Below are 144179 nucleotides of genomic sequence, written 5' to 3'. Positions count from 1 at the left end.
AAAAATGTTTAATTTACCCAGTATAGACAACGGTAATCCACTCCAAACTTTCAGCAATCTTTTAACTTCAACCTGGACTCTATGGAAGTTATTCTGTGGAACCTTATCTAGATCTTTAACCAAGTCAATACCCAGGTATCTGATTTTTTCTTTCTTATAGGGGCTCAAGAAGACCTCGTTCCAAGTCATAGTCTCTGTTTTAGATTTGTTTATTTGATAGCCCGAGATTTTCCCAAAGTTGTTTAGAGTCCCCTCCGTTGCTTCAAGGGCTTCTTTAAGGTGACAGGTAAATATCAATAGGTCATCTGCATATAGTGCTACTTTTTTGTGCCAACCTTGGTAAGAGAAAGGGGAAATGGCAAGATGGTTCCTAAGACACTCAGCTGCTGGTTCCATATATAAATTGAATACCAACGGGGATAGGGGACATCCCTGGCGTGTACCTCTCTGTATTAATAGATGATCAGTTAGCTCCCCATTGATTAATATTCTGGCCTTAGGAGTATTGTAGATGTTTTTTACCATAATCAAGATGTTAGTTCCTAAGTCAACTTTTTTTAGCACCTCACTCAGATAGAGCCAGTTGACTCTATCAAATGCTTTTGCTGCATCAATAGTGATTATAGATAGGGGCAGCTTCTCGCAAATGGCAATATCTATTGCTCCAATGAGTTCATGAGTTAAATCTTGCAAGTTTCTACCTGCCACCAAGCCTTTTTGGTTAGAGTCAATTAGGGAACCGATCATACAACCAAGCCTTTTCGCCATTATTTGGGTAAAAATGTTGTAGTCGCAATTTAAGATGGATATAGGACGGTAGGACTCGCATTTCTTAGAGTTTTTACCTGGTTTTAGGAGGATAGAAATAGTTGCGTCATTCCAGGGGCCAGGAAGACTGCAGTTTTCAAGAAAGACTCTGTTAAAGAGAGTAGTAAGAGGAATGACAAGAGGGTCTTTTAGTTTAATATAGAGCTCATTTGGAAGGGCGTCCGGACCTGCGGCCTTACCTCTTTTTAAATTTCTTATAACTTCCTCAACTTCTACAGTAGTGATTTCTGAGTTTAATTTGTCTTTCTCCTCTTGGGTTAGCTTTGGGATATTTTGAGCCTCTAGAAATGTGTCAATCTCTTCCATAGATGGGTTACAGTCATCAGAGTAGAGATCACCAAAAAAGGCTTAGAATTCTCGCTTTATAGTATCTTCTTCTGCTCCATTGTGTGTTGGGTTATGTGGTTCTATAAATGGGATTTTGTTTCTATGTTATGTTATGTTATGTTATGAATTTTTGTAAAGCGCAAACAGCTGCCCCAGCAACGGGGCGTCCCGGCGCTAGAACCATAACACAACCAGCTGAATCGGGAGACGAAAGAGACCTACAGGGGGGGAAAGAGATGGGTTTTGATCGCTCTGCGGAAAGCTAGTATGTTGTCGATGCATCGGATGTGGGGGGGAAGGGAGTTCCATAACTTGGCCCCCAGTAGTTTGAAAGATCGTCCTCCGATGCGACAGAACTTTGTGAGGGGTACCATGGCTAGATGTTGCCCCTTGGATCGGAGATTACGTTTGGGATTGTAGGGGGTCAGCAGCGAACGGAGGAGTTCTGGGCCTTCGTTCTTCAGAATTTTAAAGGCAAATATGAGGGCCTTGAATTGGATGCGAGCTTCCATGTGTAGCCAATGTAGTCTGTGAATGGTAGCTCTCGCAGAGCACCTTCTTGGCAGGCCTACGATTGCCCTGGCAGCCGAATTCTGGATCCGTTGGAATCTCTTGATTTCAGTTTTATTTGCTCCTAACAGCAGGACGCTCGCATAGTCCAGTCTGGACAAGATGGTAGATTGTACGATAAGTTGTCGCGTTTTGGAGTCGAAGTAGCCTAAGATGGGGTTGAGGCTTCTCAATAAGCCAATGCAAGTTGCGGCAACTTTTTTAGTGTGCGACTGGAAGCTAAGTGTAGAGTCCAGCCAAACTCCTAGATTTTTTGCTAGAGTTTTCGGGGGGGGGTGCTGGGCCCAGAGATTGGGGCCACCAGAGGTCACTCCAGTTGTTAGTGTTTTTCCCCAATATCAGCACCTCGGTTTTGCCACCGTTGAGCTGGAGGCAGTTTGCTGTCATCCATTTAGCGACGGCAGTCAATCCATCCCTGAATCAAGTGGCATCGGGAGAGGGAGCCTCGTTGAGGCTGATGACCAACTGTGTGTCGTCGGCGTACGACACCATTGTGAGGCCCCATTTCTTGGCAACCTCCGCCAGGGGTTGCATATATAGGTTAAACAAGGAGGGACTGAGGGCAGAGCCCTGTGGGACTTCTTGTCCTATGTCTTGGGGTTGGGAGATGAACGGTGGGGCAAATACCCGGAATGATCTGTAAGGTAGAAATCATCGGAACCATTGTAGTGCCGAATCTACAATCCCGATGTTTTCAAGGCGTTTTAGTAGGATGGCATGGGAGACCGTATCAAAGGCCGCGCTGAGATCGAGCAGTATCAGCGCGGCACTTTTACCGGTGTCCATGATTTCCCGTAGATTTTCCGTGGAGGTAAGGAGCGCGGATTCCGTGCTGTGGCCCGGCCTGAACCCATGTTGGGAGGGTTCCAGGATGTTGTTTTTCGCCATGTGATCACTGAGTATTTTGTTCGCGTGGGCTTCCGCTAGTTTCGCGACCCATGGGAGCAATGAAACGGGCCAGTAGTTCTCCGGTTTAGAGGGGTCTAGGGAGTGTTTTTTTATAATCGGAGTAACCCAGGCCTGTTTCCAGCAGGAGTGTACCGTGGCTGTGGCAAATGAGAGATTGAGGAGTGAGGTCAGGGATGGGAGGAAGAATTCCAAGGCTCCCACGAAGTGAATTGGCCTCATCGGATCTGTAGGGGCACCAGATTTCCCCTTCCTACAAATTTTGGTAAGTTCCTCGACAGAGATAGCGGGTAGGCAAGTGAGCCTGGAGTCTCCGAAGATGGCGTTGGGAAGGCTGATGTCCTCTGGACTATATTGGGTGAAGGCGTTGTAAATTTTCTTCACTTTTTCCGTGAAGAAGGTGGCTAAGTCTTCACATTGTTGAGTGGAGGTGATGTGAGATGCCGGCTTGTCTCCATTTTGCAATTTTTGCACGATTTGGAAAATAGTTTTCGTGGGGTTGAGGCTAGCTTTTATCTCATTAGCGTAGTAGGCAGCGCGGGCTACGCGGATTGCTTTGTGGTATGTTCTAAGTATGGCCAAGTATGCGTTTTTGTCCTCCTGCTTGTATTCTTTCCTCCATTGCCGTTCTGCTTTTTTACAAGCTTTCCTCAATGTTTTGAGGTTCTCATCATACCAAGGGTTGGAAGGGGTGTTTCGCCCTTTTGTCCACTTGGCTGGTATAATGGCGTCCAGTCCCTTGGTGATCCAGTCCTGGAAGGACGCATATGACGTTTCAATGTCGTTTACATCCTCCAAGTTAGGTTCACCTAGGCTGACCGCTAGGTCACAGTGTTGGAGTTTGTGCCAAGGTCGTTTAAGGCATGAGGTGGGTGCCTTTTTTATGGGAGGGGAGGTGCTCGGGATTGAGAAGGTTACTAACGAGTGGTCCGTCCAGGCCATGGGTTTAGGGTCGTCGGCTCTGGCTTCCGGAATATTAGTGAACACCGGGTCAAGCAAATGGCCCGCGACATGTGTGGGGGTTCGGACGAGTTGGGTTAGCTGCAAAGCAGCTAGGTCTGCTACGAAGTTGCTGATTTTAGCATCCGACGAATCGTCTAGGTGGAGATTGAGGTCTCCTAAGATAGTCAAGTTGGCCGAGCCAGTGATCAGAGCGTGCGCTGTCTCAAGAAGCTCTTCCGTGAATTTTGTAGAAGGCCCCGGGGGTCTGTAGATAAAAAGGCCAGAAAGAGTGCAATGGGGACTCGTGGAAATTTTGAAGCGAGCACATTCACTGTCAGTAATACTTTCCTTTTGGAAGGAGCAGGTAAAGGAGGATCTATGGATGGCGGCAATGCCACCTCCTCTCGAATCTCTATTGATGCAAGTCATAGAGAACCCGTCCGGTAGTGCTAGATTGGGGATGCTGGTTAGATCGTCTTTAAGCCAGGTTTCACACAGAAACATTATGTCTGGGTTCTCGTCTATTAGAAGCGTTCTTACCTCCGCATGGTGTTTGACCAGGGATCTGACGTTCAGCTGCAAGATGGATAGTGACGTTTCCTTCCTTCTGTTCTCTTTGTGGCTGATAGGGCGTGGTTCAGGTATGGCCAGATTACAGTTTTTACAGTGAAGGGCGGTTCGACCAATGCATCCCTCTATATTGTTACATCTAGGGCCAGGATTGAGTGACCATAGTAGATTACTGTCATATACGTATGATTTTTGGGCAGGGGTTCTGGCGAGAGGCGAGGACTTGGCGAGGACGGGCGAAGACGGGCTTGCCTTAGGCGCGCCTTTGGCGCGCCCGCTGCGCCCGTCCGCTGCGCGCACGGTGGATGCACATAATTTCTAGCCAGAGAGGGGCCGGGGGGCGTGGCCTCGGAGTGGGCGTGGCCTCTTGTCTCGCCGGCAATGGCGATCAAGATTTGTTTTGGTGCCTGGGCTCCGCTGACAGCGCTAGGATCCGCTGTGCGGTGCGCTCGAGTGCACACAGAGTCTTTGAGCTGCCAGGAAGCAGCGTGAGTTTTAAAATACACAGAATTATACGTGACACAAAGGGAAGTATTTTAAAAATGAGGATCAAGGTGCTCCCGACTTCCGCCTCAGGAGGTAACAGGTTCCAGCGATTACACTTTCAGTCAGTGTTTTTATACCGTTGTGGCGGGGGGCATGGCCTTGGAGTGGGCGTGGCCTCTTGTCTCGCCGGCAATGGCGATCAAGATTTGTTTTGGTGCCTGGGCTCCGCTGACAGCGCTAGGATCCGCTGTGCGGTGCGCTCGAGTGCACACAGAGAGTCTTTGAGCTGCCAGGAAGCAGCGTGAGTTTTAAAATACACAGAACTATACGTGACACAAAGTGAAGTATTTTAAAAATGAGGATCAAGGTGCTCCCGGCTTCCGCCTCAGGAGGTAACAGGTTCCAGCGATTGCACTTTTAGTCAGTGTTTTTATACCGTTGTGGCAGGGGGCGTGGCCTCGGAGTGGGCGTGGCCTCTTGTCTCGCCGGCAATGGCGATCAAGATTTGTTTTGGTGCCTGGGCTCCGCTGACAGCTCTAGGATCCGCTGTGCGGTGCGCTCGAGTGCACACAGAGAGTCTTTGAGCTGCCAGGAAGCAGCGTGAGTTTTAAAATACACAGAATTATACGTGACACAAAGTGAAGTATTTTAAAAATGAGGATCAAGGTGCTCCCGGCTTCCGCCTCAGGAGGTAACAGGTTCCAGCGATTACACTTTCAGTCAGTGTTTTTATACCGTTGTGGCGGGGGGCGTGGCCTCGGAGTGGGCGTGGCCTCTTGTCTCGCCGGCAATGGCGATCAAGATTTGTTTTGGTGCCTGGGCTCCGCTGACAGCGCTAGGATCCGCTGTGCGGTGCGCTCGAGTGCACACAGAGAGTCTTTGAGCTGCCAGGAAGCAGCGTGAGTTTTAAAATACACAGAATTATGCGTGACACAAAGTGAAGTATTTTAAAAATGAGGATCAAGGTGCTCCCGGCTTCCGCCTCAGGAGGTAACAGGTTCCAGCGATTACACTTTCAGTCAGTGTTTTTATACCGTTGTGGCGGGGGCGTGGCCTCGGAGTGGGCGTGGCCTCTTGTCTCGCCGGCAATGGCGATCAAGATTTGTTTTGGTGCCTGGGCTCCGCTGACAGCGCTAGGATCCACTGTGCGGTGCGCTCGAGTGCACACAGAGAGTCTTTGAGCTGCCAGGAAGCAGCGTGAGTTTTAAAATACACAGAATTATGCGTGACACAAAGTGAAGTATTTTAAAAATGAGGATCAAGGTGCTCCCGGCTTCCGCCTCAGGAGGTAACAGGTTCCAGCGATTACACTTTCAGTCAGTGTTTTTATACCGTTGTGGCGGGGGGCGTGGCCTCGGAGTGGGCGTGGCCTCTTGTCTCGCCGGCAATGGCAATCAAGATTTAGACCTATCTGTTCTTATTTTCCAAGCCAATAATTTTCCGCAGCCCTCCCCATATTCGTAATGAGCCAGCTTACTACATTCCCACCTTTCTTTCAATTTATCTTCCAAAATTTCTGAAAGCCTATTTTTTAGCTTAAGTCTCTCTACTTCCAAAGCTGGCCCTCTTGAATCTGTAAATATTTGTTGATCTATTAATGAGATGTTTTCTTCTATACTTTGTATTTTCCTTTTAAGCTCTCTCGATTTATGGGAGGCTAGGCTTAACAAAGTACCCCTAATCACCGCTTTATATGTGTCCCAAACTAAATGTGTTTGGGCCCCTTTATTATTGATTTCAAAAAAATGTTTTGTCTCCTCCCTGAGCTGATTGACAGTCTCGTAATTTAAAAGAATTGAACGATCCATCGTCCACCTTGAGGGTTTCGTTATATCCTTTAATATGACTATCATTTGTACTGCTGAGTGATCTGAAAGGTGAGCAGGGAGATGGGCTACATTTAGAGTTTTTTCCTGTAGATCCTGATCTATTAAGAAGAAGACAATTCTAGACTGTATCCCTAGTTTCTTGTTCTTAAAAGAAAACTTCTCTTGGTCATCACCTTTCTTTTTCCAGATGTGTATTAAGTTCAAATCTTTTTTATAAATTTTCTGCCATTCTTTCATTTTCGGAAGATTGGTTTGTTTCCCCTTTGGATATCTATCAACTTTAGGGTCTGGTATAATATTAAAATCTCCACCTATAATGATGGGGCCTGGTATTGTGATCATATGGGAATATAATGTTTGAAGGGGAGAAGGATCGTCCAAGTTTGGACCGTAATAGCACACCACAGAGAGGGTTTGGTTAAGTAACTTGATATTAGCTATTGCCCACCTTCCTTTAGGATCTACTTCTGTAGACTCTATCCTTACTCTCAGAGATTTCTTAAATAGGATAGCTACCCCCTTTATAACACATTCTTGGTCCGTACATATATATGAGTCCAACCAGCTTAGATTTTTCACTATTTCCTCCCATTCTTTGTTTAATAAATGAGTTTCTTGTAGAATTATGATCTCACTATCAAATGATTTTAAATATTTAAAGATCTTCCTCCGCCTACTCTTGGTGCATAGCCCATTCACATTCCAGGTAGTTATCTTTATTTGTTTCATACTCTGACTCATTTCTTTCTCTTATTTCGCCAGCCCCTGAATTTCTCCTTCCTTTTATATCTAATGGGTTGAAGAGGACATTTTTTTTCGTTTTTTTTCCCTATCTTGCTCCCCATCCCCGTGCATTTTCACCGCTTTTTTTTCTTTCTTTCCTTTTTTTTTGCGATTGTAAGTTAAAACTAAAGTAGAAGTAGTGAAAAGAAACAAAACCAAAGTGAGAAGATACACCCACCCTCCTTGGGGAAACCTCCCTGATCCTCCTTTGGGCTCTATTCTTGGCTCACTTTGAGCTCCCTGCCTCTATTAAATTCTTCTTATAGGTCGCTACCACTTTTTTTTCTTTTTTTTTTTCCATACAGATAAGTTTGTGTTTTATATTTGGGTCAGTGATTGAATTTTTATCTGATCTCGCATTTGCCCGATTAAGGTTTTGACTTCTTTAGGATCTCTAATTTTGTGCATTTTGTTCTTCCACATTATTCTGAGGGAAGCTGGGAATTTCATTCGGACAGTTGTGACTAGTGTTTTTAATTCCGGCATCAACTGACCTAGTTCCCACTGCCTATCCTGAGTCGCGTTTGCGATGTCTGATCTCATTTTAAAGGACCAATTATCCTTGCTGAGTTCTCCTACTTTCAGTGCCTCCCTCAGTATTTTTATTGTATAAGTGTTTAGGTCTTAAAGTTTATTAAGATTTTCCTTGGGTTTTTTTCTTTCCTTTGATTTACCAAAGGGGTCTCTGTGTACCCTTTGAATATCTTCTAACAACCATGGGTTTTACTCCAAGGGAAAAACTCCTCCAGCAGAGAGACCGCAAAGTTTTCTATGTCTGAACCTTCTCGTCCTTCAGGAACATTGAGCAGTCTGATGTTGCGCCTTCGAGATTGGTTTTCTAACGCTTCCAGTTTTTCTTCAATGTTTTTATCTTTGGCTTTCAGAGATCTTATCTCCTTCTGGGTTACTTCAGCATTTTTATTTAGCCCTTCCACCACCTCTTCCACAGATTTGACTCTCTCTCCCAGCGCATTCAACTTAACATCCAGCAGCTCAAATTTTTCCTGTACCTTATTTTGGTTGCTTTCCGAGATTTCAAACCTTGATCTAATTTCTTCCATCATCTTTTCCAGCAGGGTATCTGTACTGTTTCGAGGTTTATCCTGGGCGGGTCTTGAAACAGAAACTTGATTTTTAGACACAGCTATTGATAAGTCGGTGGATGTGTTTCCAGGTGGACTCTGTGCCAAGCTATGAAGCGGAGCTTTGTCTAAACTGGGTGGTAAGCTTCGGGTCGGGCTGGAACTTTGACTATGTGAAGGAGCAGGTAACTGAGTATGATCGACATCCACATCATTTGTCCCCCCCTCCATTGTTCCACTAGCTTCATCAGTTGTGCCAGGAGCCAGGCTATTGTCCATTTCACTTCTAGACAGTGTTGTTTCTCTTTGCTCCTTACTCTTCTCCTTATTACAACCTTGACTCTGTATCTTAAAATACGACCTTAAAGATGGGGTAACTTTTATTTTGGTGATCTTACTTTCCTCCCTAGCCTCTAGACTGTCCCCTATTTGTTTTTTCCTATTACTGCCTTTATTTGCTTGAAGTTTTAAGGCTTTGCGGGTAATTCTTCTGGTGATCGTGGGGACAACTGGCTGTTTCGTAGTGGGTGGAAAATTCGCTTTCAGAAATTGTCTATTCCTAAGGCAGTAGGAGGACCTACCTTTACTATCAGGACTACCCAAAGGTGCACCCAAATCCGGTACTTTCTTACTTTGTGGAAATTCTCCGATATCGGCTCGTTGGAAATCTTTTTTAAGAGCCTGAGACTCTCCAGGAGACTCTCCAGGGGGAAATTGCCCTAACTGTAGCTCTTTCCTTTGATTTTCACCCCCCTCCCTGTAAGACCCACGTCGTCTATACCAGCTGGGGGTTGGTATACTGCCTTCACAAGAGTCTGACCTGGCCCCCCCACCTTTGCTGGAAGCAACCTCTCTACGAAGTTCTTACTTTGTTTAAAACAAGATAGAGGCACCTGATCTACTAACAACTCTAAATGTGTAAAGAGTATTGGGGGAAGGTTTCTATCCGGTGAGGGTTCCGAGTGCAATTCAAAATCTTTGACCACAACAAAGCTCTCTTCCAAACCTCCAACACCCCCAAGTACTTCGAGTGTTTCTAAACCTTCACGTCTGCCTTCGCCTATGATTTTCTGCTCACTTGAGACCAAAATGCTCCGTATAGCTTCCCTAGCTTCCCTAGCTTCCCTAGCTTCCCTAGCCTTTCCCCGGAAGAAAATCGAAATCTGCCTTACTGCCCTTCGGTAACTGCGTTGAGCTTCACTGGCCGCCTCCCACCGACAGACCTGCGAGTGGAGCACAGAGCTGCCGCTGCTGCCGCGGATGTCTCGCGAAGCTCAGATCTCCTGCCCTGCGCCTCCCGTCAGGTGTGCAACCGCCGCCGCATGTCGACTCCGTTCCTGCTCCCGGGCATCGGGAGGCATTTCTCGGCAGCAAGTAAGTTTCAAATTGCGGGTTATTATTTCTTTCTATGAAGCTTATCTTTCCGTGCTCCGTGTCCTTCTCTGTAGACACTGCAGGCTCCACGGGGTGAAAAGGAGATCCCAATGTATATTTTCAAAACTTGGACGTAGCCACAAACTTCTACATTTTTGCGTTAAACTTTTCAAAGCGTAGCCCCTTCATTCGGTTTCATTTGCTTCATTTGCGGTAAGAGGCATGGAGCTCCCGACCGGGTTAGCGTCCGGCCGCCATCTTTCCCCCTCCTCGATGCAGGCAACTTTACGCATACATAACAATCACTTGCGTCCATGGTCCTAACATATTCAGATAACGATCTAGAAAATGTGTTTCTAGTATAGTCACTAATAGACCTATCCTGATGCATCTCTGGTTTGTACACAGGTGGTTTGTCAGTCTTTGAGGCAACATTATGCACATTCAAAGTCAAATTTAATTTTAATGTTTCTAAATTTTCATGAAAAGGAAAAACAATAACTAGAATCAACCATATTAGCATTAATAATCCAGTGCATAATGAGCACATTCCACACCATTTTCTAAAAATAGAACAATTCGTTTTATGTTCATTGTTAACCAATTTTTTTTTTACACAGCGATTTTTCTAACAATTTTTCTTCAACCTTTTGCCATCTATAGGCCCTTGCCTTTCTTTTACAATGTTCTCCTTACGTCAGGATTTCAGGGTTTGTCTTTACTATATATTCTTGATCAATTATCACTTATTTCTGTATTTCAGTCTTTTACTCACTTTTCCCAATTGGCTTTGGGCAATACAAGTTCTCTTGGCTACTATTTATTTCTTCAATAGGAGGTAATGTTATATACATCCATTCAGATGATTTGTATTTCTTGTTTGGTCTTCTCACTCTTTTTGGCCTTAAACAACTTCTATTCGTTTTCCCAATGACTCCCTTTGACTGGTTATTTCATTCACTTGATCTTCTTGTTGTCTTGCTTTGTTAACCAGTTTAAATCTTTGTCCATCATTCTCTTTAGGCCAATTATCTCCTTTACAAATTATTTTTGTCTTTGGTTGTGTGGTGTTATGTTCCTCTCTCCAAGCTCTTTTCCTTGAGCTCTTGCTGAATGGAGCTTCGTCTGCACTGTCATCAGTTTCACTTTCAGTATCTTCGACAGTTTCATTTATGACAAACTTTATAATGTCTCTTTCTTTTTCTGAGTCAGTTGTCTCTTTTGACAGTTCTTTCACTCTGTTAGGAACATCTCCATAGCTGGTACTTGGAATCTCATCCTTGTCGTGAGTTACTTCCTTCTTTCCAGTGTCAGGATTTCGGTTCCTGCTTTCAGAGCTTTGGGTTCTTCGGTAATCTCTTGACCACTAGTTTTATTTTCTCTTTGCTCAGTGTCTTTACTGGTGTCTGTCTCTATCAAATCTCGATTTTCAGATCGATCTTCAGAATTTTGCACTTCAACAGTTTCTCCTTCTCCTTCAGATGCAGAGCTAGTTTCTGACACTTCCAGATGTCGACGTTCTTACGAGCTTCAGTATCTGGATTTCTCTCTGATTCACCTTCAGAATCAGAATCAGTTGTGCTTTCACCTTCCTCGTTTGGATTCTCTGGTTCAGGTACACGGATGGTGTGACTAGCATGCACCCATCTCTTTACTCCAGCACATTTAACTGCGGTGTTGCTAACCAGAATAACCTGTCTTGGTCTCTGCCAACAAGGTACTAGGCACTTTCTTCTCCGATGTCCCTTTATTCGAACCCAGTCTCCAGGGACTAGATCATGAGCTGGATTTTTCTCTTTTGTGTTTGACTCAGTTCTCACCTGATGGAACACAGAAGTTACCACGTCAGATAGAGTTTTGCAGTAATCCAGTATGATGTCATCATTAATTGTCAACAACTTATCAACTGGTACAAAGGCCTGTCTCATAACTCTGCCCATCAAAATTTCATGTGAACTCAATCCAGTTTTTCTGTCAGGTATACGTCTTAAGGTCATCCAAACAAGTGGCAATGCATCTGGCCACTTTAGTCCTGTTGCCAAACAAATGTTTGCAATTCTGTTTTTAACTGTCCCATTTACTTGTTCAACTACCCCTGAAGCCTCAGGTGTTAAGTAAGACTCCAGAGTAGAAATAAGTTGAAGTTATGTTTAATGGTGGATACCAATGGAGCTCCTTTCCTCAGTCCTTCTCTCTGGTTATCTGCTTGAAATTATGCCTTATAGTAAGTAAGTAAGTAGCTTTATTCGATAAAAAAACATATCATAAAAGCATTTACACATCTTTTAAAAAACATTTTTAACAACAATCATCAACATAAAAACATTTCATATCCAGAACAGCATATTGGGTGGGTGGGCTTGTTCACTGGATTAACAGTTTTCTTGCAGTTCTTAAACGCCAAGCCCAACCCAAAAATTTTGCCATGCAAGTGGAAAAGAAGGGTCTAGCATCTGTACGTAAAATACGCAGGGCTTCCAAGTGAGAGCGAGTTCCCAGGCTTCTGCAGAGGGGCTTCAACCACCTACGTCTCGGGGCTACATAGACACTACATTCGAACAACATGTGAGACGCAGACTCTACCCTTAGATCACAAAAGGGGCAATAGGGTACGGTTTGAGCGGGCGGTTTCCAAGTGGACGTGAACTCACATAATGGAAGCACCCCCAACCTGAACTTGATGTACAGTGCTCTGTCCCTTGAGCTCTGAATGGTGTCTAGATAAGGTTCCCTTAACGGTAACTCCTTGGCTGACAGAAACAGAGCTACCGATTTACAATGGTTTGTGCTTCGGGCCCTCTCACTGTCTACCCATGCCCAATAGACCTTCTTTAGCTGATGTTTCGTGGGTGCAGATTTGTTGGACCAAGCCTCTCCTAGGCCTAATTTGTAGAGCAGCTTTTTAACCTCCCTAAGCCAGATGATCTTATGAGAACCCGGTAATGATAAAATGTCGTTCAAGGCATCTGCGTAACTACTTAATTCCTGCACATTCCAGATTCTGGACCATAACAGGAGTGGGCGTAGTTTCGCTTGGTCGCAGATTGCCCGGGTACCTGCATCTATCAGCAATGGGATTGTTGGCGTGCTGTGGGGCAAGCCCATTAGGTCTTTATGGAAGTTGTTCTCAAGGTGGGCCAGAGTGTCAACTCTTTGAGTGCCCCACAGCTCAGCACCGTAAAGTGCCGCGCTTACAACCCTTGCCCTATAGATATCTAGGGGAGCCCCAATAGGTTTTGATGATGATGCTCGCTGCTCTTTGAGCAGCGCACCTGCCACCTTTTTATGGGTAAGGAAGACTTTTTGGTGGTGTGCCTTCCAGCTCATAGTATCACTGATGCGTATACCCAGGTAGTCAAATTCTTTTACGCGATCAAGTGGGACAGAATCTAGGACCGGGGGATAAACAGATTTTTTTGGCGGGTTAAGGACTAAAAACTTAGTTTTGCCTATATTTATGGCCAGACCCCTTTCATTACAGAATTTTTGGAAGCTGGAAAGCAACGATTGGATGCCCATTGGTGATTTTGAAATTAGGAGGGTATCGTCCGCGAACAGGAGCGTTGGGATCTTCCTTCCAGCCAGGGTGGGTGCATCTGATGGTTGTTGTAGAAGATGCTCCACCACTCCGTTAATATAAAGAGAAAACAGAGTGGGGGCAAGCACACACCCCTGGCGGACGCCTCTGTCCACGGGGATACGAGATGTTTTCTCTCCCTGTGCACCCCATCTAATTTGGGCAAAATTCCTATCGTGAAGTTTTACAAGCAGCGACAACAAATAGGGGGGGAGGCCTAACCCATCGAGGACGTTCCATAGAAGTGCGCGTGGTACCAGGTCGAAGGCAGTCCGTAGGTCAATGAAGACTAAATACAGACTGCCCCCTCCCAGCACCACCACTTTCCAATAGATCATTAGAAGGCGGAACGTCTGCTCGATTGTGCCTGTTCCTGTTCTGAAGCCCGCTTGGAGATCTGACAGGATGTGATTTTCGTCTGCCCACTCGATGATCCTGCCCAATACCACCTTTCCTGCTACCTTTTGAGAGGAGTCTAATACACTAATTGGGCGGTAGTTCGCTGGGTCGTCCCTAGAGCCTTTTTTAAAAATAGGTACGACCTCAGCGCCCCTCCATGAATCAGGAAAGATTCCACCCAAAATCACTTCATTCAAAAGCGAGGCAATTAATCTACTCCAAGGAGATGGGTAATTCTTAATTAGGTCTCCTGGGATTCCGTCAGGACCCGCTGCTTTGTTCGAGACAATGCATTGGATTGCTCTTTCTACTTCTAAGTTGGTAAATAGGCCATCATGGCACGGGGGGTTAGTTGTAAAACCCATGGGTGGGCAAGCTACCTGGGCTGGGCCTGAGGGAGCAGAGTACAGTTGCGAAAAATGGTCGAACCATGCACCCCCTGTAATGTTACAAGTTAGCTGCTGGTCAATGGGCTTTTCCCTAGATCTTAATAGGTCCCAAAACCTCTTGGCATCCTTCCTAGCGCTGGCCTCTACTAAATCTCCCCAAAAGTTAAAATCATAAATCTGTTTAGCTTCAACTATGATTTTTTTGTAAAATTTTCTAGCAGCCCTGATAGCAACTGCATCTTTGGACTTTAGTGCCACAACAAGTTCCTTCTTAGCCTCACGACATTTTGGAGTATACCACTTGTCTGACTGTTTAGGCAATGATTTCAAGGGACCCCTTCGAGTAGTTTGGGGAACAATAAATAAGTCACTCAGCGCCAATACAGTCTCAGTGAATAGAGGTAGGATCTTGTTCTCGGTTTGGCTTAAAGTGATCATCCGGGGCTCCACTTCTTCCAAAATTGTCCATGCTTGGGCCATCCTTGTGTCATCGGCTAAGACTTTTGCCCACTTTAAGCGCCTACTACAGTTTGTGGGGACTAACTCATGGGAGGATTTCCACTTATGACCGGTTAAGCCTTGCCTTCCAGCCTGCCAAGGAGATGAAATGGATAGCGACAAGGGGTTGTGGTCGCTATCACCCGACACTATAACCTCCATATCTAGGTGATGCTGCCAGAGGTTGTAATTAAGCATAATATAATCAATCCTAGACGTGTGGTCTTGTCTGTTATAAGTGTGGGCACCCATATGGTCAGATTTGGATCGGCCATTTGTCGGTCGCAAATTATGCTCCATGCACAGGGCATTGATCTCTATAGCGTTTTGCGACCATTTGGGAATCGGGTCCAGATTCAAAATAGGAACACCTCTCCTGGTGTCCTCCTCAAAAGTGTCCAAGATATCTTCACTGGCCAAGGGCTCAAAACAGCAGTTGAAGTCCCCTGCGAGCATTATATGGGAATCTGCATCGCAGGCAGCCAGGTTGTGGTTTAGACCTGTGGATGGTAGATGGGATGTACCGCCTTTGGCACCCCTCAGGTAGATGTTAAAGACTTCCATGCTTCTTCCCCCTTTGTGTGTTATCGTTAGCCACTGGAGATGCGAAGATTGGGTGTTTCTTTCTTTTACCCTGAAGCCTAGAGCAATACTAATCCATATAATAAGGCCGCCTGACGGGCGACCTTTGGATCCTTGTTCCTGGACTGCGGGGATAAAAAAGGTGGAGAATCCCACTCGGTGTCTTGGCTCCAAACACCAGGTTTCCTGAAAGAGGCAGATGTGAAAGGGTTCCAGGAAGTCGTTCCATTCAGGAATGTCAAAGTTACGACCAAGACCAGCCACATTCCAGGATAGAATTTTTAATACAGAGTCAGCTGGTGGAGAGACCTTGGTGGAGTCAATAGGCATGGGCATAAGAGAAACAGTCGCACCCTGAAGGACTGGGCTCTTTTGGACCCAGCGGTGCCAGGGCACAACACCTGAAACCTTCGTGGGTAACCTGCTCCGGCGTACAAGTCACAGAGACACGGGACACTTCCTTCGGCGTCAAAGAGTCAAGGTTTATTTACTGCAGGGAACACAGAAGTCACAGGAAGTACATCGAGTGTAGTTCGGGGAGACTGCTTCAAATTGGTTTTGTGGATCGCTCCTTTTATACAGTTTTTACCCATAAGATAACATGAGACACAATAGTTTACAACCCGGTTCCCACATTTAGCTCTCAGAGGGGTCGCTTTGGTCACTTTGAAACACATAAGGTCCGGAACATAAGTGCGGAAACATTTGGCGGTTCCCAACTGTAAAAACCCATCTTCCCACCATTAGCAAATTCCAATCAGCAGTAAAGTAGATCGAAATAGGAACGAAGACAGGTGCAGAGGAAGACGGAGACAGTGGGGAGATCGGAAAAGGGTGTAAAAGGGGAGGTATCGAGAAGCACGAGATACAGGCATCAAAGGGACGTGCTTAATGAGATGCACGGCTGAGACAATAAGTCCGTGCGGCAAGATGAGCCTCGAGCGGCGCCATCTGCCTTACAGTAGCAACCCCCTCGTCATAAAGACACTTACAAAGGACATGTGTCTTCCGCAAATATCTTGGGAGTCCCAGGGTCGCGAAGCGGACAGCGTCCGTTCGCTGACTACTTGAGGGCAAGAGACAAAATGGATGCCGTATCTAAGATGGAACCCGTGGGTACAGATGAAAAGCCCACGTAACAAACGAACGGTTTAAGTTAGCACAGCGAAACTGCGCACACTTACTAAACTCGTCATTTGCGGTTCATAGATACCAGACTCGACCATATTCGTGCGAGTCGAAAACACCACTTATAATTGTCACGGAACCTCAGACGCTCCTTTTGCCCTCATGTAGGCAAGCACTAGTCGGAATCATATTCGATATTCATCAGACCATCAAGATGTCGTTGTAGCATAGCTCTGTCCAACCGAGTCCCCTTGGTAACAGATGGTTGTCTCATACACGTTGTAGCACAGAGGCCACATAAGGCAGGACCACACTGCACACAAAGGCAACACGTGAACAGGAACACTACCACAACCCCGATGATCATCAGAATCTTCCAACCCCAAGTCGATACCAGGCCCCAAAACCATCCAAGTAATGTCCAATCCCCTACATCCACGTGTATGGATTCGGAGATCTTATGCAACTTCGAGATGGCTTGATAGACAGTAGGAGCATTATCTGGAATGAAAATGCAACAGCTCGAATGGATCACCTTACATACCCCACCGCGATCTGCCAAGACGACATCTAAAACCATACGGTTTTGCAACGTCATAAGTCTCTCCGCCTGAAGTTCTGAGGTGATATTACCAAGGGCACTGGCAGTAATGTTAGCTGTCGATTCTACCACTCGAGTCAAATGTCTCAGGTTCCTACTATTAACCATAGGTCCCCAAAACGGGAGGAAACCCTTGAAAAAGTCTCCTGCCTCTTGACCGGCAGTATCCTCTTCGCTAATTACGCCTCGTACAACTCTAGTCTTATGATAATCGGCATCTACAGTGAACGTCGGAGGCAACAGATTTGCAACGAAACATGAGCCCATGAAGTCTGCGGGCAACCATGTATATGCACGATCATGACAGATAAAGTATGTACCCTTGGCAGCCAGAAACACAGGGGTCGGGGACATTGGCAGAACGTAACTTTCAGTGCAAGCACTTGCTCCAAGTGAGGCTTGCGAACCACGACCCACAAGACAAAGATTACCAGTGTGGGGTACGACCCATATTGGAGGCGAGCTTTTAAGCTGCTTTTCATTAGTGAACATACTATATTCCCCTCTACTTAGGACCCTATAGGCTTGTACCTCTTCTTTAGGGATGAGAAAAGCATCATGGATCTCATCTTCCATATCCCCTATTGCCATCGATAGCACCCACTGATACGAGGTAGGACCAGAGTTGGGGGAACGTTGTTCTGGAGTGGGGTGGAAACCCAGTGCGCTTCGAAGCATTGTTTGGAATGCTCGAGCTGACCCTTGGGAACTATACGGTAACACCAGATATGGAATTCCCTTACCCGTAGTATGTGGCATCAACCCACACACCCAACAATTAGTAGTGTTAACCACTAACTGATGCTGATGGAGGAGCTGAATAAAGGAATTGTTGCGGAATTCTACACGTCTAGCCTGTTCGTGTTCCGGTAACATGTGAAAGGAATGAGGAGAAGCAGTAGAAGTAAGGTTAGGGTAAGGAGTAGGAGTAGGGGTAGGAAGTAAAAAGTAAGACATAGTGTAATACACCCCGCCCGCCAAAAATGCAGAAGCAGTCAGAAACAATACAAACAATTGGAATACAAAACATTTAGTACGACTAAGTTTCTGCAGCTGGACTCTATACGCCTGAATTCCCTCCAAATCATTCAGCTTCGAAAATGCCATTTCCCTACGACCGTCCGCAACGTTTCTTGACGCACTTCGTTCTGTGCAGCAATAGTCAATCCCCAGGAGTTCCTAGGAACCGACGGCCTTTAACCTAACGTCAAGACCTACTGTCCAGAAGGAAGTACGCGCGCGGCCCTACGGCCCTCAATACACAATATGTATATATGTAGCACAATATTTCTCAGCTGTGGAAGGAAAAAGATACAAGAAAGAAGCTTGATATATGTACAAAACAATTTTCAATGATATGAATGTTCAAAATTGATCATGGGAAACGAGGATATTGCAGTTATCAATTTCAGCAAAGCAAGAAAAAATTTTTATTTGTCCTTAGTGTGAGAACGCAAAGAATATCGATGTTTCCCGGGACGTGTCTGCTCGTCGAACAAAGGATCCGTTGAAGAGACAACGTCCTGCTGATCAGTTTGTTGATTTGGTCTTGAGTCTTTTGCTGACAAGTGTTCAACAGTGGCTTTCTGCTGCGCTGAGGGTTCTCCAACAAGCTGTGCGTCGCTAAAAGGTACAAACGCCGGCAATGTCTCTGTTTCTGTTGACGCAATGCCTTTCCTCACCCACGGGTCTGCCGGCAAAGGAATAGGGACTCGCTTACAATGGGTAGCATGTACCCAATTCTTCCGCCCCTCAAGACGAACGGCAGTCCTCGTGGCCAGGAGCACCTGGTAAGGTCCGGTGAAACGGGGGTCCAGATTCTTCTTGCGTGAAAAATTACGGGCAACCACCCAATCCCCGGGCTGGAGCTGGTGGCCTGGACCCTCCGTCTGCGTCGGCAAGGCGTCGTAAACCTGTTGATGAATTAACCTCAGTTTAGCAGTCAAGTCATGTAAGTAATCAATCAACATCGGATACTCAAGATCAACGAATATACCTGGCCTAGGAACCCCCCACACATTCGCAGGACGGCCGAACACTATTTCATAGGGACTAAGCCCTATTCGGGAGTGTACAGTCGCCCTAGTTGACAGTAATGCTAGAGGCAAAGCGTCAGGCCACGAAAGTCCAGTCGTAGCCTGAATCTTCGCTAGTTTTAGTTTAAGGGTACCATTGTACCCTTCAACCAATCCAGCTGACTGGGGATGATTGGCGCTATGGAATTTCTGATTAATTCCAAGGCCCTTACACACACTCTTCATCACACTTCCAACAAACTCACTTCCGTTATCAGACCACACGACTCTAGGCATTCCATACCGAGGAAAGTATTCCTTCAGTAGGATTTTCGCAGCAGACAAAGCAGTATTGTCTTTGAGGGGATAGGCCTCGATCCATCGGGAGAATGCGCAAACCACAACCAGAACGTATTTCAGGTTATTGCATCGCTCCATATGGATGAAGTCCAATTGGATCACCTCAAAGGGATACGAAGGAGGAGCAAAACTGCCATGGGGAGTTGGAGTTCCTTTGCCAGGATTGTACATTATACACACCATACAATTCTTTACCAAACGTTCAGCACATTTCGTAATGCCATCATTCTTCCACACAGCAGCCAACAACTTGCAAATACCTTTCGCGCTAATATGTGCTAACCCGTGTGCCATTGTCACAACGGCCAGTACATACGCATCAGGCAACATCCATCTTTTCTGATCTGACAAATCAATCCAGCAACCATTCACATCCAACCTTCCCGTACTTTCTTTCCACTTCATCTTTTCAGTATCGGTGGCCTCATTCTGAATCGCTTTCACACTCTCTATAGTATCTTCACACATACTCGATTCTGCAGGCCACCTAACCGAACTCGTCACATACATTCGAGTGTTAAGGTTCCGGGCAGTCTCCTTAGCAATCTCATCTGCAAACGCATTACCACGACCAACATCATCCGTCACTTTACGATGCGCACTACACTTAACAATTGCAACTTGGGCAGGCAAAGTCAATGCATCCAAAAGATCGTTCACAAGCTGGCCATGCTGTATTTTCGTGCCATGTGACGTGAAGAAACCACGCTCTCGCCACAACCGTCCAAAGCTATGCGCTACACCGAAAGCGTACTGGCTATCGGTGTACACATTCACACGTTTCCCTTTTGCTAATACACATGCTCTAGTAAGAGCAATCAGCTCTGCAGCTTGGGCAGAATTCTGATTCAATCTCGCAGTCTCAACAACAGTATTCAACGTCACAACAGCATACGCAGTAGTCACATCACCATTCGGCAATTTAAAACATGACCCATCCACATACAGAGTGCCCTCCGGGTCTTCCAATGGGGTGTTTTTAAGGTCCACTCGACCTTTTGTTTCCTCCTCTGTCCGCAAGTAACAGTCATGTTCTGTTACTGCATCTGACTCTGCACTAATTGGTAACAAAGTTGCCGGATTTAGGACATTACAACGTTTTATCTGAATGTGGCTTGCCAAGAGCGTCAATTCGTACCCAGATAACCTCGCACTCGTCAAGTGCTGAGTTTTCGTACGGTTCAAAAGAGTATCGACTGCATGCGGAACCATCACCGTAAGCATATTATCCATGACCAATCCTGCTGACTGTCGGATGGAGACCGCAGCTGCCGCAGTTGCTCTCAAACAACTCGGCAATGCTCTAGCTACTGGGTCTAAGGTCGAGGAAAAATATGCACATGGACGTTGCTTACCACCAAAAGGTTGCGTTAAGACACTCAAAGCACAACCTTCCCTCTCGTGAACATATAACGTGAACGGCTTACTGTAATCAGGGGTACCTAACACAGGAGCCGAACACAATGAATCACGTAATTCAGAAAAACTTTTCTGACATTCTTCCGTCCATGGTAAAGGAGTTGAAACATCCTTACACGTAAGAGCCACCAATGGTTTCGCTAGCAATGAAAAATTAGGAATCCACTGCCTGCAGTACGACGTGATACCTAGAAAGGCACGCACATCTCTTTGGGTTTGTGGCACAGCCATTCGCGCAATCGCTGCAATTCTCTCTGGGGTCAATCTCCTTCCCTCCTTTGACAATAAGTGACCTAGATAGGTTACTTCTTGACAACAATATTGGAGTTTAGAAGGTGACACCTTGTGATTCAACTCACAGAGATGTTGCAGCAACGATACCGTAGCAATTTTGCAAATGTCCTGAGTATCAGCAGCCACCAATAAGTCATCGACGTATTGGATTAAAGCCGCACCAACCGGCAACCTAAACGCATCTAGTTGACCCTTCAAAGCTTGACTGTAAATCGATGGACTTTCACAGTAGCCCTGAGGAGCGCGTTTGAACCGGAAGCTACGTCCACCAAGAGAGAAACCGAAAAGGTCCCTGCTCTCTTCGGCAATCGGGATGCTGAAAAACGCATTTTTCAAATCAATCACCGAGAACCACGAAGCAGTAGCTGGAATCAGAGTCAGTAGCGCCGTGATATCAGGCACAACAGGAAATTGAGGAACCACAATTTTATTTACCTCCCGTAAATCGATAACAAAACGATAAACAGGCGGTTTGGTAGGATCAGTACGTTTAAGAATGGGCAGTACAGGGCTATTGCACACGTTTCCCCGAGTCTCCTCAATAACATCTTTCTCGATCAAATCATAGATGATCGCTAACAAAGCTCGTTCACCATCAAGGGAGATACGGTATTGGGGAATACGTGGCAATCGCACATTCGATTTCAACTGAACAACATAAGGGGAGATATCAAGTAGGCCCACATCATTTGGACCCGTCGCCCATAAAGACGCAGGAAGAGAATCCAATTCCGGTGGAAGCTTATCGAGGGACAAATACATGGGAGAGACTACTCTCTCTCCTAACGTAAGCTTTACACCTGCAGGAGAACAATACAAAGTTGCATACAAACGTTTAAGCAAATCCAGACCCAAAAGATTTTCACCACAACCAGTGGTTAAAATCAACGGAGCTTCGAGCTCACAAGGCCCAATTTTAAGGGGCAAGGGGTGTGAAACTGGATTGCTAACGGGGGCGCCAGAGAATCCAACGGAAACATTTGTTAAGCCAGACAAAGGTGCGCCAGGGAGTTTCGAATGCATGATAGAACTTTTCGCTGCACCAGTGTCCAGCAGAAAAGGCTCAACGACGCCCGATGTAGCAACTGCGACGTAAGGCCCTCTCAGATCAACCGGAACTGATACCACTCCCTCTCCTTGTCTTTGGCTGTCCTAGTAATTACTATCGTCAGTTCCCTGATCGACGTAATAATCGTCTACATTGTACTGCGCAGATCGTCCTTGTGATGATCCACGTTGATCGAAGCAATTATTAGAATTTGATGAATTGTCAGAACGGTCGTTCTGAGCACCACGACCTCTACCACGTGACGCATTCTGTGAACCACCACGGCCTCCTCTAGACGAATTACCACTATTACGGTCATTTAAAGCAGGACAATCAAATTTAATGTGTCCCTCCTGTCTACAATAAGCACATTGATTGTACCCTAACGAAGATCGTTGAAAAGAGGAATCATTACGCGGCTGCGATCGATTCGATTGCGACTGTGATCTATTCTGCTGAGGCGCATTCTGATTAGAACGCGGCGGATACGCTTGTTGCAACAACACTTTAGTTTTTAGCTCTTTCGTCTTTTTATCAGCACGATCAGTTTCCTCTTTTTCTCTATTTTCGTAATATTGTGCCGTAGCCAATATCTGAGCTGAGGTAGAAACGGCCCACGCACTTTCTGAATTTTTCAATTTATGGCTTAAGTCGGGCAATAAGTTCGACACGAATTTATCCACAAACAACCGTTGTCCACCCTCAGTACCCATATCCTGTCCACTATGATCAACGAATGTTTCCTCGAACCTCGTGAAGAAGTCTGAAACACTCTCATCTTTCTTCTGCTTACAGGCTGACAACTTGTCCCAATTTACCCTCATAGCTGGCATAAGCGTTTTCATTAATGTAATGATTCGCTGGGGGAGAAGTTCAATCAACTGATCGGGTTTAGTAGCAGCCACTTGTCCAGCGTCTGCCGCTGTAATGGCAGCCCAATCACCACCTAATTCATTTGCGTGATCTTGGTGACGAATCTTGGCCCATACCGGTTGCGGTACGACATTGCCAAACAACATGTCGATATCGGCAAGATTCATTATCGTAGCGTCTACAAGCTGCGACAATTCCTTATAATACCCAGCAGGATTTTTGCGAGGATCGGGCAAAGTTTGTTTCACCTGAAGTACTTCCGATCGTTTCCATGGGAGGTGTATCCACACTCTCTGGAAATGTGCCGGAACTGGCTGGGCACCAGTATTATCAACTGGTACCCAAACCGGCGGAACTTCACGCATAGGATATTGGCCAGACCCATCTCCTTTCTCAATGTCCTCAACGAACAATGCATGAGGAATAGGAGCGGGACGAAGAGATAGCAACCGCTCGATAGCACGTCGGACATTAGTGTCGACTATCAGTCCAGTTGCGAACTGAAGCCGAAGTTCAGACAGGGCGGACAGCACCTCGTCAGGCGCAAAGGCCACTATCTGATCATGTAAGAACTTGCACATTTCATCAAACACATATCTCTGAGTTGGTATGTTGAATTGATCAAACGTTTCGAGGACAACACGAGGTGGATTTCTAACAGGGTTTACTATCCAACCCATCGCCATATTGCATAGCGCAACACGTTCTCTATTAGCAGGAAGCTGGCTACGTCTCTGAGGACCATCAGAACCAGCAGACCCAAAAACAGGTCCGAGCGACTGAAAGAAGTTAGACACACTGGGAGAATTACGGTTACGAGCAGAGGGACAAGAGTAAGATACAGGACTAACAAGAGAAGGAGTAGAAACATTAGTAACAACAGGGGTTAACAACACAGGAGCAGTAGCGTGAGCAGGAGTATGTGGAAGCGGAGGAGCAGTAGGAATAGAAACAGGCAAAGGAGCAGGAACAGTCGGAAGAGCGGGTGCAGGTTGAGGAACTGGTGGAGGAACAATAGGTGGAAGAACAGGTACGGCAGGGACCACAGGAGCTGCGATACCCTGTACGTACGGAGGTGGCGACTTCATAAGATAGGACATTAAAGAATCCTCAACTGCCTCTTCCTTCTTATCCGATTCCGTAGGCAAAGCAGGATAGCATTTATCTATGGACATACGCTGTAGCCTCTCAAACACTTCCTTATCCTTATCCTCCTTATCACGCTGAAACTGCTCAGCTTTCTTCACTATGGTAGCAACATTATCTCGCTCACTACGTTTATTCTGTCTGATCTCTTTCTGTCGGGCTTCTTTGCGCCAGAACCGAAAGGCATCAAACATGGCCGGCCTAGATTTGCGTTCGAACAACTTTATTTCCAAATTATCTAAGATCGACGCTTCGAAGCTACCGTGAGGTGGCCAACGAAGATCGCCGTCTTTCTTTGTATATTTAACCCAATAATCGTTAAAAGCAATCGGGCCTAGCCCATGTTTGCTATATAAGTCATAAGTAGGAGTTCCAACCGGAGGTATCGGACACGAGTCCTCCAGCAGGGAATCCGCACCACAAGGTCTAAAGCAACTGAACAAAGTACTGCGACCAGGCATCTTGCACACTAGCCGAGTTTCACAAACTTCAAGGGTTACGGGATTTACCAAGTCCCAGCAAAGAACAAAACCCTCGGTCTTTGGCGGCTGCAGTCGTCAAACAAATACAACAACAAAGTACGCTAGCAAAGTGTCACCGACAAAAACACTCACACAGCGTGTACAACAAAAACACTCGCTAAAGTGTTTACAACAAAGACACTCGCTAAAGTGTCTACAACAAAGACACCCGCTAAAGTGTCTACAACCAAGGACTCTGGGAGCGACCCACAAATACTTAACTCAAAGATCAATGGCGTCCTCAGGAAGGCCCGTCACTCGTCTCGCTATACCAAGGTCTACGCCAGGCGCCAAAACAGGTCTACAGTCAGGGCAGCAGTCCGTCGCAGCCGTTAGGAGGCGGGAATCTTCGCGGGAAAAGTCTTCGGGCCACTTATTTCGACAACAGGATCGATGAAGCGGGGTGCACCTTCCCTCGGAGATTTCACACGAAGTTCCTCACGATCGTCGGGCTTGGACCGGTACCACTGATGCAGCCCCACGTTGGGCGCCAACTGAAGGACTGGGCTCTTTTGGACCCAGCGGTGCCAGGGCACAACACCTGAAACCTTCGTGGGTAACCTGCTCCGGCGTACAAGTCACAGAGACACGGGACACTTCCTTCGGCGTCAAAGAGTCAAGGTTTATTTACTGCAGGGAACACAGAAGTCACAGGAAGTACATCGAGTGTAGTTCGGGGAGACTGCTTCAAATTGGTTTTGTGGATCGCTCCTTTTATACAGTTTTTACCCATAAGATAACATGAGACACAATAGTTTACAACCCGGTTCCCACATTTAGCTCTCAGAGGGGTCGCTTTGGTCACTTTGAAACACATAAGGTCCGGAACATAAGTGCGGAAACATTTGGCGGTTCCCAACTGTAAAAACCCATCTTCCCACCATTAGCAAATTCCAATCAGCAGTAAAGTAGATCGAAATAGGAACGAAGACAGGTGCAGAGGAAGACGGAGACAGTGGGGAGATCGGAAAAGGGTGTAAAAGGGGAGGTATCGAGAAGCACGAGATACAGGCATCAAAGGGACGTGCTTAATGAGATGCACGGCTGAGACAATAAGTCCGTGCGGCAAGATGAGCCTCGAGCGGCGCCATCTGCCTTACAGTAGCAACCCCCTCGTCATAAAGACACTTACAAAGGACATGTGTCTTCCGCAAATATCTTGGGAGTCCCAGGGTCGCGAAGCGGACAGCGTCCGTTCGCTGACTACTTGAGGGCAAGAGACAAAATGGATGCCGTATCTAAGATGGAACCCGTGGGTACAGATGAAAAGCCCACGTAACAAACGAACGGTTTAAGTTAGCACAGCGAAACTGCGCACACTTACTAAACTCGTCATTTGCGGTTCATAGATACCAGACTCGACCATATTCGTGCGAGTCGAAAACACCACTTATAATTGTCACGGAACCTCAACCCACAGGTTTGGAAGACCTCACAAGTGGCTCGATTTGCTGGAAATTGGAGGTCACATAGGGGGCAAGGCAGGTAGGATCCGACTGTTCAAGAGATGTCGGTGCAGGGGGGGTCACACAGAGCGAGTTTGGCCAGTCTTCCCTGTTACAATTTGCTATTTTATCCAATGACGTTGCCACCCCATCAACCCTTGCGTTGTTGGATCGTCCTCCTCGGCTTGTTGCAGATTCAGGGGCAGGACAATCCGTGGAATGATGCCTTTGCAAAGTTAAGAATACCCTCTGGGGTTGCTTGGCTGCTTGCACAGGGAGTCAGTCCACCTCATCTAAACCACCAAATCTATTGTAGGTAGAGAGGCCATTCCAATGTAGCAGAGTCTCTCTGTGGCCCCGAGACCTATTCGGCCGTTGGTGGTGCTGGACCAATGTCCAATTGTCTCCCTGATTACAGGTAGGTCGGGGAGGATAGAAAAAGGATAGTAGCTTAGGTTTGACTAAGGAGTCATCATTACTGGGCCAACTACAAATGTGGTGCGCCGTGTGTGGATCTTCGAAGGTCACTACTATGCAGTCCCCCGGACTGGATTTCAGCGTTGGCCCTACCCAGGGAGTTCTGCGAACCATCAATACCCTGCTTCTTTTGCCATTGGGGATTGGTCTGTTGACATTCAACCAGTGCATTATTTTATTTTTAAGTGACCAGTGATTTTCAAATTGGCCATTACCTAACGTTGGAACACCCGTCAAGACAACGACATAGTCGTTTGCCTCTGGGGGGAGGTCAATATAGCCACCTCTAAAGTTGTCTTTCACTGGAGGGACCTGGTTTCACTAGGAACCGGTCTAGTTGATGTTTCGTGTTTGGGATGTTGCGAGTTACGTGTGGAGCCTCGTGGAGAAGCCTTTGGTTTAACGCGAGCTTGCTCCACCGTGACTGTCCTTGGTTTAGGAACGGGTTTAATTATAGGTGGTACTGAAGAGGAAGCTAGATTGGTTTGGGGTGCGGTAGGTTGTGGCATTGGGTCAGCTGCAATAATGCCCTGGTTTTCCAGACTTTTCAGCCCAAGAGTGGCCAGCGCAATAATGCTCTTCTCCATTTCTAACAAGTTATTTTCTATCCTTGATAGTCTTAGGTCCAGAGGTGACAAAAGTTTTTTAAGTGTGTCCCAAACCACCTCTATAAATTCTTTATTGTTATTGGTTAGCCCGTCTACTTCAGGACCCTCGCCTGTTGTGGTATTAAGGAGGGGAATAGATGGATTTTTTGCCTGTCCCTCACTACATGACTGGGTATTAGGGGTGAACTCAGCTCCAGCATTAGATGCTGTGATGTTATTTATGGGCAGATCTTTTGGAACAGCAATTTTCGCTTTCTTACGGAAATAAGCTGAGCGAGAATTGCGTTTCCTCTTTGGTTGTTTGCCACTGGAGATATTATGAGACAGATTCGGGAGAGATACAATGGGAGCAGGGATGAGCACAGTAAAGGGTGTCGATGGAATATCCTCATCCTTGCTTCCTGAGGCAGGTACGGGAATAGCCGGGGTCGGTGAATGGTGAACATCTACCTGAGCGACTATGCAATGTGGGCGGGCTGGGCGCTCAGGGGTAACAGAGGTGGCTATGTGGCCTAGGGAGGATTTCTTGGAAAGAGCAATTACTTGGGACACTCTTCTTGCGGCATCTAGTTCTAGCGAGACCCGGGTTTGGAGCTTAGATATTTCTTCGTCTATGGCTATGTTAGTGCGGGTTATAAAGTCATCCATGGGGCCGCTGATCAGTGACCCACGTTTAGAAGACTTGCTACGGGTTACCCTTGGATCCATAGCACTAGGGCACTGTGACGAAGATATGTCAATTTCCCCTCAGTTAATGATGTACCTACCAAGAATATTGAGCCAAGAGGGGTGGGCCAGTCCAGTCCTCTCAGTCCTCGAACGGCCTCAAACGGTCCCGCCCTTGTCCCGGGCTTCTCCCGGCGCCCTCCCGCGCGCTCCCGTGCAGCGGGGAGGCTGTCCGACTTTTATTGGATTGGAGGCCGAGGGGGTGGGGCCGGCAGGGAGAGCAGCCCAGATGGAGACGGGCGCGCGTGGGCTCCTGGACCTTGGAGTCCCCACGCTACTAGCTCGCAGCCCTGCCGGTCAAGCCAGAAACAGAAACACCCCTTGTAGAACTGGTCTGGCCGCTGCTGACCGCGAAGCGGGACCCGCGAAGCGGGTCCGGCGAGGCGTGGCGGCAGCAGCTGGCTCTGAGGGCTCCCGCTGGTCAACAACTACAATCCTTCGTCCCTTGATGGCAGCCGGTTGGTGGAGCAATCCGGTGAGTTAGGGGCGCGGTGGTGCTTTCAGTGTTCAGGTGGGGGTGGGGCCGGCAGGGAGAGCAGCCCAGATGGAGACGGGCGCGCGTGGGCTCCTGGACCTTGGAGTCCCCATGCTACTAGCTCGCAGCCCTGCCGGTCAAGCCAGAAACAGAAACAGAAACACCCCTTGTAGAACTGGTCTGGCCGCTGCTGAGCGCGAAGCGGGACCCGCGAAGCGGGTCCGGCGAGGCGTGGCGGCAGCAGCTGGCTCTGAGGGCTCCCGCTGGTCAACAACTACAATCCTACGTCCCTTGATGGCAGCCGGTTGGTGGAGCAATCCGGTGAGTTAGGGGCGCGGTGGTGCTTTCAGTGTTCAGGTGGGGGTGGGGCCGGCAGGGAGAGCAGCCCAGATGGAGACGGGCGCGCGTGGGCTCCTGGACCTTGGAGTCCCCACGCTACTAGCTCGCAGCCCTGCCGGTCAAGCCAGAAACAGAAACAGAAACACCCCTTGTAGAACTGGTCTGGCCGCTGCAGACCGCGAAGCGGGACCCGCGAAGCGGGTCCGGCGAGACGTGGCGGCAGCAGCTGGCTCTGAGGGCTCCCGCTGGTCAACAACTACAATCCTTCGTCCCTTGATGGCAGCCGGTTGGTGGAGCAACTTTAGTCCTGTTGCCAAACAAATGTTTGCAATTCTGTTTTTTTACTTGTTCAACTACCCCTGAAGCCTCAGGTGTTAAGTAAGAATCCAGAGTAGAAATAAGTTGAAGTTATGTTTAATGGTGGATACCAATGGAGCTCCTTTCCTCAGTCCTTCTCTCTGGTTATCTGCTTGAAATTATGCCTTATGACCAGTGAGAACAACCGACAAGCAGGAATGCTCATGACAAGTAATAACATTCTGAAATGACATATAAGCTCGTGTGGCAACACAAGAGCACATTACAAGAACTTAATGGTGTAAACACAACACATCTTCCTCTTAATACACAAAATAAAAAAAACAATAAAAAGAACATTAATCAGATGAACTATCACAAACAAAATCTTTTAACCATACTGGCTTGGATCTAATCCTCACAGATCGATCCACATTGACATTATCTTGAGATGCATCAAGAGAAGGTGTTAAACCATCTGGAATAGAAATAGGAACAAAGGCATCACCATCGACATCATTGTTTTGACTACTATTAGAAACTTCTACATTTCCCAACTCTTTGTCTACATTTCCCAACTCTTTGTCAACACCAATATTGTCTGATCCTAAGGATGTTAATTCTACATTTCCATCTAAAGATACAGATGTAGCAACATCACTTGTTCCACATGTTCCATCATCTTGATTTTTAATTATGTCATCCTCAATGATAAAATGTTGAAAACCCTTCCTTGACAAACCTGAATCTCCAGTATTTTTGAACAAATTAATATCACTTTTGAGAACCGCAATGCGCTTTAAATTCCACACTTTTCCATCACTTAACCGGACTGCATTTCTATAGATTTTTACAACCTTTAATGGACCTGAAAACTGACTCTCACCTTTTCTAACTTTCCATGGTATTTTAACTTTGACCCAAGAACCTATGTCAATATCGCAAGATTTTACTTTGTGCTTCAAATCATATATCTTTTTGTTCCTTAAATGTTTATCCTGAATTCTGTCTCTTAATTCTTCCAAAGGAATCAAAGGTTTTTCACAAGAAATTATCCATTCTGAATTACACTTCGTACGTACAGCTCTTCCTCTCATAACTTCAAAAGGTGAAGTACCTAAAACTTCATGAGGTGAAGTTCTATACGTCCAAATGGTCTTAAATAACTGTAATTCCCAGTCACAATCCTTACTTACAGCACCTTGAATAGCATTTTTAAGTACTCTATTGAATCTTTCAATCATACCATTACCACTTGGATTATATAAAGACGTTGTGCAATGTCTTATTCCAACCTTCTTAAAATAATCCTTGGCAATATTAGAGGTGAACTGTACACCGTTGTCACTAATCAATAATGCAGGAAGACCTTCCCCAACAAAAACACAATCCAGAAAATTTATGACAACTTCTGAAGTAATTTTTTCAACAACTTTCAAAACTGGCCATCTACAAAACAGATCAATAACACATAGGACATACTTGTTGTGTGCTCCTATAGGCCCCATTATGTCAATAGCAACTGTGTGCCAAGGTGCATTAGGAACAATGGGCTCCCCCATAGCTGGTTTCAGAGTTATTAGAGTCTTATCAGAATTAGCACACCACACACAATTCCTAATAATCCTTTCAACAAACAAATCCATTCCCGGCCACCAAAACCATTGTTTAATCTTCTGCTTAGTCTTCACTATACCACAAAGACCTTCATGACACATTTCAACAATATCTTTTTTAAAAGGTGAAGGAGGAATAACCTTTCCATTTCGTGTAATGTGGCCATTGAAGATAGAAAGTTCATCACGAATCTCCCACAAATGTTTCAATTTGTCAGATAAATCCTGTTTATTGGGCCAACCCTTGGAAATGAAAGAAGATAAATCAGACAAAACAGAATCTTTCTTATAAGCCGAATCCCAATCACCCCTATCAATACAAAGTAAACCATGATCGTGAACTAAAGCAACCTGAATATTCTCCCATTCATGATCCGAACTATCCAAAAGATTGATTGACATCCGTGAAAGAAAATCTGCCACCACATTCTCCTTACCAGGAACGTATATCACTTTATAAATATAATCCTGTAACCTTATAGACATTCTGGCTATTCTTGGAGAAGCATTGAATAAACCTTCAGTAGTTAATAACCTAAATAAAGGTTTGTGGTCAGTTCTGAGAGTGCAAGGTTTTCCCCAAACATAAGCTCTAAAATACTCCAGAGACCAAATGCAGGCTAAAGATTATTTTTCTATCACAGAAAATTATTCCACACTAGGGGACAAGGAACGGGAAGCGTAAGCAATTACATATTCCTTCCCATGAGAATCCACCTGTGAAAGCACGCCACCCAAACCTTATTACTTGCATCCACAGTTAATATGTTGTCCAAATTCGGGTCAAAGGCGCTTAAAGCTGGAGCTTTTGCAATCTCACTTTTGATGTTCTCAAATTCCTGTTTACACTCAGCAGACCACACAAACTTAGATTTGTTCTCTAACAATTGTCTGATATTGAAAATTTTACTCGAAAAATCTTTCACAAACTTCGAGTAAAATTCAACCAGACCTACAAAAGATCTTACTTCATCTTTATTACTAGGATTTGGAGCATTAATTACTGAATTCACCAGAGAAGGCTTAGTGGAAATCCCTTCCCCACTAATAACATGTCCAATGTAAGTAATTGATCTCACACCAAACTTGCACTTCGAATGCTCCACAGTCAACCCTTTCTTTTCCAGAACACTTAAAACTTCTTTCAAGATGTTATCATGTATCGCTTTATCTTTTCCGAAAACAATAATATCATCTTGGAAGCATCTTACATTATCGAATTTACTGAACGACTAGTGCATTAGTCTTTGAAAGATAGCGGCAGCAGACGCTAAACCGAATGGTAGTCTCTTGTATTGAAAACAACCCGATGGGTTAATAAATGCAGTTAAAGATTTACTTTCATCAGTGAGTGGTATTTGATGATAAGCGGCAGACAAGTCTATAGTTGAAAACCAACTTGCATCCTTAATCAAGCTTAACATTTCTGAAATCTTAGGCAACGGAAACTTATCAACAACGATATTATTATTCAAATGCCTTAAATCAATGCAAAGTCTCAATTTTCCATTGCTGCGTCGAGCCACCACAATGGGAGAAATCCATTGTGATGACTCGATCGGTTCAATGATATCTGCTTGAACAAGTTTTTCACGTTCTAGTTCCACTTCTTTTCTTAACACAATAGGAATGTTCCTCACCTTGTGTACTTTTGGACATGCATCTGGTTTTAAAACAATTTGATGTTTAAAATCATTAAGTCTTCCAATACTTTTTTTAAGACGTTGGGGTAAACATTTAAAATTTCCTTGCAAAGATCCGAATTATCATCTAGTAGCATCACTGGATCCTCACTATTAGGATTAAGTATTATCCCAAGGCTCCCTTGATCTATCCATCTCAAAACAGACGGACCCTTCTTAGAGATATACAATTTTCCATAGGCTTCTCTTCCTTTAAATCTAAAGAGAAGAGGTCTATACCCAAGTATATCAATTTTCTCATCAGAAAAACCTACTGGTCGAATATCAGATGGTAATAATTCATTACCCAGTTTCTTCACAAACATACTTTTCCAAATAGCTTCATTAACTATTGTATATGGAGAACCAGAATCCGCATATATTTGGACCTCAACACCACCTAAGGATAGCAAACAAAGGGGTTTCTTTCTATTATTTTCCTTGTCAGTGATGTTTAGTAAAAAAAAATCTTTGGGATACCTATCCTTATCTTCTAAAACAGTATTAAACGAGATTTTCTTAACTGAGTTATCTTCTTCGCTTGAACTGGAAACATTTTCATCATCTAAACATTTCACCTTAACTGATTTTTTCCTGTGACAAACCTTTGCAAAATGACCAACAATATTACAATTTGAACATTTAAACTTTAAGGCAGGACAACTCTTGCTGTTAGCAAGGTGTGAACCACTTCCACAGCGAAAACATTTTAGACCATTCTTTTCTTTATGAGGTTCACGTTTAGTGTTTTTAAGATTCGACTTCTTAAATTTTCCAGACGAATTATCTCTAATTTTACTGACAACACTTTCACTTTTTTCATCAGTCTTGTAATCTTTCTTTAGAGCTTTAGCACTTCTGCTTGAAAGTTCTGCTTTTCTCACCAGTGCTAAAAAACCTTTTAATTCTGAATCACCATTAATCCACAAACGGTCTTGAATAGAATTGTCACTAGCATGCATAACAACTTGATCTCTTATTAATTGATCTTCAAAGTGATCAAATTTGCAATCCTCAGCTATTAATCTTAAAGCTGAAACATACTCATCAATGGTTTCGTTAGACTCTTGTGTTCTATGAAAAAACTTGTATCTCGTTATACCAATGCAAACTTTTGGTGAAAAATGATTATCAAAGTCTTTCAAAATAATTATGAATTCATCCATATCACCACTGATTGTAGTCTTTTGCATTTTTTCATAGGTTTTTAAACCAGCTGGGCCAAGAGAATAAAGAAAAAGAGTCTTTTTCCTTTCTGTACTCATTTTTTTATCGACATCAATAGCCTTTATGAAGTTTAAAAAATATGCCTTCCATTCTAACCACTTAATAGGAGGCTCACAACCAGAAGACCGGAAAGGAGATGGATTTTGAAGGGTAAAGTTTTGTTGAGTAGCCATCTTACAATAAAATCACAATTCTCCTTAGTAATAAAATTAGTAAAATGTTTAAACTAAAGAAAGGAGAAATAATACCTTAAAATCCTTAAAATCTTGTTTCAGGGAACTGAAGAAAGCGAAAATAATAATAGTTAAATGAAAAGGTAACTTTTAATTTGTAAATAAACGCTTCACTCGGCTTCCGATGGCTAAATCCTTATAATCGGCAAAATCCAAGATGGAGGCACGTCGTTTAACCTCGGCGTGACATCGCGTATGTAAGCACACGTCAGTAGGAAGCTTCCGTGCTCATGCGCGTAATCACTTACTCGAGGGGAAGTTCTAAAACAGCAGGGATTCAGTGCCTCGAGCGCACACTTTCAAAACATGCCGCAGCGCTTGGGAAAGCCGATGAGGATCTAGCCTGAGGGATTCAGTGTCTCGAGCGCACACTTTCAGGGATTCAGTGTCTCGAGCGCGCACTTTCAAAAGATGCCGCAGCGCTTGGGAAAGCCGGTGAGGATTTTCCTTTAAAAATGTAGTACCAAAAATTCATACGTTACCAAATCAATCACACGAGGGTAAAGAACGACGAACTTCAAAACATTTCAGCATTTCAGCAAAACAAACTTTCACGAAATGGAATAAAAGAGTTCTTGTTCTTGTTCCTGTGGGTTCTTCCTCCGTTGGCAAGAAATCGTCGCCAAATTGTTAAGTAAGACTCCAGAGTAGAAATAAGTTGAAGTTATGTTTAATGGTGGATACCAACGGAGCTCCTTTCCTCAGTCCTTCTCTCTGGTCATCTGCTTGAAAATATGCCTAATGACCAGTGAGAACAACCGACAAGCAGGAATGTTCATGACAAGTAATAACATTCTGAAATGACATATAAGCTCGTGTGGCAACACAAGAGCACATTACAAGAACTTAAAGGTGTAAACACAACATCAGGCCTGTAAGCACAATGCAGTTTCTGCCCGATGTCCAATGCCTCACAAATCATCTGTAACAGTTCATTCTGAAAGTGTGTGCCTCTATCAGTTTCAATTGTTACTGGAAATCCGTACCTACTGATAATTTCACATAAAAGCAACTTTACAACAGTTAATCCATCATTCCTCCTTGTGGGGAAAGCCCCCACCCACTGAGAGAACAAACAAATGATCACTAGAACATACCTAAGCCTATTACAAGGTGGAAGTTCTATGAAATCAAACTGCATTCTTGTAAATGGACCTCCCTCCCGTCCTATGGTTCCCAGACTCACAATTGTTTTTCTGTTTGGATTAAACTGCTGACACACCAGACATCTCTGGCACAAGCTTTCAGCAATCATCCTGAATTTGGGATTGTACCTCGTCTGTCTAAAAAGACAATGCATGGCATCTCTTCCAATATGAGATTGACCATGATACATTCGGGCCATATTTGAGAAAATGCTATTAGGCATTACTGGTCTTTCATCTTTGTAAACCCAAATTTCATCTTCCTCTCCCTGTCTGCAACCAGCTTTTAGCCAAATGTTTTTCTCTTCCTCATCAGCTTCTTCTTGCATTTGTCTCACTTGCTGCCAAGTCTCAACTACTGTTGTTAGCATTAAAGGATTTGAAACATGCTCTTTTTCTCTGTCCCGATTGATGGATGCCAAATTTCTTGCACAATATTTTGCAATTAAGTCTACCTACCTGTTACTTCTGGTTATGTAATCGTCCCCCTTCTCATGAGCTGCAAACTTTACCACAGCAATCTTATCAGGCAATTGAATTGCATCAATCAACATTCTCACAAATTTGACATTACGTATGGGGGATCCTGCAGAAGTTAAATAACCTCTTTGGGACCACAGTTGTCCGTAGTCATGGACAACCCCAAATCCATACTGACTATCAGTCACTATGGTAACCTTAATTTATTTTCTTAGTTCACATGCTCGAATCAAAGCAATCAATTCTGCTATCTGAGCAGAACAAATTCCTTTCAGACAAAATGCTTCCAGGACATCTGCCACTCATATGCAGCACTCAGAACACCTTCATCTGTAATCAGACATGAACCATCCACAAACATCACATAATCAGATTCAGGTAAAGGCTCATCTCTAATGTCTGGTCTTGGCTTGGTACAATACTCAAGAATATCTTAACACTCGTGATCAACTTCATTTCTCACTTCAGTTTCCATTTTATCAGGTAGCAATGTTGAAGGGTTTATGTTAACACATCTAGAGATTGTCACATTATCTGCTCCCAGAATTACCTTTTTGTACTTGGTCATTCTATTGTTGGTAAGGTATTGTGTCTTTGTTCTAGTGAGGAGAATCTCCACAGAATGAGGTACATACACCCTCACAGGAAATCCCATCACTATTCCTTCACTATGTTCTAGACTTACGCTTGTAGCTGCTACTGGTTTTAGACAACCTGGCGACGTTTTTGCAACTGGGTCCAAAACAGCTGAGAAATATGCAATTGGCTTTCTCAGTTTTCCATTTTTCTGAATTAGTACTGACAATGCACATCCTTCTCGTTCACTGCAGTACAGTTCAAATTCTTTTTCATAGTCAGGCATCCCTAAAGCTGGTGCTTCACATAGGCTTGTTTTTAGCTGTTCAAATGCTTCCATCTCAGTTTTGGTCAATACTATAGGGTCTCTGATATCTGCTCTTGTTACTCTCTGTAATGGTTTTGCTATCAGTGAAAATCCACTAATCCACTGTCTACAGTAATCTACCATTCCCAGGAACATTCTTACTTGTCTTTGAGTCTTTGGTGGCTGCATTCCTTGAATAATTTTGATCCTTTCTGTAGTGACTTGTCTGAATCCTTTGGCAAAATTGTAATTTAGATGGAGACACTTTATGTCCCTCCTCTGCCAAATGATTCAGTAATGCAACGGTACCTGTTACACATGCAACTTTTGTCTTCGATGACACTAGGAGATCATCAATATACTGAACCAATACAGACTCTCCAGGCATGCTCAAACTTTCTAGTGATTTCTTTAGCAACTGATTAAAAATCGATGGACTTTCAGTATACCCTTGTGGTATGCCAAAATTCGGTCTTCAAACCGGAACGCAAATATTGGCTGGCTTTATGGGTGCAATGGAACAGTAAAGAACGCATTACACAGATCAATCACGGTATACCATTCAGCATCATGTGGAATTTTATATAAATTTACTGCTGGATTTTGTACAATTGGACAACATGGGACAACAATCTTATTAATTTTTCTTAAATCCTGTACAATTCTAAGGGTTCCATTTGGCTTTTTCAATCCCATTATCGGTGAATTACAAGGACTGCTCTCTATCTCTCTTAGAATGCCTTGCTCAATCATTTGTTTATCACTGAGTTATTCCTTCAATTATTTCTGCTGTCATTTTGTACTGAGGAATGTTTGGGTAACTCACACCTTCTTTTATAGAGACTTTTACAGGATTTACGTCTTTCATTAATCCAATATCTTCTCCTGTGAAATCCCACACCTCTTCTTTAACTACCTTTTTCAATTCATCAGGTATCTTGTCTTGATCAAACACAAGAAACAACTTATTTTTCTCTGCCTCAATCATTAGAATGGTCATTTTATACAAGCTATCTTCATCTGGGGTTTGCAGTTGTATGCCATCTCGTGAACAATATATGGCACAGTTCATTTTACACAAAATGTTTTGTCCTAACACATTTACGGGGCTACTATCACATAGTACAAATCGATGCATGTCTTTGAAATTTCCAATTTCTACTTCAACTGGTTGTGTTAAGGAGGTTTTAATCTGTCTATTAACTACCCCTACAACCTGGATATGCTCACCCGAGAGAGGAAGATTTTGTTCTTCCACTGACCTAACAGTAGAACGGGTAGCACCAGTGTCCACTAAGAAAGTTATTTCTACATCATTCACCTTTCCGTTCACAAATGGACCAGACTGATCTACCTCAAGATTGGTTCCAAGCACACACTCTTCTTCCTCTCTCAGGCACCGTTCATCCGACTCACTCCCGCCTTCCTCTTGTAACCAATACTGGGGACCCACATTCACTCTGGGCGATCGGTTTACCTGTTCGCTTCCGCTGAATCCTGTCTCTGCACTGTATCTCTGTAGATTTACCATGTGTGAAAGTGGCGGTTGTGGCACCTGACTTTGCTGAGTAACTATCTGTTGCTGTTGTGGTTGCTGTTGAATTACCTCATGCTGCACCTGTGGATTCAATTATGTATTTTCTGGATTAACTCTTGGTGGATACTTACACTCTTTTCTCCAATGCCCTATCCTGCCGCAATTATGACAAGGGAACTTTTTCCTAATCTCTTCTATATTTCCTACCAATTTTGTTTTGTTGAAATTTCCTTTAAATTTTCCTTGACTATCTGTATTTTTATTCTCCAATTGTGGTACTTGGTGTTCTGCTACTTTCACTTGTGCACACATGGCTTTCTCTTTTAAGTTCTTTTGCTTGGCATCAATCTCTTCGCTACAATATTTGGCTTGCCTCAAAACCTCATCGACAGTATTGGATTGCCATCCTATCATACTATGCCTAATCATGTCTCCGATTTCTGGTCTTAATCCGTACACAAATCTATATACAAAATGACTCATGTCCTTTTCGCTCAGTTCCTCATATCCACTGTATTGTTTAAATACCAACACATCTTTCATAAAATGCATGTACAGATTCTTTCGGTTCCTGTGCAGTTCTGTCTATTTTAACCGAATCAGTTTCTTTTGTTGGAATTTTAATCTTCCAAAACACTATTACTTGTTCGTACTTGCGCATTACTTCAGGTGACGGAGCACCTGTTACTTTGTCTCGTGGATGTTCCTCTCTTGGCCAATTTACAGTTATCTTGCATTCAGTCCACAAATCTGCTGGTACCACTACGTCAAATAATCCATCCAAATCAACCCATAATACCTTGGAAACTTTCATAAATCGGTCTACCTGTTGATACCATTCTACTGGTTTTTCTCTCAACCGGGGAAAATCATTAGTACATGATAAGATGTCCTGCCTGGACCAGGGAACATGTACATATCCTCCTCCAGGTATTTCTCTCATGGGAAATTCACTTATGGCTGTCTCTTTTTCCCTTACAGGAAATGCTAACGTGGATTTATCATTGGCTTCTTCTATCTTCTTTGCCCATTTCATTATCTACTTATTCACATCTCCCCACCTTCTTAGCAGCGCAATTAATTCTTTTATTTGAGTTATTCTTCCAGCTGTATTCATATTTTCAATGTCTTTCTGAAAAATCTAATCTATACGTCTTCTGCAATGTTTTAAATTTTGTGAAATCTACGTTTAATTCACTGGCACATCCTTCCAGCTGATCATGTATAGATTTTGTTTTCCAAGTAATACTTTTACACATGAACATCAGTTCATCATCTTGATAGGCTTTTAATCTGTCAGTTCCAATGGTTCCTATAATTAATTCTTCCATGTCTACCTTTAATCTAGCGACATCTATCACTTCGGGTTCATTATCTTTTACTTTTAGGTTTTTAAGCCAATCACTTAATTCTTGTTCCGACGGACCTATCGGGGTTTGTGTTAAATCTATTTTGTCTATACTCTTTTCAGGTGTAGTAGAATCAGATTCTGGTCCGGTTGCATACTTATAAGTTAAACTCTGATTAAAACTTAAGTCAGGTGGATTTATGTTACTTACTCATCTAATTTCTGACAAATCTGGGTAAATATTTTCTTTTAACTTTTTCAGATTTTGTTGTAACGGAATCGTCAAGCTTGGCTCCTATGATTTTCAAACACTGGAATCACAGGTCCTATTGTTACAGGGACTGTTACAGCTTTTATATTTTTAGTAAGTTCCTGTATTTTCTCTGTCAACTCATTTGTAGAACGTATATACTCAGAAGTACTTGGGTGTTCCTCAACTTGTTTTTCTACTATAGTTACACTTTGTCTTTCGTTAATTCGTCACTGGCGTTCCGGCTTCTGCAGCGCCGACTGACCCCTCGTTTACAAAATCTATTGAGAAGCTGTATTTACAAAATATACAACTGAATCGGCTAGTAACTTACACAAAACAACTCCATTTGTCTGTTTCGCTAAACTAAATGATAGATTTTCAATCGTACAAGTATTCTGTAGTTCCAGTAGACAGCGCTTACCTCTTCTCTACCACAGAATTTTACACTTGCCAATAAAGTAGTACCACTTCCTCTACTTTACCCTTCTCTCAAGCTCGGGTTAAGCTCTATTACTCTCCCAGTGATAAGTTTTAGTCGGTATACTCGATGATCCCTATACTTAAAAGCTAAAATTTTATAGATTGCCCTCGCTATGCATTTATCGTTTCACACATAAAGGTCCCTAAACTTGTGATATATGGCGATACCACTGTAGTATACGACAATACTACCTTTTGAAACAGACTATGTGTAGCGGGGAGAACCTGCCGACTGAAGGGGTGACCCCTGTTGTGGACTGGTTGGTCACTGACATGACTGCCCCTCCCTCTTTTCCTTCACATCAGGACGAATGGAGTCCGGACACCCAGTCACGCTGGACATAAAACGCCGACGAAGATCAGGAGGGTTCCTTTAATTGGGCGTATGTCGAGGATGAGGACACACCCCTAAATGACGTTTTTTCTGCGTGATTGGTTAAAATCCAGGAAACACAGAGACCGGTGTGTGACAACACCGGGAGAGCGCGTTTGGTGAGGAGTCGAGGTCCAGGAGAGTCGGAAGGAGAATCGCGGCAGGAAGAAGAGTCGGGAGAAGAATCCCTACTGGAAGAGGAGGCGGGAAGAGGACGAGATCAGGTTCGAACGAAGGAGGTTCCTGAGCCAGGAGGCCACCATCACCGCGGGTCGCCCAGCCACACTCACCAGGGAGTGTGGCTTAACCAGGTACGGCAGCGCGTGACATGCTGGCTCGGAGGAGGGGAGGCGCCCCGCAGTAGAGAGAGAGCGTGTTGCACAGTATTGCCTGTGCATAGCGCTTTGTAAATACTCTGTGTACCCCTTCCCTTGCCTATTTCTGATTCCCTACACACCCTCTCCTCACGGTACCCTCACCACGTGTAAATACCTGTATAAATACACATTTCACGGTGCTCCAAACACACCCGGTTTTCCCAGGGGAACTGTATATATGGTCAAAACCTAATTGGGCCTCCTTCTCCCCCACGCATGTCCTACGGTGGAGTAACCAAGGAGGAGTGGGAAGCCAAGGACCCCAAGAAAGAAAGCAGAAGATCCCAAACCAGTACAAGAGGAGTTAACCCAGCTATATTGGCCAGAGAAAGACTCTCACAAAGGAAAAAAAAAACTTCCATAAAAATAAAACCCTACGTACCAAGGTCTGGTCTCCGTGCCCTTACTTCACCCCATTCACCCCCGCAACAAGTGGTGTCAGAAGTGGGATATTCCCCTACCATCTCGTCACTAGAGATGGACCAACTAATACAACACCTGATAAAAGGGCAGGAGAAGCTGGAGTGGGCGGTTGAACGTCAGATGAACTCAGTGCAAGAAGACCGAGAAATGTTTAAAAACGCCATGGCAGCCCAAATAGATGGCTTACAAAAAGCAATAAAGGAACCAGGAACACCAGCCTTAGCAGACCGAAGGGCCCCGGTACCCACCCGTCTGGGATAGCGTTCCAGAAATATCTGCCCGGGGAAGATCCTGATGCCTTCCTGACCAATTTTGAAAGAGCGGCAAGGGCATGTGGCTGGCCTGAGGACAAGTGGCCGTTTTTTCTGGCACCCTTGTTAACTGGGGAGGCCCAGGCAGCCTACCAGGTGGCCAACAATAACGGGATCACTCTGTATCAAGAAATCAAAAACGATAATACTGGACCATTTAGGACTTGATGCTGAAGCCTATAGAGTCAGGTTCAGAAAAGAGAGAGGTATACCAGGCGAAAACCACAAGACTTTGTATTTTCGTCTAAAAGCCGCTGCAGATAAATGGATCAAACCAGACCAAAAGAATAAACAGGAAATTATGGAATGTATATATTTGGAGCAATTTATGGAGGCTCTTCAATACGGAACACAAAGATGGTTAAGACAGCATTCAGGTCTGACTCCAGCCCAAGCCATAGAGATGGCTGCCAACTACTCCAGGGCACAACCAAGAGCCCTTCCGTGGGACACTGAAAAAACCAAACAGACATAAGGACAAAAAACTGAGAGAAAGTACAAATCAGTCCTTGAACCGATGAAAACAAGGCCCACAGAAGTCAAGTTTCCCATAATGAAGGGACCCCAGTGTTTCGACTGCGGGTATTGGGGCCACATTGCACACTTATGTCCCCGAAGAAAACACACGGAAGAGCCGCCGAAATGGGTCCCTCCTTCTACGTACGTGTTTTGCTTAATAACAAACCTGTTAATGCGCTGCTAGATTCAGGATGCAGGCAATCAGTCGTACAAAGACCATTGTTAGGTCCCGGGCGGCTCCTCCCTAATAGTGAGGTACTCATAATAGGTGTTCATGGGGACGTAAAGCCGTACCCTATAGCCAGAATATCTATACACCCCGATGGGAGAGAACGTTGAACAGTAAGGGTAGGAGTGATAGAGTGTCTACCAGAGGATCTTATCATAGGAGTAGACAATCCTGACTTCTTGTCCTTATTCCGAGTAGAGGTATGGGAGGTAGAAAAAAGAATGTCTAAACCCAAAACAGCCCTAAGAACATCAGAACCATAGGTCTTAGACCGCAACTTTAAATTCGCTCAATCTAATGATGTAACAGTCTTTAAAGCCTGGGAGTTGGCCCATCTAACCCAAAATAATCCAGAGACACCATATCCACGATTCCTCATAGAAAATGATCTATTTTATCGGGAGGGAAAAGAGGGAGAACCCCAACAATTATTAGTTCCCAAATCTTTCAGGGATCAGGTACTCTTCTATGCCCATTCTCATCTAACTGCAGGTCATCTGGGGTCAGAAAAGACCATACAAAACATGCTCAAATGGTTTTACTGGCCTGGCATATACAAAGAAGCCACCAACTATTACAGGACCTGTGACATATGTCAGAAAAAGAACCTATACAAACCCCCTGCCGTGCCCCTACAACCCCTACCGATCTTTAGCAACCCGTTCGAGAGGGTAGGAATGGATATAATCGGGCCACTGCCTAAAACAGCTAAAGGGAACACATATGCATTGGTGATCTGCTTTTGAATTATTGTATGGGAGGCAGTCTCGGTCTCTACTTGAGATTACGAGGGAAGCCTGGGAAAAGGAGGAAGTGAATGCCTCCAAAACCCTCTTAGAATACACGCAGCAGTTGAAAAGTAAGCTAGGGAAACTAAGGGACCTTGCGTACTCTAACCTAGAAAAGAGTCAACAATGCCAAAAAGTCCACTACGATAAAGGGAAGAGATGGAGGAAATTGGTAGTGGGAGACTGGTGCCTAGTGTTATTGCCCTCTTCTTCACAGAAGTTCCAAAGTGAATGGATGGATCCTTATCCAGTCAAAGAGAAGCTAGGAAACACCACCTATCGATTACAAATATCACCCACAAGGAAACAATGTTTTCATATAAACCTCCTGAAGAAATGGCTGGGTCCCATCCCAAAAAACAATCAATTAGGATTACCCACTGCACTAAAGACAACCACTCTGGAACAGCTACCTATAAACGAAGAGCTGTCCCCACAAATGAAGACCGATCTGCCTACAATGCTACAACCATTTGAGAATATATTCTCAGACACTCCTGGGTGAACCAACTTAGTTGAGCATAAAATAGAGACCGAACCAGGTAAACATGTTAAAATACGACAATATAGAATACCAGAAGCCCAACGTCAGGATGTAAAATGGGAAGTACAAGAGATGTTGTGCCTGGGGGTCATACGTCTATCTAGGAGTAGTTGGTCTTCCCCTATTGTAATGGTACCAAAGCCGGATGGAACCACTAGTTTCGAGCCCTGAACGCAATATCCTCTGTCGATGCCTATCCCATTCCCCGAGTGGATGAGTTGGTGGAAAGGATAGGGGAGGCTCGCTACATAACTACCCTGGACCTGACCAAGGGCTATTGGCAGGTACCCCTTCAGGAAGAAGACCGATGTAAAACTGCCTTTGTCACAGACGAAGGCCTGTTTGAATTTAATGAGCTTCCCTTTGGGAGGCGTTAGACGGCGCACTGCGGGATGACTGGCTGAGAAGGCAGCTCCGCCGGACGGGCTCATGATCGGCCTAATTTGCTGCTTTACCGGCAGTATCTGTGAAAAATAGAGTCAGCGCGTCTGATCGGAACCTAGCAGGCACCTAAAGATGTGGTGAAAGCAATCATTCCTTGGCACGTTGAGGGAAAATCAGCAAGTTTGCCTGCCGCAGCGCCCGGACTGCAGACCGGTAAGATGACAGCCGCCACGCTGTATTGAGGATTATTCAACGCCCCAACAGCATAAGCACTAAACCGTGCTCCATGCGCCGCAATATACACAGCTGCGGGAGGAAAGACATATTGTGCTTTCTCAATATGGGGGAAAAACTGCACATTTGATGAATGCTACACTACTCAGGCACAAAACATGGCGGAAGACTGACCTAAGATGGCGGCCCCCTGTTTGACTGTTAACATACAGGCTGAATGAGCGCGAACAATCAACACTGGCTTTGCGCACTGCTGTGTCCCCCGATTAACATGTCCGGTATGCTTTAAACAGAACGACCTCCAGGGACTCCGGCTCCATGGGCTCGGCGAATGGCCTGCACAGCACTGTGATAATGGCGGCCCCCTGACTTGCACTGCTGCTATGCCACGCGCTAAGGTAATCACACACTCAGATTCCCATAACGCCAGTTTGCTACAGCCCAATGTGAGCTGCTTAAAGTAGGATAATACCGCTGCAAACCTGGGGAGCCCTTATGCTGATGGTAAAACGCGCTGCTCATCCTACTAATCTAATGATTACACTGTTGTCCCTGTAACGCACCTAACTGTCGAGCTGCCCACGTACGGAGAACGACACTTCTGAACTGAGGCATTGTGGTAACCGCTCCTCTCTGACACCGGTAGTTGGACCACAGAAGACCTATCCTGCCCATAAACGCTGTCACTACAGGGGTTGACACCTTGCACTGCACGCTACTTTAACACCTTGAATGCTACAGCTAATTCTCCTGGATGCTGACTTTTCTGGATTCCCACTGTTCATGACGAGCTCAGCTCGTCATGAGTGTATGGAGGTGTACATCATGATGAGCTGAGCTCGTCATGAGCGTCCAAGGGGTTAAAGAGCGAGTACTGGACCATTAAACGGACCTAATTAAACATCAGCACCGCCTAGGGCTCCGTGCAGCTTTGCTGGATACACCACTAGCGCGGGGCGATGGTTGAGATACATGAGTGGACAGCGCACGTGGCGACATTGGGGCACAGGAGTAAAGGCGCAAATTAGCTGTGATAGCCACAACTTGCCACAGCAGGAAAGCTCACCGCAAGGGACATCAGGCACACAACCCCCCCAGTGGTGCAATGGGGACACCAGACAAACAACAACCGAAGCTGAATTTTGAATCACGTTGTTCAGTACGCGGCCCCACAAATACAGCGGACGCGGACATGGCAGCAGAAGAGGACCCGCAAAATGGCATGGAGACCATATTGAAGGCAATCCACCTAGTCTTCAAGACATCAACGGTAAGCTGGATCATTTAACTTGTCGTATGGACACCATGGCCGCGAAAATGGACCGTCAGGGCGAGAGACTGGATGAAGCGGAAACGCGGCTGTCAGCGGTGGAAGATGAGGCGCACGGTAGCACCTCCAAATGTAGCGAGATGGAAAAAGTCTTAGAAGTGATCAGAAATATAGCTGACGATTTAGTAGCGCCATCGCGGAGAAACAACGTACGTATAGCGGGTATACCGGAGTCAACCGAAAAGGGCCGCATGTATGTAGAGGAGAATTACATACAGACGCCCGCTCCACACATCTGCATCTCTGCCCTAAAAATTTAGTACTTTTTGAAGTATTGACGTTTCCAAGTCACCTTTAACCATACCCAGAACTTCGAGTTTGGCTGGAACACCATGTTTTATTAAGCAAATTCGAGTGGGCGTCGCCACTTTTCTCTATCCCCAATTCTTATGTTTGTCATCTACTGGAATATAACAAGCCCTTTACCAGGGAACCTATAGTTACAAGCACCACAGCCCACATAATTGCAGTCTTCTTCCCTGCAAGCAGAATTGAAGTCAACATATTTGTGCATGAATACAGACTTCCTGAAGAAGGCTCACGCCGAAACGCGTTGAAATGGGAATGCACTTCTGTATTTTATAAATTAATTGAACTGTTTGTTATTATTCTCACAATTTGTGTTAGATGTAATGGATTTTTTCATGTACTAATCTATAAAAACAAGAAAAAAATTAATTTCAATACAACAGTTGATACAAAAACCAATAAAATTTTAGATTGTATCAATAAATATTTTCAGTGTCAGTTTAGTCATTAGCGTTTAGTTTTCCTTCTCTTTAGTTCAACAGGCACAAAACCCGGTGCAACTTTGTCCTCTTTCCTCACATGTATGTAGAGGACCTCTGCAGAGCGGTTTTCGGTGCGGAACACCTATCGTCCATCTTCATAGTAGAACGGGCCCATCGATCGTTGACGCCCCGACCGCCGCCTGATGCAACACCTCGACCAATTGTGGCGCGAATCTTGAACTACTGTGATCGGGATGGCGAGAGAACGGAAGGACATCGACTATCAAGGCAACTATCTGGAGTTTTATCCTGACTATACAATAGCAGTGCAACAAGCCCGTAAGTAATTCAGAGCTTCAAAAACCAAGTTACAGAATTTACAGGTGGAATATGCAATGCTATATCCAGCGCGCCTGAAAGTCACATGGAATGGCAAAACAACGATCCTTGCCATGCCGAAGGCTGCCCATGACTTAATTAAGAAAATCCACGAACAGCTAAAGGAACGACGACAAGCGGATAACCTACAGGAGTCGGACTGAGACTCTGCTACTGGCGAGCCTTCATCAGCAACAAGACCTGTTAGTGTAGCGGAACTGCTGGACTTTACGATCTGCACTCACAAGGAACTGTATAAATGACCACTAATAATGATGGGCTGAGGTATAGACTAAGCGTTGTTCACGCCGCAGCCGTTAAATGAGAGGGTGGTAACTTGGGATGTTATTATTGACTTTAAAACAAGACATTGCATGAATCCAGATACTGTGGGGTTGGTGCTGCGCAGTCCCATATTGTCACTCTAGAAACTGCAGGATACTTGACATGGAACTACGGGTAACATGACTTTTCCAGATATTGTGGCAAGGTACAGGGTAACTTATCCTGCACTATATTGGCCTTATACACAAGACGATATGTGAAATCATATGCTGCTGCTGTGCCTTATCCTCTATTGCTGATCTAACGGCACATGCTGATTTAAGACTAATCCTCTGAATGTCCTCTGGATGCCAAGGGGAGAGAGGAAACCTGCTACCCAGCGTATGGTGCATCTGTGATGGTACAAGATGGGAAGTGGGTCTAATGGTGAGGTACAGCAGATATGGAAAGCCATGCCCTCATCTGTTGAGGAAGGCACACCTAAGACCCATCCTTTTTCTAATAAGAGACTATAACATGATTGCTTTTTACATATGCTGGTTTACTTATATATGTAGGTATGTTTAAGACCGCTGGGGTTATTTACTTGTGATTATGCTAACACCCATCTGATATATTTCATGCAAATATTGTCTGCCACTATGATATGCCCCGTCCACATCCATTAATTTGGATGGAGATGTGTACCCTAGGTGGACCTCCAAATGGGTGATCCCCACACTGGTTATGTACTGTTGGGAAGTTCATGTTTGGGTATGGCTTCGGCAGGATTGGGCTGCTGATGTGGGTGGGGGGAGGGAAGGATGGGGAAATGTTCTGATTCATGGACCGAAGCACTTGAGAGGCGTTGCTGAGATCTGGGAAGGACAACATACATGCGTTAATTTCTTGATATCCAGGTTTTGCTGGTACCATCAAAAGACGGTAGCAGTACACACAGACACGGCGAACTCAACCCTAAATAAAACAGTTGGCCAATAACATACCAGGTAAAGTGGCACTAACCTTAATCACGTGGAACATCCGAGGCTTAAAGAAAAATAAGACAGATGTTTGCATTTCTAGATTGATGGCACATTGACATAGTAATGCTGCAGGAAACACATATCGCTCCACACATATCTGTAAATATTGGTAGACGATGGGCTGAAACTGTACACAACTCCACGTACTCCTCGTACTCTAGAGGGGTTTCCTTATTGTTTAAAAAAGGCACAAATCTCCTGGTAGAATAAACAATCACAGATGCAGACGGTCGTTTCCTGTTACTTAAGGGGATTTACGGGGGCAACGAGTGACGCTCTTTAATACATATGGGCCCAACATTGATGCTCCTGAATTCTATCATAAAATATGGCAACATCTACAAGACGAACCAGACAGAACACTGATTTGGGGAGGAGACCTGAATCTGGCGCTACACGACCAGAAGGACAGATCAGGGTCGACGACAGAACCCCATAGGAAAGCGAGGAGCAAAGTACTAGATCTCATGGCTGATTTCAAGCTACATGACATATGGAGAGTGAGGAATCCAGAGGTTAGAGAAGCCACACACACTTCTGCGGCCTACATTGACTACTGGCTGGGCTCGGAATCTGCACTGCTGTGGACCACGGGAGTTAAGCATCTACCAAAGACACTATCGGATCACAACCCCATTATGTTAACCCTTTAAATACCACATTACATGCTACCACCATACAGCTGGAGATTTAACACTGCAGCTCTCACTGACTCCGTGTACGCGGACACTATAGCCAAGGCCAATAAGGACTACTTTTCACTGAATGAACACTCCACAGACGACCCATGCCTTCTTTGGGAGGCTTTCAAGGCCACGCTATGTGGAGTGTGCATGAGCACTACCATTGGAATACTGCGAGATATCAGGGCCCAGCTTAGGCTCTGTGAGACATGCCTCAAAACACTAGAAACTACATACGAACACACTCAGGACCGATCCATCTTAAGCGACATTTGCCAAACTCTCACGGAAAACAACTCATTTGCTCAAGATGAGGTTAAATATATACACAAGCGGCCCATAGCTAGGACATCTGGGGAAGGTGGGAGACCAGGCAAGGTACTACAGAATTTGTGAAGGCCGTAAGCAACAAACAGTCTTACAGATAAGGGATGACGGGGGTAATCTATGCACAGATACACAGGGGATACTGAATGGATTTATTCAAACCTATAGCAAACTTTATAAGTCGCAACCTACTACATCGCCCACCGACATACTCCATTATCTGGAGGATGTTGAGATTGCGTGGTTCTCTGACGCACAAAGGGCATACTTGTCCTCACTGATCACTGTCGAGGAGGTCACAGAAATAATCAAAAATGCCAAACGGTAAAGCCCCAGGACCTGATGGGTTTACAGGTGAATTTTATAAAGCACATGTAGACATGCTAGCGCCCGACTGGTGGCGATGTATGGCGCTGCTTTTGACAGCAATATATTACCTCCAACATTGCGTGAAGCAGTAATAATAGCATTGTTAAAACCAGCAAAAGACCCCGAGAAATGCGACTCTTATAGGCCCTTATTGTTAAAAAGTTTTGACTCCAAAATTCTAGCTAAAATCCTGGCCACCCGCTTACAACCCCTAATGACCAATTTAGTTTGCCCCGACCAGTCCGGATTTATACCCTCAAGATCCACACCACACAACACTAGAACGCTATTCACCTTATCCCACTATCTGACCCCAACTACTAAAGCCATTGCGGTCATGTTAGATGCCGCTAAGGCCTTCGATTCCATTGAATGGTCTTATTTAATTACAGTACTGCATAGGATGGGGTTTCCTCAGATGTTTATTCACAGGGTGGAACTCCTATATACAAAACCGGTGGCTAGGATTCGTATAAACGGATATATTTCGGACGCTCTGTCTATCGAACGAGGGACACGACAGGGTTGCCCACTATCCCCACTACTATTCGCTCTCGCCCTCGAACCCCTGGCCTGTAAATTGAGACAACTCCATCACCCCTCGGCGCTGCAGTTTCGGGGACAACCCCTACACATTTCCCTGTACGCAGATGATATGCTGCTCTACGTAAGAGATTTTGAACTACATTTGGAACCCTTGCTGCGGGAATAAATAAGGTTTGGAAGGCATTCCAGCTTGCAAATAAAGTGGGACAAGTCATCCATTATACCACTCACGGACACCACCACACCACATGATATTGAATTCCCCTTAGAGTGGCAGAACGAGCCCATTAAGTATTTAGGCGTGTGGTATCATAGAGATCCGGAATTGGTCATCCAAACTAATTATGGACGGGTGATCTCTTCAATAGAAGACAGGGTCAATAGATGGATACAGTTACCGTTATCCCTAGCAGTTCGTATTGGGATTATTAAAATGGTACTATTGCCAAAACTGCTTCATCTATTTAACAACATTCCTATTTGCCCTCCGCGAGAGGTTTTTAAAAGAATAAAGTCGGTTGTACTGAAGTTGATATGGGCCGGTATACAGGCACGCATTGAGATGCACACACTCACGCTACCATACTCCAAAGGGGGGCTTAGTGTGCCATATTTCTTGCTCTATTATTTATGTGCACAGGCACAATATGCTACCTACTGGTATCATGCAATTCCATACCTGACACACACAGCGGTGGAAGAGGGCGATGCACATCGAATCCCCTTACCTACGATTATCACACATCGCAGACCACCTCAGCACGAAAGGGACATCAACATGATTGACACGACAAACGCAGCATGGCGCAGATTAGGGCATCTGGCCAAGAAATTCCCACTGTACGCACCAGCTCTCCCAATACACCGCCATACTGAACTATCGGTTAAGAACAAGGAGGTAGGAATGGGACTATTACATCAGGTGGGAATAGTTACAATGGGGGACCTATACACAGAAAGCATATTTCACACAGCGCAAGATTTGTCATATATTCAAAACCCAACCCCATTGTTCCACTTCATATACCACAGGTTACAAGGGGCCATTAAGTTATTTGTTATGTTATGTTATTTATATTTTTATAGCGCGCAGCTGCCCCAGCAAAGCGGCGTCCTGGCGCTTTGACAGACGCTGTAACATAACACACAATAAAGGAAAAGAAATTAACTAGACACTGGAAACAGGAAAGTTTTAATCGCCTGCCTGAAGGCGAGCAAATCCTCAAGAGCTCGGATGTGTACCGGGAGAGAATTCCAAAAGCCTGCCGCTAGCACCCTAAAGGAACGGCCACCCATTCTGCTCAACTTAAAGCGTGGACAGACAGCCAAATGAAGCCCCTCAGATCTCAAGGATCTCGAAGGCACATAGGGCGTGAGTAGATTGGCGAGTGCCGGCGGCGAAGAAGATTTCAAAATTTTGAAGGCCAGACACAGCGCCTTGAACTTAATTCGCTGTATGACCGGGAGCCAATGCAAGGCCGTGATGGTACCAGACACTGAGCAATGTCTGGGGAGGCCCACAATGGCTCGTGCCGCGGCATTTTGTACTCTTTGGAGCCTAGAGGCCTCCGCTTGATTCACCCCTAACAACAGTGAACTGCCGTAGTCCAGCCGAGATAGTATTGAGGCCTGGACTACAAGCTGTCTGGTAGGGGGATCAAAGTACTTTAAGGCCGGCCTAATACCACGCAATATTCCATAGCACGTGGCAGCCACCTTCTTGGTGTGGTCCCTGAAGGTGAGCGCAGAGTCCACCCAGACTCCTAGATTTCTCACTCCAGCAGCTGGAATAGGAGTGACACCAGTCTCTGATGGCCACCACTGGTTACCCCATAGCTCAGCGTGCTTCCCTAGAACCAACACCTCCGTTTTGGTGGCATTCAACTGGAGGCAGTTGGTGCGAAGCCAGCTAGCTACTGCCAAGAGACCCGCGCGGAATCTGGGGGCCGCCACCTCAGGGTCTCCACTAAGTGTCACCGCTAGCTGTGTGTCGTCCGCATATGAGGCCGTCGTAAGACCCCACTGTTTGACGACACCAGCCAACGGTGGTAAGCAGTTATACCCCAACTTTCCTAACGAACCTGCGCAACTGAACACCCTCCAGCTCCTGTTAACGTCCTCTAACACGGCACACCTGGTATCCAGACTGTACACTGTTGCACAAGATGAAATAGGGTACAATAGTCAAAGAGCAATGGATAGATGAAATGCATTATTAGACAATCCTCTTACAGAGGTGGAATGGGGCACGGCATGTACACTAACCCAACTACTGACACCTAACGGTAACTTTGTATTTTATAGTTGGAGCCTTGGGGTTTTATTCTCTTGTCTTGATATCAACCAAATGGAATTCTTTTCCCTTGTCCACTGATAATGGCCAAGATCGTTGTTAAAAATAACCTGTGTATACATAATGATATCATTATGTATACACAGGTTATAAAATACAAAGAAAGCATTAGATCATCCAAAGCGTAGTGATGACATAGTAATAGTCTTGTGGTCTAAAATTAACTCAGTAACTGAATACAACATAATATCATGTGTACACAGGTCTTTTAAAGGAACAAAGCCTAAACATAGGAGTGGATACGATTTATCTATCCCCAGGATTGATACTGAGAATGCAAATTGAATACTGCAAATTGAGTAAGAAATTGTTTCAACTTATATTCTTGACACCGATATAATTGTTAAAAAACTTTCTGTAAATAAAATCCCACAATAAGTGTATACTAATTGACTGTTCCATATATTTTTAGATTGAAGAAATTTGAATGTAGTCCTGAGGAAGGTGTATCATCAATCTTAACACCGAAACGCGTCGACAACTTGGCTATTTTTATTTATTGTGAATCTATGTGTATACAATGTTAATGTATTGTGATTATTTTTATATGCAAAACTGTTGACTATATGCTGCTTTTTGATTAAGCTTTTAATAAATTTGATTTTAATGAATAATTTTGTTTTTTGGATATATTGTTGAACATGTTAGGATATGCACTATTGGGATCAGAAATGTTTTAGGTGTCTTATTCATAAAAGCTTTGGCGCTTTTATTTAGGAACCACAGAAAGGAACCCTTTTTGAGTGTTGCTACATTTCCCAGTCCTTTCTGGGTGTGCTAGGGAAAACTCTCTCTCTTTTTTGACAACTGTGAAAACCCAATAAAAAGAGTTTTTAAAAAAATGTGCTTCCCTTTGGGCTACATGGAGCCCCAGCTACTTTCCAGCGACTAATGAACGAAGTGTTGCAACCCTATAAAGCCTTCTGCTCCGTCTATTTAGACGATATAGTCATTTTCAGCAACTCATGGCATGAGCATTTAAAACACTTCAGCACAGTACTCTTAGCACTAGAGTCGGCAGGGCTACACGCTAACGCCAAAAAGTCAAGGGCTGCTTGTTCCACAGTCAAATACTTAGGTTTTATGCTGGGGAATGGGGTTATTGCCCCTCAAGATAAAAAGGTGAAAGCGATTCTAGATACTCGCTTCCCTACCACAAAGAAAGACTTAAGAGCATTCCTCGGATTAATACGATACTATGGGAGATTCATACCTAATTTTGCCGAAGCTGCCAGCCCCCTCACTAATCTTTTAAAGAAAGAGATACAACCACACCACCTACATCAACCCCCTGACACAGCAAAACAGGCCTTTGAGAATCTAAAAATAGCTATAACTACCAGTCCCATTCTCATTGCCCCCAACTTCAACAACACCTTCTTTTTAGCTACAGATGCATCAAACACAGGAATAGGGGTAGTATTGTCTCAGATAGAAGCAGACAATCTGGAACACCCGATCCTCTTTATCAGTCAAAAGTTACACCCCAGGGAAATTAAATACCCAACGGTAGAACGAGAATGTTTAGCCATAAGGAGGGCGGTAGAAAAACTCAAGTACTATCTGGAGGGTAGGACATTTGTTCTTTAAACAGACCTCGTTCCGCTACAGTGGATGTACAGGAACAAGTGCCTCAACCCCCGCATACTCAGGTGGTTTTTGTTTCTGCAACCCTTTTCCTTTGTCGTGAAACACAAAAAAGGGAAGGAACTTCCTATCACGGTATTGTTCTCTCACCGATTGGGAGAAACCAAAGGGGGAGGAGTGTATTGGGGAGAACCTGCTGACTGAAGGGGTGACCCCTGTTGTGGACTGGTGGGTCACTGACATGACTGTCCATCCCTCCTTTTCCTTCACATCAGAACGAATGGAGTCCGGACACCCAGTCACGCTGGACAGAAAACGCCGATGAAGAGCAGGAGGGTTCCTTTAATTGGGCTTGTGTCGAGGATGAGGACACACCCTTAAATGACGTTTACTCTGCAGGATTGGTCAAAATCCAGGAAAAACAGAGACCGGTGTGTGATGACACGGCGAGAGCACGTTTGGAGAGGAGTCGAGGTCCAGGAGAGTCGGAAGGAGAATCGCGGCAGGAAGAAGAGTTGGGAGAAGAATCCCTACTGGAAGAGGAGGCGGGAGGAGGACGAGACCAGGTTCGAACGAAGGAGGTTCCTGAGCCAGGAGATCACCATCATCGCGAGTCGCCCAGCCGTACTCACCAGGGAGTGTGGCTTATCCAGGTACGGCAGCGCGTGACAGGCTGGCTCGGGAGGATGGGAGACGGCCTGCAGTAGAGAGAGAGCGTGTTGCACAGTACTGCCTGTGCGTAGCGCTTTGTAAATACTCCGTGTACCCCTTCCCTTGCCTATTTTTGATTCCCTACACACCCTCTCCTCACGGTACCCTCACCACGTGTAAATACCTGTATAAATATACGTTTCACGGTGCCCCAAACACACCCGGTTTTCCCTGGGGAACTGTATATATGGTCAAAACCTAATTGGTTCTCCTTTCTCCCTCACGCATGTCCTACGGTGGAGTAACCGAGGAGGAGGAGTGGGCAGCCGAGGACCCCAAGAAAGAAAGCAGAAGATCCCAAACCAGTACAAGAGGAGTCTACCCAGCTATATCGGCCAGAGAAAGACTCTCACAAAGGAAAGAAAACTTTCAGAAAAATAAAACCCTATTTACCAAGGTCTGGTCTCCGTGCCCTTACTTCACCCCCTTCACCCTCGCAACACTATGCGATGTGCGACTTCACTTGCCACACTTCCTCTGCCTGCAGACAGAGTGACCAGCTTCACGCAATCCTCCGAAGCCTTTTCAGGACTACATGTAACATAATACGAACAGATGTTAGTCATAATTCTGTACATCAAAACCCTTATATATCACTCTATACATAATCCTAGCTAATTCTATAGCAACCAATGCTCTGCTACCAAGTTAATTACTGATGCAGCGCTATTCCGGAAATGTTTTCTAAAACCATATCACCTTTCCCTGAAGTACCAAATCATACATCTACTCATCAGTGGGGCCCAGAACACTGTGAGTTACTCACAAAACACTTCCATCCTACTTCATGGATTGGTGAGATTCAAAGGAGAGCTGCTTTATCATAGTGGAGCATCTAAATCAAAACTAAATATTTATACTATTTACACCTGCAGTTTATATGAGTTTTACCATGGTTTTATTTAACACAACATTTATTTAGACACGCCACCATTATGGTCAACGAATCTGCTAGTAAAAATTAGGCGTAGGAAAATACAAGACCAGCTTAATTCTCCATTTATCTAATTTTTATTAAAAGCAACATTTAGCATGTTTAACAGACTTTATTCGGTTTGTTTAATTCTTTATTCAAAATTTTTACTTTAAAGAAGAAAGTTTTTATTTCAAACAGATATATTCATTTTATTTCAAAGATTCAGAAAATTGACACTATTATTTAGATTTCAGAATACAAATATTAGAGAAAGACAGATAGTTCCCAAAATTAATTTACTCCTAACTAATAGCCTCAACTAGAGATTCAGTCCTCATTCAAAATAATAGGAACATTATTAAAGCATCTTACATCACAGGAAAATCAGCATTCCGACAGCATCTCAGGATGAAATCGAAAAGGAGTTTTTTCCTAAGTATAATCGGGGTTTTTTATACACTATTTCACTAACTTTAGCTATCTAAAAATGAACTGTCAATATAAACTCAGATCCTGATTGGACAAATTCGAGGGTGGATTAGCATCTTCTCATCATTCTAATATCCAGTTTATGCAGCTTCAGCAGAAATTAAAGAGTCTATTGTCTTTAGTAGCGTCCCGCACAGTCATGTCCGCAATTTGCAAGTTCAGACTTGATTCCAATAGAGACATCCATCTCCTTTTGGCAATCATCTGTATTTTCAGGGCATGTTGTCCTTGAACCTCTTTCGTTCAGGCTCAGGCAGCTCACATTCAATCTCGGCCTTAGACTGTGCAGGCTCAGTTCATTTTCCATTCACAGTTAATAAAGCAGCCATCTTTTTACTCGGCCTCACAGGTCAGAATAGGGACTATCATAGAAACAAACAAAAATAAATGTTAAATTATTGAAATATAACCCTTCTGTTTCCTCCCCCTTACTAAGGTTTCCCTGTTAGTTATTACCTAGCAAATAAGCAACACATATGCAAATTATACTCACTTATCCTACGGTTTCTGCCACAAACACATGCACAAAAAGCAAATTTCTGCCGCTTTTGATTAATTTGAAGCTTTTCCTTTATTACATATCACGACAACAACACTAATTAGTCAGTTATATTTTTGCCATACAAGCAGATTAGTATTCCCATATGTATTTGTGTGTGCATACTATACTATGTTGGTTAATTTTCCAAACTCACAAAATTAATAAAGGTTACAGTTATGAGGAAATTACTTCACGAGAGTAATACAAAATGTTGTTTCTCCAGCTAGCTCCATCAATAGTAAGGCAAGCACTTTTGCAGCTTCTTCCCCTCCTGACGTTCTGGCAGATGCCAAGGCGCCTTTTAGTGGAGCAAGAAACACACCAGGAGGTTATCTCTTTTTCCTTCTTTGACTGGGCGGAATTATGAGGGTATTGCCGGACAAATGAAAGAGATTACTTAGGTCCAAGGTGTACTGTAAATAGTGCGGTTCTATTGATCCTTGGTACTAGAGGAGGATAGCTCTCCAGGACATATCAGGGAACATTTTTGCGAAACACCGATTAAATTATATAGAGGACTGGATTGAGTCAGTGGGAATTTTACTTATTGTTTAAATAGGGTTTAGACCAAATCATTCAACTTTGAATTCTTGTGATGCTTTAAGATTTCAAGCAGGCAAATTAAACCCAAAAGATGACATTAATATGCTGCGTTTATAGACTTATCTACTGCATTTTACTCTATGGATCGAAACAGACTATGTTAGAAAATGGAAACGTGTTATAACATTGGGTCTTTTAAGATTAATAATAGATCTCTATAATGGAGCATGGACCCAAGTACAATTAAGTGTGAATGGTGCAGTTACTAGGAGACAAGAAGATTTGATACTCTAAATGGCCCAAAATAGGGTTATATTTTGGCCCCATTATTGTTCAACATCTACAAAGCAAATGCTTCAAAGTATCTACAAGCAACACATTTTTGACCAAAATTAGGTACATCTCATATTCAGAGTACCGTATCTGCAGATGTTAATGCAGATGATGCAATCTTCCTGGATATAACCTCAAAGGGGCTATTTGGGTGCCTTTTACAAATATTGGAAAGAAAACTATCTATAAATTAATGAAGCCAAAGCAAAAATAATGATACTTGAAAAAGGAAAAGCAAAAGCATTGAGCTGGAAAATAAATTCTGAGACTTCAGAAAAACTAGACACCTATCTCTTCTCGATGGTTAGATTTTCTTGGAATCTGAACTTTTAGGCACATACTAATAATGTTTTGAGTCATGTTTATTCCATGCCAAATGCTTTGGGGAATCTATATGCCGTATGCCAATAAATCAAGTGATGTTCTTAAATAAACATATTTGAGATGAAAATTGTCAGTTAAAATGACATGAAAGTGAAATTGTGGTGGAAAAGATGTTAACAAAATTAAGTCAATTAAAGTAAACATCTGGAAAAACTTCATTGCCTTGCCATTAGATACTCCTTTATATGATTAAAGATTGATCACGGTTTGGTTGATATAATCTATACAAGTTACAAAAGAATTTTAATTAACTGCTATTTTCTTAAAACTGCACCCAATGATTCTCGAATAAGTGTATAGAGTATCATTAGATATACAATTGATTAAGAAAATACTTAGATTAAATCTAGGCGCAATGTTTTGGACATAAAGATGGGAGATATAAAGAGTAGAAATACATGGAAACACATTTTAAGGTTTGCAAGCAGGTCAACATCATATAAGTCCTACCTAATCTTATTTAAGAAGGATATTCTTATGTTATGTTATGTTTTTTATGTTTTGTTACTTAGATTTGTGGAGCGCACTATCACCTGGGAGGGTATACTTGTGCAGAGCAGGTGTGAGCCTAGCCTCTCCCAAGGCTTAGTGGGACGACTTGAAAAGCCAGGCCGTCAGCTTCTTGCAGAATTCAAGAAGTGAGGAGGATACTCTTATGTATAAGGTCCTCCATGCTTTAAGAGTGATGAAGGAGAAGACTTGTCTGTTGGATCTGGTTTTCCATATGTGTGGTATGTGTGCAAGTAGGAGTCCAGACAAGCTGAGGTATCTGAAAGATTTGTGAAAGCAGATGCAATTGTAGAAGCATGTTATGCAATTCCTTGAAAGTGTGGGTAAGGAGTTTGAATTGTACTCATTTGTGTATGGGGAGTTAGTGGAGCTCCTTCAGGTATGGTGTGATGCAAGTGCAGCTTTAAATGTTGCTAGGGATTCTGGCTGCCATGGTCTGAATGTTGTGTGGCATTCTGGTGAGGATTTTGTAGATCCTTGCATAGAGGGTGTTCTCGAAGTCCAGCTCGTTACGTTACGTTACGTTACGTTAAAAGCATTTGTACCGCGCCCGTTCAACAAGCTCCCTTGTGTTTTTTAGGTATACTCATGTGAACTATCCAGATGGGAAAGGTTAACCTTATAGTTATATGAGAAAGATTCAGTCAAAAGAAGTAAGAATAAGGATACTAAAACTAAGCATCAGAGAGACATTTAATCAGATAAAATATGAAACTAAGATGCTTGTTATATGTCCATTTTGTACTGTGGGATTGTTAACCTTGCAGCACCGTATCTTGTTTTGAACGATTTTGCATTCTGAGAACAAGTCTTTATTGTTACAGATTATGAGAATACTGAGTATTCGTCATATATCGATAATGTTAGCATATATATTGAAAAGTGAAAATATAAAACTCTTTTGTAATAATATTTAAGAAAATGGGTGATAAAAAGTTATATAAAAATGGCTGCGATTCTGGCTAAGAATATTCAGTAGATGTCTATGAATGGGAGTCCAGCTGAGTAGAGGTGCCTGATGCAGTTGTTGAGGTATGCAACGTCTATGTTGTGTAAGGCTTTGAAAGTTTGTGTAATGAGTTTGAAGAGTGCTCAATTGTAGATGGGACGGCAGTGAAGCTTTTTGAAGTGCGGGATGATGTGTATGCAGGGTGGGAGTTTGGGGATGAGCTTTGCTGCTAATTCTGTATGTACTGGAGTCGTCGGATTAGTTAAATGCTAATTTTGGCATCTATGACAAAATATCGAATACACTAATATCGACATACACAATTATCGCAACAAAAATATCGATGGCAAAAATATCGGGATCCTATACCTAATAAGGTAAGTACAAAAATATCAAAAAATTAATATAGAATGTCAAAAATATCGTTTTTTTGTAAAATATCGTTTTGTTTTATTAAAAAAAATTGTAATATTAACAAAATAATACTTATAAATGTAATAAGTATATTTAAAATTATATTATAATATTTAAACATTACACATAATGTAATGCAAATTAATAATAATTAAGATATAATACATAGTATATTTTTCATTACAAAATAACTCTACACTAATTATTTTAATAACTTTTGAATAAATAAATATATAATAAATTACTAACAAATTTATATACATAAAATAATAATATAAATAACAATTAATAACAACATAAAACTAATAAAAATAAATAAATACATTTTAGATAGCGTATGAATAAAAATTACTATTCCCACTCCAGAGAGTGCAACAGTAGGGAAAGTGTTGGATAGCGTAGGGGTAAAAATTACTATTCCAACTCCAGAGAGTGCAACAGTAGGGAAAGTGTTGGATAGCGTAGGGGTAAAAATTACTATTCCAACTCCAGAGAGTGCAACAGTAGGGAAAGTGTTGGATAGCGTAGGGGTAACAATTACTATTCCAACTCCAGAGAGTGCAACAGTAGGGAAAGTGTTGGATAGAGTAGGGTTAACAATTTCTATTCCAACTCCAGACAGTGCAACAGTAGGGAAAGTGTTGAATAGCATAGGGGTAACAATTACTATTCCAACTACAGAGAGTGCAACAGTAGAGAAAGTGTTGGATAGCGTAGGGGTAACAATTACTAATCCAACTCTAGAGAGTGCAACAGTAGGGAAAGTGTTGGATAGCGTAGGTGTAAAAATTACTATTCCAACTCCAAAGAGTGCAACAGTAGGGAAACTGTTGGATAGCGTAGAGGTTAAAATGATATACTTATAAATAAAAGTTTATTTTTTCTAAATAAAAATATAAACTATTAAATAAATATAAACCATTTACAATACATATACATAATTATTGAAAACATGATTAGTAAAATATATTTAACTTAAAAAAATTATTAAAAAATACCATATTATAATATTTTTTACCTATTAATAATTAATTAACAATTATATAATTAACAAATACATTTTTTTAAATACATTATTACTTAATTGCATTTAAATTACTTCCCACCATATTCCCCTATAAACCCACAACCCGCAACAGATCACATTTATCAATTAATAATTTAGTTAACATTAATTACCAATTAATTAAAATTAATTACCAATTAATTATAATTAATTTATAATTCATACTAAGTAATCATTAATTCAACATAATTAAATTACTTCCCACCCTATTCCCCTATAAACCCACACCCAGCTACAGGACATATTTATCAATTAATCAATTAATTAAAATTATTTACCAATTAATAAAATTTCATTACCAATTATTTAAAATTCATTTATGATAACTACTAATTAATAATTAATTTTACATAATTAAATTACTTCCCACCCTATTCCCATATAAACCCATAACCCACTACAGAAAATAATTATCAATTAATCAATTATTTAAAATTATTTACCAATTAATTAACTTTATTTACCAATTATTTAAAATTAATTAATAATAACTACTAATTAATCATTAATTTTACATAATTAAATTACTTCCCACACCCTTTTCCCCTATAAACCCACAACCCGCTACAGTACTAAAAAACAAAATGTAATTAAATGACATGAAAAAAATTAAAATACATAATAAATATAATAAAATATACACACAAATGATTAAAAATCCGACATTAGTAACATCGAAATTATTTACATCGATATTACTGACATCGATATTTAAAACTTTGATATTACTAATATCGATATTAAGAGTGTCAATATTACTTACCTTCGATATTGTATCCCTTCGATATTTAAACTTCGATATAATTGTATATCGAAATTTAAATCTCGATATTTTGTCTGTGCACCAAAGGATGTTATTGTAGTCCAGTTTACTGGTAAAGAAGACTTGGGTGACAGTACTGCGAGTGTTGGTGGGGAGCCATTTCAAGCTCTACTTTATCATCTTTAGCAATCTTGTAGCCAGTTGGAATCACTGTGGTGATGCCAGGGGCCAGTGCAGCGGTTAGCCAGGTTTCCATCAGGAAGAGCTGTTCCTGTGAGAGGATCTGAAGCCGGTCCCTGATTTAGGTTGCATGTTTGGTGAGAGAGCGAGTGTTGAGGAGTGTTGGACCTGACACTCTTGGGTGGTAGCCTCCCAAACGTTTTGAGTACTCCCCTCCTGTTTGCTTAACCCCTCCCATGCTGATGACGAGCTCAGCTCGTCATCAGCTATGGTGCTCATGTGCTGATGACGATCTGAGCTCGTCATGGCCGTTAGAACGCTCACACGCTGGGATAAATCCCCTGCTGTGCGAGCATTCTAAAGGAACGGGCGTGGCCGTGACGAGCTCAGCTCGTCATCAGCACACGAGCACCGTGGCTGATGACAAGCTGAGCTCATCATCAGTACCGGGGCGCTGTGCGCGCCCCCCCTGTCCCCCAGCACAGCGGGGAATTACCCCCGCTGCAAAGGGGTTTCATTTGGTTTTGTAGTCCAAAGACATCATAGTATGGTTGCAAAACAGCCTAATGTGAATGTATAGAGAACAACGTGCATATCGTTTTTGTATGAGTATCAAGTGCCTACAGTGATTACCATATTTTACCCAATTGCACATATATGTGTGCCAAGTGTAGTTAAGGATATTCTGGCACAGAAGGAGGATCACTGGGTGGACGCTAGCATATAGGAGCAGCGGACACGTTGTGAACATCCCAATGTTTAATTGAGTAACAGAAATGAATGATTGGGGACAGCACTGATCGGAAGACTTATTCCGGCCCGCTAGACATGATATAGCAGGGTCATGTACTGAATACATTCCCTCATAGATGCTCGAGTGTGTTCCCCCAACAGAGTACTAATCAAAGGCACCCCCAGCCCCAGTAAATGTGAGAAGGGGGCCAGGTGCCCCCCTCCAGGAGGATTATCTTCTTCTGCCACTAATCTTTCTTACCTTGTGATTAGTGTGTGACTACAAAGAACATCATCCTGTCCTTGACCAGGAAGCCAGTATCCTGTAAAGTCTAGGGGAAGGAATATTCTAGTTACTTTATTACTATAATTTGCTCATAAGGAGATTGTTGATATCATATGTCAATCTAGCCTGTGCGCCTACAAGGGTTTTATGCCCTGCCACTCTTTACATGTAGGTTTGCAATGGTTTGCAGCGAGATTGCACTTGCATGCCCATGTTTCAAATACAGTACCAAATATTTGCTAATATAGGAAAGTTGTTTTTACTTTCAACTTTTACTAATATTAAGCAACGTTTGTCAATCCTTTCCAAAATGGTTAATGTATTAAACTAGATCCAGTATCATGTAAGATTCACTGGGAATAATGCTAGTGTGAAGAAGTACAAACCAATTGAAGGTAGATTAGAGATGAACTTTATTCTTAACAGAGGAAGAAAGGATCCCATCCACAGCAGAAATAAGCAGGCAGCAACTGTCTCTGTGCTGGACAGATTAGAATCATAACAAGACTACATCATCAGGTTCTAAGAATAACATTCTATTAAGGGTGAGGCACAGAAGCAGGTAAACAGAGAGAAGGATACCACACACCTTCCCCTGAAACACAAAAAAAAAACAAGGATAGAAAAAAAAATTATTTCAAAATATAATCATTTAGAGCAGAAGGAGGATGACATAAGCGTCCACTTTTCCTGGTGGGAACATCAGACATAACATCAGATTTAGGATGTACACATTTCTTGGCCCGACTGATGTTCGTAGCTTGTCTCCCAGCTGAACCTAAAAAGGGAGCAATGCAATTCAAATTCCAGATTCTTCCATCATTCAATTTAACAGCATTACGAAACAATTTTGAAACAACAAAAGGAGAGGAAAACTTGGGACCTGAGGATCTGAGTGGAAGACGAACTCTCACCTGATCGCCAACACAAACCTTGGTGGGAGAGACAGCATGTCTGCTATCAAAGTTCTCTTTTCTCAGCTCAGATTTCACCTTTTGCTTTAGGACTGGATCCTTGTTAAAAGTACTAGTTTCCACCCCCAAATTCCTCATCCAAGTCTGAAATAAAGATGTGTTCAGAGTGCGACCACGAAAAAGTATAAAAGGCACCTCACCTGTGTAGGAATGTGGCGTAATTCTATAGATCATGACTCTCTCCATGAGATTATCCTTCAAATCTGAACCCTGGTCTTTAGAAATCTGAATGGATTCCTTAAGGACCCGGTTGAACCTTTCCACCATACCGTTACTTTCCGGATGGTAAAGTGAACAACGCTTGTGTTTAACACCTTTACTAGCCAAAAAATCCTCCATCTCTTTTGAAACCAACTGTACCCCGTTATCAGTAAGGATGGTTTCAGGAAACCCCTCCCTACTGAAAACCTCACGTAAAAACTTGACAACATCTTTAGTCTCAATGTTTTGAGTGATTTTTATCTCTGGCCAACGAGAGAACATATCTACCATGACCAAGACATACCGTTGAGAGTTGTTCCCTGAAGAAATGGGACCTAGGATGTCCAAAGCAACATCTTGCCAACAACGCACAGGGGCATCCCTAATAACCATTGGCTGTGTTCTTGTTTTACAAACCTTATCAGAGGAGTTACATTCAATGCAATCACGAATCATACGTTCCACAAGAAGGTCAATACCCGGCCACCAGAAATGCAAACGTATCCTTTCCTTAGTTTTGGATATACCCTGATGTCCTTGGTGAGCCAAGAGAAGAATGTTTCCCCTGATCAAAGAAGGTGGTATGAGTTTAGTACCTCTCCACAACAAACCATCCTTTAAAGATAACTCATCTTTGACGTTCCAATATCTCTTGGCACTATCGCTCAGATTCTTGAGACATGGCCAACCATCACTCACCAACTTACAGACCTCTTGTAACTCGGGGTCTGTACATATTGCATCCCTCCAATCACACTCCTGAACAATACCTTCTACAACCTCACACACCTTAAACTCATCAATCTCCCATGAATCCTCAGATGATTCATCATTCTGGTTATTTTGCTCCACAACCAACCTAGAGAGACAATCAGCAACCTTATTGTTCACCCCCGGTAAGTACTTCACTTCAAATTCAAATTCTTGAAGAGCAATAACCCATTTACAGATACGTGAGGAAATGGCATCTAGACCCTTTTTATAAAAGACCTCCTTCAGTGGTTTATGATCTGTGTGAACCACAAAAGCATTACCCCACAAGAACTTCTTCAGTTTCTTAATGGCCCAATAAATACAAAGCGCCTCCTTTTCAATCACTGAGTATGACAATTCTGGACCAACTAAAGACCTTGATAAGAACAAGATGGTAACCTCTTTCCCATCTCTCACTTGCTTGAGCACAGCACCTAACCCCCGGGAACTGCATCCGTGACCAAAATAGAACTATTGTCAACATCAAAGCTACGTAATGAGGGAGCCAGACTTAGATCTTGCTTAACAAGTTCATACTCCTTTTGACAAACCTGAGACCAAGAAAATTTCACACCTTTCTTTAACAAAGCCCTCATGTTGGAAGTTTTATTGGCGAAGTGTGGTATGAATTTATTATAATATTCCGCCATACCTAAAAAGGTGACTAACTCTTCCCTAGACTTTGGTGTAGGCAAGCTATGTATGGTCTTCACCAACTTGTCTTTAGGTTTGACACCATCAGGAGTCAAACAATGACCTAGATAGTCAATTTCAGTCAAATTAAATCTACACTTGTTTTCTCTCAAAGTCAAACCTCTGTCTTCAAATCGTTCCAAGACAGACCTAACTCTTAAATCATGCTCATCCTGCGATGAGCCAAAAACGAGTATGTCATCTTGATAAATTTTGACTCCCGTAATACCTTTCAATACATCTTCCATCACTCGCTGAAAAACAGAGGCTGCGGATATTAAACCAAAAGGCAGGCGAGTAAACTTAAATGTTCCTAAAGGCGTGATGAAAGTAGTGAAATCCATGGAAGCCTCATCAATCCTCACCTGATGGTATGCAGCCCTCAAGTCAAGAGTGGAGAACATGCAGGCATCCCCTAACTGAGTCAACATGGTGTTGATATTAGGGAGAGGGTATCTATCTGCCACGACCTCCCTATTGAGAGCCCTGAGGTCAACACAAAAACGAATCTCGCCTGAGGGTTTACGAGCTAAAACAACTGGCGAAACCCATTCACTCGCCTCAGTCTTAACAATAATCCCATCATTTAAAAGTTTATCCAATTCTAACCGCATTGGCTCCTGCATGGCCAAAGGAACATTACGCACTTTACATGCCACAGTAACAGCATTTGTCTTTAAGACAATGTTATGAACATACCCAGAAAGACAACCAAGTTTGTCACTAAAGACTCCTTCAAATAGCTTTTGCCAATCAGGAAAAGACCCAACATTCTTACACACACCAGAGAATTTTTGAACTGAGACCTCATTACAGCCAGATGTAGATGGAGTCACATCCTTTAAGGAAGAAAGATTGCCCCCAGAGTGAGAGACTATATCCCTTAACACAATGCAAGGGTCTTCACCAGGAAGTAAGGCAAGACGTAAATCAGCCTGATGAAACCAACTTAAGATGCTGTCACCCCTACATGAGATGTAGATTTTACCTGCAGTGAGTCGTCCCTTGTAGTCAATATGACCAATGAAGTAACCCACGATTTTTATAGGATTTCTACCATAGGCCAATGGCCTTATGTCAGGTTTAAAAACTTTTACCTTTCCAAACAGTTTTTCATCAAAGAAAGTTTCAGGAATTAAAGTAATCTTTGCCCCGGAGTCAAATAGCATCTTGACTTCACAATTATCAATGTACACAACATCAACAGCACCCTTACATTTTTTCCCATCGGATAAGGATACCTCACCACAGTGTAGTTCATCCGAATCAGGATCATAGTCATCATCAAATACAGAAATTTCCTCACAATGTAATTCATCAGAATCAGAGTCAGAGTCATCATCAACCAATACCTCCTTCACTTGCTTTTTCTTTCTGATCACCTGAGACCTGCAAGCTTTAGAGTAATGTCCTACTTTACCACAATTATTGCATTTAGAAGACAAGGCAGGACATGACTTATCATTAGCTAAATGATCTAAGGCATTGCATCGGAAACACTTTAACTTTGAATTGGTAGAGGCTCTTGAAAAATTATGAGAAGAAGAAGGTGTACTGTACACTTTCTTAGAGGTTTTAGAAGTTGATCTCGGGTCTGATCTCTCTGTAGATTTATTTTTATTAACCACAAAAACCTTTTCCTCCGAGATCTCCTTCTGTTTCTTAAAAACTTTCACACATGCATCAGAGTGTTCTAGTCTTTTGGCTATAGCAATAACTTCGTCTAAGTTAGAATCATCTTTTTGCCACAGTTCGTCCTTAATTTTTTCTAGACAACATCCTAGCATGAATTGGTCACGCAGGCTTTCCTCTAAAGTACCATCAAATTTGCAAGTGGCAGCTAACTTTCGTAAAGCCGTGACATAAGTCTCAATAGACTCTTCCTCTTTCTGCATGCGTCTGCCAAAGTGGTACCTTTCTAAAATGGTACTCACTTTTGGTAGATAGTGTTTGTCTAGTTTTTTTATGTTGACCTCAAATTCATTTAAATTGTCAGCCTCTTCAGTAGTTAACTCAGGCAAATGCTCAAATACATCTTGCCCTTCAGAGCCTAAGCAGTGCATTAGCAGTGCGGACTTCCTTTCCGCAGAAAGAGAAGTGACACATACTCTCGCATAATTTAAAAATACCTTTTTCCATTTAGACCAGCGAATAGGAGGATCACCTGGTTTTGAAAGGAAGAACGGCGCAGCTGTAACGTTCTGCATAACTTTAGCAAATTAAAGAAATACAAAAAAAAACACTATGTAAGATGAGCAAATGTCAAGTCAAGTATCAATGTAACTTACAGAATAAATGAGTATCAAATATGACTATGAACTGCAAAAAGCAAATATTAGTAGAAGAGATTATACAGGAACAAAAGAACAAGAATAAATATATTAAATGTCAATGGAGGTAATAGCTGAGTGTGTCAGCGCAGAAGGAGCTGAGTATGTCAGCTAAGGTAACACACATAGAAGAAGCTGAGTGTGTCAGCGCAGGTAAACAAGGAAGAAGTTGAGTGTGTCAGCGTAGTGTAACAGGTAACACACTAGAAAGAAGCTGAGTGTGTCAGCGTAGTGTATCAATGCAGGTATCAGATAACACACTAGAGAGAAGCTGAGTGTGTCAGCGTAGTGTATCAATGCAGGTATCAGGTAACACACTAGAGAGAAGCTGAGTGTGTCAGCGTAGTGTATCAATGCAGGTATCAGGTAACACACTAGAGAGAAGCTGAGTGTGTCAGCGTAGTGTATCAATGCAGGTATCAGGTAACACACTAGGAAGAAGCTGAGTGTGTCAGCGTAGTGTACCAATGCAGGTTTATGAAAGACACGCAGAAGTCTTTGAGTTTCCAGCAGCACAGATTAATTTAAAAAGTAAAACCCAGTTACCTCTTCACCCTTCGTTATTAAGGGAAATGAGTGCAGCATAAAGTGTTCCTGAAGCCAAGGGTTAGCAGCGCTGCTTAAGCGAGGGACTTGAATGTCGACTTAAGCGCCTGTCGACACTTGGTGATCTTGTTGCCAAGGCAGAGAAACGTTGCCAGGTAATGAAGCTCTTGACGATCGCGTTGCTAAGATCCAGTGTGATGTCAGACGCACTGTGATGAAGCTCTTGACGATCGCGTTGCTAAGATCCAGTGTGATGTCAGACGCACTGTGATGTAAGACGTAGCGACGTCCAACAAATCCAAAGCAGCGGTGCAAAACGCCGGTGACGCGCGATCAGAAGCGTCACAGCCTGTCAGGAAGAGAAGGGCACGCTGGAGAATGAGCAATGGAGCATGAAGGCGTGCAGATGCCGATGTTTACCTTTGAAATAGTATGCACGCTGAGAACACGAACGAACATCAAAGAGGCCCCAACCGTTTTGTGCTGAAACGGAGAGCCAGTAGGTAGGCAGCGTATGAAACAAATGTTTTAAATCAGCATTTCACGCATTAAAATCGTAAAGAGCACGAAGCATGACAAACAGCAGATGTAAAACTCCATTCCAAAAAGCAGAGCGCATAAATAATGAGTCAATGAAGTGGCGCTTCTTGGCGCTTTTTGCCGCTTCAGCCAGATAGTCAGCGAAATAGTGCTTTAGATTACCAATAAATAAGCAAGCACAAGAACAGGCAAGGCAATCCAAATTTGAGTAAATCTGAAGATATCTGTTGCTTTTAAGTCTTATGAATAGCTAGCAGATAGATAGTATCAAGCCTCAGATAAAAGTAAAAATTAAGCCAATAATATGTTGCGCTGCCAGGCTTCAGAGTTAATGTAAGGCAAAAGAAAATACCTTGGTTGAGGCTTGGTGTTGAGATCCTTTTCTATGATGTTTTCTGTTAAGTGAAATTTTCTCCAATAAATAAAGTTGATAGAAGCAGGGAACTTTCATCAGCATCCCATCCTCGTCGCCAATGTGAAGAAGTACAAACCAATTGAAGGTAGATTAGAGATGAACTTTATTCTTAACAGAGGAAGAAAGGATCCCATCCACAGCAGAGATAAGCAGGCAGCAACTGTCTCTGTGCTGGACAGATTAGAACCATAACAAGACTACATCATCAGGTTCTAAGAATAACATTCTATTAAGGGTGAGGCACAGAAGCAGGTAAACAGAGAGAATGATACCACAGCTAGCTTACAATGAAAAATGCCCCAGACCTGTTAGGCATTAACTGATGGGCAGAAACATGTTGGTAGATAAGAGCCGGGTCTGAGCCATAATCATCTGTAAACCTGCTTGTTTTTGGTTTTAGATATAACCGGGATCCTCACCAATGAAGGTGAAATATAAAGGAACCCAGAGGTTTTTTTAGTAAGTCTGGATCCCGCCTTGTTAGGTAGTTTTTATCTTAGAAATCTTGCCTTTCTTTAAGTCTTGAAGGAGGTTGATTCCGCCCTGGTGACAGTAACCTATCCCAGGGTGGGGAGAGGAGGCCCATGATGAAGCATGACACTATTATATGTGTGAGGGTTCCTCTTCCATAAAGAATGACTTTCCTCATAAGCATGGCAGAAGTCCTGTGACATCCAAACTCTGGATTCCTGATTGTTTCTGTAAGATTATGAAACAACATATCTTCTATCTTTCTCTTTTTGTTCCTTGCGCTGCCATACTAATTTCTGTGCTTTCATTGATACTCCGGTGGGATGTACGGGGGCCTCACCTCCACCTCTCTATTTATTTATATTAAAAATATTCCAGGTGTTATCTAACAATTGAAGGTACATTAGAGCTGGCCTGACCTGTAAAAAGCCCTTTCCCCTCAGGAGTGGAACTAAAAACCTTTTCCTATTGTCAGTATAAAAATCACAAAACATTATAAAGTGCATAGTGTCCTGAGGTGAAAAATTGTCACAGTTACACAGGGCTATATGTCCTGGTTAACACCAACCAGGGATGTTACCCAGGGAAAAGTGAATCAAGTTAAACCGAAACCTGGTCAGAAGCCAGCGATGGAAGGTCTTAGTCACAATTCTCAAATAGGGCTCTATTGACGGTGAGGAAATAATTAGATAATGAGCCCTAACCAAAGGTTTTTTTATTTCCTGGTCCTACCGTTCCAACCTCAGTATATTCAAGAACTGTGATTTCATCCATTTGAGGTCAGTTTTCTTGATCCCTTCTGGGTCATTATAAATGTCAGGACACCCTAGTTTAAAAAACATACCCTTAACGTACGACAACCACTGGATATTACTGGCTTTATCTAAAACAACACAATCCCTTATGATCTGGTGATTCAGCGTTAACTCACAGACCAAGGGAGCCAATCTCGCCAAGTCAGTCACATACCCCATCCCCAATTCCTGATGAATGGCGAAAGTTGGGGTTGATTGGGGGACAGACAGAAGGGAGCGGAAAAATGTGTTTTCAGCCATCTGAACCCCTGCCATTTGCTTATAACCCCAAATGGCAGCGCCATATATAGTGATAGCCAGACATTTCGACCTGTAGATGGCAAGAATTGCCTCACAAGGCTTAGCTCCCAATCTGTGCACAAAGCCCATTAAAGCTGACGACAATCTCACTGCTGCATACTTTTTAGCTTTAAGCTGGGGGACCCAAGAGCATCTGTCGTGGAATAAACCCCCCAAATATGTAAAAGCAGTCACTCTGATCACCTCAGCCCCATTGCATACAAAAGGTTTTAGGTTTATTATTTCGTTGACCCATTGTCAGGTCATGTGATTTGGAGATGTTTACCACCAAATCAAGGATTTCATTAAAATCCCAAATGCGTTCAAGAGTCTCTGAAGGCCTATAGGAGTTCGAGACAGTAGCACGGCATCGTCTGCGTATAGGAGAACCGGAATGGTCCTATTGCCTACAGGTGGGATGTCGAGGCTGGCCTTCTCCAGGGTTTTAACTAGGGCAATAATATGCAGCGTAAAGAGTAAAAGAGCCAATATACAGCCTTGGTGAACGCCTCTACCAGACTTTAAGTGTTGTGTGCATTTGCCATCCTGAGTGACCCTAACAGCTGCCCAAAGGTCCCGATGTAAATCTGATATAAAATAAACCAGATGAGGATCCATCCCTATGTCAAGTAAAATGGATCAGAGCTTTGATCTGTTTATCAGATCAAAGCTCCCTTTTAATACATCTAAGTCACCTTTAAGGTAGGCCCTAAAAAGCCATTAAAGGCAGGGTCCAGTGCATGCAAAACGTTGAACATGTACCATTAAGTTTTGTATGTCCTGGTAATGAAAAACTCTAGCATTTGTTTTTCACTACTGCACAGCCTACCTCTTCCATAGGATAACATTGGGTTACCTTATTACTTTTAATAAGGTCTAACTTTTGATTGAGAACAGGTAGCAATGTCACGTTTGGCCTCAAAAGAATTGTAATTTAAACTCCTCTGTAATGGTAAAATCAGATTTTAAGTCACATTTCTATAAATTCCACTTTTAGAAAGGTGCCATTTTCTTGTCCCAGCCATTAGGTGTCTACAGCCCGTGTCCTGGGTCACATGACTGTGAATAGTTGGCAGTTGGCCTTTGTGTATTATTACCAGACAGTGAGACAAAAGGGAACTAAATGTTGGCAGGATAAGCCATCCTGCCAGGATTGTTGGGGCTGAGCTATTCCCTACCTCGCTTCCATTTTAAAGGACTGCCTTTAGCCAAAGCCCAAAAATTACTTGACACCAACCTGTTGTCACCCTAGACGACTTGAAACATGGGCAAAGGAAGAAAGGAACTTTCCAGAACAATATGTGGGGGTGGTATACGCTGTCCCACCACTACAAAGTCTGGCACTAAGTAAAACTATAGGAGCGCTTCAATCACTCATCATATCACTTCTGGAACGATGGAAGATTCGGAAGAAGGACTTCCCTGCTGTCCTGATGATGGAAGGACTGCCCAGCTGCCTGAGGAAGAAAGCCTGGACCTGCTCCTTGAGACCTGAACCACCAGAGTGACTTCAAGGGCTAGCATGACTGCCCTCTGTTCTGAAATACAGGGACACAACAAGTTCCCGAGGCCTCCTTGCAACTGCCTACCTGACCTGCCTGGATCTACAACTGAACCTGCCTGAGCCTTGCTGGCCTCTACTAAATGAACTCCTGATACCCAAGGGGTGCCTCGCCAGGTCATGGACCCTTGGCTGGCATCAGAGTGCTCTTCTTTGCTATGAAAGTTGAAATCCTAAAGTTTTGGGCTGTTCATACCACAAACTGACCTGTTCACGCCAAGACTCCGCCACCTGCGACGACCGCCAACGTGAACCTCCACTGAATTTGAGTCTTTGCGCTGCAGCAGCGACCACCAGTGACGACCGGCAGCGTGGGATCTGTACTTTGTGCTACAGCAACAACAGCCGTTCCAGCGATGACCGTCTGTGACGCCTACCCAGATCTTTGCGCTACAGCGATGGCCGAATGCAACGCACAGCCTGCTCTCTGTGTTACAGTAATGACCATGCAAAACAATCTCCCTGCTGCCTCCTCAAATACAAACTAGTCTCTTTTCACCAGATTTTGAACAGGTAACTTTTTCAGAGGGACTAACCTAGTCTCTGTATCCGGCATGCGCTCCATCACGGTCGGCCTGAGCTTGTGACTTTTCACCGATCCAGCATGACCCCGATTGGTGCTTTGTGCTTTTAAACGTTATCTTCACCTAAAACTTTGAAATTGCTTGGATTTTTGTTGTTCTAGTCTAATTTTATTCATCATAATTTACTTTATTTTTGGGGAAAAAATTGTGTTATGTTTTCACTTTATTGCTGTTTGTGCGCTGCATAAATGATATACGCATTACCTTTAAGTTAAGCCTGAATGTGTTTGTGCCAAGCTTCCAGAGGTTTAAACACAGGTTAATTTATAGACTTTTGGTGTTCACCCTGACTCGGATTGTGGTGGTTGCTTATGAAGGGTCTTCATCCATCTCAACCAAAAACCCATTTTCCTAAAAGGAGTAAGCAGGGTAGGAAAAAGAGTGGTGCGGTGAGTTCTAGGTGTGTGTGGTTGCGAGTGTGAGCAGAGTGGTCTGCTGACGGTGCAGTTGTGGTGATGGAAGGATGGAAGTAAGTTTGCAGGTGGTGCAGGACAATGCTCTTTTGGTGTTATGAGATGCAGCACAGCAGCAACATTAAGAGCAGTGTCTGAGATTTAGCGCGTGAAGGATAGTGGCTCGGCTGGGAGGGCAAGAGACGCGGGGTCCTGGCAGTGGGCATGGTTGTGGTGTGGATGGGTACACATAGGTTTGCCTTTGGGGTGCTACGGCCACCATTATGTAGGTCAGAAAGGGGGGAGGTGAGGTGGGAGAGGAGAGGAGGAGCATTAGGCGGGTCTGAGTGGCAGCACAGGAGTTGTGATAGCAGGAGAGTGGGAGAGCAAGACAGAGATAGGAAGAGACAAGGAGCGAGTGGGAGAGGAAAACAAAAAGTGGGAAAAGAGTAAAATGAACACAGAGAAGAGCTAATCAAAAGAGTGGAAAAAGGGCAAACTGAGCTCAGCAAAAGGGTGGAAAAAGAGCAATATTAGAACGGAAAAGAGAAATTGAAATGTGAAATGAGCACAGAAAAAGAGTGTAAAAAAAAGGGAAATGAGCACAGAAAACATTGGAAAAGAGTGAAAAGAACACAGAAAACAGCAATAATGGGATAAAAGAGACTCTAAAACTAATGAGTCAACACAAGCTAACAGACAGAACAAGAGGCAGATCATCAAAACAAAAGCAAGAAAACAGACAACCAGATTTGAGAGAGAGAGTGGAGCAAAAGGGAGAGGGTGAGAGAGCGAGAGAGTTCAGAATTATGGCACAGAGATATGTTTTTTCTCTGTTTGCGGTAATCAGCAGTGTGTAAACTCAAAAGAGGTGTCAACTGGCTGGATTAATTCTGGTGACCCCGATTTGGAGATTGCAAGCGTGATTCCCAACATAGTTGGAGTAGTGAGAGTGCTCTGTGGCTTTTTCCAGGTTTGAATCAGTCTTGGTGGATTATCTGGTGACTCTCGTCCTCTAGTGCTGGAAGGTACTCTTAAACAGATGGCATGGAGAATTACAGGGTATGTTGGGTGATCTGTGGCCTTTCAGAAGTTGCTTGCAACCTCATTCATAGAAAGTGGGTGAATGAGACCATTAAGCCATACCACTCTGCATGTAAGCAGAAAGAGCTGGGTCCAGCGGGGACTGGAATTGTGCGCACATCAGTGCTTAATTTGAGCCAGTGGTTTCTGGTGCTCGGCACCGGCACTTAATTGTCATCACCATATCTATGACACTCTGCAAATGGTGGCACTGCTCATCTACTTTAGAGATGAACAAAACAATGGATGTGTATAAATACAATATACATTTAAAAACACTAATATCTGCCTCCCCAGCCATTCCTTTACCTTTGGGGACCTGGAATAATCGGAACGGTCGTACTTGCAAGCAAGAAAGTTGGTTATAAATTGTTTTGGTACCGTCATTTGCAGCAATGACGGGGCAATGGGTGGTGTAATCTGCAGTGGCCTTCTGGTCGGGGCCCTGGCACTTATTATTTCACAAATTAAGGACTGCACAGTACATTTTCTGTCTGGATTGGTTGAATAAGGTATGGCCTACAGAATAGTCAACAGGTATGCAATTTCCATAGATAAATTCTAGAGGCTTAAGTGATGGAAGACCTGTGGGTTTGACACCTGATGAGGAGAGTGAGGCTGGTGAGTCCGTCAGAGCCCAGGTACTCATGTTTATGAGACATCATGGCAGGACAATGAGTTTTGGTCATGAAAAGATTTATCAGCAAAGCAATGTCTGATCTTGTGTAAACAATTATGGGGGGCATCAAGGCCTTGGACATCACATGCAGGATCTTTAGCCCCCCTGAAGGTATGTGTGGTTAGATGCATTACAGCCAATGAAGAGAATGTGGTCAACTGTTAATTGCCCTAAATAAAACCTTAAAGTGGTGTCCTCATCTTCCATTGTGAGATGGGTAAGATGGTTGATGCAGGAGGTAGGTAGGACATAATGTCTGTGCTTTGGTGCACATAATGCTAGAGGGGCCATGGTTTCAAAGGTTCTTTCTCAGTGGGAGCAGATTAGAGGACATCATGAACGGTGCAAACTGGTTATCCAAATCGACTTTTAAGAAATTATGATGTAAATCAATGTTAGGTGTGGCTTCCCTCAAGTGGAGCAAGCTTTAAATATCCATAATCATCTCCTCTATTCATGATATAGAATATAACATTTCCTGGCTATTGAGAAGGAACATTTCAATTCTATGAAGGAAAGTTTCCATTATATTAAGGACACAGATGCAAGGATCATCCCATCCTGGTATCATAATATTTATATTGTTTTTTTCCCACCCACGAAGAAGTCGTTTTTGAAGTAATTAACTGTTAGACCTGTCATCCTCTGTGTTGTGTGCTGTTTATATATTGTTTTGCATAAGTTAGCATTTGCGGCACCATTTTATGTTTGGCCGCCATTGTGAGTCATAATTAAGGCTTCCGGTTTTCCGTGTTTATGGATTTTTTCAGACAAATACAGAAAATTGTGCTTCTTTTAAGGGACTCTCCGTGCTTTCTTTCATGAATTATAGGCCAGCAGCTGAGCATATGGACAGCATGGAAAATTAAAAAACAGAATGAAATGTCTTTAAATAATGGAATATGTTAACATGTATTGATGGTATAGTGCTAATATCTACCAGTGTATGTATTGTGTAATATTTGGCAGCTTAAATAGCTAAAACACGACAGACATTGAAGTATGAGTGCGCATCTGTCAGTTAAATAGATATGGCAATGTACAGTTTTACAACTTTATTTATATGCAAACTCAAAATAAATATGGATAAATACAGATAAAATGTCCAACAAATAAATATGGATAAATACAGACGGAAATAGCCAAGAAATAAATACCATAAAACCGGGAACCCTAGTCATAATCAAAACTACTCTCTCTCTGTCTCGGCTAAAAGCAGCTTCGATAATTTTCATTTCCTCCAGGGTTGGGCCTTGCTGCACTAATTAATACACTGTTCTTATTAGCGCATACCTTTCCCACTAGATTGAGGCCAGCTTCCACTAGTCCAGTGATGGGTGCGGGCAGAACAACCTTGGCATAGAGATAGTGTGTGCCCGGTCTCAGGATCGAAACTTATCCTTCTGTACCTCCTTTGTGTAGCTACCTCCATCTGGAAATTTCCAGTCTGGGCGTGTCTTCATTAATTCATACATAATGTATTACCATGTTTTCTGATGTAAGTCCCTCTGCAGCAATCCTTCGAGACTGGGCAGACTGGGCTCCGCTCGAATGTACCTGAATAAATATACTTGGTTTGTATTCTCTACTGACTGACTAACTCTTCATTTGTATGGAAGGCTGAGAGGTAGTCGTGAGTGACCCGGGTGGCCCTAATCGGATCACATCCTTCAGTTGGTGCCCGAAAGGGAACTCCTTCGGGTGAGTGACCCATCCCCTCCAGCGAAAGGGTGGGGAGGACGGGGCTATTGTCGGGTCAGACTGACGGATCAGGGATCCCTGCACGGGAGAGTTCCTGAACAGCTGCCCCTTTTGTCCCACCTTATGGTGCCTCGCCAAGCGGCCATCCTGACTGCAGTCCTGGATGGCAAAACCCTTGGATCTCACCATTTGGTCTCAAGAGTCAGCAGTGGAGAATACAGTGTTTTGACCTGTGTGCACAAGGTGAGTTTGCTTTGGTTCTTTGTGGCTATAGTACCATTTTGGTTTGTATTTGGCACGGGTTGAGGACCGATTTTGGTACAAAGTGTTAGCGAACACTTTGCTAGGCAACATAACAAATTTGGCTCACTTTTGGAAATGCCTGGATTTACCTGATTCTTGGTATCTTGTTGTTGTTGCTCTGCAGATGCTCGATTGGAAGAAAGTCAGCCAGCGCCTCCAGAAGGCACTCCAAACTTTGACATGTATGTGAAGCATGGCCTTGGCCCTGTTATGTTTAGTAAGCTGTGGCACAATTATACGAGGGACAATGTCGAGTTGCAATGGCCGTTGACGGGCACTTTTGATGAACAAAAATATAGGTTTTTACAGGAGATGTTGTTTGCAAAAAGAAGTGACAGTCTATGTTTGATTCTTTTAGGACGTAGCAGAAGGAGGCTAAACAGAGGTGAATGAAAGTGGAGAAATAGGCCCGGAAGGGGAGAATGCAAACATTGACTCAGAAAGCTTTAGCACATGATAGAGAGAAGCAAGATATAGGGATTGAACATGAAGATAGGAGGTTTCAATTAAATATTGATAAATCTTATGTGACCCAAGTGATACGCTTGTGGAACAATTGTTAGATACTCGACACCAACCCCCATATGCCCCGCAGAGGATATTTTCTGCTCTTCCCTTACCCGGTTCTTCTGTCTCTAACTGTTTCTGCTCCTGTTACTATTGATCGGACTGCACCTCCTTTCCTTTCTTTGTCCTCGCCGTTTTTGGCAACTATGACTGTTAGTACTCCTACAACTCCTATTGCTTCGACGTCTCTTACACCCGCGAAGCAGCCGGCAGCGACGTTAGTACTTGCTACTTCTGTTGCTACCCCCACTGTGTTCTTCCATCCCCCGACGTTACAGAGTAGCGGGACACTAGTTCATGGATTAAAGGATAGAGACTGGACACAGTTTAAAGAGCAAATGGGGCCGTATGTGCGACTGGAGATGGGTGATGCTGACAAAAAGGTAGTGGCTAATCAGTCTGCGCAGTGGGCCCATAACCCCATTTATAGTGTGGAAGATATATGGAGTGTGATGAAAGATTATGAGCCCTTTGTACAACAGCACTCCCTTAAGCATATATCCGCTACTTTGATCGGTCTTTGGGAGCAATGTTTTAGCGATGCATCACCGGAGATTCTATATGATATTAAGGATCATGTGTACGTTACTTATATGGCGCATGGTCAAGTTTTGGAAATGTTGCAATGATGGTTGCTTATCAGATTAGCAAAAATGAAGAGAATGCTCACTTGAATAAACTGCGTGCACTACCATTGTAGTTTAAACAACTTAAACAATCTTTTCTAGAGCAATCCTCAGAGTAAATAATATAAATAATTGAACAAAATGAAGCTTCAAACACAAAGTTGTTATCATACAAGGGTTGTTTGTTATTGAAAAATCAACATATGGATTAGAACAACCCTGATACTAATACATCGATGGTTTGTATGACATATCAAGCGTAAATCATTCCATTCTATTGTGAAGTAACATCCTGGCATTCCATTGTTTTCAAATCAAAGACATTTCAAGGTAGCCCGATGCATTTCGGGACCCATAGTCCCTTCCTCAGGGGCCACTGTAATGAAAGGAAAAAAATATGCATTCATGTGTCTGTAGAATACATACTGATACAGACTCAAAGCATTTTAGAAGCTACCAAAATTACGGACAACACACGTATAAGCGAACATATGACCACATGTGGAACGAAAGAAAGATCAGTGGACCATCACCAGTGCGCAAGTAGGTGGGTGGATGTGCTCAAAGTATAGAAAAAATCTCAATAACTGTGAGCACCAAAAAGGCTGACTTAACTGCAGAACTTGTTACCTGTAGCAGACGGAGTAAAGAAGTCCGAAACAGAGAACTTTCTACTGATGCTAAAAGGATAAGAACACAGAGAAAACAAAAGGACGAAAAGTGAGCAAGAGTACTCCAAAATCAGAGACAACAGCGAAAGTAGGCAAGTAAAAATACCTGATACTGCCTGGTATGGAGATACCTGAAAAGTAAACATGAAAATACCACTAAATGGAATGTCCCAAAGTTAAAGCAAAAGAAGGCCAAAACCCTGCAGGAGGGAGCCGTGTTTTACCTCAGAATGAAAGAAACGGTGTGCAATGGAAGAAAAGTTTCTGTGGGAATCTAGAAATTAACAGAATCAGAGGTATCTTCATGCTTTCTTTTCATGTATCTCCATACATCTCTTGGTTTTTGCTACATATACAAACGTGGGACAGACAGCCCACAAACACTGCGTAGCACACACAAAACCATTTACAGATTAGAATTCAAGTCTATCTTTTTCTATTAACTGTTTAAAATCTTTGAACATAGGTGTGCACCGCTCACACAAATTTTTATTAAGTGTCCCTAAATGCTTATCAGATTAGCCAGGGTTGGACTGTGTGAGTTAGGCTGTACTTTGCTATAGTACCAATGGTGTTAGTTCAGGGTGTCTTGAGACTGGTACACTGTTCTGACATTGGACAGGATAGACTGAAGTGCTCACTAGGAAGGGGGTACATTATCCTGATCATTGTGGGATTCATCTAAAGCTTAGGACTGAGCAAGCGCCACCGCCGGTCGTCAAGAGCGCCAACATTTGATTAACAATAGGAGCCTGTACCAGTGAGGCTCAGACAGACACTGGGAACATTTGCATTTATTATCATTTTTGTTGCATTCCTCTTCTTGCCCAATCACCCATCCTTTTGGTTGGACTGGGGCTGAGGAGGAACAGCCATTTGCACCACCGCCTTTAATGAAGGATTGGTCGAAAAAGGGTCAAATTGTTTGAATATTAATTGTTGCGATTACACTAGCAACAATACTTGGAATATCCTGGTTTCTAGAGGAGAAATATCATGTACATTCCTTGGTTGGTACAACGCCCACTACCCCTGAGCATGTTTTTGTTGCTTTGGTCCCTCACAACGAAGAGCATAGACAATGTATTTATACAAATGTTGCGTCAAGCCCATAATGTGTCCTATACAACTAATTGTTGGGTTTGTGGATTACTCTCCTCAGTTACTCATAAGAGCGACAATCGGTTGTCCATGCAATTGTCATATATTGGTAGCTTTGAAGATTAGTTTGAATTGTTCATTATGGTGCACTACCATTTCCAACTCTCCACTCTGATTATGACACCTGCTGATTCTCGCACTGTGGTAGAGTATATAAGTTTTCATCACAGGTTTACTCCCATAGGACCGGCAGACCAAGGGACCTCCTGTACCTTGTTCCCAAAATCCTTTATGAGCACATACAAAAAAGTGAAGAACGAAACATGGCTTCAAATGGAACTGGCTGATTTCCAAAGGTTCAACACCTCTGAGTATTTTCAATCTTTCCAAGCTCGCAATATTACTAAGGACAGACCAATGCTGGTGTCCGTGGCCAACACAACAGCTAGTTTCTGTGTCCAGGTAAAAGTGGGGGAGAGTAAATGCAATTTCACCTACAGACTGAGAACGATTAATAGTCCTCCCTTGGTCCTACCCCATAATGTCTATTTTGTCTGTGGGTCCAAGCTCATGTCTGGCTTCCGAGGGGATGGTCAGGCAGATGTTATCTCTCTTTCCTCCTCCCCCCTGTGTATGTTGCTCCATCCAATTATCATACAGGTCATCAGCTGCAGCGTAGGAGTACATACTTGCCTCGAGTCAGAAGGGTTGTTGACACAAAGGATATAGATCAGACAGATACCACTGCACAACATTTTGGGGATGCTATAAAGGGTCTTCTACCTTTTTGGGGCCCTATGGCTAATAGTGTTCAACTTCGCCGGCTAACAAGATTTGTGGAGGGGGTTATTAATGCAACTGCTGGAATACTGACAAACATCACTGCTGAACTTCAGGCTTCGAGATTAGTCACTTTTCAGAACCAGATGGTGTTAGACGTCATACTTGCGGATACGGGTGGGGCTTGTCATATCATTGGCAGCAGCTGTTGTGTTACATACCTGATCATGCTCCCAAAGTATATGCAGCAATACAAAAATTGCACAAACGTTCGTCTGACATACACCAAGAGACAGGTACTTGGATCCTATCGGGTGGTTTTGGAATATGTTAAAAACATGGTGTTGGAAGAACCTCATCTTTTTTATTGTGGTTGCTAGTATTATTTTATGTTGCCTCTGTATGCACTGTCTCCCAGCTTGTTGCACCTATTGTGTCACTGCTCTTACCCCTAAACAGAAAATATCAGTTCATGGTCCTAGTGCTGCGATTATGCTGCAGAAAGACATTGAAGATATGATGCAGATCCACGAGGGTGTCTTTGAATACTGATTATGTAAGCACCAGTTCATAGTGATGTTTCTTATCCTTGCAACATGTTATACGTTTCTTCATAGTAACATAAAATAGTTAGCTTCTGCTAAAAGGAGGGTCTATTAGAAAAAAAAATGTCTTAGCTGTGCTGTTTATATATTGTTTTGCATAAGTTAGCATTCACTGCATGATCAAAACGTATCCTTCTGTACCTCCTTTGTGTAGCTACCTCCAGCTGGAAATTTCTAGTTTGGGCGTGTGTTTATTGGTTTTGAATCGTACATAATGTATCACCATGTTTTCTGATTTCAGTCCCTCTACAGCAATCCTTAGAGACTGGGCAGACTGGGCTCCGCTCGAGTGTACCTAAATAAATATACTTGGCAGACGCCCCAGGATATTGCGGCATAGATTTGCAAATTCAGCGGCGCACAAATTGAAATTTAGCAGCACAAAAATGGAAATTTAGCGGCAATATTGCTGCACTTTATTTTACTCGTAATCATTCCTTTTCAGTCTTAAATCAATGGAAACTGTTTTAACAGAGTATTCCACTTTCAAATAGGCATGTTTAAAGTGACTCAGAGTATTTGTTTGCTATGCTAAGTCCAGTAATGGCTGGCAGCAACATTTTTCGAATGTTGCTGGCAGCCAATCAGAGAACTTGCAGGACTCTGACTTCCGCAGGAGCGATGTGGCCCAAGGGAAATAAAGATCCCAAGGCCAATCATAACTCTCTACTTTTAAATTGGAGTGCCTGCGAGAGTTTAAGACACTCTTGCATGCCTAAATGCATCTCATCCGGGTTCCTGAAACAAGTAGAGAGGGGATGCATTGGTGCCCAACACTGCTTCCTGTCTACTCTCGCCCCAGAACAGGGTGCAGGAACCCCTACCCTGACCAATGACATCAATCCTTCCACTCTATTGCCACCGACCGTGCTTACAAGCCTACACTATGGTTTGCTATAATCCGATTCTCTCCAGGCTGATCATGCACTTAAAACTGCGCAGTAAACAACAAGTTGAACATGTTATTATACTGACTGACCCCCTCTCACCCCCTCCTCCAGGGCACAAGTCCTAAAAAAAAGAAGGGGCTGGACTATCCACATGAGGTAGTTTACAAGTTACATCATGGTGTGTCCCACCATAGCCATGACACATATTTTATCACTGTCTTTTTGCACAATTCTCCTCAGAGGATGGGGGTGAGGTTTCAGGGAAGAGTAGCATGGACTTGTGAAAGAGTGCACGATTACAGTATATGAAAGAAACTGTTCATGGAGGGAGTGGTGCTTAGACCTGAAATTAATAAAGGTCTTTTATGAAATCCATGTTTGATTGAGTCACATGAACGGAGGGGCGATAGGTTTCCAAAGTATAGATGCAAAACCGGAATTGGTGGCAAGCACAGCCCCTGCCAAGCACAAGGTATCCAGTTACACCTCCCTGTGTGTCCTCTGAACCTATGAAGCACAAGGTGGACCCACAAACTGATACCCATCAAGGACTCCTCCTCAATATCATTTGAGGTTGGATCCCACGTCATCAGAGCGATATATATTAACTTTGTACAGTGACAACCTGAGGCTGACTATTGCAAATCACTAGTTGCTTTTCATGTGTGTGTCATGGTTTTGTTTGAACTCTGATGCATGTTGGGGAGGAATGTAGTATTTGCACTTGCATAAATATTTGGGGCTTTGGTATGTTGGGTGGGATGATTTGCCCTGCGCTTGTGGAATAATGGTTCAGTCTACAATTATGTCACCTTGTAATAAAAAAGGAACTGCAGGGGGCTGGGCCCGGCAATTAAGAGTATTCTTGTGCCTGTATTTAAATTACTGGGCCAACACTACAGTTTGTAGCATTACAGCAGGGTTGCAAATAGCTTTGCGCCAAAATTGTGAAGTACAAGGACACAAGGGAACAAATTAATTCTGGTTCTGTATGTGCAGCCCTGGTGACTCCACCTTTTAATTCATTGCCACATGAATCACCTATGATTCAGACAGAAGAATGCCAATTTATAAAGCCAACATGTCTTTATTTTACATTTCTCCTGTCTACACTTCAGTTTACATTAAGGCTATGTTGCAGATTTCAGAACAAAGAAATCTTGTGTAAAATCCCAACTTATTCAAATTGTCTTCTCCCTTAGATGTCAAAGATTAGACTTTTACCAACCACGTATCACTTAAAGTTTTTTTTATTTTATACTTCGTCAACATCACCCCCTTAATGAACTTGAACTATTAAAAAATTGCATGTAAAAAAAAATCCCCGGTAGGTTTTACATGAGGAAATAACCTGTAGACTTATTTTTTTGTCAAAACCACGAGCATCTTTCTGCTCTACTTTTCACCATTATCAGAGATTTTGTGAAGAGGACATTATTTCCTAAATTCCTGAACTTGTCAAGTTTATTATATTTGCTTCATTGTCAATTCGGTAATAATTATTTAGCATCTCCTCAGCGATAGCTACAAAAAACGTAATATAAGTCACTATCTAATTATAACGGAAAGGGTGTACTTGGGGTCTCAGGGAAATAACCGTTGACAATAACATTCATGATCGCTTGCCCTTCTTGCTTGGATATGTTGCAACCTCTGTAATGGAGAGACATAACTAATGCTGGAGAAACGAGGGTTTCTTCTACTTTGCAAAGGGATTTTGGAGATTAAGGTACAGACCAGCCTTCCTCGCTTTCATGTAGTGTTGTATAAAATGTACATTCCTATGGGCCCTAAGGTTTTTTCAAACTCATTGATGCTCTTGAATGTGTCTGTTTGAATGCAGATATCTTTTAAAGTCATTGTAATGTAATTATAATATACTGAGAAGTTCCCTGGAACCGTAGAACCTACAATGTGGGTGCTTCTTTTTTTGTTATTTTTAACCAGGCCATAATGTTGAGATTTCTTGGCCGACTAGTACAGATAGAATATGACTTCCTCTCATTACACCACAAACAAGAAAGTTAGGTAGGATTCCGCTCAAACAAGTAGAGCAGGTTTTGTTTGCAGCACTTTAGACCTGTTTATTGTCAGCTTTCTTCGTTTCCAGGTCTGAGCACTTTTTAAACTCCTCTTGGAATAATCTGCAGCATAATTCTATAAATATTCACTTGAGGGTGATCTACTACTAAGGAAACAGTATCTATTATGGAAGGAAGACCATCGGATTACTATCGAATTGTTTCCCATATTTAAAATATCTGTGCCATCGAGAACGCAGATATAAATCCCGGCATGGATCATATTTTTCAAATTTCGCGGGCCGTTTTGTAAAAATTGCGGCATTTTTACTAAATGGCCGATTTTGCGATTTTTTTGCAAATCGTTAAATCCTGGAGGGTCTGACTTGGTTTGTATCCTCTACTGTCTGACCGGCTCTTCATTTGTATGAAAGGCTGATAGGTGGTCGCGAGTGTCCCGGGTGGCCCTAATCGGATCACTTCCTTCAGTGTGGTCTTCTCCCAAGCGTTTTGCCTTCACCTGTCCTATTTTCGGAATTTTGTTTTTGTTGGCATTAGGGCTCTGTGCACTTTACTACTGCTAACAGTAGCATCCTCCCCAGCCTGGTAGCATGCAAATGACCACGCGACACACCGAGCGAGCTCTGTAGTGTGTGTCTTTTTTCTTCAGAGTGCAACTGTTAACTACCTGTACACATTGTGTCATGAACTTATGAGCCACACCCAGACACAACTAATCGATTACATCATTTTCCTACAGAGTCCAACAGGGACCAAAGGGTCCAGCTATACATATTTACAAGACATTACATTTACCCCTCTGTTAAATAAAACATACAAATATTTTACACATATACATCATAGTTCATCAATGAGTCATGAAGGTGCTTGGCCGAGCCATTCAGACCTAGTCGTGTGATGTTTGATGAAGCCAAGGATCAGGGCCTGCCTCAGGCACCAGAGGTAGGCATAGGAGGTGGGCTCTCCGGACATTCAGGTGGGCAGGTCTCACTTCTGACATCTGGAGCCGACGAACTTCCAGGTAGGTGCTTGAAGTGTGACAAATCTCTTGTGATGGACTTTCGGGACATTGAGCGCTCACCCCACCCTTTTCTCGTCACAACAACCTGCAGGGGTTCATCATCAAACGGAGTATCAGGCTTCCGTTTCCTCTTTTTTCAGGATCAGGACCTGGTCTCCTTCCTTGAAAATCATGTCCTGAGCACATTGGCGTTTATCAGCATTCTAGACTTGTGCAAGGATCTGTTGACCTATCAGTGGTCCATTGCTGCAGTTTGGTTCCCATGGCTCTCCCTAACATCAAAGTGGCAGGGCTTTCATTTGTAGTGGATGGGGAGTTGATCTGTAGGCATTAAGGGCTGAATATAGAGCCAATTTATGATAACTTTCTTTTAGCGCAGCGCACTGAATTACTCCCTTTAGGGTTCCCATGAAGCGTTCGACAACGCTGTTGGCCTGTGGCCAGAAAGGGGTACTTTTCTGATGTTTGAAATTCATGCTAGTGAGAGACTCTTAAAACTGTTGGTTGTTGAACATTAGGCCATAGTTGGACTTAATAATGGAGGGGACACCCTATTCTGCAAAAATGTAATTTAATGTCCCCATGACTTTGTCATGTGTGGTTGATAACAGGTCTTCCATCAAGGGAAATCTTGAGTACTTATCACCAACTAACAATAGATGATGTCCGTTGTGAAGGGGTTGAAAAAAATCAACTGCAATCCTCTCCCACACCTGCTTCCGGATTCAGACATCACTAATGGATGTTGTGTTGTTTTTGAAGACAAGCAGGTTTACAAAAGACAGGCCTTTAATTCTCTTTCATATCTTTTATCAAGGCGGGGAAACCACCCTTGGTCTCGAACAGCTCTCTTGGTGGTGACAATGCCACAAACACTCTCATGTGCTAGTTCAATGACCTGTTCTCTCAAACTCTCTGAAATGAAAATTCTAGAACCTCGTAAAATAATGCCTTCTTGTCTGACAGACAGTTCCTAGCTCACATTTCTGAACTTTTGATATTCAAAGTCATACATAAGAGGTTGAGTGTGTATTTTCCAGGATTGTTATGTCTTTGAGAACACACAGATCTAAATCTCTTTTTGTAGCAACAAGGATTTGCTCCACTGAAAGAGTTGCAGGTATGCTTGACGTGACCATAACGTTAACGTAGGTCTCAGCCAATTTAATTGTTGTACTGTGATACTGTATTGGCATTCGGGAAAAGTAGTCCTCAGGATTTTTATCTTCCCCTGGCTTATGCACAATAGTGTAATCATACTCTTGCAATCAGAACTGCCACCTCTTGATGCAAGGGGGCATCTTGGCTTTCTGATTCAAGAAAAGATAAGCAAAGCTTTGTGGTGAAGTGTTTTCCGTATAGAAACACATGAAAGTGTTCAGAAGCCCATACCACAGCTAGACTTTCTTTGTCATGTTGAGAATAAGCACATTTGGTCTTAGACCTTAGGTCTTCAAACTGTGGGGCGCGCCTTCCTGGGGGGGTGCAGCATCCCCTCAGGGGGGGCGCGCACTCCACACCACCACTTCATCGTCCACTGTTGCCTTCAGGCGCCTCAGCCTTGTGTGTCTCAGCCTGGCCATAGTCAGAGTGGAGATGCAGGGGCGCTAAGAGGTGAAAAACACAACAAAACCTCGTTAACACGTGAAAGGCCTTTTAAAGAGCTGTGAAGTACTCGGCGGCCGGCAGCTCAGAAACTGTCTGTGTGTGTGCCTGGAAGCTGTCTCAGCCCGGGCTGACACACGATGAGAGGGAGGGGAAGTGGGTGCAATGAAAGCCAAGCAGTGCTATCTAAAGGTGAGGAATCAGCAGTTAAATTTGAATCCACCAGAAAGAGTAAGTAGCTTGTTCTTTAGTAATCGAGGAAACGCATTCAATTTTCCCTCTCTCTCAATGGCTTCTCTTCTCTATGTGTAGTACATCCACATTCCATGGACACAATCCTGCCTACTGTTGAAAAAAGTGTGCAAGAAATTAAAACTACAATGCTGTGTTTTTGTGGCATACCAACAACAAAAACACAGCGATGATGAATTAATTTCTTGCACTACGTCACTGTGCTTACATCTCTGCAAGAAATGAAAAATGAAAACTACATTGCCGTGTTTTTGTGGCATACCAGCAACAAAAACACAGCAATGTAGATTTATGTCTTACACTACGTCACTGCCCTTACATCTGTGCCGACTTTGGAGTTGGGGTTTGAGACTCGGCTTCGGCTCATATGCAAATCACAATTTTCCAGTGCCTACCAAGAAAATATTGCGTGCATGTCTGTTACTGGTGCTCATGTAAAATGCCAATATCTTTGGGTAGAGTTCAACAGTAAATAATAAAAGCAGATCATGTTAATTATGCTCTCCTGCCTGTTCCATGCTGCATGTAGTGAAGTAGTCGGACTCACTGTGCCGGTGTCCCTCGAATTGGAAGCAGGCACAGCACTGTGACCCAGGCTCTTCAGAGGGGTGGAGCAGGCAGTGTGCTCCTGCAGTGGCGGCGAGCTGAGACCGTGACTGCAGGCCTCGTTAGCCGGCCTGTGCAAAATTTACTTCAACAGAACTAACATAGATAAAGGCTCAATGCTATTTTATTACCTTGCGGAAGGCTGGAACAAACAGGAGGGTGCAGCAATTGGCAAACATGCAACTGTACACATGGAGCGGCGGACTGACTACATATTAGTAATGGTGGCCTATATCGAACAAAAATGGAAATACAAGTGGAAGTATTTGGAGGGTGTTTTCGCAACTGTAACTTGTCAAGAGTATGCCTTTGCTCCAATTATCTCTTATCTCTGATCCACACTTTGGGGACCCTCCTGCACCCAGAGAGTGTGTCCGTACAGAGACACTTTGCTAGTCCAAACCGGTCAGACAGGAGGTCCTGTATTTTTTTTAAGGCCTTTGACATGGCTGCCACCACCGATTCAGATACTGTCAGCTCCAACATCTTGATAAAATCCCTGTCCATAACATATCTCACAAGTCATAGAAACTTAAGGAGAGGCTATCTGATGGGGGGGGAGTGGTGGCTGAAACCCTCTGAGCCCTATGGACGTTGCACGCCTCTTAAAGACCATGTGTATATTTACATACCTTTGTAAACTGATTACACAAGTTTGTTTTCTGGTTCCAGTACCCCCTGGGACCCTACTCTGCCTATTCCTTGCATTTGGATTTTACTGCCTTAGTGTGAGAATACTTTTTATGAATAGGAATATAAAGTAGGGTTCCCAGAAGAAAAATGCCAGACATGTGTTTAAAGAGCCTGCAAAGGCCTTGTCTTGACACTAAATAGGGTTATAAATAAAATAGTATGTATTCATTTGTAATGTGACTTTTCAATCTTTGTTCCCTTTAATTTTCAGTCATGGATCATTCAGGCAGCCTTAGAACACAACTAAAAATGCTTTCTATTTATTTTTGCTGTTCCAAGCATGCACAGATAAGTGCTGAAAATAGGCTTTAGGTGACTGCTTATTTTTGTACCATCTGGGACGTCAATATAAAGAGCTGGCAATGTTAATCGCAAGACTGGAAGTTTGGTGCAAGATAAGCACAATATTTATTTCCTCCACCCTCGATCCCTGGAGCCTGAATCTATACTACTATTATAAAGGAAGAACTTTGCACCTTTGAGGCGGGTAAACTCGGGAACCACAGTGCCAATCCACACACCCGATACATCATTGTAATTGTCAGCGTGTGCAGATGGACATAGGCTATATAAAGTATAAAAATATGCGTTATTTAAAAAATTTATATTAAAAAAAGTAGTCCCTTCAAAGTAGCGCCGGCCGCGGCCTGCGTGCTGACGTCAGGAGCGCGGGGAGGAGCGGCGTCCAGAAACGCGAGGTGGAGCGGCGGACATGGCTTGGGGGAGGAGAAGTGATGATCGGCGGAATGGCGATGAGGACCGGCGGACAGGCGGGAGGAGCGGTAAGCGGCGAGGAGCGGCGGAGCGGTGAAATGAGGAGCACGAGGGAGGAGCGGCGGCTGAGGTAAGGCTCCGGGCAGGCGGGGGTCGGGGCAGGCGGGGGGTAGGCGGGGGACGGGACGGGGCGGGCAAGGGCCCAGGCCGCTTGACAATGTCCAGGCAGGCGGAGGACGAGGCGGGCGGGGGCCCGGGCTGCTTGACAATGTCGAGGCGGGCGGGGGGCCGGGCTGCTGCTGCACAATGTCGGGGCGGGCGGGGGTCCGGGAAGCCTGATTGCTCCCGGACAAGGTCGGGACGGGCTGCTAGTAATGCCATAAAAGCAATAGTTTAACTTATATCTCAACCCTTATGGCAAGCCTCAATAACATGCAGAGTAATTTTAACTGTGTCTGGGAATGCACCCTGCATTCAGACAACTCACTCCTCATTCTCGCCCTTCTTTTTCACACTCGCTTTGCACTCACAGGGATCACAATGTACTCACACTGATCATCATGCACTCATACCACTCGCTCACCCTGCACTCACAGTGACCACACTGCACTTATGCCACTCACCATGAACTCACACCGTTCTCCCTCAACTTACTTGTGGTCACTTGAGCACACCACACACTCTGCACTCTCAGTGATCACTCTATACTCACAATGCTCTTGCACGGTTCACCCTGTACCGCACCCTGCAGTCACACAAGCACACTACTCACCCTGCTCATGTGAAACTTCACTCACCTGTCCCCCTCAGGTGTGCGATCAGTGTTAGGGCCATCCCCGGCTGGGAGTCTTAGGCCCCCGCAAAAGTTCAGGTCTAGTTGCATCCCATGTTGCTTCTCACGTCCGAAGTACGTTTTACTGAGCTCTGCAGGAGGGAAGGTCCATCAATGATGCAGAGTACAAGCTTCCAGAACTTTTTTGTCAGGTGGTGGTGATGGTGGGGGGGCTCGACGTGTAAAAAGTTTTAGATGGGGAGGCTCAGCCGACAAAAGTTTGAAGACCTCTGTCTCAGACAGACTCCGGCTTGCATAAGCCACATTGAATATTGTTCGGCCCACTGAGCTAGGAAAGGATTGTACCCAAACCCACTGGCTGGCATGCTACTAAAATGGCCTCTAATGGCCTTTGGATCCTAAACTTCATGTTTAGGATCCAAATAGGCCATTTTAGTAGCATTCTCAATTTCATGTTTGATTTTCTTAAAGTTTCGGTTGCATTGTCAAGTTCTGAATGGGGCACTAACTGTGGCAAAATCACAAATGTACCTGTACTAGTTACTGGCCATGCCAAGGAAGGACCGCAGCATGGTCAAATCTTGTGGTGGAGTAATAATAATAATATCTTTATTCGGTTTTAAACAGTGCAAAACCATAAAAGTTATCACAATGTACATAGGTATTTATATAAAAACAAATATTGCTTTTTTAAAAATACAATAATATGACCAGAATCCTGTGCATTTGAATAAAATATAAGACAATAGTTCCCGTCTGAGTTTCTTCTTTTTTTAGAGGTTATTCCTATGTCTCATAATACACTTTAAAAAGTTAAGTACGTGATAACAGGTACGTTCAGAGTCCAACATCTGTAATGCTAACATGGCTGGGCGACACTGTCTGTAACCCCAGCTTTTTAATAAAGGGAATAGCCAGATTTTTCTATGGGTGTGATAATATTTGCAAAACAAGATTGTATGGATACATGACTGGTGGGACAAGTCGACACATGGACAGAGGACCAAGTTTGAGTCCCAAGTGTTCTTTTCTGGAAAAGCCACTAGTCTGTGAAAAAGATTCAATCTGAACCTTGTCAGGAGCATCTTATCATATGTTGTGAGTTCTAGTGTCAAATAAAGCTGGATTTTCGGGGTGTACTGTATCATGTTTGCGTGGGACACAGATTTTTTGGTAGATAGCAAGGTCAGCCTCAGGGACTCTAGATGACTCAGCGCCATTTGTTTCTGGTCTTTCTTAGATATTTCAGTTAATTTTTATGGGGAAAAATAGTACTTTTGTAGACCCAGGTCGGCAAAAAAGTGTCTGATGTAGGAGAGCCATGCTATTTTATGTGCATGGTCCAATACCATGGTGTCCTGTATGATGTTTTTTGTCAGCAAGTTTTTGTCCGACAACCAGACGCGTCTCCAGAGTAACAGTGGCTGGATCTTAATCAGGTCTTCTATATATGGGATTCCTAATTCCATGTGGGAAGCGTAGATGGAAGAGCCTTTTGGTGTGGATAAGAGGAATCTCATAAAAGTATTTTCTTCTTTTTGCAATGAACCAGTGGTTGTGTGTCCCCAAATCCCTGCCCCGTAAAGGGCGATGGCTTGGCATTTTGCAGCATAAATCTTTAACAGTTCGACTGATGGTCTCTTTCCAAGTCTCTTTGAGTCAGTGCTAGAATTGCTCTTTTGAACAGATGTCTCCTGGCTTCAACAGCAGCCTTCCAATTTAGGCTTTCATCAATCATGATGCCCAAATAAGGGTACTGTGAGGTCCTTTCAATTTTTTGATCTTTTAGATAGATAGTCTTTGTGGCTTTTCATTGTCCACCCGCTACCATGACAAATGTTTTTTTTACATTTATATGTAAATCTAGGGCACCCATAAAATTGGCGTACTTGGATAAAGATTTCTGGAGCTCGATGGGAGTACGTGCTAAAATAACTGCGTCATCCGCATAGAGCAGTGCAGGGATCAGGCGATGTTTCAGTCTGGGCAGGTCCTGCCCCCCCCCCCCTCAACATTGTCTCCTCCAGTCCGTTTGTATACAGGGAGAAGAGGAAGGGGCCTAAGATACATCGCTGCCTTACTCCTCGGTCTACTCTGAATGATGCAGTCAGCTCTCCTTTTGTTCCGTATAGTACTCTTGCAGAGGCTTCACCGTAAAGCTCCCTTAGGAAATCAAGGAGGGGAGGATCCACCCCTATTGTTCCTAACAGGGTCCAGAGCTTCGCATGAGACACGCAATCAAACGCGGAGGACAAATCCACGTAGACCATATACATTGTCCCTGGCTTTGCGTGGATGTATTTAGAGACTATCATGCTTAAGTTAAGGGCCTGTTCCACGGTTCCGAAGCCTTCCCTAAATCCAAATTGTAGGTCCGAAAGAATATTTTTATCTTTTGCCCATTGCTGAAGTTTTTGTAGGACAACTCTGCCAACTACCTTGCCCAGTGAGTCTAGCAGCGAAATAGGGCGATAACATTTCGGATCTTGGCGATCCCCCTTTTTAAAGATAGGAACCATGATAGAGCTTGACCATGACTCCAACAATCCAAGTTTCGCCGCTGCAGTGCAAACTTGTGTGAGTATGGGGGCCAAGAGATCAGGGAGATGTTTGAATAAATCTACTGGGACCCCGTCGGGGCCGGGTGCTTTACTACTCTTACTCATCTGTAGTGCCATTTCGACGTCTTGTAATTCAAAGACTATCGGTATTGGGAATACTACCGGGGGAAGAATATGGTGGAATTCTTCTATAAGAGATGTTAGTTCAAAGATTTTTGAAAAGTGGTTTACCCAGGTTTCCTCGTCGATAGCAACATCGATCTGGGGGGTGTTGGAGCCCGATAACAGGGGAGACTTCACTATTCGCCAAAAGGACTGACTGTCTTTCATGAGTGCGCTTTTGTGCAGAGCGTCCCACAAGGACAGTTTCAGCTCTTTTTTCCTTGTCTTTCTGGCATTGTTATACTCTCGCCTGAGGTGTTGTATCTCTAGCTGGTCTCTACTCGATTTGCCAAGCGCCTTTCTTAAGTTGGTTTGCGCCTTAGTGCAATCATGGTTGAACCAACCTGTAGTACTTGAATTATTTGGCTTGGGTATTCTGGTCAACAATGTTTTTGTTTGATCTAGTATTGGTTTAAAATTTTCCAAGATTAAATTATCATCTGCTTGTGGATCTAGGCATGTCATTATATTATTGTAAGCAGTCTTTATTAGTGTGCTAGTCAGCTTGTTAGGGTCCACTTTTTCCCATTTTATGGTGTATCCATTTCTTTTGCCCAGTTCAAGCCTGTTTTGGGATAAAGTGTTTGCTATTGCTGTCAAGTGAGATTCTGGGTAATTCAGCTGTAAATTCAACCTGAGAGCAGAGTGGTCACTTAGGGTATTTTCCATAATTTTAAAGTCCCTACTTAGATGTTTTAGACCTTCTGTGAGGACTATATAATCGACTGTAGTCTCATGCCCCCTCCCCCGGTAGGTGGGTTCTAATAAATTCTTTGTTGATAGTATTGGATTCATTATTAACAGTTCCAAGTCTGAGAGGAGGTTATTCATGGCTAGCCCCGTTCGTGAATGGAGGAAGTGTACGAGAGGGTTCTCATATTCATCCACCATTCCGCAAATCTGGTTGCCCGATGAAGGGCAGGGGTGTAGATTGAAATCCCCTCCCCATAATATATGGACGTTACCCTTTTTTTCATGAAGGTGTCTGTGATGGGAAATTTTTTCTTGGATTAAGGAGAGGATGTGCAGTAAATTATCGTCCTCTAAATTATTATATAGATTTATTAGAATAATGGTATGTTTTTTCCCTATCGTGAGTGAAAACAATTGAAAAGTTTGAGAGAGATTCTACCTCTAGAACCTTTAGGTCTGTTACTGTATTGGCGATGTAGGTTACCAGACCTCCCCTGGGTCTGCCTTCACTACTTGGTAGGGCGGGGGAAAAGTATGTCTTATATCCCACAAGATGTAGGGCCGTCGTGGCCCATGTTTCCGTAAGACATATAATTTTGCCTTCCTCCAGGAATTGGGCAGCAGAACCACCCTCTATTTTTGATCGGAGGCCTGCAATGTTCCAGAAAATAACCGGGAGCCATAGTGTATTCTTTACTGGGTCTGCCGTCTTAATTTCTGGTGGATCTGGGGCTAGGACCGTGATAGCCTGTGGGGGCTTCGGGGTTTTGACTCGTGGTCAGACGACCATTTCCAGGCTACTAAACCGATTCATGGTCGGTATGCCCGACCAATTTTCCCAGTGTGGGGTATCTCTATAGTTAGGTCTATATGGTCGGTATCGCGGTCTGCCCCAATGTTCCCAATTTCTGCCTCTATTCTGTGGTCCCACTGTCTGCCACGGGCCCTCGTAGTGTAATTCTGGTTTGCTGACCACCAAGAATTATCATGATCCCTATCTCGCTGAAATGTTTTAGGCCCAGCAAAGTCTAGTTCCCATGGTTGTGGGACTGCTTTACGCCAGATATTATCAAATTCTTGGGAGTAGTTGTTGTAATGTCTTTTTGGGTAGAAAAAGGAAAGGGATCTTGTGTCGATCCCGCCACTTATATTGTGGTATTCCCAGGAACAAATGTACTCGACTATGCTTGGGTCCTCAAAGGTGATCACTATGCAATCTCCCTGTATGCTTTTTTTCCTGTGTCCCACCCAAGGGGTCCTGCATACTGATGTTATCCTGCTTGTCCAGGTTGGCGGAATAGGTCGATTTGTGTTCAACCAATGTTGTACCTTGTTTTTCAACGACCAATTTGGTTTCGTCCCCTCCCCCGTTAGTTCAGGTACCCCTGTCATCACTACCACATATGGACATGCCTCAGGTGGCATGTTTAGAGGGAGCCTGCTATCAGTGGTCCCTCTCATACCTCCTTTGTTTACTGGAGGATTTGTGTTTTTTAGTGGCAGGAGTTTTAGGGGTCGGTGTTTTTATAGTTGGCGTGTTTAATGTGGGTGTTTTTGGTGCCATATTGCTCTGGGGGGGGATTGTGAGGGCTTTGGGGGTGGGTTTCTGCACTGTGGGAGCTTTTGCTACTGTAGGGGCCTTTACTGTGGGTTGCTGTTTAGGCGACGGGCAGGCTAGGGTAGTAACTTTCTTTTGTGGGAGTAATGTAGCCGAGTTATTTGTCCCCGTTTTTTTTTCTCCCTGTATAGGTTTTGGCTTAGGACAACTAGCAAGTTTTGACAGTTGCGACTCGATGTTAAGCAGTCTAGTTTCTATTGGGCAAAAAAAGGAATCTAGGAGGGAAGCTATCTCCTTTATTAGCCTTGATGCTTCCTTTTCTTTGCTAGTTGTTAGAGAGGGGGGAGATTCTGGGGTGATGATGTCTGGGATATTCTGTGGTGGATGGTGGATCATTACAAAGTTGTTGGCTGGGTCAGCAGTTTGGTGAGATGGACCTGCTGAATTTGTGGTGTCGATCAGGTCTATGTGATCAACCACAACCTTGTTTACCGTATTATCTATCTTTTCCCTATCTTTCCTTTTCTTGATGGCTCCCTCCCTCCTCCCTCTAGCTTGCCTTACTTCTTCCGGGGTGTGATCAGGAAAAATTCGGGTGTTTTTTCTAGCTCATTTTCTGGGAATGTTACAGAGAGTTGGGAGGCTGAAAGGTCTACAATATTTGGAAGACTAAGCCTATTGTTGCCCGCTATGGTTTGAGTTGGGGCAGACTGTATTTCTGGAGTTCTTGCACTTGCTAGTAGACCCATTGAAGATCGCCTTGCAATCGCAAGTTCAGTTGATACTCTACCCTCGATCAGGCTGATGCTTTGGTCAATGAATGTATTTGCTTTGGTGATAAAATCATCCATTGGTCCTAACAATTGTTCTCCTACCCCAGTCTTTTTAAGTTTTTTTTGTTTGCTTCCCCTCGTGTTCATTTTCACTGGATGAGGTATGCTAAAGCTGTAGTTGGTATTAAAGAAGCGTCGTTGGCTTCACAGAGGTAGTTTATGTAAGTACCTGTGATAGAAGTCCGAAAATTTAAGGCTTAGAGCAGGGTCCCGGACCGGTCTCTCACGTTCTTGAACGGCCTCAAACGGCCCGCTCTTTGCCCGGTCTTCGCCCCGTTCTCCGCCCCGCGTGCGTCCCGCGTCGCGGGTAGAGTGATGTTAGTTATATACTTGTAGAAGGTGGGCGTGTCCGTGGGCGTGACCGCCGGGGGAAGAGGAACCAGCTGAGCTGCGTGGAGAATGCTGGTCCTCGCAGTCCCCCGGCTCGCTGATGGTGTTTGCCCCTGGCCTCTACCCTGGGGACTGTAGCTGGGAGCGTTTGGCTAGCCCTGCCGATTGCAGGACTCGCTCACACCAGCCAGTCCTCGTTGAGGGGAGGCGGCAGCCCAAGAAGCAGGTTGTGGTGTTGAGCGGACTTTCCTTCCGCGTTGAAGAGAACAAAGCAGCACACTTCACTGAAGCAGAATGAGTGGCACCCGCGAAGCGGGTGTCACGAAAGGTTTAATGCAGGTAGGAGGTGGGTGTGTCCGTGGGCGTGACCGCCGGGGGAAGAGGAACCAGCTGAGCTGCGTGGAGAATGCTGGTCCTCGCAGTCCCCCGGCTCGCTGATGGTGTTTGCCCCTGGCCTCTACCCTGGGGACTCTAGCTGGGAGCGTTTGGCTAGCCCTGCCGATTGCAGGACTCGCTCACACCAGCGAGTCCTCGTTGAGGGGAGGTGGCAGCCAAAGAAGCAGGTTGTGGTGTTGAGCGGACTTTCCTTCCGCGTTGAAGAGAACAAAGCAACACACTTCACTGAAGCAGAATGAGTGGCACCCGCGAAGCGGGTGTCACGAAAGGTTTAAAGCAGGTAGGCGGTGGGCGTGTCCGTGGGCGTGACCGTGGTGGAGTAGTTGATGATCAAGCTTGTACTTTAGCTGGATCTGGCGTCATCCCTCTTTTAGAGAAAATATGCCCAAAGAATCAGAATTTTGTTTTGTGAATCTCACACTTTTCTGTGTTCAAAGTCAGACTGGAATCAGCCAGCAAGCGGCCTACTTGTGTAAAGGCTTTGTCATGTTCTTTTCGAATGGCCTCAAATAACACTATTTTATCCTTCTAATTAAAAGCATGTGTGACAAGCTGAATTATGCGGCGAATTACATCATGAAAAAGTTCTGTAGCTGACGACACCGCTAAACTTAGTCTTCTATATCTGAACAAACCAATATGGGTTTGAAAAGGTGGTAATGTACCTGCAGTTTTCCTCTAGCTAAAGTTGATAATACCCCTTTTTCAGATCGGGCTGAGAAAAGACTTTTGCACCATTCAGCTGTGCAATCATATCTGCAAAGTGTGCACTAGGATGTTGTTCGCTCTGAATTAAAATGTTAGCTTGGCGCACGACAACCAAGATGCGCACAGTACCTCCACTGTCTGTTTTTGGGTGCTACCATTATGGGTATAACCCATAGTTCCGGGCCAGTAGAGTATTCAATGACGTCATGTTTTAATAACATTTCCAATTCTTTCTCAACAGGTTTTTGTACGTGAAAAGCAATTTGACCATGTTATTGAGCAACAGGGCGAATGTCCTCATTGATATGAAGTTGCTTAAGCTTTCCTATGTGGGATGGGTATGGCCAGACGTGGGCCCCTTGCTCGCTCTACCACTTTATTCAAGCTAGCCTGGGCCTGGCTGATGAGGGGTGTTACCCCAAAACCGGTCCCAGGGTGCTTGTTTCCCGTTCAGGGCGGACCTGGCTTGGCAGTTCGGGCTGGACTGTTCCCATGAGGAACAGCGTCAAGAATGATTTGCATATGGCCGGGTCCAAACTGGGGTGGTGAAGTGAGCAAAAGAATGATGGATTTAACCCAGATCTCTTAGCTGGGTGTGAATGTTTGATTAATTCAGAATTCTTTCCATCCTTTGTTGCCACAGCACTGACGTATTATGTCTGCCTGTGCATTTATGTTATAGTTGATGGAAATCAGACCCATTTCTGCAGCAGTACTGAAACATGCACATGTCAAAGTACCTTTAAGAACATGAATCAGTGCTTGTACCATTGTCTTCTTGTGTAGCAGGGCTGCTACAAATGATCCTTGACTTTGCAATGGCATGGCGACAGCCTACGTGTATACATTTATCTTTGAAGGTGTGAGCCAGTCACCGGCGACAGTTCATTGTACTTCTTTGCCGGCATGATGTTTATCGATGCACCACTATCAATGATAAATGGTATGGAACAACCAGTAATGTGATCTTGGGGCAATGTCCAAAAGAATGTGGTTGTTTCACGTGGTGATTGTGCTTGGACTTGGACTCTTCTCTGCAAGAAAACAAACCAATGTGCTCATGTCGTTCACCAGTCAACACCATCTTCACACAGCCATCTTCTTCACTGTCGCTCGACAATAACATTGAAGAACCTTTTGAAGATTAATTCGATGATGATCAAATTAATTTGGTCCCCACTTTCCTCAATTACTGTCGCCGCTTAGTCTTGTGGGTGGGGCTGGAGGGTTCTGTAACTTTCTGGCGTCTATTCTCTCTTTCGTTTTGCAAACCAATACCGTTTTATATTGTGATATATGGAAGACATCAAACAGTACATCAAACCTCATTTTAGCGTAGTGGGTTTGTAGAAGTGAAATTCCTATCAGTCTCACTGATGCAGGGAAACCATCTGTCTGTTCAATAAATGAGGATCGACACTGGAGTGGAAAAAAACACAGGTTTATTATACCTCATGAAATGGCTCCATCATACAGACACTGCAAGTGCATGAGAGGGAACGAACTAGAACAGTTTGGAGTCTGCCTTTTATAAATTTGGGGTACCATAGGATTTCACCAGAAACCCCCTTAGTCATGCTTACATTACACTTTACATAACCCTCTTATGGCATTTTTGTACATACCGCTTACACAACCCCTTACATAACACTTACATTCTGTACTGTGGAATCCTGATAAACCCCTACCCACGTCATCTGTGTAGATAGGCAAAGGAGGTTACAGGCTTTGGCGTGCAAACTAATTAGACATCTGTGCACCTAGGACCTTCAGCAGGGCATGGCTGCTGACTCTGACACGCAAGCCTTATCAATACAACAAAGCTTTCAGTGAACACGTAACTTCTAACTTTACCAGAGTCCCTGCAAAAACACAAAATGGGGCTGGTAGACAAAATGGGGGAGAGCAGAGGCTAATTTAATAACATTTTTTACCGTTTAACAGGTTCACATGTTCAGCTTGCAGAGTTCCGTAACGTGTGGGGAACTGATGTCACAGGGCTATCAACAAAACAAAAGCACAGTTTATGGTGTTAAAGTTTTAGTATCTTGGCTTGGTGAAGAGTGGCATCAGGTCTTGAGATAGGGATTATAGTATGTATCCTTAAGCAAAGAAACCACTCTGCTCTGCAACCCGCATGGGAGTCACCAAGGAGACAACAATGTCCAAGTACTGTATGTCATAGGGTGTGGGTTGGGCCGCAGTCTGGGCTAAATATGCTGTCAAAGGTCCCCAGATATTCTTAGGTCTAGAAGTCTGTAGATGCAAGCTGGCAGATATTTTGCTTTGGGTATTACACTGTGTAAGATCTTTGTCCAGTCCTGTGTGCATAGGGCATTGGCACCTCCCCAGTACAGGGCAATCCTTCTTTTTAGCTGGTAATTGAGCAATAGCTGTGTATCTGAGCACTCCTTTCGGTAATAATTTTACAAAGCCCAGAATGGTTATGAGTGGAGTGAGATCGAACTGTATTTCAATCATCCCAGGAAGTATGTTAGCCATCTTTCCCCAGAAAGACCGTATGTCAAATCACTCCCATGCCAGGTTTATGAAATCTAACTGTTCCCGAAACCATCTTGTGCATCTGTGCAATTGGGAGGGGTCTATTGTTGCTCATCGAGCAGGAGTGGAATAGAGATAGTGTAAAAATTTGAAATGAAGAACATTAGGTCCAATGGGGTGCTGTGATTTCTGTGCCTGTAATTCTGGACCATGCATTCCGCGAGTGGTCTTGGACATCAGTGCGTGAAGAGGGGCATATCTCAAATAAGCAGGACTCTATCCCAGCATACTCAACTGTGCATATAATCAGGGTCAAAGGACTGAAATCTTTAGGTTTCTCTGGAAATAAACTGTTGTTGAGGGTACAGATCTCCCAGTTACACCACCTCCTACTGTGTCAGGGTGCGCTCTACTAATTTGTCCATTGTGGGTGGCTGCAATAGGTTGCCTGAAAGTGGAATTGCTGGTAAATAAAGTATAGAATAACCGAGCCAGTGGCTAAGTTTCTGCCTGCCAGACCCAACAGGTTGTCGAACTAGTTTTATTTTATGGGAATGCCTAGGCTGGTTTAAAGCGGTGTCGCGTTCTGGATGTAAATACCAAAGGTGTGTGTCAGGATGGTACCAGTGTCGTACATAGGGGCATTATCCTACCATGTAATAAAGTTCTAGGTCTGTCATCTTCATTCTACTCCTATGGTAGCATTAATTTGCTCCAGGTAAGGCAGGGTTGCTTTCCAGCCCAAATTAGTTTATTCAGAGTTCTGCGGAGTGTGTTAAATAAGGTCTTGGGAAATGCAATGGGAATATATTTATGAAGAGGTATAAAAACAATCAAGCTACCCTTCCTGCAAGTGATAGGGGGAGCTTTACCCAGCACTCCACCTTTGTCTCCAGATATTCCATCGCTGGGCCATAGTTTTGTTGTATTATAGTATCCTTCTTGCAGTTAAGGATTATGACTAAGTATCCGACTAAGTCTGTACCCCAGCCTATAGGGCACTCTAGCTGTGTTGGCATTATGCAGTTGATGAGGGGGAGGATATCCGATTGGGACAAATTAATGACCAGGCTTGGCCCCATCTAATAACATTAGTGGCCTTAAATGTCCATCAACCTTTTTTCCAGCCTCCAACTTAATGCCAAAGGAGCTCATCACACTTGAGAACGTGGTACTTACTGAAATTGAACAACTGTTTCAAGATAGGAAGTTTGTAAAATTCAACTTCTGTAAGGAAGAGCTAGGCATTCTCAAGTCATTATCCAGCCGTGATGATTGTATTGTGAAACCGGCGGATAAAGGGTGTGGGATAATTTTACAGGACAAAACAGATTATGATCGTGAGGTTTTTAAGACAGCTGAGTAATCCAGCACATTACATCAAATCATTCCGCCCCTAGATGGCAGAATGTTCTAATTTGTAAACCAAAAGCCTCACGGAGTCCGAGGTGGTCGAAATCCTCTCGGTCTCTGTGAGGCCTTTGTTCAACATTGGAAGGTTGATGTTCCCGGCTTCTAAAAGCCATTAAAAGCCCGGAACACCTCAATATTTTCAATGGTGCTCTCAACATTCCAATGTTCAAATTTTAGTGGGATCCTACCACAGCTCATGACATGTAAGGCTCACATTTATGGCAAGGAGTTGAACTCTGGCTAGTAGCTGTGCAGAAGCATTATTATGAAAGCAGTAGAGGGAGAATGAGGTGGGAGAGGAAAAGATTCATCCTCCGACATCCGAGGGTTACATGAAGTATTCAATAAAGTGGCACATACAGATACAAATGATAAAGGCATGAATTAACAATACACATAGATCTAGTGCATAAAAAGCAATAGAAACAGTTCGTACCTGGTCATGTGGATCAAATAGGACTGGGTGAAGTGAACCAGGTGAGACTGTCAGGTGTATATCCTCCATGAATATATCAATGAGGCAATAAAGGAAAAAGAGAGAAAGCAGGAAAGAGAGGGGAGTGAGCAGAGCAGTAGAGTAGGAAGGAGAGAGGGAGTGATGTGATACTATGTGCGTGGAGGCTTCGAGAGTTAAAAATGATAGGAGCAGTAAGACATAGTGGTCAGTGAGTAGGTTATTGTGCGATTTCCCTTATAGCTGAAGAGTCACAAATAAAAATTGCAAGTGTATTCCAAATACCCTGAGAGGGGGCTGGGCAACCTTTTTATGAGATTGGTTGATATTTGTAGTGAGTACATTGGTTACCCAGGTCCACCAAGTGTAATAGGTTACATTATTGGAGGATTTCCTGTCAAGTAGTATAATAGCCATGGTGAAGAAAAGATTAATGAGTGAGAGGTCCATGTCAGAAAGATCAATTGGAGGGTCTTCCATCTGGGGTCCTACGAGGAAGATTGGAAGGGAAAGTGGGATAGGTATTCTAAAAAAAAATCTGAAGCTGTGAGGACACGTAGAGTTGCAGATGAGTGCAGGAGAAGAACATCTGTTCCTCACCACCAGTAAACGAGTCACAGGTCCAGTATCCATTAGCGACCTTCAACTTTAACCAGAACAGTTTTGCCTGTGTCCAATACATGCGGTGCACTGCAAAAAGTCTGGTCTGGGTGCCAAAAGAAGTCTTATCATCTGTGACATGTCTTCCGGTCAAAAGTTTTCTTAGCCAATATCTTCGCCTAGCTTCAGTCTCAATCTTGCAGTTTCACATTTTCTGTGTCCTGTTGACTAAAAAGGCAGAACTTGTAAATATTGCATACATGACCGCTTAGGCTATGCTAAATACATTATCTCTTGCTTTAGTTTAAGGGCAACTAGCAGATGCATTTGAAAAGGGATTTGGGGTAGACTATTTACTCTGCATTTTAACAAGGTAATACTCTTGAAGATCAGTGGCATAAACGACTAATGGAAGCTGGTTTTCTCACAGAAACAGCAAGTGGGTATGAAATGTGTTCACTATTAAATTGTATGTGTTGGCCTGTATGCTGTTGAACCCATTTGCGCTTGTCAGGGACACAATACTCCTGAAAGGCTGTCATGCAGTTTCTTTAATTGCACACTCACTGATCGGTGCTGCATACAGGTGTCATGTCTTGGCAGCAATGATGACAGACAAATGCATGTATTTATAAGAGCTTTATTCTGTGCTCCTTCTCGTGCCCTGTCCCTACTCAAACTGCCCCTTTCCTGTTACTGCCCCTCCTCTTCCTCCAACCCCGAAACTCCTCCCATCCCAACTACTAGAACGTGTACAATATCACGAACGTGTACAATATCACATCTCCCCCTTTGTTAACAAAAGAACTTGAGCTATTTCTAATCCATCTCCTCGATCAGTCTCTTTGGCTTGAGTATGTCTCTTCGTGGTCTGAGACGTGTTCCAACATCTGTAGGCGCATCTTCCTGTGGCCTGTCAAGTCTCAGGGTTGGACTTGGTTGACTTAATCCGCCAACCTCTCGTTGGGCTGTGTCCCTCTCAAGTGTTTCTTTCATGCCTGGTGTGCATTTCTGAAAATGAGACACATTTCGGCTAATCCTTCTCTGCTCAGACTCGGCGGTGATCATGGCGCCTTTATGCTGAGTAATAATTAGAGGTTCGTCCTTGAACCGACAATCCGTTTTCTTGGTCTGCTCCTGTTTGACTACTACCCAATCTCCTGTCTGAAGAGGAGACTTTGCGCGCCGTCTGGCGTCCGCAAATGTTTTCATCCTGTTCTTCTCCGCTTGGTCAGCTTTTGCTGTTTCTCGATGGGTGCGTGTTGGGGACACCGGTGCCAGAGCCCCTTCCCACGTCGGGATTCTTGTCCTGATGGGTCGCCCTAGCATGAGTGTAGCAGGACATTTTCCAGTGGTGGCGTGCGGAGTGGTCCGATACGCTCTTAGTACTTCGTTCAAAGCTATTTGCAAGTCTTTCTTTTCTAATGTGGCCTGTTGAAAGGTCTTTTTCAGGGTGGCCATGAACCTCTCAATGGTGCCATTGGCTTGAGGCCACAACGGCGTAACCTTTCGATGTCGAAAGTTTAGATGCTTCGCAAATTCCTTGAATTCATGGCTATTGAAAGGAGGACCATTGTCTGTTTTGAGTTCCTTGGGAACGCCCCATGTGGCAAATACTTCGTCCAACACAGCAATTGTGCTGGAGGAGTTGGTGGAAGGCACAAACCGAGCTATCGGGAATCTTGAATATTCGTCCATGATAGCCACCACGTACCGGCCTGATTGGAGGGGTCCATAGAAGTCCATGGCTAGTTCCTGCCATACCCCTTCCGGCAATGGAGTCATTTGAAGAGGAGCTGGAGGCTCTCCCGATCTCACCAGTTGACATTGGGGACAGTCTTTCAAGGTGAGCTCAACCATTTGATCTAGTTGCGGGAACCAGACTCTCTCCCTTAACGCTCTCTTTGTGGCAACCACTCCCCGATGACCCTCATGCGCGAGGTTGACTACTCCTTGACGTAGCTGCCTCGGAATGACAATCCAATGGTCCCTCAGCAGGAGCCCCTCTGAGGTGGTTGACAGCTCGTCACTGACATGTCGGAAGGCTTGCATTTCCTGACGTATTTGGGGGTCACTCGTTTCGTCCTCGCTCTCGTGTCTCCAGCGATGTATGCTCAGTCGGCGCATTACCTTCTGAAGGATCTTGTCCTGCGCCGTAGCATCCTTGATTGCTTCTAGTGGGACTGCCGGTGGTCGGGCTACATCTACCACAAAGTGTATATATTCCTCAGCCATCGATGGATGTGATTCATGGGATGCCTGGGGGTGTCTGGACATGTAGTTCGCCGGATGTGAATGATGGTGAACGTGTACTCCTGCAATCTCAGACCCCATCTTTCAATGCGGGCGGCATCTTGGCTTTGGGATTGCCGAAAATGGTGACAAGGGCCTGGTGATCCGTGATCATGGTGAAGTGTTTGCCGAAGATGAACACATGGAAATATTCACAACCCACACGACCGGTAGGCTCTCTTTCTCAGACTGAGAATAGGCCTTCTCAGTGTCGGAGAGGCTGCGGCTGGCATATGCCACGATGTGGCGCCGCTCAATGTCGTTGTCATATTGAGCTAAGATGGCACCCAGACCCACTGGACTGGCGTCCACTGTTATTTCCGTCTTCCTTTTGGTGTTGAAATAGGCCAGATTGTTCGCTGATTCCACTGCTTGCTTAATTTCTTGGAAAGCCCGCTCACACTGAGGGCTCCACACAAACGGTTGTCCTTGCTTCGTGAGAGCACGAAGGGGGTGACTGATTGTTGCATAGTCCTTGATGTATCTGGAGCAATAGCTGGCCATGCCCAGGAATGATCTGACGTCGCTGACATCTTGAGGGCTCTTGGTGGTGTTAAGCGCAGTTACCTTCTTGGGGTCGGGCTTCATTCCTGCCCCTGAAAACACGTGACCGAAAAACTTGAGAGTGGACTTCACACTTGACCTTGTTCAAAGTTAGATTCACTTCCAGGAGAGCATGGCACACTCGATCCAGGGCTTTGTTGTGCTCTTGTGTGTTCGACCCATACACCAGTATGTCGTCACTGTAGTTTAGGGAATTCAGGATATGCCTGATGGTTTGGCGTATCACCTCTTGAAATATTTCTGCTGCAGAAGAAATTCCGAAACTCAGTCTATTGTAACGAAATAGGCCCAGGTGGGTTGCAAATGTTGTAATATATCTTGATTTTTCGTGCAACTCCAGCTGATGGTATCCCTTGTTGAGATCTAACTTTGAGAATATCCGGGCTCGGTTCAGTGCCGCTATCATGTCACTCGGATGAGGCCCTGGATGCCTCTCTCGTTCTATGGCTGTGTTGGGAAACCTCATGTCCACACACAGCCGTACTTTCTCAGGGGTACCCTTCTTGGGGACAATTACAACTGGTGTCACCCATGGTGTGGGGCCGTCTGTTTTTTCGATAATGTCCGCTTGAAGCAGTTCCTGAATCTCGTCCTCTACCGTCTGCTGAAGGTGGAAAGGTACTCGCCTTGGGTGTTGAGCAATGGGGCGCACTTGATCGTTTATGTGTAGGCGAATCAGGCACTTTCTCATCTTGCCGAGTCCGCTGAACAGCTTGGGAAACTTCCGGACGATGTCTGGATTGTCATGTACCCGGTATAGTATTTCAACCAGTCTGTTCTTTCTGCCGTGGGCAAACTGAGGAGGCAATCAGCCTCCGGCCCTTCAATGACGTGGATATATGCCGGTACTGCTGTGGACTCATGTTTGAGGGTCGTTGCAAACTTGCCCAGTCAGGGAAGTGTTTTTTTCGCCATCCAGATAAACACCCTGACATGTGCGGGACTCAGTGCAGTCGGCGGTCTCATCTTATTGTATTCAGTCACGGGCATGTAGTTTAATGATGCCCCACTATCAAGTACAAATTTGGTGGCATGAGTCCCCACTTCAATGTCTAGCGGAGGATACTTTTATAGTTGATCCGGGTCAGCCACCATACATATGTATTCATCCGTGTATGTCGTCTCTCGAGAGTTCAACCTCGATTCCCTCGACAGTGACCTTCTGGTCCATTAAGATCTGTGAGATTCTTTGCTGGAATGTGGCGAGCCAGATGACGACAGTGCTCGGTCTTGCACAGCTTTCACATGGTGTCGCTTTCCTTCTGGTCGAGATCTGGTTGTCTCGCTCCTTCTCTCCTTGTTGAATACTCCGCACATAACTTCAAAATGGTTCATGCGCCCGCATTTTCGGCACTGTTGGCCCATCGCTGGACAGGTGTCTGTGTGAGGAAAGTCATAGCCACATCTGTAGCATTTCCGTGGACGTTCTGGCTTTTTGATATAGTTTGCTTTCTTTTCTCCTCTTCTTGATTCATAGCGTCGATTACTTCGGTGTGTGTGTCGGGACCCTGGACGAGACCTTCTCTGATGGTCACCTGACCTTCTCTGACTGCTGGAGCTTTAAGTCCAATATGCTTGCTCCTTTTTTTCTCCCTGGCCTGTCTCCATGTTTTTTGCGTGCTCTTCCGCTTGGTCATATACTCTTGTCATTTCCTCAATCTCGTCGAGATCATGGCTCTTTCTTAGAAAATGCCTGGGGAGGGTCTCTGAATGACAGCCTTCAATGACTCTCAGTCGGATGGCATCTTCCGTTGAAAAGGAGTCAAAATTGCAATACTGCGACAGTCGGCGCAGTCGTGAGATGAAGGTGCTCATCATTTCATCTTTGTCCTGACGCGCCTGATGAAACACGTACCTCTCATAGTCCACATTTCTTTTGTGCACGAACTTCCTGTTGAGTGCATCACGCACCTTATCATAAGTCCCTTTGTCATCCGTCGATAATTCTTTGATTACCTTCCCAATCTTTTTGCCAACAAGATGGCGGAGTGCAATTAGTTTGTCTCTGTCTCCTGTGACTTTCGACCCTTCTAGGTAATCTTCAAAATCCTCCAGCCACTCCTGCCACGAGGAACCATACTTCCGCCCGCCACCAGGGTCAATGGTTCCAGGGTCGTAAATGTGAGACGATGGGCGCGACCGGGGCAGCCGCAGCCGCTGCTGCACCACCTCCGTTCCGGGTGGGTGAATTCGACATGGCTAGACTGATGTGTCACTGACGGGCTTGCATTCTGACTAGTGCTCGCCTTTGCACTGTTCAATGCTTGTTTCTGCCACTGTCACCTTTTTTTTCCACTTGCACTCGCCAATGCTTGTTTTGCACTTGTCAATGCCTGTTCTGTACACTCACCAGTGCTTGTTTGGTAATCATCACTACTTGTCCTTGCACTCACCAGTGCTTGTTTGCATCTATCAATGCTTGTTTTTGCCTTTCAATGTTTGTTTGTTTTTTTGCCTTTTCAATGCTTGTTGTTGCCTGTTCAATGCTTGTTTTTGCCTCACGCTGGAGATGCCTGACTTCAAAATGGCCGCTCATGTACTTCACAGGGGTGTCCTTCCCAGCCGCCTGACTCAAAGATGGCCACCACACAGAAGTTCTCATCACCCACGAGGTTTCACTTTCATTCACTTTCCAGCTCAGTCGGTCTCACTGGACACTCACTGAGTATCTTTTCTCCGGACACCAGGACTTGCACAGCCCTAGCTCTGACTTTCAGGCCACTTTCACCATCCAGGTAGGCCAGGGACGAGCTCCGGTGTCTGCCGCGTGCCGTTTCCCACGCATCGGGGGTGAGACCCGATGGCGGAAAAATCGGCGCTTTTCTTCTGGCGCCTCCGCGGGCTTCGCTCGCTTCCTCAGATGCTCCCCACTCTTGCAGGGCGCTTCAGGAGGGCTGGGGTGGGCTCCCAGATCCTTCTTTCTTGGCCCAGCCTTCGGGACGCACTCCCAATTTTCTTTTGGTGCGAAGGACCGCGTTGGGCGCCGGAGAGGCAGCGTTTTTGTTAGGCTGCATTGGAGGGCCTCTACAGGATCTCCGGGTCGTGGAGCAATTCATCCACCGCTGGCCTCAGACTGTGGGCGGCGGCGGCTCCGGGGCACAGACGGCGCGACAGCGACCACGTCTTGCTGGTGCCCGACACAGGGCAGTTCTCGTTCTTGCTCTTCAGCAGGAATGGCAGGTCACCTGGATCCCACCCTCGTCGCCAGTTGTCATGTCGTGGCAGCAATGATGACAGACAAATGTATGTATTTATAAGAGCTTTATTCTGTGCTCCTTCTCGTTCCCTGTCCCTACTCTAACTGCCCCTTTCCTGTTACTGCCCCTCCTCTTCCTCCAACCCCGAAACTCCTCCCATCCCAACTACGAACGTGTACAATGTCACAACAGGTTTGAAGTACCTCTACATGCTAACACTCACAAATCATCCCCATATGCATATGTAAGATCTCTGCAGGCATCTTCCGTGTCGGCAGGCAAACGCGAGGCAACATACCCGAAAGCGTTTTGAAGTCAGATCAATCAGACAAAAAAAATATGTGAACTGTGTGGTTCTCATGGGGGAAAGTACTGGTGGGAAACGGGAATAAACTATTAAGTGTCAGTTTAAGCAACAATAATAATTACGCTGTGCAGGAGTGTAGATAACAGTTTAGTGAGCCTCCAGTTCACAGCACCAAATGGAAGCAGTGCTTAATTTGAGCCGGTTCTTTCTTTTCTCAGCACCGGCACATAATTCTCGGTACACTTATTTAAAGTGCACATGATTTTCTCCAGACTCACAGGATGTTGAGCCACGCCGAGTCTCAAAACGGGTTCTCCAGCTCAGAAATCGGAGCCCTACCCCTCTCCAGGTTAATAAGTGCCGGGGCTCCAGTCAGGTGGCAGTTTCCATGTGCACATTTCTCCTGTAAGCACTGCCTCCTGAGGAGAGCCGGGCACTTTTTATTTTACAAATTAACCACTGGGCTCTTTGGCACCGGGTAATGTGTGCGCACTGTCCTACTGCGAGTATATTTCAGCCTGGAGAACAGGAGTTTGTTGATCCAGATTCACCTTTCCTGACCCCTTCAGCTGTTTATGAGATCGGGCTGTTCCACAGAGTTTGAACGGAGCAGTTAAGAGAATGTGTGGCTATTGTTCCATTTTTTTAAATCTGCAAAGGCCCAGATGTATGCTTCGAGGATGTGTGTATATTAGTTATTTTTGTTTTTTATCTATGAGGGCCCAGCATGACACATACTTTGTGTATGCTGTGTATATTTTATATAGTTGTATCGTTATCATGACGGATGCAAGACACAACTACTAAAATGTCCAGATAACTCTGGTGATTAATGATCCTGCTGGAGAGTAATATTTTGTCTGTTCATAATTTTTAAATGCAGATAAAGTGTATTTATGTGGTTAGCTCCGTGGGTTACTTGCAGTGCAGAAGTTACAATCCTAAAATAGGACAGTGACCTATGACCCTGCGCGCAGGCCAGGCCGCTCCCCCTCTGTCGCACAGCTCCTCCTTCTGTGCCAGTGCTCCAGCTGCCCTGGTGTCTTCTGTTTGGTTTGTATAACTACTGTTTAGTGCCGGGTGTGCCCTCTTTTTTCTCTTTTTTCGCTTGCCTTCCCCCCCCCCCTCTCCAGTTGCCTCTCTCCCCCTCCCTCTCTTTGCTTCGGTAACCCCTGCCTGTTCCCGCCGCTGCTCCCCGGCGGCCCCGCCTCCCTCATCGCCCATTCGCCGCCCCGCCTCCCAGCTGCTCCTCCCTCCCTCCCGCCTTATCATGGAGGCCGCTGCGCGGCTGCTCTGCTGGCGCGCCAGCGGCAAGCCTGTCTGCGCCCATCCGGGCTTGGACTGCGCCCAGCGCCAGAACCCCTGGTCCCCGTGAATGCCACGCCAGCACCCTCCACGCACTCAACGCCGGCCAAAACCACACCTGCTTCCAGGCAGCCCCGAAACGAACCCACGGACCCTTCTGCTGCAGCTGCTTCAGCTTCACCTGCGACAAAACCACCAAACCTCCAAGGACTGAACCCAACCACCTCCGCTGCATACTCCTTAACACCCGCTCTGCACGCAACCACGCCATGGAGCACTGGGATCTGATCGACACCTCCGGCCCAGACGTGGCCTTCCTGACCGAGACCTGGTGGAACGACTCCTTGGCGCCCGATATCGCCTTAGCCATCCCGGACAGCTACAGGATCACCCGCAGGGATCGCGCCAACGAATCGGAGGAGGAATAGCCATCGTCCACAAGTCCACCCTCAAGGTCGCCACCCACGCAGAAGACACCCTCAACACCGCCGAACACCTACACTTCTGGATCCACACCGACCCCAATACCACCCTCAGAGAAACACTCATCTACAGACCCCCTAGAGCCTGTGCTCAGTTCAGCGACTCCAACGCCGACCTCGCCAGCACCCACGCACTCGCCTTCATGGAATACAGCCTCCTCGGGGACCTAAACTTCCACCTCGGGAACAACAACAACGCCAACTCCGCCACCCTGATCGACAACCTCGTCGGCCTCCGAAAACTCGTCACCGCACCCACCCATGCCGCCAGCCACACGCTGGAGCCCCGTCTTTTCCACAGGCTCCAACGTCACCTTCAACAACAGCACCGAACTCCACTGGACCGACCACTGCTGCATCCATTTCACCTTCAAGAAACCAATCACTCACCACTGCACCCAACAGCTACCTCGACGGTGCTTGAGCAAAGTCACCGACGACCAGCTGATCAACACCCTCGCCCAGAACCCACCCACCGACCCCACCAACCCAGACGCCGCAGCCCGCAACCTCAGGCAGTGGATCAACGACTGCGCCAACACCCTCGCCCGCTCAGGAAACCCTCCAACAGCCACGCCAGCAAGAAAGCCACCTGGTTCACCGACGAGCTCCTGACCTCCAAACACCCATGCCGGAAACTGGAGAAGATATAGCTCCACGAACGCACACCGGTCAACCACGCAGCCCACAAGGACGCCACCCGCAGAAATCACCACCTCATTAGATTAGCCAAGAGATCCTCTTTCAAAAACCACTTGGACAACAATGCACAAGACAGCAAAGAGCTCTTCAGCATCGTAAAGGAACTCTCCAACCCCAGCGCCAACACCAACGACATCCCTCCCTCACAAGAACTGTGCGATTCACTAGCCCTCTACTTCCACCTCAAGATCGCTGACATCCACGACAGCTTCAACATCACAACCGCTCCAACTACGCCAGAGACCACCTCCCCTGTGAACACCACCAGCGCCAACCACCTGACCTCCTGGTCCAATGTCTACGACGACGAGACACGCAAGGTCATGAACTCCATCGACTCAGGATCTCCGTCAGACCCATGCCCACACCACGTATTCAACAAAGCAGACGCAGCCATCGCACCCCAACTACGGAAAGTCATCAACATCTCTTTTGAAACAGCGACAGTCCTGGAAAGCTGGAACCACACCAAAATCAATGCCCTCCTCAAGAAGCCCAAAGCGGACCTCAAGAACTTCCGGCCCATCTCCCTGCTTCCGTTCCCGGCAAAGGTCATTTAGAAAATCGTCAACATGCAATTGGCCATCTTAGACCCATCCCAGTCTGGATTCAGATGCAACCACAGCTCCGAGACAGCCCTCATCGCTGCCACAGACGACATCAGGCGCCAACTAGACAACGGCGAAACATTAGCCCTCATCCTCCTGGGCCTGTCAGCCGCCTTCGACATGGTATGCCATCGCACTCTAAAGACACACCTTCTAGAAGCCGGAATCCAAGAGAAGGCCCTTGGCTGGACCACGTCCTTCCTCTCATGCAGAACCCAGAGAGTCCGCCTCCCACCCTTCCGATTCGAAGCCACCGACATCATCTGCGGCGTCCCCCAGGGCTCATCCCTCTGCCCGACGCTGTTCAATGTCTAAATGGCCCACCTCGCACAAGTGGCCCGCCATCACGACCTCAACATCATCTCCTACGCTGACAACACCCAGCTCATCCTCTCCCTCACCAAGGACCCACACACCGCCAAAACCAACCTCCACGAGGGAATGAAGGCTGTCGCCGACTGGATAAGGAGCAGCAGTCTGAAGCTGAACTCGGACAAGACGGAGGTCGTCATCCTCGGACTCACCCCCTCAGCCTGGAACGACTCCTGGTGGCCTACCACAATGGGAACAGCACCAACACCCACCAACCATGCACGCAACCTAGGATTCATCCTCAACTCCTCCCTCTCAAAGTCTAAACAGGTCAACGCCGTCTCCTCCTCCTGCTACAGCACCCCCCGCATGCTCCACAGGATCTACAATGTGGATCCCGACCGAAACAAGAAGAACGGGGACACAGGCCCTCGTCAGCACTGCAGTAGACTGGTCTACGGCAAAGCACTCTATGCAGGAATCCCAGACAAACACCTACGATGACTACAACGCATCCAAAACGCCTCTGCCCGACTGATTGTCAACGTCCCTCACTGCAGCTACATCATCCCCCACCTGAGAGACCTACACTGGCTCCCCGTCGACAAGAGGATCACCTTCAAGCTCCTCACCCACACCCACAAAGCACTCCACAACGCCGGACAGGCCTACCTGAACAGCAGACTCCACTTCCACACAACGCATTGAGACCCTCACGGGTAAGTAGCACGCTTTACAAGTACTCTGATTGATTGATTCATTGATTGGGTAGACCCTCAGTCTGCGGCTTACCGCATCACCCTGCTGCTGCACCATGTATACTAAACAGAACAAATAGCCAGTCAGGTTTACTTTTTTATCCTTTGATCACACCCAGCCTGTAAGTACTGAGTGATCAACTGTTTTATTTTGATTTCTTATTTTATTGGACTTCTTCATTTGATTCTTTGTATGTCATCAAAGGCACAGTTATCAAACAATCAAGAATGCATTCAGAAAACAATGTGCGCAATATATACAAGTGTTCAATATGTACAAAGTCAATACTCAAATTTCAGGGACACCAAAAAAGCCTTTACAAAAAATGAATTCATACAATACATTACAATAATTTTTATTTATTTTAAAAAAAATATTTTTATTGAGTTTTCGTAGGCACACATGTAGCAACACAAAAAGCACCAATGCATAATTAAGCCAGCTAAGTACATAAAGTAATCAAATATTGAACATAAACAATACATTGCATTACCATACAGTTTACAAATTACATCTCACCACTTTCGCAGTGGGACGGGGCAATATATACAAGAGCAGAAGAGAAAAGAAAAAAAAACCCTATACACCAAAATGACCCAACATAGTAAAACTAAGCATATCATAGGGGTGTAAATCAACTTCGACTTTCTCTTACCCTCTCTTTCCATTGAGGGTACAGCAGGCTCGGCGGCCAATCCATCTCTGTCAGAGCGGCGAGAGCTTGGAATACCCTTCCTCTCCATTTGAGAACATCCTCATCCATTACGGCGTTCAGGAAGGGCCTAAAAACCCATTTCTTTAACATCACTGCTTAACGGATGTCCCTCTAATCTGGATATAATTTGATCTGTCCTCCCTTTCTCTCGCGCCAGGATACTATCATTTTAGTAACAGAGCGCGCTACAAAAGCCTCTATAATAATAATTGATGAACATAACAATAATTTTTAAATGAGCACCAGTCCTTTAAATTATATACCAGAAGACAGGCGGACAACAGAGTTAAAAAATACTGCCTGCCTGTCTTACTGAGCCTGTGATTAGATACTTGTAGGATTTCACAACCAGGGGTAGAAAGAGTGGTATTGTTTTTGGCCCTAGTTGCACCCTTCTTCTTTGTCACAGGCTCGGGGTCAACGCGTTTCGAACCACAGAAGGATTGTGGGTTCTCCTCAGGACACGGACTGGATGGAGCCGTAACTGTAAGTAATAGTAATGGAATTTGGTGTGAGTATTGTGCTGCAATTATATTGAAATATGCTCTCTGACTCTCAAAGCAGTATGTAAAAATACCTGTCTGTAGCACTTAGTGGCTACATCGATGTGAAGCCTCGCACAGGATGGAGTTTCTGCGAAAACACGGGTATTACTGTGAGTACTCGCCTCTGCTAAAGCATGCTGCGGTACACAACAATTAAGACTAGTAGTGTGTAAAAATACCTGTCTGTAGCACTCAGTGGCTACATAGATGGTGAAGCCTCGCACAGGATGAAGTTTCTGTGAAAACACGGGTATTACAGTGAGTTTGGGCCTCTGCTAAGACATGCTGTGGTACACAACAATTGAAAATGGCTGTCTGGAATCCTACCTGAACTTCGGAACAAGTGTAGTGCAGAATGGGGATTCAAAACCCGGTCATAAATCCGGTAATTCGTGTTGTAGACTAGCTTCATTAAATTGGAGCTGAATAGAAATGTAAAAGTGTACATGAAATTCCAATTCAAACGCAATATATCCATGCGACTCAGCATGCACCATGTATGGCACAAGCACTGTTGGCCAGGACTTGACCCAGCTCATTGTCTCTGAATGACAGTAGAGCACTGTTAGACCTGGCACCATTGGCGTGGGTCTCCCTTCCATTTTTTGCTCCTGTGTTTTTGCTATGTTTTTGCTGGTCTAGATGCTTTTGGCACTTTGCTGCTTCTGTTCAGGGTCAAACTGCAAGTGTTCCGTATTGTAAATTCTTGTAATGGATTAGTGACTCCATGATTGGCTATTTGATTTACTTGTCAGACCCTAGTACAGTGCACAATGTGTGCCCAGGACCTGTGAATCAAATGCTGCTGTCTGAACTGGGGTGGCAGAGTGGGCTAAAGAACGTGATGGATTAATCCCATAATCTGTTGACTGGGTGTGAGTGTTTGATTGGTTCAGATGCTCCGTCCATCACCACCCCCTTTTGTACCGCTTTGTTCGCCATAAGTTGGCAGGGTATGCTCAGACTTGAGTCCCTTGCTCACTTTACCTCTGGATTCAAGCAAGCCTGGCTGAAGACGGCTGTAATGTCAGAAACCGGTCCTAGGAAGCTTGTTTCCAGTCCAGGGAAGGCCAAGGAAGGCATGGCTTGGCAGTTCGGGCTGGACTGTTCCCATGAGACACAGGGTCAGACTGATTTGCATATGGCCATGTCTGAACTGGGGTGGCAGAGTAGGCTAAAGAACGGTGATGGATTAAACCCACTGGGTGTGAGAGTTTGATTGGTTCAGATGCTCCGTCTATCACCACCCCCTTTTGTACCGCTGGTGGACTTGCAGCACTGGTTGTGCCACCCACAGAAGCAGCTTGTAAAATATGGCCCAGGCCTGCCATTGCAAAGCCTGTGTGCAGTCTGGGACTGCCACGTCGACTTGGCAAGTGCACACACTTGCCAGTCCCTATAACCTTACCTTTTACTACGTCAGTCACGCGTAAGGTTAGGCCCAAGGTAGCCCATGAGCAGGGTGCATTGTATGTAAAAGATAGAACATGCCCTGATGTGTATGGCATGTCCTGATAGTGAATTACAGCCAATTTCGTTTTTCACTATTGCAAGGCTACCTGTTCCCATATGCCAGAATGGGCAGTTTGATTATAACATCTTATAATCCTAACTGACCAAGGGAATAAATAGGAATTCGAGTTTAGTATGCCTGAACTCAGAACGTTAAAATACATCTTTTTGTGAAGGTGATTTTTACATTCTGTGTTTGAAAATACCACTTTTAGAAAGTTGGTATTTTCTTCCCTAACCATCCAGTATGTCTCTGCTGAGTTTGTGTATTCCATGTCTGGTTTGTGAGTGACAGGGGGCTGGAGAGGGCCTTACCTCCAGCAGTCTGATGGGTCAGTGCTGGGCTGAATAGGACCTGAATTGAATAGAGAGTAGGGGGGAGATTTCCTTTCACTGCCGTGAACACTGATAGAAGAGAGAGTAGGGGCCAGGGATTTCCTTTCACTGACCTAAGCCCTCATATAATAGAGAGTAGGGGGGGAGATTTCCTTTCAGCTACCTGGGCCAGGTCTGCTCTCAAACAATGCTGCCTCCACCTCCTGCCAGGAAGCTGCACCCAGGATGACAGAACTGGTTTTGACTAGGTACAGACACTCTCTGCCTTCAGAGAACAAAGGATTTTGCATTATAAATATTGGGGGCCAGGCCCCAGAACTTTAGATCACTTCTGGGAATCAAGACAAACCTTTTCTGAGGAGAGAAACTAAGGAAGCTGAAGAAGGAGACTGCTCCTGCACTGGTGACTGTTTGGGGTTGGCCTTCAGTGGTTACTTATTGCCAAAGAAAGGAGAAAAGGAACTTTGTGTGTACTTTTACTATCTTGAGGAAGATCTCCAAGGGCTTGAAGTTGAGCTTGCCTCCTGTTCTGAAGTCTCAGGGCCACAAAGACTTCATTACCAGCTCCCCCTGAATTATGGTGCCTGCTGTTGTTTTGGGCCCTCTGAAGAGTGCGTGACGCTGGGAGCTGGAAGCGCGAAGCAACGAGGGTGAAGCATGCCTCCACCGCAGCTGTTCGCCGTCGCACAGCAGACAAAGCGTGTCGCATCAACCGGAGAAGCGTGCCGCCGCCGCAGAAGTTGCCATTGCATCACCGTAGAAGCGTGTTGACAGGGCCTGCACTGTTCAGCGATTTCGGCGCATGGCCGTTGGACTTGCACACATCGCTTCCAAGTGTAGCATCGCATCAAAGACTCCATTTTGTTGCATAGCACCCGATCATCGCATCTCATTGAGAAGCTATCTTGTTGCATAGTAACCGGATAGCAGTAAGAAACCGGCGCATCAACTCCTCTTCTGCAAGGAACAGACTTATCACTTCTCCTGTGCTGCAGAAAGGACCCAACGCATCACCTCCCCTGAAAACAAGGAACAGATGCATCACCTTCCCTGCGACCCTTTTGTTTGTTTTGCGTGACTCATCCAAGGTGCTTTGAGAGTACAGTGTCGCATTTATCATCTACATTGAACTAAGTTATTTCAACCATTTTAAAGTCATATTCTTGATAGTGTATTGTGGATTTTTGTGTTTTGGTCTTGTGTTGAGTCTAGTAAAGATTACTTATTTTTCTAAACTGGTGCAATGTCCATTCGTAGTGTTTTCACTGTATTAATGTATGTGTTCACAAATGCTTTACACACTGCCTCTGAGATAAGCCTGTCTGCTCGTGCCAGGCTACCAAGGGGGTGAGCAGGGGTTATTCAGGAGTGTATCCCCCTTTCCCTAACGAGAAGCAAGGGTCCCTATTTGTACAAAGGTGTATACCATTGCCAACTAGAAACCCCCATTTCTATCAAGCACATGCACAGGTAGAAATATTCCCTACCGCAAAGGAAATTACTACCCAGCCGCCTCTCTTTTGTCTTACTCTCTCAGTTTTGATAGCTTCTGTTGCTCTTTGATCTGAGTTCGAGGCAGAGCCCCTGGCCATAACCATGGCAATCACCACTTCTCAATTCATGGATAGCAGCTTAAAGCTAACAGCTAAATACTAACAGAGAGTCACCAGGCAATACATTTAACCAATTAATGATTTGCAATAGGATGTGAACTCTTAGAGTGTTTTGAATGAGAAGATAAAGCTTGGAATGAGCAGTGTACTTAGCATGACAATTTGATTAAGTGCTGGAAGAGTATTAATTTGGAGTTTGTTTAACCCTTGCTAAATGATACTTGGCGGGGCAGCTTGGGTGGCTGCTGTAAAGAGGGGAGAGAATGAATGTCTGCTTTTTCTCCTAGGCAGGGCTAGGAACATACACCTGCTCAGCTCCAGAATACCCTCGCGTGTGATAGTTAGCTTTACAAATACACATAACATAACTCTATTCTGCTCATTTTTAAGAAACTATATTTGCAATCTGATTGGCTGTCAGCTGTCTAGTACGGCAAAGGGTCCTATATGTGCAAATAAAGAATTATATAAATTTCTCACCAAATTTCGCAAATCTAAATGCACAGAAGGAACTCATCCCATTACTCAAGAATTTACTGGCAAAAGATTACACAACCAAAGCAGACACTTTGACTCCTATTTAAAACAATAGAAAACCACAAGCACGAAGCAATTCCCAAAAACGCTAACCCAGCCTTTGCATTCTTTTAAACAAATATCACAAATTAAATTAATGGATCTGGTCAAAGCAAGCATGTCAGCCAGCTGCCCTTCTGATCCTTTTCCTCCACAAATCTTCAAGATTTTTTTTATCTACCTCTTCTGCCACACCAGTAAAAGGAATCATCAATAATTCTTTAACTACGGGAATCTTTCCAGAAGACCTAAAACAAGGCATATATATGCCATTATTATACACCATTATTAAAAAAAACTTACCTGTACTCGCATGACCCCGACAACTACAGACCAATTACAAATGGACCTTTTCTGGGTAAACTGATAGAAAGAGCAGCATTCGCCCAGATGTCAAAATTCAGTGAAGGTAACTCCATACTTTGATTATCAAAAAGGATTCTGCCCAGGAAGAGGCACAGAATCTGTTCTCATCCCCATCTTGGAAACACAGTACACCGGAGCGGGGTTGCTGCACTACGTCTCTTGGACCTCTCAGCTACCTTCGACACTGTTGACCAAGACACTCTCATACAAAGACTTGACAAAGCCTGAATAGAGGGGACTGCTCTCAAATGGATGACATCCTACCTTCAAAACAGAACAAATATCATCCATAGTCCCTTTCTCATCCAAACTAAACTTCACAAGAGCAAGGGTCCCGCAAGGCTCTATAATCTCCCCCATGCTTTTCAACATCAACATGACGTTATTACTTGCAATTATCAATGAATTTCAGCTCACATGCTATAAGTATGCAGACAACACATAAATACTCTTTAAACTGGAAAGCCTCAAAGACATTGGAAATTCAAAATTATTCAGCTGCCTCAGAGCCGTTGATCAGTGGATGACAGGGAGCCATCTCAACTAAATGCTTCCAAACTGAAATACTTACATGTGGTGACTGGAAAAACTCTGACCCACTCTGCACCAGGCCTGAAGATCGTGGCCCACCTCCTGAATTACTATTGATTCCAAATTACCAATCAATACCCAAGTCGACAAATTAGAAAGATCAAACTTCATTACTATGAAAACTCTGTGATGCATCTTTCCCTGCCTGTGACTTCGACACACCATGTCCAGGCTACTATCAATCTTGTACTGTCTAAACTTAATTATGCCAATGGCATTTGCCACGGATCATCTTTATCAACTATGAAAAGACTATAGCTGATTCAGAACTCTGCTGCCAGACTACTCCTACATTTAAAGCCACAAGCCCACATCTCCCCTGCCTTGAGGGCCCTTCATTGGTTACCAGTTGCCTGAATGAATGAATGATTGAAAACGCATTTGTATAGTGCGAATACTCCAAGTAGTGTCTCGGTGCTCATCGTGTAAAGGAAGCCTGCCCTCTGGGAAGAGTTATCGTATTATTATTTTGCTGAAACAGCCATGTTTTTAATTTTTTTCTGAAGACAAGGAGCGCCGAAATTGAACGGAGTTCTTTGGGGAGTTTACTGCAGGTCTTCAGGACAAGAAAGGAAAATGATCTTCCACCTCTTCTTACCCTGCAGGTTTTTGGAATTCTGGCTAGACTCATGTAGGAAAGTAGGATCTGCTTTCATGGTCACCCCCACTTTTTGCTGGTGTCATCATGTTTTTTCTCACTAGTCTGACGGGTCCTGCTAAGGACCCCAGTCTCTGCTTCTCCCTGAAATTGGACATGGTGAGTTCTGAGGTACACTCCAAATCGGCTACGGTGTGCCCTTGTATGTCTCTAGTATATGGTACTAAGCTGTACCCAGGGTATAGGTACACCAGGAGTCCCCCATGGGCTGAAGCATATATTATGCCACCCATGGGAGACCACTGAAATTGTGACTACAGGCCTGCCATTACAGCCTGTGTAAGCTGGCGCTAGCACTACTTACAACAGATATAAGTTTCCCTATATCTGAGGTTACTGCACTTAAAACCTATAAGTCACCCCTAAGGCATGCCTTTCAATCATGAAGGCGGGGTGCTCGTTACATGTGTAAGTGTGCCCCTGCATGAGCAGGACACTCCAACAACCCCCAAGGTCCATTCTCCCGGGTTGTAAGGGCCTGCAAGGGCAAACAGCGTTTCTTCTGCTTGTGGTGGCCCCAGGAGAACGGGATCACCACCAAATGTGCACAAAGATGCAGGGGGAGTTGCAGGAACAACGCAGTCTCCTCAGCACAAAACTGGATGTCCCCCCCTAAGTCTCATGGGGACTTGAAACGAGTAAACCCTCCGGAGCACATCTGGCATGTTAACACCTCTTGGGCTGGAACTTTGGTTCTACAGCTGGGGCTGTTATGAGAAGTGCATCAAGTGATGAAGATCTGAGTTGGGGATGTCTGGAGAAGGGCATCCCCTGGAGGCGAAGAGGTGTAACTGCACCAGAACTGCATTTACTAAGGTTATTTATTTTAGAGGGACTGAAGGTTACATGTGCAATATGAAGTACCTGTGTAAGGTGATGTCATAAGCAAAGTGGGGTTATGTTGCCAGACATTCCTGCTAAGGTGTCTGGCTGTATCTGCTTAATCCTGTGATCTAATCTGTGATGCCTTTAGAGGTTGTAATTGCAACGCATTCTAATGTCCAACAAATATGAAGAGTACTGACATTCTAAAGTGATGCTTAAACATGTGCTCTTGCTGCTGCGCTTAGGCGAAGAACCCAGACTAGTAGCCCTTAAGAAGAAGAGATGTATACTTCATAGTCAGTAGGAAATGTTCCATCAGGGTTGTGTGTCACTAGGGCAGGTGCACATATTTTAAATGTTTGTTGAGGTAATGGGGTGGGTCGCCACTAGGATGATGCCAGTGCGCCGGGCCCTCGCTCCAGGTTAGATTCAACTAACTGCATTTGGGGGCAAGATGATGTGCATACATGGGAGTAATAGTAATAGACCCCACCCCCCTGCGGGAGGGATGGAGATGTTATGCATGTCACAACAATTCCAACAACTTATGTATATTTGTAAATTGGTGCATAGTATTGAGTAGTGTGTGTGTTAAATAAATGTACTCTTACTTTTATAAAGCAAAGTACAGACTGGACAATCAATTATTGAGTGTTATTGGTGCGCACCTGTAATGGCGGTTACTACATTTGGGTGTTTGGTTCCCAGTGAAGGAGAAATGTAGTCATGTTATTTGTGCAGACCTCACAGATACTGCCTCATTTTCCAACCATATTATAAAAACCATTGAAATTCACTGAAAAAAACAAAGGTTACAGGGACATTATAGTTAGGCTCAGATTTTGCTCATACAAAGCCATTGAAATTCAGCAGTTATAGTTATCTGAGTTAACTATAACTTACGCCCCCGCAATGCACTGCTTCTGACCTCACATATTACATCACTCATGACATGATCAAGGACATCGCTGATTATATCTCAAATCAATTCACTGATGACATCTTCAAGTGAGTGTAAGTGTTTATAAGAGTTTATGAGTGTTAAACATATATACTAACTGTTGTATTCTCTGCACTTATGTTTTGCTGTATTATTCTCTGTAGTGCATAATAAATGCCTTATAATCTTTTATTAGCCTCTTTACTTCATTTACATCACTAACCTACTACAAAAGTTAGATTAGTAAACTAGTTGTACTACATAGAGTCATACTATCTCTAAAATGGGTGATCTGAGTGGGTGTGTGTCTGTCTTTATCAGTGTGTGAGTGGGTGTGTGAGTGGCTGTATGGTTGTGTGAGTGCATGCATGAGTGACTGTATGGTGAATGAGTGGCTTTTTTACTAGCTCTTATCAGTGTGTGAAAGGTTGTATCAGTGGTTGTATGGGTATGGGGTATCTGAGGGGTTGTATGTGTGTGTGAGTGAGTATGTGAGTGGGTGTGTGAGTGGCTTTATGGGTGTATAAGTAGGTATATGAGTAGCTGTGAATGACTGAGTGGGTGTATTAGTGGCTATGCTGGTGGGTGTGTCAGTGGCAGTATGGGTGAGTGAATGGCTGTGCGAGTGACTGTATGCGTGAGTAAGTGGGTGTGTAAGTAGTTGTATGGGTGAGTGAGTAGCTGTTTGAGTGTTTGGTTAAGTGAGTTGGTGTGTGAGTGGTTGTATTGGAGAGTGAGTGTCTGTTTGAATTACTGTATAGGTGAGTGAGCAGGTATGGAAGTCCTTGTATGTATGTGTGAATGGGTATGTAGGTGGTTGTGTGAGTGAGTGTTTGAGTGAGTGAGTGACTGTTTAGAGGCTGTGTGGCTGTGTCCATGGGTATGTTAGTGGCTGCATAGGTGAATAAGTCTGTGTGAGTAGCTGTATGGGTGAGTGTATGTGTGTGTGAGTGACTGGTTGTATGACTGGCTGTATGGGTGAGTGAATGGTTGTGTGAATGGCTGTGTGTGTGAGTGAGTGGGTGTCCAAGTGGAACTATGGATGATTCAGTGGGTGTGTGAGTACTTGTATGGGTCTGTGAATGGGTCTGTGAGTGGGTGTGTGGGTGTGTGAGTGGGTGTACAAGAGATTGTATGGGGTGTGAGTGGTTCTGTGGATGATATCATCAGTGATGTCTTTTGAGATGTCATCAGTGATGTCACTGACCATGGCATGAGTGATGTTATATGTGAGGTCATGAGCAGTTCATTGCGGTCCCCAGGGCTTTGAGGGTGCAGCGTGCCCCTCCACATTAATTTTATCTGGTGCAGTCCCCGGGGCTGCAGGGGAAGCAGTAGCAGCTGCAGGGGAGGCTGTATGGCCCCTGGCAATAATTTAGAGTTTAGCCCTGGGGTGGTGGCAGTGCGGGAGACTGCGCTGGCACCAAATTATTTTAGTATATCTAGCCCCAGTAGGTGGCGTTCCTCAGGTGCCAGGCCCGCCTGCATATATATTGTTAAGTGCTCTGGGGAGGTGGTGATCCCCAGATTTGCGGGGGGCCACGCGGGCCTCCCTGCACTAGTTTTTAAACATTTTCCCCATGGAGGTGCAGTCCCTGTGAGCCCTCCTACTATTTCAGGTGCATGCCCCTGGACCTAGCCCACCCGGGGTTTAATTAAAAACAAGCAAGGGAGCCTGCGCTTTTTTTATTAATTATTATTACTGCTAAATAACGAATATTGTGATTTCACAGGATTTTGTTTTTCCACAAAAAATAAAAATTTGGCCTGTTGGAGTCGAACTGGAGCCCCAAGACCAACTTTATGGGGGTCAGGGTATTCCTGCCTGCCCCATTTTTTTAATTTTTATCGGGACTTGGCTGAGGCAGAGTCCCAAGCCACTCATATCACTAACTTTTTTCCTTAAATTTATGAATAATTACTGAACGTATTTACACCAAATATGAAAAAGCTGAATCTGCGTAACTAAATCTACCTTTCTGCCAAATTTGGTTGACAAGTCCTATGGGAATTAACATGGAAAATGCACCTTTTTTGTTCCCCCTTTTTCTCGACACCCGCTTGATGGATCACCCCGAAACTTTCCATGTGGAACAAGAAACACCAGCAAACTTGTTTTGGAAAATTTCGTGAAGATCCGTCAACCAGCACCAAAGTTATAGGCAAGACAAAAAATGTTTTCCCTATCAAAACATGGTCCTACCTACAACAACCTACTGGCAAGTTCCAGTAAGTAACACACACACGTATATATATATCATGTGATCAAGCCTCCTTGGAGGCGAAACGCGTCATGGCGCATTGCTGGCACGATTCTGCACTAATAAAGCACTAAGGAATTAGCACAAAATTGTGGTTTCACTCTACGTTATTCTGCCTCTGCGGGAGTAGGAGACATGGTGAATGGCGTTTTTCTGCATATATATATATATATATATATATATATATATATATATATATATATATATATATATATATATATATATATATATATATATATATATATATATGTACATATATATATATATACATATACATATACATACGCTATACATGGATTATTGATGCCTCTGATATCGCAGGATAGCACTGTCAGTTTTTTATTAGTTGTACCAGTCATGTTGCAAAATTAAAAAGTTAGTAATCCCCCAGATAACCGGGGCTGCATGTATATTTTGTATGGTGCAAACTAAGTGCCTGCGGCTCTAAAAACCAAACAGAAAAGCCAAACTGAAACCCATTCCCACCCTTCCCACTCCCTTACTGAGTACTCCAACTTTCAGTGTTGATTCCCCAATAATCTGCCTTGATAAAGAAGTGATACACACCATGGGCGAGAGAAACGCTCACTTAAGCCAATCACACAAGTCTGATAAGTGTCCTGAAAGATTATCACGCAAACAGGGAACATAGAGTAAGCCCAGGTGGGTAACTACACTCTGCCAGCATAGTTCATGTAGTTTTGCCTACTCCACGTTCCGTTGTGAATGAAGAGTTAAGGCAAAACTACGACTCCATGGCGGGGCGTGGTTAGCCGGCCCCTCCACCCAGAGGCATAGCTAGAGCTTGTGGCGCCCGGATTTATCCCCCAAATTGCCGCACCTGAGGGAAGGAGGGGGTGAGGGAGGGTTGCTAGGGAAAAAGGATTGAGAGACACGTAGTATCGCTCCTTATAGTTACCTCGATCATGCAAGTTACATGCACATACATGACATGGTCCAAGGCTACACAGTTGAATACACCGGTGACCGGCAGTACAAAGGAGAATACACAGACTACCACCCTGTAGGATTTCAGGAAGGCCCTAAAAACATGGTTATTCTAATAGATCCCTCATCAGCAGCACCGCCCCCACCCCCCAACGCCTAGATACCCTCACAGGTGATAAGTAGTGCTATGCAAATCCTGTTGTTTGATTGATTGACACCCGATTTCCACACATCGTTTGTGCTCTATATTAGTTTTATCTGTAAAACTATATGTCTTTGCAAGTTAAGTGACCCCTTCAATGGAGATTGTGCTGTCTATAAATGACAGTGCGCGAACACACCATGCTTTAATGATATATGTGGAACATTGTGAGTTCAGTGATGAAGCATTGATGGCAGCGACGCCACTCTGAAAATTGTTCGAGCACCACTGGGTGTTCCCAATCCTGTTTCTCTTTGTTATTACCTTCTCTGACTCAAGGAAATTCTAGTCCCCCTCCCATTTGAATATATCACAAGCTATCTGGACATTATTAAGGCAGGCATTGTCCTGATAATTTGGTAACCAGGGGCCAGATGTAGGTAAGTATATTTTACCGACTCATAAATACCGAATTTTACCGATTCGGTATTTATGAATCGGTAAAATTGAAGGAGGGAGATTTAGGTAAATTCGGTAAATGAATTACTGAATCTGTAAAAATCGGTATTTACCGAATCGGTAAATACCGATTCGGTAATGCCCATTGATTCCTATGGCCCTTGGAGCCCGAATCCTGCAAGGGTGCAGGGGGTGTCATTTTGACACCCTCTAGCACCCCAAATACAGGCATGTGTGCCATGTGGCACACAGACATGCCCTAAGGGCATGTCTGTCTGTCACTTGGCATAGGTGTGCATGCACACATGTGCATGCACACCTGGATTAAAAAGGGAACGCAGAAGAGGCCTGCGCACACCAACGATTGTGCAAGGAGGAATCCAGACTGATTAACACCCAGCCTTAGCACAAAGGTCAGCAATTTATGAATAAACATAGAATTGTCAGAGACTGTATCGAGCTCTGAAAACTATAAAGGGCCAACCACAGCAGGCTTCTTTTTGTGGCCACTCTGGTGAGACACTAAAAACACAAACAACATGCTCCCTTTCTTTAAAAATGCAAATTAGTAAAATATCTAGGGCCAGATGTAGGAGGCCATTTACCGACCGGTAACGGCCGATTTCGGCCGTTACCGACCGGTAAATGGGTATTTGTGATGTAGGGGGCCAATTTTACCGATTCGGTAACTGCCAGATGTAGGTGGGACTCTTCTGAGTCCCGAAAGCCTTACAGATTCGGTATTTTACCACCCAATCCAATTAGCCTTGAGAAAGCCCTGGCTTCACTTGCCATACAGGGCGAAACACGTTTTGGCTCTTTTTCTTTTCCCTATAACTGCAGTTTATATGAGAACTTAATAAAAAGTGAAATGGACCTAATCAAGCAGTGAATGAAAAGAACACTTTTCACACAAATTCACTTGTACTGTATTGCGTCCAAACAAGGAATTATTCTGAGACCGGATCATAAAATTTTGAAAAGGAGGAACATATGCTCACTACGCCTTCCCTACTTTGTTCTCTTGAGGCTGAACAAGTCCAGAGCCTTGAGCAAAGTTTCCTCTCAAAATCTGGGGATTCATATCTGGATTCGGGATTTCTGGACCTTTCTCTTTATCCTAAACATTGTCGGAGTCTGTTCATATGACCTGATAAACTGGCGCCAGTGTTCGGGTCCCACTCTAGCAGAGGGTGCAAATTTGATACAAAATACCCAGGTGTGATCCTCGGCGCATAGTGTCCCAGGCAGCTGCCAAAAGGTGTCACTGGCATGATAGGGAATGGGTGGGGTGGCAAGCCCACTGAGGGCAGGCCCCGCCCGGCAGGTGTCATTTACTGTCTCGATCTGGTGACGTCAGACCTGGGCTGTAGTCTGATTGACTGGTGGCCCGTTGCGGAGGCCTTTATAATTTATTTGGGGACTGGGGACACTGACTGACACTACTGTAAAGTGTCAGACAGTGAGTGTCCCCAAATAAATTATAAAGGCCGCCGCAAAGGGCCACCAGTGCCGCGCGGCTGCTGCCCTCAAAATAGTGCCGCCTTGGGCAGTCCACCCCCCCTAGCTACGCCACTGAAGGTAAGTGCTTTTTTAATTACTTTATAATTACTTTGGGAGGGGGAGGGCGCGAAGCGGAGCGAAGTTCCACAGAGTTGTTTTCCAACTCTGTGGAACTTTGCGTAGAGTCACTACGCCTGCTCTGGCCAGGGTGACCTTAGAGTGCTCTGGAAAGCAACTTACAGGCACAAATCAGTCTATCTTATGAAAGTTCACTTACGTTCAGATAGGATTTGTTTTCTCCATCCCGTCGTCGGATCCAGCATCTCCGGCACCGTCCAAGCTCTCTTAATGAAGCCCTAGGAGGGAAGGTCGGAGGCATCAATGCAGCAGCCTGAGTGACAGGCAACACTTGTCGGAGCACATAACTTCAAGATAATGTTAGCTGCAGTTGTCTGCATGTTTCTCTTTCTATTTTCATGTAGAAGTGCACCTGCAGAAATCCCTCACAGCCAAGTTGGGTGTGGATTAGTCTCAAAACCCCTTTGCCAAATACTGGCAGTGCTGTACTCGGACCTGACAAACAAATGCTTAAGGGTTGGAACTGTGTATTCTCCCTTCCTCTTCTGAACTTTGAACGTTTTCCCATGATTTCACTGACTATAATCTTGGATATGACGTGTGTGCCAACCTGTAACAAGACTGCCTCATTCCAGAGGTAATATGTCCATGAAAATCGAAAAATAGATTCTGGCGAGCTGCTATACATGCACCAGAAGCCCTGCCAAGAGATACTGATTGGTTGGAGTGATTGAGGAATAACAGGATTAATGTAGTGAGGCGGGTAGAGGGGAGCGAGGGGACACGCGGGAGGGGGGAGGGGGGGTTAATAATTTTAAAAAAACTTGAAACTACTTACTTGGAGCTCCTGCCGCATTCCGCGTCACGCCTCCATTTTCTCTTACTGGTTCCAGGCTCCCAGCAGACTCCTTGTGCAATCCCTACGCTGCCCTCATGCTATGAGAGCAGCGTGGGATTGGTCTCAATGGGCTGAAAAGATGCTCCGCTCAGACCAGGTTGGCTGTTGGGTTTCTCCAGCCCAGCTGTTCAGTGCAGCTGGGCTGGAAAGCCGAAGTGCGCATGTGTGTTTGGCCTGCCTGAGACTGCCAGCCAACACCTCCCACCAAAAACAGCTAGTATTGTCGCTGTAAAAACCCAAAGAAAATGGTTCAAGTGATGTGTGACACCTTCAGTCATTTCTAGTACTTTAGTCAACTAAATGTTTCATTCTTGGAGTTTTATTTTTACACATAGAAGTATGAACTTAAAAATCCAATCATACAAACTGTTGGCTATAAAGCCGAGTACGATAGAAGGTGTCACCCATGACATAAGTCCAATCAACATGTGCGATTATGATAACTTGCAGACAGCTGTTTATTTAAGTTGTGTTCCCACCACCAAACCACACTTTTTGATGAACGATACCTTACTGGCTTTCTCCTCTCTGAATACAAATATTGTCATCAGGTAAACGTTTATGTGTTCATATCTTAAAGCCCTCTGAAAAAAGCTCATTAGTGGTATGTTACCAACACAAATAAGCATTTGCAATGCAATAGATCTCACATTAGCTAGATTTAGCGGTATTGGCTTTGCCAATGAGAATGTTTTAAAGGTTTTTTTGGCAAAAAAATATTCTTGCAGTAATATAGCTTCTCAAGTCAATAAATATTTTTTTTAAGTTGTGCGTCTGCTGTTTTTTTCCAATTTATTTTCTTTTGTAGCAATCGCGGTATACCATGTTTTAGCTAAATATGTTTAAAAGTAAAGCGTGGGGCGTGGTTTTGCTGGGAATGCAGTGAGACACACACCTCGGGAGCTCCGGCCAGCCTCTGCTATCTAAAGCAAATATAGCGGAGCTGGGGGCTTGTTGTCGCCGCTCCTGGGGGTGCTGGCGGAAGGTGAGAGCCACCTGTTGCAGAGAGGAGAGGAGAGCTGTTCACAGGCGGCGGCGAAGAGGCCGAAACCAGTGCTTTAAATGGAAAAAAAATAAGTGCAGGTACTCACCAGCTTTAACGGAAGGGGCGGGGATGGGGGCGTTGCTAAGGGCGTGGTTGGGAGACAAACATTTAGGATTTTCTTTTTGTGCAACTGTGCACAGTAAATCAGCAACTGTGCTGCCTTCTGTAGAGCATTCTTTGTGGCTCTGCTTGCACAAAAGGGTAATTTTAACGGTAACTTTCAAATTTCCTGTGTACAATGTGACTCTGCACTTATGGCTCATGAAAGCTATTGGATTGTCACATTATGCACAATTATGGATACTGTAAGCAATTTGTGAAAAGAAACATGCGCAATAATAAACCAGTATTCCGTTTCTATTTAGAAGATTGACAAATTTTGAGAGCAAATGAGAAGTTGCCTTACTGCAAGTTTGTATAAGGAGTGATAGTTCAGAAGAGAGAAAGAAGCATTACTTATCGGGTGGTGGGTTGGAGAACGTTTTTGAGTTCACTCTTCAATAAGATTTTAACTGAGGTAAAGTGATTTGCCCACCTGGGGCACGCAAAACAGGCCATGTCAGACTCTGGGGTTCTCAACTGTTGGAGGATGTACAATATATGTATCTTTCCTTGATTACAGATTTGGCTGTGCCCTCAAGTCGAAGACCTACTCACTTACTCACTTATGCACAGTCAAGAGCATGGGGATAGAGGCACATCCCAACAGGAAGGCATGTGCATACTGAAGGCACAGGGCAATGTGCCATTCAAAGAATCTTAGTACAGAGTCAGCTGTTTTAAAAGTTTGAAGCTGTGACACAGATATTGATGAGAATAACACTCTTTAAAAGAAAAAACTATGCTTTACATTTGAAGCTGATTTTTTAATTACGTCTATATCCTTTATATTTGTTTACTACCAGCCCACCCCAGCGTTGCCTGGGGCAGAAAGGGGCTGGGGGCAGTACACCCGCTCCCACCCCGACCCCCTCCCGCACCGACTCCCTCCCGCCCCGATTTACTCGTGCCCCCCTCCCGCCCAGACTCACTCGCGCCCCCCTCCCACCCCGACATTTTCATTTACTGCTGCCTCCTTCTCTCCTCCCCTGCATCACAGTCTCACTTTCCCTTTCCTTACCTGTGCCGCCGCTCCTCACTGCACAGCCCCTCGTCACTGCACGGCCCTCCTCCTTCGTCGTCATCACGCACGTCGCGTTACGGCCAGCGCTAGGTCCCGGCCGGCGCTACTTTCAGGGGACTACTTTGTTTACAAACGTAATTTTTTTTATTTACTTTTTAAAAAATTTATATAGCCTATGTCCATCTACACACCCTGACATGTATCGGGTGTGTAGATTGGCGCTGTGGTTCCCGAGTTTACCTGGCCAAAAGGTGCAAGTTCTCTCTTTATAATAGTAGTATAGATAGGTCAGTATTTAAATGGAAGCTGCAAAGTGTATGAGGTGTATACATTAGAATAGATTGCTTACACCCCTACGGAATTCTTGTAGGACTCTTATTCAAACACTGAACCATTTGAAGGTTATGTTACAGTTGCTGGTACGGTTGGTTCCCCGCAGCCCCGCCCCGGATACCTGCATGACCCATGGCCTCTTGTTGACCTTTGAGGGCAGGCGCACATAGGGCGGTGCGGCACACTCTCAGTGCCATCCTTAGACCGCGGGTACAGGACCTGCGAACTTAGGGGCCTCCTCTGGACTGACCCCGTTGGACTGCCTCCCCTACTTGGACATTGTGACCCCTACGCAACCTACCCTGACAGCACCTCGACGGCGCAACACATGCCCCTTAGCATGGGCGGGTGCAGCGGACCAGCAAAGGCGACTGCAGGCTGTCGGTCTCTGGTGGGGCTGGGGGAGCCTGATAGCCCCCGTCTTCTGGGTTGCCACATTCCGGCCAAGCAAGTGTGCGGCTGGGTGCGACCTTGCATCTATCTCTGCCCTGGTCACCTTGCTCCCTACTAGCCTTCTGGACAGCACACCCCTTGAGCACATGAGGAGCGGAGGTGAGAGCGTCCATGTGTAAGGTGATCCTGCCTACCTCATCTGGCACATGTCGCTCTATTAACTGCTGAGACCGGTGTGACGCATTCCGACCTCCATCAACTGAAATGAGGCAAGCTCACTTGGCACCCAAGCTCGATCCCGAGCAGTCCCTCGGCCACTCACTGGCTCCTACACTTGGCGCTGCTGAGAGACAACAATATTCAAGAGATGACATGCACCAAAGTGGGGAAGGTCTCAGCGGCACCCCCAAAAGACAATCCTGTCGCCACAATGTGGAGCAAGACAGGCGCACCAGCCTCTTGGGAGGTGGCTTCACAGACTGGAGGGAATTCGCCACCTGTCACACAGGCTTTTATGGCCCCCTTTGTGTCAGAGCTTAAAAATGAAATAGCCCTCTGCGTACTGATGTCCACTCATGTGTCCGTGAGCTCAAGAAGGAGGTCAGGGACCTTGGAGAAAGAGTGGATGGTTTGGAGAATACCGTGAATTCCCGAACTGAGGACCAGGAGCAACTCTGGCAGTGCCTGGCCACCCCAGAGGAACAGCACATCGAGTTGCAACTGAAGCAGGATGATCTGGAAAATCTGAGTCGCCGGAACAACCCCCGCATCCGGGGGGTTCCCCTCAGGGCAGAGGGGAACAATATTATGTCCTACGTGGCGCAGCTCCTGCACGAGGTCTGGGGAGATGATGATGCCGCTCCACCGGCCCTGGACCGGGCTGATCGGGTCTCTGGACCCGCTGGCAGAACAGGTGTTCTCTCGGACATCCTGACCTGGGTCCACTTATTTACAGAAAAAGAGGCTATTCTCAGGGCAGCATGTGCCAAACCGGACATCGCCTACAACGGGACCAAGATCCAGATTTACCAAGACCTCGCACCTACTACCCTACGAAGACACCTAATGTAATGTAATGTAAAAAAGGGACTTGCTAAAGCGCACTGTGGCCAAGCGGCTTCCTGGCGCTGAAAATCTGATGCCTAGCTCTGCAAATGATCCGACGAGGCTAGTCAGGGAAGGCCTGAGCAAAAAGAAAGGTTTTCAGGGCTTTGCGAAAAGAAGAGTAAGTAGGAATGGAGCGAATAGGAAGAGGGAGACTGTTCCAGAGCTGGGGGGCAAGATCCGAGAATCAGGTGCCCCCGGTTCTGGATTTGCGGAAACGGGGGACTTGGAGTAAGGAGAGAGATGAAGAGCGGAAAGTGCGGACCGGGGTGTAGGGAACAATCAAAGTGCCAATATAGAGGGGGGCAGAATGGGTGAGAGCCCGAAAAGTTAGGCAGGCCAATTTAAAAAGAGATCTAAAATGCACAGGGAGCCAGTGTAGGGACTTGAGTACGGGCGTGATGTGGGAGGATTTAGGGAGGTGAAAGATGAGACGGGCTGCCTGATTTTGAATGGCCTGTAGTCGTCGCCTTTCGACGACTGGTATGCCCACATAGAGGCCGTTCCCATAATCAAGGCGGGAGGTGATAAGGGCCATGACTATGGATTTGAGGGCATCCGTGGAGAAATACCGGGATACTTTCCGGATAAGACGGAGGGATAAAAAATAAGAAGAAACGACAGAACTGACCTGGGCATGCATAGTGAGATCATTGCTGACCTTGATGCCCAAGGTACGGACGGAGGAAACCGGTGAGGGGGGAGAACCAAAAGAAAGGGGCCAGTGAATCGGGGACCAAGGATTGGAAGGACCACCCGTGAGGACAAGCTCTGTCTTATCCGGATTGAGCTTAAGATGGTTAGAGCTCATCCATTCCGAGATAAATACTAGAGTGGAGCTGAGAAAAGGGGAGGAATCCGAGGAGGTGGAAAGGTCAAAGACGAGCTGGAGGTCATCCGCGTAGACTTTTGACCTCGATTTTAAACCTGTAACGGATAAACTGCAAAGCGTGAACATTCCATACCAATGGGGCCACCCGTTTGCTCTCATTTCTCAATGGGAATCTAAGCGCCGGATGATAAGGTCCTTTAAAGAAGCAGTGCAGCTTCTTCTCCTCTCCTCAATACCACCTCCCAGCCCTGCACGTCTCCTGCCTCTCGCACGGGTGCCCGCCAAGCCATCATGGTCTACTTTGCTCCGTCATCAAGGCTCGCCGCCCCTGATGAACAATCTTCCTCGCAAGCCAAGAACGACATTATCCAACCTATCCGATCCCTGCAGGGGGAAAAATCTACAGCAAACTCCCGATCTCCATCTCCTTGATTGACTGAAAACCCACCTCCGCAAATGAATGAGTACGCTGCCCTTGGAAATTGTCCCTGACCCCAATGGGGTTGGTGTTCAACCTCAGGAATTGCCCATACCCCAGTTCCCTATCTGCAGTGTTGATGGTACTGGACTATCCGACCAGATGACCCAGTGAGCAACTGACAACCCGCCCCCTACCTGTTCTTGAGAGAGTGACATCTCTGGGATCACCCGAGCCTCGAGGTCTAGGCTGACTTGCATCTGGAACAGGACATTGTGGCCCAGTTGGCCAATATTGGTTATCTACTTTTTGTCTCTACATATCTGTGTTCTTCTTTCTCTCTCTTCCCAATTTCTCTCTATCTTCTGCTATGGCGGGTGGGGAACTCCCTTCCGACGGTGCCCTCCCTTCGACAAGAGTGACGAATCCCTGCACCTTCTCCCCACTATCCCATCTTGCTTTCTACGGTGGCATGACCGACTAATCCGGGTCTTGACACAACTATGACTATACCCTGCCCCCTGAAGATTTTATCCCTTAATGTTAAGGGACTTAACTCCCCTAACATTCCGACAGCAAACATGGTGCTACCTTCCACAACATAATCCAGACATTATGCTCCTTCAAGAAACTCACCTTTTAAAAGCTGATACCCCTCGCATAGCTCATCCTATATATCCCCTCCAATTGTGGGCTACAGTGTCCACTAAAGCGGCTGGGGTGGCAATCCTTTGCAGAGCTAGCATCAGGCTTGGGGAATCCAGTGTCTCCGTAGCTCGGATGGCCGCTTCATCAGGGCTGGGGTTCGGATTGGACAACGCCTCTTTACACAGTGTAATGTGTATGCGCCCAACGTGACGCAGGACTCCTATCTCTGGACGACTTTGCAGATACACGTACAACAAGATGACTCCTCGCTAATCTTACGGGGGGACTTCACTCTGGCATGGGACCCTAAAATAGACCGCAGTGAGGCCATGTCCTAGGCCCTTCAGAGCAATTCTGGAGGCCCCTCCTGACCAGGAGATCAAGCTGGACTGTACCCATTGAGTCAGTTGCATAGAGACCTGCCCTGGCACCCCATGCTGATATCACATGTATTCAGGAGGTTTATTTTAAAGAGTGCATCCTTAAAAAGGCCAGAGATAAACATCCAGTTTGGTTCCAGGGACATCAACCTACTCTGTTCCAGGACCTCGTGCCTCCACACTTCATAAAAGGAGGGCGTCCTGGCCGAGCAGGGCTCATGTCTGCTCCATCAGAGTCCCTTACTTGTGGGGACACTTCTTTCAGTTAATCTTTTGGCTTGACGGGAAGTTGCACCAGCTCACTCACTGAAAGTGGCCCGCCAATTGTTGGACATCACAGCCGATCCTCCGGAGAATTCACAACCAACTGTCGGGATGGGCAGAGGTGCAGGAGTCCGCAAATGAAAGACAGCGGGTCATGCTGCAGCTCAACTCAGCCCAGAGACGATAGGCAGAGAATGTCGGGTGGTGCTGGCTTCCCTTGGTGACGACACCGCTGAACCAACTTAGTTAGACTTATGTCACTCTGGCCAGCTTCTGGCTCCAAGCAGTTTTTGGCGCTTTCTTGTCCCCTTCTTTCTAGTATCAGCAGCGGCGGGGGCCCGGACAGGATATCGCTGACCTGTTGCCCCCCTTCTCATGGGTCTCACCATGCAGGACATTAATGATGTTTATTTCACAAATGTTACCTGTTTGTTGTATTCTTTTGGGTTTGTTGGGCCTTCCCCCACTCCTGGGTTTCCCTGGGGTGAATTCCTTGACCACCTTGCTGCTCAGCTACTGGCTTCATTGAGCCCACCACCTGACCTTCAGTCACTATTTGTACCACTTCCCCAAACAGCACATTTCCATATATATACTTCGGGACCCACAAAATGACACTGACTCTCATAATTATCACTCTAAATCCGAAAGGACTCAAAAACCAGTCAAAAGACGTGGCATTCTTCTTACCTTGGTTAAACAATAATGGGGCGACCCTGTGTCCCTCAGAACCTGGGTATGGATAAGAAAACAAAAACAATGGTTCTGTCTGGTATTTTCAATTATTTCTTGTAAGAACGCCTAGTGTTAATATATCATTCTGTAGTTATTAACAGAGGTATCTCGGTTGTCCAGACAGGATACAAATCATAACAAAATAATCAATGTTATATAAACAAACAAGTGAATAGACAGATATTCGTGTTTCGCTTTTGATTATTTGTTATGTTTTCTATCCTGTCTGGACAACCGAGATACCTCTGTTAATAACTACAGAATTATATATTAATACTAGCCGTTCTTACAAGAAATAATTGAAAATACCCGACAGAACCATTGTTTTTGTATTCTTATAGTTCTTACCTTGAGCAATCTAGTGCACACATTTGTCTTCTCCAAGAGACTCATCTTCTTCCTGGAGACACCCAGAGGCTTCGCTCTAGGGCGTTTCCTCATTGGCTCTTTTCATCTCAGATGCAAAAGTAACATGCTGCAGGACAGACCTCACCAGAGACTTCTCTAGCTACCAATTGAATGTTCACAGAATCAGGAGAGATAACCTAAAAGAGAGGGATATTGATGAGAACCCCGACCATCTTTTAAAATAAGAATTCTACGCTAAAGAGGCCAGAAGGTGGAGAACCAAAAGACCATTTATAGACCCGTCCTGTGCATAAGCCTTACCACAAGTGAAAACGTAATGACCCACTGAGATTGAGCAGGAGAACACGACAATCCAGTTTTTCTTCCAATTTAAACGAATGAAGAACCAAATTGAAAAACAAAGAACCCAAGTGAAGCAGTTCTAACACTACATTAAATAAGATCTTTTTTAAAATACTGAAAGTATAGTCCTGAAGAAGGTGACGATCAACATCTGAACACCAAAACGCTGTGTCAACAGAACTTTTTTTAAATAAATTTGTTTTTATTGTACCTGATTTATTTTTAATATATGAGAATTGAAATGTTTGTAATGATTTGATAAGTGTGATGAATTTATGCTTTTTAGCAAATAAAATAGATAACAAATAGACTCTAGACTTCGGGGTTTGTTCCTGTTTAATTAAAATCAATGTTATTTGTAATATATAAAAATTCCTTTTGGTAACCTACCATAGACTTTACAGTTTAGAATTAGACTGGTGAATACTCCACTTTAGTTTGCAAGGGGCACAGAGCCTCATTCTATACAAAAGCAGGAAAAGGGAGCTCTTTATTTGTTGTAGTCTTCTCATCTCAGTCCTATAAATCCTCAGTGGTCGCCATCCTTTTCTCCTTTGCCTTTCCCGTAAAGATAGGCTCCAAAAACGCCGAAATCAAGGGTATGTTCCTGGCCCACTCTTTCGCGCTGGGTTCCCACACTTTCACAGTGGGCTCCATCCACACCCTGAACAAGGGTCCAGAAATCTTTCTGAGAAGGGCAGTGTCCGAGCTCACCCGGTCAACTGACCAAAAGTTACTGTTAGGGGGTGACCTGAACCTTGCCTTCGATAACCCTATCAACAGATCGTCTCAACGACAGGGCCAAACTGGGGCACTTTCTAGAGGAGGGGGCACAGGTGCTGGAGGAAGCGGGTTTGTTGGACAAGTGAAGAATTCCACACACCTCGGCAAGAGAATGCACCTTTTATTCCCACTCCCATAAGACATATGCAAGGATTTATTATTTCCTGGGCACTCAGAGCATTGTTTCCCACACCCAACATGCTGACATACTGGCCCACTCACTATCAGATAATTCGATGGTGACTTTAGAACTTTTCCATCCCTCCTCTTGCCCTCCACCTAGATTCTGGTGCCTCTGAGATACTCTACTGCACCGCCCTGCAGTGATTCAGCAGATCTCGCAAGCATTACAAGATTTGTTAGCCAAGAACAATACTCCTGAGACCTCCAATTGCCACTCTTTGGGATACCATGAAGACAGTGGATAGAATAGAATGTTGTTGGAAAATAAAATATGTTGGGACAAGAGAGATCTCCTTACAAGACAGGTGCATGAGCTTGAATGTAAACAGCAACGGACCGGCGCTCCACAGATCCAGCGACAACTTGAGGCCGCTCGAGCCCAACTATCCTGTTTGGATTTAGAAAGGACAGAATTAGCAGCTCTTAGATTATGACACACCTTCTGCACCGGGAGCAACAGAAGTGGGAGGTTTGCTGGCCAATAGGCTGAGGGCGCAGAGGCAAGCATCTTGGGTCTCATCAGTGATTACCGCAACAGGGAGGAACAGACCGCAGACCTGCAGATTACTGAAACATTCCTTCAATATTACGCTGGGCTTTACGATTTGAAAGACCTACCCCAGATGCCCTGGCTGGCTGGCTACCTCCAGGACGCTGCCACCACCAGATTAACGCCAGACCAGGCTGAGCCACTTGAGGCCCAATCTGAATAGAGGAGGTGATATCTGCCATCTATAGGCAGAAATTGCTTAAGTACCTGGGTCCAGTCGGGTTCACCTCTCTTTTCTTAAGACATTGTGCACCGTTTTGGCCCCTGTCCTCACCAGAGTCTATGTCCCGCCAACTATGCTGGAAGCTACAGTGGTTTTCATACCTAAACCAGGAAAGGGCAAGCCTCTTATAGTCCAAATTCCCTCTTAAATGTAGATTTGAAATTACTTACCGGCATCGTAGTGTCACAACTGTCCCCCCTTCTTTCTGGCCTGATTCATCCGGATCTGGCGGGATTTGTAACAAACTGACAATGCGCTGATTATACCAAGCGGCTGCTTCACATCAATGACAAGGCACAGCGCTTTGACACTGAACGCATGCTCCTCTCCATTGACGCTGAAAAAGCATTCAACAGGGTCCCTTGGCCCTAATTCAGAGAAAATCTATGGCATTTGGGCCTCCCCGCCTGATCGATACAGTGGGTCTTGAGTAGTTATACCAAGCCCACAGCAACGGTATGAGTAAATGGCTATGCCTCTACCCCTTTCCCCATCCGGAGAGGTACGAAACAGGGGTGCCTACTCCCCCCCCCTTTGCTTTATACATGGAGCTCATGGCTCAAAGGACATGGGACAACCCCTTCATATCCAGGGTAGACAAGCATACTCTCAGCTTATATGCAGATGAAGTTGTGACAACGTTGGAAGGCCCACTGACCTTTCTTCCGGCCTTTATGAATGAATAAGGTAGACCAATTTGCTTAGGCAGCTGGCTTCAAGGTTAAAATCCATAAATCCCAAGCTCTTAACATATCCCTTAAAGCCCCTATGCTGGCGGAGCTGCAGCTGGCTTAACCTATGCAGTGTCACTTAACTACACCACTCTGCTTCACCAGGCATAAGAGGACATACACAGCTGGAGACCACCCCTTTGTCCTGGTTTGATTGGGTGGCCATGGAAAAGAGGACCATACTACCTAAAATTCTATACCTCTTCCAAACCCTGCTGCTAGAACCCCCCAGGTTCCCTACACTCCATGCAGCGAGAGGTAGACCGGTCTGTATGGGCAGACAAAATGCATCGCTTACATAGAAATCTATGCTGCATATCCCCGAGGGAGGAAGGTCTTCAATGCGAATTTGCGGGCTTACTTCTGGGCTGTACAGCTAAAGACATTTGTAGAGTGGTCCTGCCCTGAATCCGAAAAGCATTGGCTTTTTATGGATTGGGCAGTAGCAGGGCAATCATTATGGAAGATCCCTTTTCTTCCCAAATTGGCGCCTCCTAAAAGCCTCTAGCTGTCGCATGTAACACAAGAGACCCTTCCGGCATGGGATAAAATGGCTGAGAAAAGAGCTTTACTACATTCCCCTTGCCGCTGGCACCTATAGTGGGCAATCCAGAATTCAACACAGGCCTTGGTGCTTGGGCTTTTAACCAGTGGGTCCAGGAACCATTGATCTATTGGTCATTCCCAGTGACCTTCGAGGGCTTCCGCCTATAACTGGGACTCCCTGAAACTGAACGCTACAGATACCATCAGATTAGACACTCGGTGATGCACCCAACGGTATCACCCCAGGCGCAGCACCTTCTTACTCCTTTTGAGAAGTGCCTGCTATCCAAATCCTCTGACTCACGTCTCATTTCTGAAATGTATGGCTTTCATCGCCCTCCCTTGGCAGCTAATAAATCCTTGGGCCTGAGGAGATGGTAGACGGAATAGGGCCGCTCCCTTTCGCCAGGGGTGCAACAAACACCCCCGCAGCCCACGCAGTGCGGGGGGGCCCCTCAGCCATGAGTAGGTGAATGGGGCCCCTCAGCCTTGAGTAGGTAAAGGGGGCCCCTCAGCTCCTCGGTTGAGATCAGATCTGTGAGTGTGAGGCTCTGAAGCAGGTGCAGGCTGTCTGCAGCCTGCTCTGAGCCCCTCCGCTCTGACCCAGGACTGAAGAGAAACAATGTTTCAACTTACATTGTTCCTCTTCAGTCAGAGTCAGAGCCACAGCTGGAAAGAGGATGGGGGTGGGGGCGCGGAGGGGGGGGGGGGAGCCCGGGCAGAGACAGCATTCTCCAGGGCAATGCTCATGTGAGAAGGGAGAAGGGACGAGGCAGCAACATGGTGCCCTCAGGTAAGAGCACACTTGTTAGAAGGCACACTACTTTGTGTCTGCCCTCAGTCAGGCGTGTTTAGTAATTAAGCTCAGTGTGCCAAGTTGTGTTTGTGTTGCTCTGGTTGCAGATGAGAGGCGGGGACATTATAGTGTGAAGGTGGCTGACTGTTCTGGATGCCTGGGGTCGGGCGCTTGTTCCCACCTTCTTATATATTTGTTGACACAAGAAATTCTCAACAAGGACCGATAACAAGGAAAGGGTGCTGCGCTGCAAAGAGGGTTGAGTGAGTCTTATGGCAAAAATCGCTATAATTGTTGAAGACGTCTTGGGTCTTGATCGTCTTATTTTGACTTATTAAAAGTAATGTGCCACGGTAGAGCAATACACCTTGTTTGCTGTCCCAACAGACAGTGGAGAGAGAGTGGAGAGAGAGTGGACAGTTTGGAGAGAGAGAGTGGAGAAAGAGAATGGAAAGAGAGAGAGAGTGGAGACAGAGAGTGGTCAAAGAGTGGAAAGAGAGTGGAGAGAGTGAAGAATTTGGAGAGAGAGAGTGGAGAGAGAGAGTTTGGAAAGAGTAGAGAGATTAGAGAGAGAGAGTGGAGAGAGAGAGAGTGAGTGGAGAGAGAGAGTGAGTGGAGAGAGATAGTGGAAATAGAGTGGAGAGAGAGTGGCAAGAGAGTGGAGAGAGAGTGGGGACATAGTGGAGACAGAGATTGGAGAGAAAGTGGATGGAGACAGTGGAGAGAGAGAGTAAATTAAGAGAAAGAGTGAGTGGAGAGAGAGAGTTAGTGGAGAGAGAGAGTGGCGAGAGAGTGGAGAGAGCGAGAGTGGAGAGAGCGAGAGTGGAGAGAGCGAGAGTGGAGAGAGATATTGGAGAGCGATAGATGGGGGAGAGAGAGTGGAGACAGAGTGGCGAGAGAGTGGAGACAGAGAGTGGCGAGAGAGTGGCGAGATAGTGGAGGGAGAAAGTGAAGAGATTGGAGAGAGGGAGTAGAGGGAGAGAGAGTGGAGACAGAGAGAGTGGCGACAGAGTGGAGAGCGAGAGAGTGGAGAGAGAGAGAGTGGAGAGAGAGAGAGTGGAGAGAGATAGTAGAGAGAGAGAGAGAGAGAGAGAGTGGAGAGAGAGAATGGAGAGAGAGTGGAGAGAGAGAATGGAGGGAGACAGTAGAGAGATTGGAAAGAGAGAGTGGAGAGCAAGAGAGTGGAGAGCGAGAGAGTGGAGAGCGAGTGGAGAGAGAGAGTGGAGAGAGAGAGTGGAGAGAGAGAATGGAGAGAGAGAGAGTGGAGAGAGAGAGTGGAGAGAGAGTGGAGGGAGAGAGTGGAGAGGTTGGAGAGAGACAGTGGAAAGAGGGAGAGACAGTGGAGAGAGAGTGGATTGGTTGGGGAGAGATTGGAAAGAGAGAGAGAGTGGAGAGATGTTAGGGAGAGAGAGTGGAAAGAGAGAGAGACAGTGGAGAGAGAGTGGAGAGAGTGGAGAGAGTAGAGAGAGTGGAGAGAGAGTGGAGAGAGAGACAGTGGAGAGAGAGTGAGACAGTGGAGATAGAGAGGACAGAGTAGAGAGATAGAGAGTGGAGAGAGAGGGTGGGGAGAAAGTGAAGAGAGAGAGAGAGTGGAGAGAGACTGGAGAGACTGACTGACTGACTGACTGACTGACTGACTCAGAGACTGAATACTGACTGACTGAGAGACTAACTGGCTGAGAGACTGACAGAGAGAGAGACTGGCTGACTGAGAGAGAGAGAGACTGACTTACTGACAGAGACTGACTGACTGAGGTAGAGAGATACTGACTGAGAGAGAGAGACTGAGTGACTGAGAGAGAGAGAGAGAGAGAGGCTGACAGAGAGAGGCAGAGGCTGACTGACTAAGATAAAGAGACTGACTGTGAGAGAGACCGACTGAGAGAGACTGATAAAGAGAGACTGACAGAGAGAGCGAGAGAGAGAGAGGCTGACTGACAGAGACTGACTAACAGAGAGAGAGAGAGAGAGAGAGAGAGAGAGAGAGAGAGAGAGAGAGAGAGAGAGAGACTGAGAGACTGACTGACAGAGAGACTGGGAGACTGACAGAGAAAGAGAGACTGACCGACAGAGAGAGACTGACTGACAGAGAGAGACTGACTGAGAGAGAGAGACTGACTGAGAGAGAGAGAGACTGACAGAGAGAGAGAGACTGACAGAGAGAGACTGACTGACAGAGAGAGAGAGTCACTGACTGAGAGAGAGAGTGACTAACTGAGAGAGACTGGCTGACTGCGAGAGAGAGAGAATGACTGAATGAGAGAGACTGACAGAGGGAGAGAGAGAGAGAGAGACTGTCTGGAAGACTGACAGAGAGGGTGAATGACTGACTGAGAAAGACTGACTGACTCAGAGAGAGAGACTAGGAGAGAGAGACTGAGAGACTGACTGACTGAGAGAGAGACTGACTGAGAGAGAGACTGACAGAGAGAGAGACTGACTGAGAGAGAGACTGACTGACAGAGAGACTGGGAGACTGACAGAGAAGGAGAGACTGACCGACAGAGAGAGAGAGAGACACTGACTGACAGAGAGAGAGAGACTGACTGAGAGAAAGAGAGACTGGCAGAGAGAGACTGACTGACAGAGAGAGTCACTGACTGAGGGAGGGAGAGAGAGAGAGCGACTCACTGAGAGAGACTGGATGACTGTGAGAGAGAGAGAATGACTGACTGAGAGAGACTGACAGAGGAGAGAGAGAGAGAGAGAGAGACTGTCTGGAAGACTGACAGAGAGAGAGATTGAGAGGAGAGAAACTGAGAGATAGAGAGACTGACAGTGAGAGGGACTGACAGGGAGAGAGACTGACTGAGAGAGAGACTGACAGAGAGAGAGACTGACTGACAGAGAGAGATTGAGAGAGAGACTGACAGGGAGACTGACAGAGAGAGGGAGACTGACTGACAGAGAGAGGGAGACTGACTGACAGAGAGAGAGAGACAGACTGTGAGAGAGAGACTGGCTGACTGAGAGAGAGAGACTGACTGACTGAGAGAGACTGGCAGAGAGAAACTGTCTGAGAGACTGACTGACAGAAAGGGAGAGACTGACTGACAGAAAGACAGAGACTGACAGAGAGAGACTGACTGACAGAGACTGACTGACCGAGAGAGAGAGAGAGAGAGAGACTAAAAAACAGAGAGAGACTGACAGAGAGAAACTGACTGACTGACAGAGAGAGACTGACTGTCGTGCTTGCAGTCAGGGTCGTGGTTGGCAAGAACAACAGCTACAGATGGTTGGCAAAGTACACTGCGCATGTGCGAAGATCAGCGCATGCGCCTAAAGACTCTTATCGGCATTTAATCCCTCCCCTCCTTCCCGAGAACGCTTTGCGTTCCTTTTCGGTTCAGGGGTCAAGTGTTCCAGGGTACGGGTCACAGTGGTGGCGTTTAGCGGGTCCCGTCGGGTTTGGATTTGCGGCTGTCGTCGGTCCGACTTCACGGAAGGCTCATTGCTTTATGATATACAGGTACTCTGCATCTGTTTTCGTTTAGGGTATAATCGCTTACTCATTCTGGCTGGGGGAGCGATTTTTGTTTCTTACCAGAATCTCTCTTGAGGTCCTCATTTCTGTGGACTATTTCGATATGTTAATCCCTGATTATATAAGGGATCCACATTTTTCCTGATTTATTTCTTTGTTCCCCCTTTGGACCATTTGTCCAGTATTTGGTATTATTTTGGTGAAAGGTCTTAACCTTTCAGGATTCAGGACTAGAGGAGTATTGATTCAAGTCCTGGTTTTTATCACAGTTCCCCCTCTTCCATACACAGGGCACACTTAGCATCTTCATTTCCTGCCTAGGACCAGTTCTCCTCTCGTTTCCATACAGAGCCCTACATACCAAGAGGTAACGGTTGACAGAGGTGTGTTGGTTCCCCAGGACTGACAGCCACTCCAAGTGTGTACGAAGAACCTGTGTTTCCCCTCCTTACCTTGTTTTGTTTCCCTGTTTTCCCCTAAAAAAAAGTGAACCGGTTAGGGGAAGTAGTGGACTAGCATCACTTCCGTGGTACTTCCGAGGCAACATCAGCTTCCAGCATTACACTGACTGACTGACAGAAAGAGAGAGAGATAGAGAGACTGACAGAGAGAGAGAGACTGACTGACTAAGAGAGACTGAATGACAGAGAGAGATAGACTAACTGACTGACTGACAGAGAGAGAGATAGACTGACTGACTGACAGAGAGAGAGAGAGAGAGAGAGACTGTGATGGAATTTGGGTCAAAGTGTGTCAAAGGGCAATGCCTCTTAAGATTGCTATTGTCTACTAATAAAAATGTATTATCAAAATGTGCTCTTTGTTGTTTCATCTGCTTTTGAAATACTGCATTGTCGCTTTGTCTAATGTTTTAAAACGGAAACGAGTAGGAGCAGTGGATGCACTTTTGTCAAAACTGAACGATGAGTGGGCCCGACGTTGTATATCATGACAGGAGTCTGCATCAGGAAACCCAGCTAAAATTGGGCACACTTCCCTGGCGTACTGATGGCAGGGACCCTGTAATGAATGGACCACCACCTATGATAGCCTGCGGGCAGACTAAGCCCAACCTTTGACTCTACCATCCAGTATTACTTATAATGCCTGGATTAGTTACAGTGGTGTAACAATAGCCCCGCATCCCCTGCAGTATGGCGGGTCGCTGGCCTGAGAGCTCTAGACTGGCACGGAGGATGTAGTTTGCAGGGGGGCCCCCTCAAGTTTCGTTACGCCACTGCCTTTCGCAGCCGGAATGGGAGGACATTTACTATTGCTCTCGTCACACAGCTCGCAACGTCGCAAGCATTGAGACGGACACTAAAAAGCTATCTACTCGTACCTCACACCTCGGAGACTCCATAGAGGAAATCCAGCCCCCACTTTCCTCTGCTGGCGTGACTGTGGTTCCCTTGGTACACTGACACATCTGCTGTGGGATTGCCCAGAAATCTCTACCTATTGGATGCAAGTACTCGATGATATTGATGCTC

This window comes from Lissotriton vulgaris, chromosome 2_1 (genome assembly GCF_964263255.1).
Source record: "Lissotriton vulgaris chromosome 2_1, aLisVul1.2, whole genome shotgun sequence".
Classification (NCBI taxonomy): domain Eukaryota; kingdom Metazoa; phylum Chordata; class Amphibia; order Caudata; family Salamandridae; genus Lissotriton; species Lissotriton vulgaris.
The sequence above is the reverse complement of the archived record's forward strand: the minus strand, read 5'-3'. Positions refer to the sequence as shown.